The sequence below is a fragment of the Agelaius phoeniceus genome, chromosome 11 (genome assembly GCF_051311805.1).
Source record: "Agelaius phoeniceus isolate bAgePho1 chromosome 11, bAgePho1.hap1, whole genome shotgun sequence".
Classification (NCBI taxonomy): Eukaryota; Metazoa; Chordata; class Aves; order Passeriformes; family Icteridae; genus Agelaius; species Agelaius phoeniceus.
The window spans coordinates 13,002,080-13,124,033 of record NC_135275.1 but is presented as its reverse complement, the minus strand read 5'-3'; the positions used below and the strand labels follow the sequence as shown (position 1 = coordinate 13,124,033).

Sequence of the window (121,954 nt, the reverse complement as noted above, 5' to 3'; positions counted from 1 at the left end):
GCACTATAACCTCCACCAGTGGGACACAGCATTTTAGCTCAGCCACTGAACCACACTTGGTCTCCCCTGAGGCCTCAGCAGTGGCTAGTACTTTCAATCCTTACTCAAACAGGTTGATTAAATTCCAGCTATCAGGATCTATTTGGCTATTAGTAGAGCTGCTAAGTGTTTCTGTGGGATTTCTCTCCTCTCTCCACTCCCCCTCCCCGAATTTGCTGTGTGCAGTTATGTATCCCTTAAGTTTTCCTTGAAAACTCTGATTCATTCAGTTCCATGAATGCACGATTCACAGAGGAGCTGACACATTTCATTAAGCTCAGCACATTGCGTAGAAGTTTGGCAAAGGGTCCCTGGGCTTTATTCAGCCCAGACACACTGTGTGACCAGCTGTCACAGACGGGTTGTAAAATTAGAATAAAACCATAAAACACAGTTGAGGGAAAGGAAAAAATTGCCCCTCTCTGGGGACAGCACTTTGAGCTGTGACAAAAGATTCACAGAGCCCATCAGACACAGACACACACAAAAGCTTTGTGCAGAACTCAGCTGGTTTCATTTTTCATGCTTGCACATTACACCATGAGTAGGTGCCATGGTGTAAAGGATTCACCTTGTTCCAGCTTCAGCACGAAGCTCTGCTTTTAGCTCAGCTGCCCAGAGCACATTCCGTCTTCAGAGGAACAGTGTTTCCTTTTAGCCAGGCTGCAGGGCTGAAAACAAGTGCTAAAAACTTGCTGTGCTACATGAGAGAACAGCACAAGAATGGAGAGCTGTGCAGCACTTCTTCCATAAATGAACTGAAGTGTGTTTCCTCAGATCTGCCACAGCCTGTGTGAGGCAGACACTCACACTGTCCCTGTTCTGAGAGCTCTTTCCCTGTGGGAACCCAGAACATCCCTGTCTGGCTGTCCAGAACAGCCCAAACCCCTGCCAGGGGGCTCAGAGACCCTGGCATGGAGCCCAAAACACCTGTGGGTTTGATTATGACCCGTGGAGCAAATTACCAACCGTAGATGAAGATCAGCAAGCCACAACAGTTTAGGTAGAATAACAGTGAAGTTATCACGCGGTGGAAAAAGTAGATTTTGGGGTTTTTGGTATGGGGGTTCAGGAGGCAAGATGGAGGGAACTGGGTGTGTTCAGCCTTTCTCCTTCTTCTTCTTGGCCTCCATCTTCTGCTGTGATGGTGGCACAGATTGGTTTAGAGTAGAAGCTCACTGTCTAACACAGGTGATAGGTATGGGGAAGTTATTGTCAATATTGTACACATAGTTTTTAGTATAAAGACATAACACTGCCCTGGGGGCAGGCAGAGTGTCTGGAACTGTCCTGCTGGATGGACCTCGGCAGGGCAGGAGAAAATTTTTTATTGATAAGAAACAATAAAGAACCTTGAGACAGAAATGAAGAGCCCTGACTCCTTCTTCAAGTGCTGGGCTGGGAAAAGACTTTCCAAATTTTCTCGAGGTCAATCTGAGCAGCAAGAGATGCTGACATTTCCCCCCATTCCAGGAGGCAGCACACTGTAGGGGTCCTCACCTACAGTGAGGTGTTTGGGGATGTTTGTTCTTGCAGCTCCTCTGGCCTCAGTGGCACAGCCCAAGCAAAGACAGGAGCCCTTGTTTTGTCTCCGTGTAAGAAACAGAGCTGGGTGGCTGCTGCAGTGCATTTAATGCATGGGATGCTGCATTGGAGAGAGGGATCTGCACTGCAGCTGCTCCAGGCACCTTTTGGGGGGAACATCAGGCAGGAATCAGCTGGTGCATGAGGCTTGTTATAGCTGATTAAATGGCTAAGGAATCATTACAGAGTTGAATTGTAGGACTCTCTACTGTATTTAGGAGCTCACTTGGAGGCAGTGAGAGATTGATTTGTTGAGTATCTATATTTTCTCTTGATAGAGATCTTGATTGTCTGAAACAGGAATTCCCAGATTAGTGGATATGAAGAAACTGTGGCCTGAGCTGGCCACAAACAGCAAGTGAGTAACAGAGCTGGGGCAAAATTTCCATTTCTTGACTTTCACTCTTGCAGTTTAACCACAAGGTGTGATTTTTATTGTCACTGTTAGGTAATTGGATGATGTATAAGTAGGTCATAACTTTGGCAAAGAAATAATTGGAGACCTCAAGGCCTTGATAGTTGACTACTCTGGATGCTAACAAAATTAGTTAATCAACAGTGATGAAATTATACCATGATGATAGAATAAGTGAAGCACACAAACAGCACGACTGGAGCCTGTTTAATACCCGCTGTTTACCTTGATTCATGCCAATTTATAAAATGGGTTAAGCTATTTCCATTCCAGCATCCTGTTCTCCATGTGGGAGAAATTCTGTCTAATGAAATGTGTTCAACTGAAAAATTATTTTTTGAGGCTCTTTAATCCCTTTCCTCTGTGATAAGGAGGTGCAGTTCTACGTGCACACTGAATTCTGACCCCTCTGGAGCAGAGAAGGTGGCAAAGCACACAATATGGAAATTATTCTCTTATGTTTCTTTGTGCTTCATGGTAGGACTGGTTCTGCTCTGGGATGGATGGATGGATGGATGGATGGATGGATGGATGGATGGATGGATGGATGGATGGATTTGGGCCAGGGAAAGGCCAGGCAGCTCTACTTCAGCAGGTACCCTGCATTTTTCTCTTCCTATGTGTAGTAAGATGCTATGAATCTAATTTACAGCAGAATTTATTAGGCTAATCCTGCATGGTTCACTCTGTGGGAACAGATGTGGCTTTTTGCAATCTATAGGCAGAGATTTCACTTACAGCATTATTTTATTCATAAATGTATTTTAAAATCCCCACAAACAAAAAACTCCGCTTCTGATAATGGGAAGCAGTAGGCTGGTACCTGATTCCAAATTGAGCATCTTGATTGTGAGCATGGGACTGATAATATGAGGAAAACTAAATTATGATCCAGGAGTTTAAATTGCATTATTCAGAAGGAGGTGACAAATGTTCAGCATCTCACAGGATTTAACCCTACAAGGGATATCTGGCATTTCTCAACACTTCTACTGTGCTTCTGTAAATCTTCAACATAAGATTGTTTTAATAAAACTTTTTAAAAATTGCTTTTATAAGAACAAATGTCAGGTACAGACACACTGATGCACACAGAGACACTTTTCCCTGAGGAGATCTGGGATTTCATGGCCTTTTTTTTTTTCCTTTCTTTTTTCTATTTTTTCCTTTTCTTTTTTCTTTCCTTATTCCAGCCAGGGATCTGAGGAACAAGGCTGTTTGTCAGGCAGGGTTTTTGTCTGAAGTGGAATGTGCCTGGCCTTCCAATGAAAGGCTTTGAAATGGGCTGCCCAAGGGATCTCCCAGCCAACTCACCCTGCTGCAGGAGTGAGAGTGGCTCTGCTGTGGCTGGCCTGGCGGGATGGATACACAGCAGTGCAGGATTCTGAGGCAGTGGAGCCAGCTGGAGAGTCCTCTTGACTGGGCAAATCCTGAAGGGGCTCCTTATTCTGCTGGGAAGAAACGTGGGATTGGCTTCGCTGCCAGCCTCTGGCAAGAGCGACCTGCTGGTGGCAGGGGAGGGCTTTGTCCCCAAGCACTTGTGATGGGGCTTTGCTCTGTGTCTGGGACAGAGCTGTCCTCACCAGGAGGGGGCTGGGGGAGACACCCTTGAAGTGAGAGTGGTCCTAAAATTGCTTCAGTGGCAACATGAGTTCAACCAGACCCCAAATCTGAGGAGCGTGGATATAACTTCATGTCACTTGTCCTTCTCTTCTTTGCTTGTTCTTTGCTCCCTCAGCATTTCCAGAAATCCCTTCAGGCTTTGTGTCTTACTGTCCATTTGCTGCTCTTTATTTTTCTTGACAGGTGTTTGTATGGGTTCTGATATGATCAAGTGCTTGGTGTCATTCCCAGTCCTGTTATTAGGCATTTTTCAGTGCATAAAACTGCCCGGCTGGCACATGCAGTATTGCATTGCCTGGAGATTCAGATGGGTTTTTTGCATTCTCTGAAGCATCTTCCCCAAGCAGGTAATAGATGCATTTTTCCCTTTAAACAAATAATATGCCCAGGAAATAAAGGAAAATGCTAATGCTGCTGTTCCCTTGGGGTTTTATATCCTGAAGGGCCTCTCACCAAAAAAAACTACTGCCAGGCTGGGCAGGAGGGTTGGACCTTCAGAAATGTGATGGCTTAGGGCTTTTAAATGCAAATCCATGTTTCTGGGATGCCATTTAGCAGAAAGAGCTTGTGTGAAAGCACCACCTTTAAGTACGTGCAGTTTTTAAAATCTCTTCACTTGAAGAATAATTTAGCTTTGGCAATTTCCTGTTCATATGACAATTAATACATTTTTCATGGTAATGGCTATTTTCTTAAGGCTGGTAAGAAAATCATGCTTCTATTGATCAGGGATACCACAGCCTCAGTCTAGTCTATGTAAACTTGCTGATTTCTCAGGGACTTTAGCAAAGGACTGCTTGCTGAAGTGAGAATTATCACTAGCATTAAAGAATACTTGAGATTAAATCCTGCTCTCAGCAAATTCAAGTCTTGAATACAGAGAATGACAGACAGCACTTGACTTACTAATTGCTGTCTAAATAATAATCCAAGTGGGCAAAATTCACAGGCACAAAATCATTTGCACAGGTCTGCAGTGAGGTATCCCTGGGTGTGCAAATTGCCCTAAGGCAAGAACACAGAGCAAGGCAGGGCAAGTGCACGGGAAGCCAGGAGCTCCATTCAGCTTTCTGTTTCTGTACCTCAGTCTTTCAGTTTGTGATCTGGGAACAAGGAACTCTTAAAACTGTCGTGAAACTTCATGGATGAGAATTTCTGGAATGATTTGAGGTCCTCTCCAGTGGGCTGGCATATTGTTAGGATTGGAACTGCACCAGATACTGAGTTCATGCATGGGCCCTGGGGACCATTGCTTGACTCAGATGCTGTAGGTAAATTTAAATCTGTGCCACAGTTGCTACGTCTGCAGAGAATGGCTGTTTTCCTTTTAATCTGCTGTTCTTCAATGGGTTTCCAGCCTTTGCTAGCCTGTCTTTGTGAAATGAATTTTCACCATTCAAAAGCAGCAGTGTTTTATTTTTGTTTTAGCTGTGCTTGGGAATGCAGAGCAATTCAATCAAGAGGAAAATACACCATGAAAAGCTCTGAAAGCCCTGAGGTCAAGGATCTGAAGTTACCCACAATATTAATGACAAACCAGTGGCTGCACCATGGCAACGGACAGAAGAATACGTGGCGTGGAAACCATAAGTAGTTTGGGGCTTTGAAAGAGCACAAACGGGAGAAAAATGGAAATTACATCATGTTCTCTCTGTTCTGTGCTAGGACAGCCATGTACAGTCTAATTCCCAGTGCTGGTGAGTCCAAGACTTTCACAAGGGCCCCATAAGAGAAAGGCTTTGGAGCTAGAATTGGACCAGTGGAAAGTTTTGTTGAAAGGGGGAAAGGTTTGGATGGAAGCAAGTTAGATGAAGTTACTTGAAAAAAAAAAGGATGCTGATGCTAAGGGATCTCCACTCTTGGGTTCTCCTCCGGGATTCCCTGCTGGGTCCAAGTGAGTCACTGAAAAATCAAACATTGGTGGTGAAGCTGATTGGAAATATGAGCCTCAGCTCCTTTGCCTGAGCTGGGAATTTGTGGCAATAGGTTGTGCTGTTGACTTCAGAGGGTGTTGTTTCCTGATTAAGTGGAGGGATTGCTTCCAAAAACTCCTCTAGATAGGATAGCTTGTTATTCTTTATTTTTAATAAAAGATTATGTTTCTGTGACCATCCCTGCTGGCTGATAGTACATGAGATAATAAAGAGCAGAAGATATGGAGATATAAATGAACTGTCCTGCTCTGGCATCTCATGACAGTGCTATTGAGCAGGGATAGGGGAGAGAGAATTGTAAGAGTTAAAGTGAGAAAACTCATGAACTGAGATAAAGGTGATTTAGTAAGTAACCCAAAAGCTGTGCACACAAAGAAAGCAGAACAAGGCATTCATTCAGCCCTTCCCCTGGGCAGGCAGATGTTCAGCCATCCCCAGGAAAGCAAGGCTCCATCATGTGTGTGATAGGGAAGACGAGCACCATCACTCCAGTGCCCCCTGTTCCTTTTTCTTCCTTGAATTCTGTGAGTAGAGCACGCTGCCATGTGGTGGGGACATCCCTTGGGCCACCTGGGGTCAGCTGTCCCCACATTGCTGTGTACCCCCAGCTGGCTTGCTGCTGGGGCGGGGTGGGAGGGAAAAGGACTTGACTCGTGTGCAAACTCTGCTCAGCATTAATGAAACATCCCTGTATTACCCACACAGTTTTCAGCACAAATCCAAAACACAGCCCCATACCAGCTACTGTGAAGAAAATTAACCCTATGCCAGCCAAAGACAGCACACAGGAAGAACTGAGCTCTACAAAGCAGTGATGATCCCCATTATCATACTTGGCTATCCCAGTCTTGAATTAAGTGTGGATTTTTGCTGTAGTGCAGCATGGGCTGAAGCTCTGCCCAACCCTCACATGGCAAACATTAACATCATGCCTTGGACAATGCTGGCAGCTGCATCTTACTTTGCACAAATGCCTTTTTTTTCCTTTTTTTTTCTCTTTTCTTCAGCTGCACGAGCACATCAGCCATAGAACCATCCACAGAGCTTTCTATGGAATAAATGTGAATTTTTCCTTTTTTTAAGTCAAGCTCCTACATTTTGGGACACCAGTGGTGCGGACTCAAAACTGGGTCATGGTAAACTGCGTCACTGAGCAGCCCAGAGTTCCACAACATCTGTTGCTGCAGCATTTGTTGTGTACACTTGCAACCAATGACCTAATTCTCTTTGTGTGAGCAGGGAGTGCACTTGGGCAGGGAGAGGGCTGAGAACATCTTGAGGAGAGCCCTGTGCAGGAATCTGTCCACTCAGTCTAGCTGGGGAGATTGCAACAGCTCAGTTGCAACAACTGAACGAGAAGAGAGGCCTGCAAGGCAGCATGACAACATGGAAGAGCACCAAACATCCTTGAGGGAGTGGGCAAAAAAGCCATTTAAAATCAGAACAGGAAGGTTTTGAAATAAACACCAAACTTCCCCTGATAAAGGCAAGAAAGGAAGCAGGAGCTTGTTGCAGTAAATGCTGCAAATGATCACTTAGTGCCTAAAATATACCCATAAGGCCTTTTAATGGTATGAAAGGCAGTAGCTCAAGAGGTGTTAAATTTGAGACAGGAGGGCTGTGCAGGGCACTCTGGTGAAGAGTTTCCTTTGAAGCGCTCTGATGACTTGGGAAAAGCTGGGATTAAATGACAGAAGGGGACAGAAAGTTCAGCTGCTGGGACATGAGGCTGAGAAATGTGACTGTGTTACTTTTTTCTGTTGGTTGGCATTTCTTGAATACCTTTTAATTTCTTGTTCAGTGCATTGTTCGGTGTCTATCCAGGTGACCTTGGGTGTTTTACTTCTGAACATGAGTTGCTTCTTTCCATATTTTCTAATGCTTGTGGTGACTTAGCCCCACAACAAAGAGAAATGAGATGAAACTGCATAGTCATGAGTACTCTTATTTCCTGAGGGCATTCTGCTTTCCAAAATAATCCTAATTATACCAGTTTATCTCTTTTTTAACTGCCTTCTTTTCTCCTCATACTTGTTGAAATGCCTAACATGGTTGTGAATAGATAGGAATGGAGATGAAGAGCAAGTGGAGGAGGGATGGTGAAATGTGCATGTGAGCAGCCAGGGTGATCCAAACTTCGGTTTCTGTGGGATTGTTTTCCTGACTTGTGTCCCCAGGGCAGGGCCATGCTCTGGATTCCTGCTCCCTTTCCATGACTGGCCAGAACTGGCTGGCAGCAGAGTTTGGTCCCATGGAAGATCTGAAGGAATTTGGCATCTGCCTTAGAGGGAATGAGCAGGAGGAGACTGATGGCCAGGTCTGGGGCAGAAAAGAAATGTTGTCTGTGCTGTCTGATGGTGAAGGAACCTGTGTGGGTTTTGGACTTCTGCTGCTTCCAAAAATTTTTAACAGAAGGATCTTCTAGGAGGGAGAAAGGTAAAAATAGTGGGTGCCCCATCCTAAATGACTCTTTAGAAAGTCGTAACAGGGAAATCTGGGAGTAGTTTTTGTAACATCCTTGTTCTCTTTTGCTTGTGCTTTCTCTGAGGTCTGTTTTGCTGGTCAAGCCAGATATTGCATACTCCAAGCTACTCTCCCCCCAAAAATAGCCCAGATGTTCCACTTGGACTAAGAACTACAAATCTGCCTCTTTCTGGCTGTTTACTTGACTCTCCTCATTAATGCCTTGATCTTTCTCAAGATGGTTGTGTGGCTCTGGAGCCACAGCTGCCTCCTAAGTGCAGCTCCTCACGCACTGACTGTGTCACACAACCACCAGTGGGGGCTCTGGGGGCTTCTCTGTGACTTCAGACCTCTGCAAGTCAGCCAGGAGGGGGCTGAGCCTGCTATTGACAGCGTGTCCAACCTGGTGCCAGCACACAGCAGAGCAGTGAGACCCCAGGGGAGCTGCTGTCCTTGCCTCCCGAGATATTCCCGGCCTTGCAGAATGTGCCTTGTGGCTGTTGGCTGTGCAAGACTCTCAGTATGCAAAGGAGGGTTGGCCACTGCTCCTCCAGCTGTTCCTGAAGTGTTCTGTGTCAGTGGTAACCCTTTGTACAATATCAGAAACAGCAGCTAGAGATGGAAAATCACCAAAGTGCAAGGCGTGCTGGCATGCCCAACGCCTGACATCAGATTCCTCGGAAAGGATCCTGTGGCACATGATGGATTATTTCTGGTTTGGCCTGTCTCCCCTGTGCAGCTTATTTCTGTCAGTCTCTGCTCCTCTTGACAGCTGGAGGGTTGTGGAAATGCAACTTGTCTCTGGCTGCCTTTACTATTCCAGCTCTGCTAACAGGCTGGCGTGAGTCTGAGGGTGACACACATGAATGGTGATCATATGTCCTGAGGTGACAAAGTCCTGGAGTACAGTCTGCTCTGTTCTTTCCAGCAAGGATGCAAAAATAATCCTGCCTGCTTGCTGGAAGCAAAAGACAAGATAAAACTCCAGCCCCTGTGTGCCTTCACTGCTTGTAAGCAATTAGGGACCAAGAAAAAGAGCTTACATGGGTTGTAGAGAAAAGGGGCAGGTTTAAAGTGCACTGCTATCTTCTGATCCCTTCAAGCTGCTCCCAGGCCTTTCTAGCTCATGGAGGAGCATGTTCCAAGCTCTCCCACCCCAGCTCTTTCCCTGACCTTGTTGTTGCAGTCAGATGAGAGCAGTCTGCCCGGGCAGCATTGGGCACAGCTTGCAAATTATGGAGCACGATGTCCCCTGCCTGCCAAGCCCTCTGCAAGGCTCTGAGCTCTGTGCAAGCGTGGGGTGAGACACAGGGAGAGATGTTCTGTGTAGGCACAAGCTTAGGGCCCAGCCTGCCAAAGGCTGAAAGCTCCCAGCTCCTCAGTGATGCCACTGGGGCTCAGGATATTCAGTGCCTGGTGCATGGAGTGCCTTGCTCAGATGTAACAAGAATGGTTTTGTATTTCAGGCTTGAGTGATCCTACTTTAGTGTGGGAGACGTGGCTTAGGCAGCTTCTTTTGTTCCAGCCTGTTTTGAAAAGACTCAAAGAACAGTGCTACAACTCTGTGAAGCTCTTGATAGTTCAGCTTTCACCCTCTAAGAGCGTCTAACAGCAGGAAATAATCTGTCCAAATCTTACCCTGAAGCATGCAGATTCAAAAAAAATCAGAGAACAAGCAATGCTGCTGGATGATCCCAGATCTGTAGCAGGTCTAAACCCAGGGCTGAAGTCAAGTTTGCAGCAGCATCTTCACTCTGGATCCAAGTTTTCTTTTAGAGTTATATGTTTATATATTGTGAGTATGGTGGTGCCTGGACTCACAAAATGTTACCAAGTAGCTTTTTTGTGTGGTTAATACTGGGGTCAATATTAAATGGTCAGTCCCTTTTAGCAGCATTGAATTTTCATTTCCCTCTGCACAGAAATTCATCTCCCACCCTAGGGCTTAGTGAAGGGGTCAACCTGTCTTTGAGCTCATTCTCTACAGGGTGGAATCTTTTCTAGCAGAGATCACAGGAAAATAATGGCACTTGTGGGAAGGCTGATCTCACCCCAAGGATTGTTTGAATCCTTTCACACAGGTAGAAGCAGGGGCTCATTGCAGAGACCAATCTGTTCTGGGCACTGGGGCCAAGCCTGTTCTGTCAGCAAATACACCCTGGTAGCACATGACACCTTCTAGGTATGCAAAGGGGGCAAGATGAGCCAGAAGCTCCTGCAAGAGTTCCAAAAAAAGAGTGAAACTCCTGCACTGCTTGTTCATGGCCTCCCTGGAGTCAGCACAGGGGGAATTTAGAGCCTTCCCCTGCCATCTTGCTTCCCATGAGTACCTGGCAAAGAATGCCTGATGCAAAAAATAAACCATGGCAAATGCTCTGTTTCCATTACTGTATGGGGAATGTGTGGCTTATGTAATGTGCAGTGTGAAACCACTGCAGGGATCAAATATAAATATTGCCCTATTGTGGAATGTACTGGTGGCATAGCTGATATTTTTGTGGCTGATGAAAAATCAAAGCTCATTATCACTCCTGAGGTTTGCCCTCTCTGTGTGTGTTAGTGTGGGGGTCTGTCTATTTCTGTGTATTAAAGGCTCTGGGTCAAATCCTGATAATTCTATTTTTACTTTGTCACTACTCAGGCAAAACTTTCATTGACACTAATTGGAAAGCTACCTAAGGAAGGGTGTTGAGGGAATTGAGAAGCTGGCTGTAACTTGGCTTGATTTTGGTTTCTGAAAATCCCTTTCTTGAGATTTACTTTATATAACATGTACTTCTTAATGCAGGTTTAAAGTTAGTGCAAATTTACACTGCACCACTGGAGCCACACATTGATTTATTTCAGCTGGGGTCTGTTTTGCTCTGCATTTAGGATAGAGGTGTGCTGTGTTCCTGTGGATCTGCACTTTGTAGGACTTTGCCCAGGGAAGGGCTGAGGGAGGGTCTGTGTTTGAAGTCACCCAATGGCAGGGGAGCAGTGCTGACTTTCACTGTAGTTCTGGCATGCAGAGTATTCATCTTTTTCATTTTTTTTCCCCTTTCATCACTGAAGGCATTTGGAGTTTGATGGAGGGATTCAAACAAGTCTCCTTCAATCTCAAAGCTTTTCCTGCTCTTTTCCTTCCAACCTGCTGCTTCCCAGCTTGTTCTCTCTGAACTGCTGCCACTATCTGGCACAAAGGTGGCACTTTGTCACTTGGCAGGGAAGACCCCACGTGAAAGACACCTGGGGAAGAACTGGCTCGTGGAGTGAGCGCCTTATCCAGCAGGAGAAACACGAGGTGCATACCCAGCAGATGAAACAATCATCTGGCAATGAGTTGGGAATGTTTGCCAGGTGGGAGCTCTGAGTGGGAGGCAGTCAGAAAGATGTGTCTTCTCCCATCATTAGCCTGGTTTTGATTTTGGACTCACTCAAATTGTGTACTTGCTTCTCAGGAAGAACTCGGTCTGAGGAAAAACAGACAAATCCATTCTGGACAGATGGTGCTGCAAAAAAGAGTGGCAGGGAGGTGGCAGGAAAGCAAAGGGAGGAGTGGGTGTGAAAGGAGGATGGAGAGAGGGAATGTCTGATACAGGCCCAAGCAAGCCTGTGAGGAATGGTGTGAGCCAGCCCCTGAAGGGAGCCAGGAGCTCGTGCTAAATCGTGTCAGCAAGAGGAAACTGGTGTGAGTGCACAGGGGCTGTCCTTTCCCTTCAGGGCACTAATGAGAGTTGTCAACCTGCAGCTACTTACTGGACACAGACACAGGCTTTGTTCTTGTCTTTCTCTCCACATCCTGAGCTTCTCTTTTTTGGTGCTACCACTCAAACTAGTTCCCAAACTCCCCGGGGAACTCAGGAACAACCCATCCAATTCCTTTCTTACCACCAGCCTGTTTGAACCAATTGGGTTATTTTCTAACTGTTCCTAGAGAGTGTGGATGAGACCATGCTTTGGGCCACAGTGGTGTCATGGAAAATAAGCATGAGAAATATTCTGATTAATGTTATGTTTTGCTATTAGGCAACCAGCAGTGGAAGAGCTGCCAAAGCTCATTGCTGTCCCTGCAGAGGAGAGGTTCCCAAATTGCACAGTGACATTTAGTGGTACCCAAAGTCCTCTTTGCTGTAATGAATCTCTCCAGAAAAGGGGTATATCCAGCCTGTGCTCCCACATCTGCAGAATGGTGCTGTCCTGCCAGAGCAACCTTTGAGAAGAGATGGTGAATAGATCAGGATATAAACAGGTAGGTTATTCTCAGTGGCACATGAAGCTCTCTGGAGACAGCAGAAGGAGCATCTCTCCAAAAGCAGAGGTGCTTTTACTCTGTTGACATCCATAGAACAAGAAATTTCTTCTTTGTCAATCAACTTTACCATCAAGATAAAAACTTCAGGTTTATTAATGTTTGATATGACATGATGTCCCAGCTATTGGCCCAGACTGCTGATTCAGCTGCAAGAAAGTAAATTAGGCTTTAGATGCAGCCCTGGACTGTGTGGTTTCTGGGGAAACCATGCTGCTTTTCCTGGGCTATCTGTAGAAACAATAAAATGTAGAAATCTCTTTTATTACAAGCCTTTTTCATGAAGTTGCTGACTGACTATTTGGAAAACAGAAAAGACTGTGTAATTTGGATAATTTTGCATATGAAGGCTCTCATGTTTCTCATCTTCATTCATTACTATACTTAATATGTAATTACAGTCAGCTATTAGCCATTAGCAGTTAATTCCCTGTTACTGATGAAGATGGAATTGAGTTGCCACTTCCAAGAGTCTTATTTCATGCTTCTTAGTGTCTGAGCCTCCAGAGAAGCATCTCTGAAACATCTCTGTAGGGCAGGCCAAGCATGACCTTCCTAGAGCTGGGCTGGAATTGTGTTGCAACCTAAACAATAAGCATTCAGGATTTTCATTCACTTTTTCATTTCACAACATTTGAAAATGTTTTGGAGGCCTCCAGGAGGCTTCCAGGGTTAAATGAGCTCCCCAGGCAGGTGGTTTTCCTGGTGTGGGGATGGTCAGCAAGTGGATTTCTGCATCTCCCCTGGATCCCATGGGCTGTGGGTCGATCTCTACATTCCCCGTGGATCAACACCAGCTGTGGGTGGATGTCTCCATCCCTCATGGATCCCCAGGGGCTGTGGGTGGATGTCTCCAGCCCCCATGGATCCCCATGGGCTGTGGGTGGATGTCTCCATCCCCCATGGATCCCAGGGGCTGTGGGTGGATGTCTCCATCCCCCATGGATCCCAGGGGCTGTGGGTGGATCTCTGCATCCCCCATGGATCCCAGGGGCTGTGGGTGGATGTCTCCATCCCTCATGGATCCCCAGGGGCTGCAGGTTTTCCCAGCCCACAGTGTGTGTGTGATCCACAGGAGTGCACTGAAGAGTAAACTCATAGCACAGCTCTCTGCACTGGGAAAAACCTTAACAGTGCAGTGCCCTGGAGGGAGCTTGATCCTTTTTTAAACAGGTATGTGACATGTTTAAGAGCAAAGAAAGGACAGGACATCAAACACTTTAGAGCCTGAGCCTGCCATGGAATAGATTCCTGCAAAACACTGGGTGACCTCCAGCCCCTGATGAGTGTGAAAGCCAAGGATTTTAGCACATAACAAGATCAGCTCCTTAATAAAAGTAGTGTGATATGAGTAGAGCAAAATTCCCCTTCCTGAGCCAATAAAGAAAGGAAACATCTTCTCCAGGCATCTCTTGCACTCTGAGACACTCATTCTGTGTTTCTTTATGCACCTACTTTGATCCTCTGGACAAGAAGCTTCCGTCTTAAAAATCCTGAGCCTCTGTTCCCAGTCTGGTTGCTTCCAAAACGCTCCTTCCTCTCAGGCTGCTCAGTGGAGTGGCTTTTCTGATCACTCATTTCCTGGGACTGTGCCAGCCCTTTAAAGAGTCCACGTTCAATTGCTCCTCTGTGCCACTTTCTGGTCACCAAGGAAATGCCTTCAGCCATCAAGGAGGCAGTGCAGCTGATGAGGATGGTTCCAGCCAAATCCCTCAGCAGGAGGGTAAAAAGACACAGAAACTGCTCAGAAAGCCATGCTCAAAGTAAGAAGTGATCACTTTAGGAGTATCCATTCACAGCTCCCCTCCAGCTTGCCTCTAGATCATAACATCCTTTAAAATAAATTTAAAGGATGCTGCTATTATGGTTTGGGGAATCTGGAAATAGGGGAAACTCTAGAGAAAAAATAAATCTAAATATACCTGTGAACCCCACAGGATATTTTCATATGTAGCTTGCAAAGATGTTGTATGAATGGCATGGTTGATATTGTGCCATTGATTAGCTGAGCACTGACTGAACCATCCACCCCACCCTATGGGGATGAAGGGCTGAATATTTTTGTTGTCATTATCATAATTCTGGCTTTCAGTTCCATGGACAAGGGCCAGAACTGGAACTCCAGCTCCAGCCACCCCAAACATGGGTGGTGTGAGGAAGCTGACCCACAACTGAGTTCCAAGCTTAGCAAATCTTTATCATGGCAGAGAACCCCAGGTGTGACCAACCTGGGGTCAGTCTCAGGCCTCACTTGAATCAGTGGGGTTTTGTCAGTGGCTAGATTTGGAGACAGGAGTGCTGGTTTGTGAATTTCAAGCCAGGATTGTATTTACAACTTGATTGTACCTTAAATTGGATACCTCGGTGTTCCTCAGTTTGTACCCTCTCCTAAGGACTTAGGTAGAAGCCAGCTACTTAAAAATGTTAAGTGTCTTGTTCTCAGCCATTGGGGAAAATGTTATGATCTTGTGCCCCATCTTCCACCCCTGTGGGATACACAACTCCATTATTAGATGTTCTCACTGCAAATGGTTTAGCAGGTTAGCCCCTCACTTCTGGAAGCATATAATGAATTTTGTGCTCTGAAGGATATTTACCCCTCTGACAGCAGCCTTTCACTCATTGGGAAATGAGTGAGATGAGGGTGGAAGTCCTTAATGGGAATGTGTTATGAGGAGCTCTGCCAGAACCAGCGTTGTCTGTAGCTGGTTGTAGTCTATCTAATGTGGCAACCTTGTCCTCCCCAGGGACAGCTGAGGTTTCTCTGTCTGAAGATGACCCTTGTATTAAGGTGATGATTTTATTTGTGTCAGTACACAGAGGTTGGAGGTGGCCAGAAAAAAGAGCTGCTACTTACAACCACCTCTGTTCCTTTTGCACTTGCACTGTGGCCAAACTTGAGTGGCTGTCAGCCACACACATGCCAAAGCACACTGAGTGCTGTGCTGGGGGGTGAAGGGAGCCAGAGCCAGCTGTGCAGCAGCTGCTGCCCTGGGGTGGGCTGTGTGCCTGCTCTGTGACACTGCTCAGGGTGTGACACTGCTCAGTGTGTGCCTGCTGTGTGTGACACTGCTCAATGTGTGACACTGCTTGGTGTGTGACACTGCTTGGTGTGTGACACTGCTCAGTGTGTCCCTGCTGTGTGACACTGCTCAGTGTGTGCCTGCTCTGTGACACTGCTCAGGGTGTGACACTGCTCGATGTGTCCCTGGTGTGTGACACTGCTCAGTGTGTGCCTGCTGTGTGTGATACTGCTCAATGTGTGACACTGCTTAGGGTGTGACACTGCTTGGTGTGTGACACTGCTCAGTGTGTCCCTGCTGTGTGACACTGCCCAGTGTGTGCCTGCTGTGTGACACTGCTCAGGGTGTGACACTGCTCAATGTGTCCCTGCTGTGTGACACTGCTCAGTGTGTGCCTGCTCAGTGACACTGCTTGGTGTGTGCCTGCTCAGTGACACTGCTGGCTGTGACCCCAGCACAGGGCTCTGACACCCAGCCTGCTCTCTGCCACACTGAACCACATTACTCTGCCCCTCTCCAGCTTTGCTCTCCATTTCCAAAGGCTTTAATCTTCTGCTGAGTTTTGTGCTTGAGGATTCATTTCTTTGGGCATAAGTAGAGGAGAAGGAGCACACTGAAAAATGAGCTTGTTATGAAGGTGTTTGTACTGCTTGTGCAGAGGATGGGTTGCCAGAAGGCAGAGGCAGACATTAGTGAACTTTCTGCTGCCTGGGACAGGGCAGGATATTGGGCAGATACTGGCAATTGAAACAGCTGTGTGGCAAGGAAGAGTAAGTGATGTATATTTTACTCTGGGGAACTCTCAAGCCATATCAGTGTATCTCATCATGGGCTTTACTTTTTCCTTGCTCTGAAAGGATCACATTGTCAGCATCAGGAAAGGAATGCTAAACACTTGTATTCCCCGTGTCTCCTTGCACAGAACCCATTGCCATGTGCAAAAGATGCAGTGAGCTGAGGCACTTAGCATGAACTTTGAGGATTAAGGCTGTAATGTGGGAAAATGTTGGGCAGGTTTCCCTTGAGAGGCTCTCACAGTGTTCCTGCAATGCAAACCTCCTGCATGGCTGCAGGGCTGAGATAAGCAGTTCTGCCAAAAGAGTAGTGAACCAGATGAGAAGAAACCCACCTCAGTCTACAGGCAAGAGCCCCAAAGCCACTTGGATCTTGTGTTCACTGTAGTCTGAGCAAAAAGCCTTCCCCCTTGTCCTTGTTTAACCAAAACCAGCACATCCACGTACAAGCAGAGAGGTGGGCAGTGTTACTAGGCTTTGTTTACTGCTGAAGATTTCTTCCAAAACTCATCTTGTTTGTTTACTTTAAAATTCAGTGTTTAAGGCAGATTCCTTCTGTAGCCAGCAGAGAACAATGAGCACTTTTACTGGGTCCCATCTGAAGAGACATGTTTAAGATGGATTTGATGATTTGCTCCCTGGCTCTCTAGCCTTCCTAATGTTTAATGGGTATGATCCAGCCTGTTTCAATTTTGACATATTCAGTCAGGGGGTTTGGGCATTACTCATCTGGGTTAACAGTTTTCTCAGCTTATATTTTCCCCCTTATCTATGAAAAGCAAAGATTTATGTAGCTCAGCTGATGTGCAGTAGCTGAGTAAACCAGAGCAGCTTAGCTGAGTGTCTGAGAATGAGACACATTTAACTGCAATTTATAAAATACCAAAGGATGTACCTCTAGTTGCTTACACTTCATTACCTTCAGAAAGTGGGTAGTTGATGTTTATCACAGCTAATTAACAAACTGTGCAGTGGGAAGGCAACTCTAAAAGCCTTCTTATCCATCCTCTGCTGCAGCTACCTGTGCATAGATGTTTATGCCTGTAAAGATGTCAGTTGTTGGAGACATGCTGGCCCAATGCTTCATTATCTCAGTAGTCTGAAAGCTCTTCCTAAGCTGAAGCTCAATTTATCATGTCTTCGTGGGTGCTTGTTAGCATTTCAACATAGGTAATTAAACTAATGTATTCATGAACTACCAAATAAAGCAAAATATCCCAAAGGATGTTCAAGTGGACAAGGGAGAAGGGACCTTGCAGTACATCTGCAGACATAACTAGGTGAAGATGTGACTGTCCATAGTGTTAAAGAGATGCTTTAGGAAGTGCTCTGTTTGTGGAAGGTTGGAACATTTACCTTTTTTTTAAGTCACTTTCCTTGGAAAAACTGCAAGTGACTTTGAGGGCTCTTCCAGTTCAAGTTAATGAATATTTAATTATAGAGCAATTTGAAAAGTTAGGAGAGCTTCAGCAAGGTGCTTTTTGCACCTGTACACCAGACCCTCCCTGGTCCTTGTGATGTGGTATTTGTTCAGTTAGAGTGATAGTCCCTTGGTGTTATAGATGGGAAGGAAGTTGTTTTAAAGCTCATTCCCAGGCAGAGCTTGCTGGAAGGGTGCAAATTCTTCAAAAGCTCATTAAATTATTACCTTCATCCTGGAGTGCACACTGCAAAACATTTGCCCCTGGTTCTTAATGCCACCATCCATTCAGACTTATCATTACAGGGCAGGTGATGGGATGTAATGTACTGCTGACAGTGCTGCCACAGGCTCCACACACCCCACAAATGTGGGAAGCTCAGGGCTCACATTCTTATGGCTCCCATTACTCCAAACCACTTTGCTGCCAGGTCAGAGCTTCCAGGCAGGGCAAGGCAGTGTCCATTCAGCAGGGTCTGTCTCTTGAGGCACAGCAGAACATTAAACACATGGTGCTCAGCAGATTGGGTCTCCTCAGCAGCTTGGCTCTCCACACAGAGAAACCTGTTTGTCTGTCATTTCAAGGACTCTGGCTTTTTGCTTAGCACACAGAGACATAAATAGATCTTGTCTTAAGATATCAAAGCTGCTTTGGGTCCTATTTGTGGCAGAAGCTAACTGCTAATGGAATGAAAATCCATAAATGTTGTGGGCAGCTTTTATCACCCAAATGTTTGAGGAAGCTGTACCACAGACTGTGCTCAGTTGTTAACTGTAATTATCCTGGTAGCAGACATGAGAAGACTGAGAACAGGAGACTAAAATGCTGCTCAAACCAGCAGCACATGCAGATATAAGTTTTGCTTTGCCTCCTCCAAAGCTGCTTTTTAACAGCTGGGCTGTGCTGCCTCTGAAGTGCCCAGCACTGCCAGAATCCTTCAGAATCATACCAAAGCTTTTGGTAAACAGATTGAAGAGCTACTTAGCATACAGCATGTGCTATGGCTGCTCATTGTTTCTGAACCAGAAGGGCTCTGCATTTAATACAAACCTCTCACTGCTGATAAAGGCAAGCAATGGCTCTCTCCATGGCCAGGGGTGTGTAGGGGATTGAGTAATATTGCAGGTACAGGTTCTTGAGAAGCCAAGGCATGTGATGGCTGCTCCCAGCATGCTGGGATGAGACCAGGAGGCAGCATGTGGGTTGTACACCCATGGTACAACCCTGCCCATGCACTTCTTGCATTCAGGAACTGAGAATTTCCCTGCACCAAATGAGTGGTGGCACACAAGAACAGGAGGCCTTTTCCCTTTGCCCAGGCTGCAAATGAAAAGAAAAAACCAAGATTTCCTAGAATTATGTTTGTCTCTGGTGATTACATACACACTTGCATGCAATCAGAATTCTAAGCTACATTGAGAGAGTATCTGGGCTTGCCATATCAGGATGAGATCTCTCTGCGTGGTGGGGTATATGAACACTCCAGATTAGAGTCTGAGTCTGGAAAGATGTTCCTCATTATTAGGGAGAAGAGGTGAGAGAATAATAAAAGTGATACAATCTAGAGGTTACAGAGTCTTTTTGTACTTGGAGTCTTCTCCAGATACGTCTGTAGCTTTGTGTGAGTTAATTAGAGCTCCTTGTGTCTGGGTTTCCTTAATGCACCACAAGAGAAATGCAGCCTAAGCTGGAAAGGGAGATCTATGTGTATGTTTTAGCCAAGTATCTCCAAAGTCTCTCACTCAAATAGAAATTCAGTTTCAAAACAAGCTCAGCTGGACAGGGTAGAATGAAAGGCACAGAAATAGTGTCTCTGCTCCTGGAATGTACCCATGTCTGGGACTGAATGTTACAGCAGGGCTTTTTTCACAGCCTGGCACAGCAGTTCACAGTAGGGTAGAGGGATCATGCACTGCATACCTTTGAAGAAGAAATGGTGATGCAAATTTGAAGAATGTAATCTACCCATGCTGGAACTCAGAGATTATCTGCAGAAGGAACTTCTTTCCTTCAGTTTGCACCCATGTTTGAGAGCCTTTCTCAAGTGTCTTTTGCCTCTGTGCTGTGGTGGCAGGAGACTGATTGCAGAGGGCTGTGAGGTGTTGGCAGGGCAGCTCCAGAAGCCTCTGTGGGTGAGTGTCTGCCTGCATCCAGCTGTGTTCTGCCCACTGCAGCTACTGCATCACCTCACTGCATGGAGGCATGGAGAAATACCTGCTCACACTTCCTTTGAAGTGGGCATCCCTCCAGAAAATCTGATGCAGTGTTTCTAAACTTGCTCTTTAGGTGGGAGCATGCCCTTGAATCTGGCCTCAAAAGGCAGAAGTGATCTTGCTACAAGATCACAGGACAGGGGCTCATGTGGTACCGATGGCTGCGGCACAAAGCATCAAGTGTATTCTAACTCCAATTCTCTTTTTCAAGTACAAAATAAGAACTCAGAAAAACCTTGAAAATTGCTGTCTTCCCTTCCTCTTGACAGTACAATTCTAAGTCTGGATCTTCTGGCAGGTTGAGAATAAACTATCCCCTCTCTAAGCAGTAAACAATTATGCTATGGGACTGGAAATATGATAAGTATAGTAGCTAATGCTCAAATGGAACCAAACAAGTCCCCAAACCTAATATTACCAGGGTTAATCAGTTGGGAACACTTTCTATTAAATATAGAAACCACTTTTCCATCTCACAAGCCAGTTATAAATAAATACCTTTTCCCTTGTCTTTTTTTTTTTCTTTCAGGAGAGCCTGGCAGAGCCCCAGTGAGCCTGATCAGCCTCTGCTGTGGAGCTGAGTAAAGGCAGCTGCAAACAAACCAAATCCATGAGCAGGCTGACATGCTGCAGCCCAGCTGCAGGGCAGGGACACAAGTTTTCCCCCTCATTTCTCTCTGCCTGGGGGTGACAGGCCCTGAACAGGGCTGCAGTGGCCAAGGATGAGCAACATCCCTTTCTCCTGCCCGTGGAGAGCACAGCGACGGGGAAAAGGAACTGGGAGCTTTGCTTGGTGTTTGGGAGAAAAAGGAGAAAAGTCATGGCTGAAACAGAACTGGAAAAGTTGTTGTTGCTGTTGGTTTTCAGTGAGGAGAGTTTGCTAGATTAGGACTGGCACAAATAAATGACACCATGAGCAAGAGTTTGCAGGTGTGCAAGGGAAGCCCTGTGTGAGTGCGTGGTACCTGATGGGGAGACACCCTCAGTATCTGCACTTTGAAGGGAGTCTGGGTTCCATAATCTGCCTTTTTGTGCCTAATAACAGCAGCATCAGGACATTTATGTTACATTTATCAACTTTCAGAATACAACTTCAGTAAATCTTCCTGAGGAAGCTCGTAAATTGCTCAAGGATCTTTGGAGGAAATCTGACTGTTATTTTCCTGCTGCTAAAATGTCTTCCCTGCCACCCAGGCCACAGGCAGGTCCTGCTCTTAGAAGGGGATCTGTGACATTTGTGTGTGCCTGCTCCATGACAGGGGTAGGACACTGGGCCCCCAGGTGACCAAGGGCAGGCTGGGCAAAGAGCACAGTCTGAGGGTGGTCAGAGGTGTGTGCCAGACCTTGGTGCCTCCCACGGTTCCCAAAAGGTCCAAGTGCTGTCCTGTGGGAGTTCTTGCACTGAGATATCTGGGGACTAAAATACATTTGTAGAATAACCACGTGCAAGTCTGGAGACGGGGTACACAAAATGCACCTGCCTTGTTAGACAATTCCTTTGAAAAGGTGTTCCTGAAATCCTCTAACTATGCTTTTTGAAAGCCTAATTTTGGTAATGAATGTGTCCATGCTCAGACTCCATAGTCCTCTTTAAGCCCTGAGTTTTCTGCTAAGACTGCCAAGCCTGAGGCCATTTCTTACAGTGATCCTTGGGACACTTTGAGGGCATATTTTGTTTTGCTAAACAATATTGTTTGGTCTTCCCAGATCCTTTCTCAAGAAACCTTCAGCTTTTCTGGAAAGAGTTCAGAGAGGAAAGTTTGTTGCTATTTGCAGCAGCAAACAGCTAAGAAATCAAAGGCAACAATTCATAACACAGATCAGCAAAAGGTAAGAATGGAACTGTTTCCTGAGGAAATATCCTGACAAACCAGAACGACATTTCAAAATGATATTTTTTAAGTCACTTAATAATATTAATTTCAGTACATCTGTGCCCTAAGGAATAAGTGTCTATATTTAATTCCTCTTAAGCAAGAGTCATTTGTCTGTAGGGAAAGGTTGCTTTGTTCATCTTCCTTGGGGGCAGTGACACAGCTCCAAAAACATTCAGTAGTATCCAAGTTTCTGCAAAACTGAGTGGTTTTGAAAGATGGTTTATTTTAAGAGCTATAAAAAAAAAGAGTAGAAGGATCACTGGCTTACTTTGAGTATCAGTTCCAGGCAGAACTGAATGGAAGAAATTATGCTCTTGTTACCTACCTTTGGAGATGCTGCATCCCAGCAGAAAGATTTCCTACAGCCACTTCCATCCTACTCAAGCACCTAAAAATCCTATTATGAGTGTCCTACACCAGGGCACTGCAAGTGTAAGTATTCTTGAATGGTTCTGCAAGGTATCTTGAAGTGATCACTGCAAACTGGGAAACTGAGAAACACTGAGTTCAGCTTTTACCTCATACAGGGAACTAATTGTAGGGCTTAGCATAAATACAGCCATCTTGTTTCTTAGCAAAGGTGCAGTTGTGCTAAATTAAACATGCTGAGATGACTAAGAATAATTATTCATCATGGTATCTTACAGAATTTTCAGGGGTCAGGAAGATGACTCCCTTTTTAATACTAAAAATAGCATTAGCTGAACAGAGCATATTTGATGTAGTCATGAGTAAACTTGGGAGATGAAGCAGAGTGAGTAACTGCCTGTTGGTAACTAGAAAAAAACTCTGCCCATGGCAAGGGTGTTGGAAATAGATGATCTTAATAATTCCTTCCAACTGTGATTCTGTGAAAACACTGATTTTATTTTTTTTTCTCTCCTTCTTACTCAGTAGCCTGAGCTGTTGGTGGTGGTGAGAAATGTGCCCTGCAGAGGCAGCAAAGCACAGGTATGTTCCAGGAGAATGGAAAAAAGGCTGTGCTGTGTGTCACTGCTTGTGACAGTGTTATTAGTCAAAATAATGGAAGAGCTCAGAGGTGACTCATGAATGAAAATAACTGGGTAATTAACACCAGAGAACATTTATTTGGGAAAAAACGGGTCCCTTCAAATTAATCCAGTTAGGCTGACAGGTTACAGGCAGAGATCTATTACTGATGGGCTGAAGTGACACTGTTACACACTGGCAGCCTCCTGCTGCACAGGCAAACAACCAGAACTTCAGGTATGAAAATCCATGGGCCACTGTGCCAGGCTTTAAAGGTCTAACAGGGCTAAAATTGTCACTAGTTTGACAAAAAAAAGTGTGATGCCATAGGGCAGATAGTTTGGTTCTCTCTGGATCCAGCACTACTGACCAGTACTGTGCTGTGTGAAAAAACACTCTCCCAACAGTGGTTTTTCACACTATTTGGAAAGTTTGTTAAGTGGAAGTTTTGGGGAGACCCACACAAGGAAGTGGAAGCTAATCTACTTGTCCTAATGTGAGGGACTCAAGGAGAATGACAAGAAGGGAAAGGCCAGCTTGGAAATGAGCTTATGCAGTCATAAAGAGGTAACTAATTTCAGGGGCTGAAAGCTGAAATGGGTAAAATTTAGCCTCATAAAGGCTAAACAGAATATTCTAACATTCAGACATTCTAACAGAACATTCTAACAGAATTTCTAACAGAAATGCTCCAGTCAACCAGGAGCTAGTCTAAAGACTTGTGTGCTTTGAGTCACACAGGACAAGGGTCCTCCCTTGCCTTGCAGGGTATCAACCATGGATGTGCTGAAACCACAGGGTCCCAGTCTGGGATCTGAGCCTTGTAATAAGATTGGTGAGGTTTGCATTAAATAAAATATAAAATGAATACATTATAATCTTTTTCCTCCCATTTTGCTTCAGGGGCACTAACGGTGGGAAAATCACAAAGTGCTTGAATTGTTCCCAAGCTTGGGCAGTAGCCCACATCTCAGAGGCAAGAGGGCACATGAAACATTTCCTGTTTCCAAGCATTTCCTGTAGGGCCACCAGGTGCCTCTTTCCTGCAGTCCTGTGAGCTGTGCTGGTAACTCAGCATGGAGCTGGGTGAGGAAGGACAGACTCCCTAATGCATTTCTGTGCTTTTACTGTACTGTTCATGATACTTGAGAGAGCCCAGTGATGTAAACACACCCAGATGTGTGAAACATGCCCTAGGCCTCTCTGCCATGCTGCTCTGGGAGTGCTGTGGAGCATTTCCATCCTGGGTTACCAGTTTCTGTGGGAAGGGGGCTGTTTGGACAATACTACCCACGTGTGCAGCAGGCCTGGCTGTGTGTCCTTAAAATAAAACAGCTGGATCCCATCCCTGGCTCACACTGGCATTTTCTGCTGTGTGGTGGCACTGGCACCATGAAATGTCAGCTCTCAAAATGGAAATGGCTGGCATTGTTTAGGACTGATTCCAGCAAATGCCTTTTGGATAGAAGCACTCTTTTGCTGCCCCTTCTCCCGTTACCTCGTGAGGAGAAGTATCTCAAATAGGTCATTGTTATGCATGGAGAGAGCCCTGTTCCCTAAGCTCCCTCGGTTTCCAAGTAAACGAGCTTTGGAGGTAAGTTAGCAAAAGAGGCTGATTCATTAGCAGCAGGGGAAATCTGGAGAGTGCTGGAGGGGAGCCCAGCTGCCCAGAGGGATTTACGTAGTGACATGCTTCTCAAATCTTCACAGAACAAGCTGAGTGATACACACACAGGCTTGAACTGTATCACAATCACATGCTTGCTAGGCTCAGTTCTTATCTCATGGGTTTCTCTGGAGAGTATCAGTTGCTCCAGTCCTTCACAGGGCTTTAAAATTGTAAGGGAAGAAGTCACAGTGAGGTGTCCTTTAATGTGAGAAAATTCTGTATCTGTTTTCTTTTCCAAATTAGGTCACCTTGTAAGGCAGTTCTGGATGGGGTTTGTCCCTGCAGTTCTGGAGGCTGTAAATAACATAGGTATTACAACATGCTTGACAGGGTTTCATTGCACCATCACTACTCTGTCCGAATATCATATCTCAAATTAATAACAAATTAATTTTATCTGCTGAAAGACCCCAACTGTCACCCTGCTGCCCGGAATGAGATCATTCTGGGCAGTTACTCTCTTAGAGGAGGAATGGGGCCAGCACATTCTTCTGGCATCATTGCCGAGGGCAGCACAGGGATGAGTGCTCCCCTTTGTCCATCCGGAGCTCAGGGAGGAGAATTCATCTCTTTGGAGCATCTTCCACCTCTTGGTTGGCGTGTCAAGCACTGGTGCCAATTGGTGCCAGTGATGAGAAGGGCACTCCTCCACGAGATCAGAAGCAGAAATTCACAAACTGCTCTCACAGGGGACGCTGAGCAGCTGTGGGATTACAAAGATCTCTGGCCCCTCCTGACCCGGGCCAGATTTGAACCATTGACCTAGAAGTGAAAAGCTTGAAATCCCTGCACAAGCCACGGGATAAACAGGACTTGCAGAGCCCCATTCGCATTCAGTTGCTGCCATCTAATGGCAGATGGAGAGTGGAAAGGCCTCGAGCAATAGAAAGCAACATGAATATCACCCTTGGGACTCGGGTAGGTGGTAAAACCTGCACAGATGGTTCTCATCAGAGTGCTGGGGAAGCGAGGGGAATTAGGCTGGTTTTATTCCTCTGAAGAATAGTTTGACAAAGGACTGCTGTGCTGCAGCTCAACACAGAAGTGTCCCACTACATACACCAGGTCTTCACACTGCTTGTGCTCTTCTCTGCTGGGTTGTTTGCGTACAGGAAACCTGAGGGAGAATCTGTTATTGTAGCCTGGCTTAACAACTGCCCCAAAGGTGATGGCAACTGAGAACTGAGTGCCTACAACAAGGGGAGGCAATGGGAAGAAGAAGGTAGGAGATGGCACTTTTAATTTTTCTTAGTAACACTGGTGCACACAAAACATCTGGACTTTCCAGAACTTTGTATCAGAAAGGAGAAGGAGGTAGAGATTAGAACAAAATTAACACAACTATCTAAAATTTATTTGGCCTGGCCTAGCAGACAATAAAGCTCACTTTCCTTCAAATATTACATAAAGGAAAACCAAAAAGATATTGTCTCCTTCTGCCCCTTTACCAGCTCCTGGAAGTTCCTGCTGTTTTCTGCCTCTAAACCCTCACACTTATAATGTAAAAGGCATTGATCATGTATCAGTTTTGCACTGCCTGTGTCTGTCTATGCACATATCTCCAAATAATTCTTTTAAGCCATGCTAGCTAACACTGTCTCACAGAGGAGAAAGGCTAGAGAATGCATATTCCTCTATGCATCCCTGTGGGTATCCAGAGGCATGTCCCATGATGGGAATGCAGCCTGATGAGCCATGCAGCAGTCTCCAGCAGCCTCAACACAGCCCCACTGGTGACATGGGAGCTTGCAAGGCCCAGGAGTCCAACTGAATCTGTGACCAGGGCTAACTGAAATCATAAATCAAGATGTATATTTGAGAAATGTCTCCAGTAGTCCCTGGTCACCCAAGAAATGCTATTTCATAGGAGAAAACTGGGAAGGAAATAAAAAAAAAAAAATCACATCTTCAGACAGAATACTGAAGAAAGCTGTAAAATTCCACTCTTCTTGGCTGAGGGAATAATTGCTGGAGAGAAAGTCCAGTTGTGAAGCAACACGGAGGTGACAATGGGAATACTAATGTTATTCTTTTTTCCCTGCTGAAGGAAACAGCCTTCAAAAGCCCTGTGGGGAGAAACAGAAATGAGGGTATTGAGCCCTCCCCTTGTGAACTGCTGGTGCTACCTGCAGAGGAAAGCAGCACATGTGCATTGCAACTCGGGGGGGAGATGATAAAACATTTTAGCGTGAGCTGGCTGAGCTTTGTGCCAACAGGCACCTCCCAGGCTGCAAGGAGCAGCTGAGCTGTCCTATCCAAAGGGTCACTGCAGCTCTGTTTGCAATCAAGGTCCAGCCACTGCTCCCTTACGTCAAAGCCAGGATCTGTCCAAACAGCATTGCTGCGCTTCCGAGAAAGCGCAGCTTTGTGCTGCTGCTGCTGCTGCTGAAAGGCAGCCTACCCAAACATACCCCTGGGGATGCTCCAGGGACTGCAGCCTGGCACATCAGGTCATGGCACACGGCTCTGGCAGGGCTGGGAGCTCTCCTTGTGGCTGCAGCTCAGAGCCAGGTGTGAGATCCGTGCAGAACGGTCACATTCCCGGGCTGGAAGCGCTACCCAAGGGCCCTTGTCGATCAAGTTCCACCAGGAGACTTTGTGCTTGCTCTGTAGATATTTTAATTCGGAGCTCATTGGTAAAATGATAGGAGAATACACTTAACAGGTCTAAAACTGTCTTAGCAACGTTGTTACTTTTTAAAACCGCGTTCCTTCCCCTCTTGTTTCTCACACCAAGACGCCGTCTTCTGACCACTCTCAGGGAAGCATCAGTTGCAAAGTAAAGACGTAAAATTACACCAAGTGAGCTGAAATTTAAAGCCTTGCCCTTACAGAGTGACGTTCGGCAGGCACGGTGCACCCTCGACACGCAGCAGCTGCAGGGCTTCGTTACTGCCTCTTACAAAAACCTTCAACTCCTTTTGGTGTGCCCTGCTTTGAGCCAGGGGCACCATTTTATCTGTAAGAGCCCTTTAGCATAGCATGACATCTGAGAGACTTCAGCAGGATATGAGTTTGCTCTGGTACTGAGGTATGATTTAATATCCTCAATTGTTCTGGAAATTTGAGCTGCATGATTCAGGAGACTTGCATGAGTATGGTCACTCCAGTGCTTAATGAGACTTATGTGCTTAAATGTGATGGACGCTGTAATCACATTTCTAACGCGCTGATTCAGACCGGGAGGGGGAGAAAACCCGAACCAAGGGGAGCTGTGCCCTGCCGGTGCCGGAGGCTTTCGCACAGGAAGCTCGCAACACGAACTCTGGCAAACGCCAAAACGAGGAGGGAAAAAACCCCGCCAACCAACCCAACAAAAAACACCCCCAAGAACCCAAACAGAGGAAGCGTCTTTCCGCAGCTCTCAATTGCCGCCTCCTGTTTACGCTGCCCACGCTGGAAGCTGTCACCCTTCCCCTGCCACCCTGCCCGGGCCCCGGGGGGAGAGCGGGGAGCGCTCCGAGAGCGACACCCGGGGCACCGGGGGGCACCGGGGGCACCAGTGGTACCGGCAGGGCCCGGAGCTGCTGCCGGCGTGGCGGGCGTGCGGCAGCGGCGCTGCGGGCTCGGCGCCGGGGCAGGACCGGCGGCTGCCACTCACGGCGCCGCCTCCGCCTCCCTCCGCGGGCGGGGGCCGGGCTCGAACCCGCGGCCGCCGCCGCCGCCGCCGCGCCCCGATGTGGCGGGAGCCGCCCGCGCTCGCAGCGCCCCGGCCGCGCCCGCGGGGACAGCCCCGGCCCCGGCAGCGCCCCCGCAGCACAGCCAGCCGGTAAGAGCACGGACGGACGGGCGCGGATCCCCGGCCCGCACTGCCGGACTGTCCTCCCCATCTTCCTGCCCATCCTCCCTCCCTCCCTCCACGCCCCAGCGGCTATTGGGGCCTCCCAGCTGTTCCCTCCGCTCTCCAGATGTTGGGGCTGGTCCTACCTGGGATAGCGCGGGGCCTCGGGGTGTTCCATTCGGAAAATGAGAGCATCAGGGAACATCTGGCGGAGGTTAATCCCGATGAGAGCTGGCAGGAGGTGATGGGTGAAAGACTTGGGGCGCTGCCTGGGCCAGCAGTATGACTGACAGTTCCATCAAGAAAGGAGATTTGATGGCAGCAAAAGGGCTACTAGTTAGGATTTTGCATGTTTATTTTTTTCTTGTAAGATGCTGTGGGGTCATGGCAACTTCTCTGTAGATGGATGAGTCATGTAGTGCATGTGTGTCAACTAAGGCACAAAAGGAAGGAAAAGTATCCAGAGTAGCATGAAGACCAAAGAATTGTCTTGTTGTTGAGGAGCTATGCTAAGAAGTAAGCATAGTCACTAGTCACACAGTCACACACCTGGATGCTAGTCCTTTGCTGGGCTGTGGGATGCTAGGATATAAGGAAGTCAGCTGCTCCCATTTCTTGGCTGGGGTCAGGTCCTGGAAAGGATTGCATTCTGCTGGGCTCATAAGTTCCTTGTGACTCCCAGTGTGAGAGCTGGCGGGTCAAGAGTTCAGGCCATGTGCAGCACTGTTCTTCTGGGCATTCTCAGGGGAGCAGCCAGGATGCACAGCAAGCACTACAGCGTGAACACAGGCCTAGGAAGAGATGCTACTACAGAAAGGGAAATTGGTTCCACACTATACAAAGTTGAAGGCAAACTAAGTACTGGTATTGAGGCCAGCAGAGCATCCTGGGTTTGGGGAGAATGTGGTAGTTTGCCTTCAGTACCAAAGAATTTCCTGTCTCTCACCCACCTGATACTTCTTTTTATCTCATTGTTTCTGACTTTGTTTTTCAGAAAATCTGTGATCCAAAAAAGCCACCATGAAAGGTGAGGAAGCTCGGCAGAGGAGGAAAGAGGGCAGGCCCAGGAATGGAGAGCGACCCCGGCACAGAGGAAAGAGCAAGGGTAAACACAGGGAGAGCAGGCTGGGCAGCCAGGAGCCAGAGGATGTCTCTCTGCAGGCCCAGCAGAAGCTGCTGGCTGAGGAGAAAGCAGCCATGGCAAAGTCACAGGAAGAGTCAGCAATCTCAATTTGCCTGCAAGTGCTCCTGCCCTACCTCCTGGCTGGGCTTGGCATGGTCCTGGCGGGCATGGTTTTGGATTATGTTCAGGTAAGGGGAAGAAACTCATCTGACATACCTGCTGTGGGATAAGTGGGGGACTTCACAGGCAGGGGATTTGCTCTGGGAATGGCATAGTAAGGGAGGATTTGCAGCAGTTTCCTATGCCAGCATGTCCCTCAAAGTCAGCTGTTATGTACTGTGCAGCTCTCTTGAGACATGTGGTGCTTTTCTGGTGCCTTTCCTCCTCTGGATAAAAAAGAGAACACGGCATTAAAGAGTACATAAGAATGATTAGGAATGTGGACTCCTAATTGATTAGTGATTAGGAATATGCAGAGGTCTCCCCTTGGTCCTGGGAGGAGGATGGGTGAGCACAGCCTGGGGTGGCACAGTGCTTTCCTGCAGCAGACACAGAGGTGACATCACTCAGGGATGTAGCTCTGGACAGTCCTGCACCTGCTGCTTCCCTGCACAAGGCATCAGCCAGCCCAGCACTGTTAACATTTCCTACAACAGCTCAGCCCTGCCTGTGCACCATGCCCTTTTCTAAGGCCTCACAGCAGAAGACTTGAATTCCTTAAGTCCCATTTCTGACTCTGTGGGGATCAGGATGAGACCTTTCCTCCTATGGTGCACCAATACAGACCTTTAAGGCAATAATCAGCACCTAATTTTAGACAGTTTAAAGCTGATTATAAATTGCCATGCCTTTGCACTCTGGGTTCCTCTAACAGCATGCCTTTTTGTTAACCTTGTTATTTGACTAACTAGTGAGGTCAAACTACCCTGACCTATCTGATACAGGGACACAGAAGCTTCAGTACATTGACAACTTTCACAAATGTGGAGCTGTGTTCCTTTGTCATTAACCCAGGGCTGATCTCCTTGAGCTAGAAGAGCTACAAAGGCTTAGTTAGGAGTGACACAGTATCCTTAACTGACCTCAGCTTGTACTTGATACCCAGCAGAATGTCTAGTCAGATCACAGAGCACCAGGCAAATGCACAACTCAGTGTCAAACTACTTTTTGTCTCCTTAGACATTATTCCCAAGAGCCTTGAACACTGAGCAGACACTTCTGTTTTTATTTTTTAGACTTTCTAGAGCTGCCTGTTCCAAAGGATCTCTGACATTAAATGTATGTTTCTTCCTACTGTGAGTTATTAACGTGTGAAATGGATTGCAGATGGGCTTATGATGTTGGAGGAGGACTTTTCCTTCAGTGTTTCTTCCTTGGGAGTTTTTTTTCCTAGGAGGAACTGAGCCACTAATATGAACAGAATGTGAGGCAGACCTCATTCTCCTCTGAAACTGCAAAAGTCTGTTTTCTGTTTTTTGCAAATAGAGAGCTCACTAAAAGCCATCATAGCAGTGCTTAAAGTATGGGAAATCAACCCATGCAAAATGTCATAGGAAATGTGGCTTTTGGCAATGAGCACAGTGGCTGTTTGTGCATGACCATGGACTGTCTGAGCACATCTCAGCAAGGACTTGCTGCTGCCCTTCCTTCCTGAGCCAGTCCTGGCCTTTGCCTGGCTGCTGCTGTTGTTTCTGAGAGTCCCTGGGCCCCAGGCACTCTCCATCTGCCTGCTTCCATCTCCCCACAACAGTCCTCTTCTCTGCCCTTTGCTGAAGTGGGGAGGAGAAGAGCAAGGTTAGAAACAAAAATTCAGTGCTTGGTGTAGCAGAGAGCTCCCAGAGTCAGGAGTGGTGGTGCTGGAGCAGCTGGGATGTGCAGTCCCTGGAAAGCACCATCAGGTTCTCCTGTGAGCCCGTGGTGTTGGGACAGTGCTGCCAGCCCTGGCACGTTGTGAGAGCATTCTGGCATTTCTGTGTCTCCTTTGCAGGGATCACAAGGTAGGTATGAAACTCTGCTCTCTGACACTTGCTGTCTTTCTGTTCTGATTTTTGTGCTGTGCCAGTGGATGGGGGATCTAGATCAGGGTCAGGACTCACCCAAGAGGCTGTTTCTGCTTTTGCTCCTCTATGGCAGTGCTGCTTGTTGACTAGCTGGCAACAGGAGGATGTATCTGTGTGCAGAGCAGGGCAGCAGTGCACCTCTCCAGGTTTTGCCATCTTGAGTGGCACAGCCATGAGCTGTTGGGTTTTTTTTTAGTTTTTTTCACTAGCTAGTTACAACCTTTTCCCACTCTTGAGCAATGCTCTCTTTCTTCTCAAACCTGATGTATGTTTTCTGGACAAATAAAGTATATTTCTTTGCCAGGAAAATGTGATACATCTCTCTGCTGATAAATATGGTGTGGCTCTTTATCAGAGGCTCCTTAAATGCATAATAAAATGGCCCAGTGTACACACATGGGTCACCTGAACCAATTACCTCTCTGCATACTGATTTATCGGTTGAGGGCTTTTTATGGTGCTTGCTTAGAAGGAGAGAGATGGAGCGTGATAAACTCATAAACCCTGTCAGGCTGATGCTTTAGTACAGGATGTGTTGCTGCTGTGTTTTTTAATGTCATTTGAGTCATTCAGTCTCATTGATATTTCCTTTGCATTAATGCTTCTGCCTGTCATCAATCCAGTTAGCTGTTACAGTGACATATGGGACTAGGTAGGCACATTATTAGAACTGGAAAACCTATGGTTTTGTCCAGAAGTTTCGTCCAGAAATTGTCTTTTATTTCCTTGAAGCCTCTGTGAATGACTAACTAGAACTGGGCCTGCATACTGTCATTTCTCTCTTCCCAGCTGGTGTAAAGAGGTTGGGTCATATGTGGTTATTACAGGACTTTTACTAACCTGGCTCTTCCAGATATCGTGGGACTTTTTTTCCAGTTAGATTAGCTGAAATGTGCTCTCCTGTTAGCTTTCAGCTAACTGGACCATTGTTAGGTGGTGGAGACACTGTATACACCAAGGCAGCTGGGAGGGGAGAAGGTTTTAGGGGCTGTACCAAAATAACAGCCTAGAAAGCAGCGAAGGACAGAGCCTCTGCAGCTCCCGTTTGTTTTCTGCCTTGCCTCCAGGGACATCTGCTCTGTCACCTCAGCTGGTGTGAGCTCAGACCAAAGAAACACTGTCTGAATGGCCAAGAGCTTCCTCAGTTCCCAATTTAGCTGCGAGCATGTCATGTTCTCTCCAACTCCCCCGCAGTGCTGGGGACCCTGCCACAAGGACAGAGTCCACAAGCCATTAGCCTTTTCCTCTCTGCAAGGAATGTGAGGGAAGGGCTTGATCCATCCTAAAAGGTGGTTTTTAAAGCTTTTTGACCCTCTGATTCAATTAGTTTCCCCAAAATAATTATTAGAAAGGAGTCCAGGCATAATACCATGGCTCTCTTCCCTACATGCCTGACTTTGAGCTGAAGCCTTTACGGAGCAGGATACAAATTTTTTTTGCCGTATGTAGCCATGGTGCAACTCTGATTTTTGACCTTGTATAGGCTCCTTAACCATGGAGCTCTGGGGTGAGACCCCTCTCTCAAAGACAGTACTTCCCAGGAGCATGCAGGAGCAGCACGTTTCACGTTAGAGTAGGAAGGGTGACCAGCTCACAGCGTGCCCTTTCTCTCCCTTGCCTGTTGTGCAGAGAGATTATGGAGCTACCTTAAATGAGCTGGGCTAGGACTCTTATCTCGGCCTTTACAAACTAGCAGAAAGTTGAAGTGATGACAGCAGATAAGGGTGCTCGCTTTTGAAGCTTATTGGCTGGTTCTCTGAACATTTTTCCCCCTGAGAGCCAGTCATTCAGAAGTGCAGCTGGCACAGCCTGATTGTTCTGTCCCACGGAGACCATGGAGCCGACACGAGGGGCCGGAGTCTAGGAGGGCAGATCCTGTGTCACCAGCCGGCTCAGCTGTGTCACCTGCCTGGGGCTGGGGTCTAGGAGGGCAGATCCTGTGTCACCAGCCGGCTCAGCTGTGTCACCTGCCTGGGGTTGGGGTCTAGGAGGGCAGATCCTGTGTCACCAGCCGGCTCAGCTGTGTCACCTGCCTGGGGTTGGGGTCTAGGAGGGCAGATCCTGTGTCACCAGCCGGCTCAGCTGTGTCACCTGCCTGGGGACAGGACCTGCGTAACGCCGCCGTCAGCTGAGAGAAACGTGGGCTCCTGCTCTGCTTGACCTTTCGTCACCTTGGAGAAGTGCAAAATGGATCGTGGTTGGTAACTCCCCACCTCCTCGGCCTCGGGACAGTGAGGAAAGTTCAGCAGTGCCTGTGGTGGGGGCGAGGAGCCGGGCTGGTTGGCAGCAGCTTACACATTAAACCCTCGCAGCGAACGCGCGCCGCGCTCTGACAAGAAATGTAACCCGAGGAGAAAGGACACCAGTGTGTTTGAGCACACTGAGGGATTCTTGTGTGACTTGTTACTCTTTCAGTGCTGTAGCCTGAGCAGGTCTTACTGGTTTTTACCGAAGTGGTGGGAGCTGAATGGGGTGTGGGCTCGTTTCTATTCGTCCACAAGCATCTCTACAATCTTCTCTTCTCTTTTTAAATTCCCCCCTGGATATAAATCAGAGAAATTGTGTCCATCGAGTTTGCTGCCACCTGGGCTCAACCCAGCTGAACCAATTTTGGAGGATACCCTTGCTGCAATCATCTGGACGTGCTCCTAGGAGGAGAAGAAACTAAAGGAATTTGGCATCGTTGCTGTAGTTTGAGGAAAAACATTCCTTCTGGCTTTGGAGAGAGCTGCAAAGAGGATCTGTGTCATGTCCTGATCTCCCTCCATTTTCCTGCTGAGCATGGGGTAGCAGTGTGTGACCATGGTGGTCACCCAGTTACAGCTGGAACTGTGCTTCCATGGCAAGAAGCTGAGAGGTTTCACCTGCAAGTTGACCAGGTCAGCCAGTGGATTTCTCCCAGAGACTTCCTTCTCCATTGCCTCCCAGATTTTTGTGCCATTCCTCCTGGCTGGCTTGGGAATGGTAGCTGCTGGCCTCTTGATGGATGTTGTTCAAGTAGGTACCTGTAATTAGGGAACTTGCAGTGAGAGGGTGGGCTAAGGCTCTGACCTTGAGCATTTGAGCTTGTTTGTTTGTAATGAGTGTGGTCCTAGCAGCCACTCAGCAGTATGGCTGTAGGCTTTTTCTGTGCTGGAGGGACACCATCCACCTCCTTTAGATCAGTAGCTGGGTTCCTGGATCTACTTAGATCCTTTAGTAGCTGGGTTCCTTGTGGTGTGGGACACTGGTTGTCAGAGGTCTCCCTAGCACTGCTCTGGGTGTGTTAGACAGGGTGCTCCCTTTTCTCTATGGAGCTGAACACTTTGGTAGTGACTCCTGTGAATCAGGCTGCAGCATATTCCCCTGTTGCATGATATCATTTCTTTCCTTCAAAAACTGCTGATAAGGAGATCTAGGTCAGGGTTGTTATTAACTACCTGTTTTACTTAGAGGCAAGTTCATGCTTTCAGTTCTTTGCAAACAACCTAATACAATCTTTGGTCTAGAAAGCGTTTAGATAGTGTGATGAGAGGCATGCCACCATAAAATGATTAGCCTTGCCTACAAACAGTGCTTCTTGGGCAGTTCCTGAGGTGGGTATAAATTTAGAATGACTTCCCCTGGCTGCCAGGGAGTGCTGCAGCATTTACACCATTGTGCCCCCCAACCAGGATCTGTCCCATCCGTGTCTCCTTTGTGCTGGTGGCACAAATAGAAATGCAAAATTTGATCTTGTTTGAGCATTTAATGCTGGTGGATTTACAAATCAAAAGGCTGGCAGAGTTTCCCAAGGATATATCCTACACTCTGAGCTCACTGGAATACATTGGATTCTCTGGCATTAATACCACAGGAGGAGCTAAATATGGATACTTGAATGTTTGGAAAGACAATACCTTGCTTGTTTTTTTCTTCCACTGGAAGAAACAAAGAAGGCAGAGAGGTTGAACTAAAGGGAGCATAAGGAATATCAAAGAAGGGTTAACTGGAGTGGCACAGGCTCTTTCTGGGCTGTTTTTGTCATCTCCACCTTGTGCTGTGCTTAGGCACAGACCTGTCTTGCAGCATTACAGAAGTTCTCAAACTACCCAAGATGTTATGTTGATAGTTAGCATTTGTCTCAAAGAAGGAGAAAGACACAGCACATACCCACTCTGTACCTTGGAGTGAGCAGGTCTTTGTCCAGAAGAAATCAATTCACTTGCTAAGAACTGAGCTGTGTTCAAAAATGTAACTGTATCCAGACTGATGGGAAACGCAGGCCGTGTATGCATACCTTGCACCTGTCCTTTAACTGACAATGTGCAACCTAGTTTGTGTATTTGCTCACTTGACTCATAGAAATGGGGTCAGGTGTAAACCACAACCACAGGAAGTGTATATTTTGGTGAAGTATGTTGAAATAGAAATGGTCAGTCCATGGGTTCAGCTCCCAGAGGAGGGAGCCCAGTGCATTGATGGCACAGGAGAGATGTTAGTGACGTGAGCTGCCATGGTAGCAACAACCCCACAGCTAAAAACAAAACCAGTAGCTGGGAAAACGCAGAGATCTTAGTTTTTAAAGGTTTAGGATATTGTTCTGTGCTTCTTTGTCTTTGAGCTGTTGATTTTCAACTTCTTGCAAGTGTGAGAGATAGAAACTCACAGTCCTGTCCAACTAAAACCTGACACCAAGTTTGTTTGCTTGAGGCCAGGTACCATGAGACTCATTGCCAGGCATGAGGGCTCACATACTGAAACTACAGGTTTTTCAAGTCCAGGAGTCTCAGGTTTGCCCATTTTCTAGTGGTTCTTCTGGCTGAGGAATGTTTTACCCTAGTGACTGCAAAACATTCTTAGGAAACTCTGTTTGCCTTGGACAGGGAGATGTATGGGCAAGCTTAAGGATGGTATCTAGAGCATAGATAATACTGAGTTTAATCCTGCTGCCCTTCTTTTATTACATTCAAAATATCTTGAAATAACTTGGTTCTGTGTTGTGAGTCCAGCTGATGCTGTCTTTTGCAGGGCTTATATTGCTGTAAAGAGAACAAAGTGTAAATTGCTCATTTGTATCCTACCAAACTTGTCAGGATTTTGGCAGATTCTGATCTGCTCTGGGATGAAACCAAGAACTGTTCATATTAGTGTTTAAGAGAAAAATCAACAGAAGAGATTTATCTAGCCCAGTTGACTCTAAGGCTCAGACCTGGGTCTCCCATGCTGTAGGAAAAGGATGCCCAAAGAAGAAGATGTTTGCAAGGATGCCCAAAGAAGAAGATGTTTGCCATTTTCCCTTCCTGTGTGTGCAGGTGATTCAGTCTCTCTGCAGGGCTGATAGCAAGGCACAGGTTTTTTTTCCTTCTGGATATTTCTGCCCCTGTTCCAGTGGTCCTTGGCTGCAGGTCCATCTGGATTCTGGGCTGGCTGGCATTGCTGGAGACCTTGCAGGGCCCTGCCAGTGTTTGGCCCACTTTTTTACAGTAAGGTGAAGAATCATATTGAAGCTGGCTGATCAGATTTCCAACCAGAGAATTCAGGAGGAAAGCTTCCCTTTCATTTTCCCTTTCCACACCACTGGAGTGGGACACGGTCCAAATAAAAGTCACAGATATAAGATATCTCTGTCCTTTGTTGACAAAGGCCCATGAGATGATTAGCTTTGAAAAGGATTTTGAATTGGCTTGCATTTTGTACTCTAGGATATTTTGATCTTTTTGTTGACTTGTTCAGAGCCATGGAAAACCTCTGAGGCTTCTGAGCTGCTGCCATGGGAGATGGATGTCCTGGGGAGGTTACAGGACAGGCTGGGTCTGTGAGGACAGTGTGGGGAGCTGCAGCAGGGCTGCACTGGGGCTGGGGGCTGCACTGGGGCCGGGGGCTGCACTGGGGCTGGGGCTGTGACCGTGTTCACAGGGGTCCGAAGATGAGGGAAGAGATGAGGATCTGACTCCATGTTTCAGAAGGCTTGATTTATTATTTTATGATATATATTATATTAAAACTATACTAAAAGAATAGAAGAAAGGATTTCATCAGAAGGCTAGCAAGGAATAGAAAAAGAATGAATAACAAAGACTTGTAGCTCGGACTCTCTGTCTCACAGCTGACTGTGATTGGCCATTAATTAGAAACAACTGCATGAGACCAATCCCAGATGCACCTGTTGCATTCCACAGCAGCAGATAACCATTGGTTACATTTTGTTCCTGAGGCCTCTCAGCTTCTCAGGAGGAAAAATCCTAAAGAAAGGATTTTCCATAAAAGATGTCTGTGGCACGGGGGGGCTGCACTGGGGCTGGGGGCTGGCTCAGTGCATCCATGGTGAATAACCTCTCTTCCTCTGAGGGACCCCATAAGCAGATCCAGCTGCTTTGGGTAGAACATGGAATTTTTTATTAACCCATTATTAACCAAGCTTCTTCAGAGCTGAGTTTTAGGGCTGAAACTCCATTATGAAAATGTGAAATGGGAAAGAGTCTCTTTCTGGCGCTGTGTCTGCCTGTGTGGGTTTCCATGGAATGGTTTTGTTCTTTCTAGGCCAGCTTTTGTCTCAAGGGACAGACATTTCCTAGGCTTTGTCCAGGTGTCTTCATTCAGGTAGCTCCCTGCCTGCATGCTCCAAACTGCCCCCCTCAGCCACTCCTCCAGCTGACAGTCCTGCAAGGTGATGGCACAGGCATCATCTGTTTATTCTGTATTTCTGCAGTCACTAGCACACCGGAGCCCTGGCTGCTGTGGTATAAATCATTAAGAATCTTTCCTTAGGCTCTCAGTGAGTCACTAATGAGACTCAAATAGAGGCAATTAAGTCAGCTTTTTTTTTTTATTAGCTCAGTTGTGTGATTATTAATTGTTCAGAGCTTTCAGGTGTAATTATATCTAAGGCAGAGTCCCAAAAAGTCATACCTCATATGCTGAAACTTCTGTTCTGATGGCCTGAGACCTGCAAAATCTATTATGTCACAAGGATTGGAGCTTACCTAGATATATCAAAGTTATATCTCCCAAAGGTGGCATGCACAGAAAATAGACAGTTGAGTTTTTCTGTTGCTTTCTGTTTATGTCTTTTTATGTGCAAAATATGCAAGGTCTTAAGTATGAATTTCTGCATACCTCTGTGCTTTAAATGATTGGGAGTTCTACATTGTGACTGTGAAGTCTGTGTTTTCTCCTCTTTCTTTTGAAGGTGTCAAAGATGTGTTTGGATCTTTATTCTTAATTAAAGAGAGAGGAGAGGGGGGGATATGAATCTCTAAAAGAAATGTCCACCCCTAGCTTTTCTCAGGTACTTAAGTTCCATGTTAACAAATTTAAACAAAACTGTAGTGTGCCAAATAAGGGGACAATTTTTGTGCAGTTGGTTGTTTATGCAACAGTAACATACCTTGAACATTTTGAAACGTGCCTGTTCCAGCACTGCCAGGGGAAGTGCCTTTTTTATATTGATAATAACGTTTGCTGTTATCTGCACTTCTGAGGTGCCTTGCACCACATGCTCAGGACTGGCTCAGCCCCAATTTCATCCATCCTGACTGAGAAGGAAGCTGTGAGTTCTTCCCAGCAGAGAGACACCACCACCTTCCCACAGCTTCCCGTGGCACAGCCAGAGAAAAACACCTCGATACAGGTGTTTATTATTGCCCCCTGTATGTATTTCCTAACAGGCTGGCAGCTGAATGTGTCACCATTTGCTGGGTCTGTCCAACCACCTGGGTATTCAGGTTTATAGAATCCCAGTGGATGTGAAAAAGGTGGGTAGGGATGTGCTGGTTTGTTTTGTCCTCCAGTGCCAGAATTCAGGACCACCATGGGTACCAGCCAGTGGCAAGTTGGAGAGAATGAACAAATTTATCTTCATGTGATGTGCAGCTAAACTGGGGAAATCTGTGCTACATGATGGCACATGGCTTGGAGGGGGGAGTTTGGATGAGGACCTGACAGAGAAAACCTTTCAGCACTGGGAAATGTGCAGAAAGCCCCCAGCAGCTCAGTACCCTGTGGAGATAGTCAGAGTCTGGAAAATACACAGGAGAGCTTTCCCATGTACTTGTTGTTTTTGTAGATTCTTGTTTTACACACCCAAATTGGATTCTTGGCAGAGCTAAGGATGGACCTTTGAAGTGACTCATTGCAGCCACCCTTTTTTCCTTGTATTCTCCTCTTAGATGTTGGGCTCGTTGCTTTTCCTTCATGCTGAGTGGCCCCATTCTGTGATTCCATCCTGATTTAAACCTCTCTGGCCACAGCAGGGCTTTGCCAACAGCCTTGAATGCACAGAGGAGGGATGAATTCTATTCCAAGGCACTGTGTGGTACAAAAATTAGAGAAGACATGTCAGTCAACAAAGTTTGTTATGTTTTCACATTGTCTCTGGTGTTGCAGCTGGTTCAGCAGCTTTGTACAGTTCAGCTTCAGAGGAGCAACAACAACCAAGATATTGGCCCAGCAGTTTGGCTTATGAGAGATCTTAATTCAAAACCTTTTTCCAGCTGTAACTGGAAAAAGGTAACAGGAAGATTTAGGAACTGCTTGGTGGAGAAGAGATGCAAAAATCTCATTCCCTCCCCCCACCAGTCTTAGATGCTCGAGTAGAAGTTTGGTAAGAAAAGACAGACACAACTTCTTGTGAGATCATTTTCTATATCTTTGGTTTTGTTCTTATGAGTTTGGATGGCAGTAGAGGTTCCTGTTTCTGGTGTCAGTGCAAGGGATGGAGAACATGCTCCATTTAATTTGGTTTGTGAACTTTAATTATTTTTAATACTGGTCTTGGCTGATGCTAAAGAGGTTTTAATTGTTGGGTTTCCAAAATGTAAAGGTTTTATTTTATGGGTTTCCAAAATCTTCTGTTGCCCCTAGAAGGAAAGATCCTTCCCCATTAGGGCAGTGCTTTGTTGTGCACGAGATGAGGAAGAATACTGCAAGCTGAAAATTCCTTCCTTCCTTCCCTCCCAAAATGCAAAACATGGAATGCATCAGGGCAGCATCTGCCCCTGTGTGCACAGGACACCTGGAGGTGCTGAGACAAGACCCTGGGCAGCATCACAGGCTGAGGTCCCTGCCTCTGTTTCCTTGCAGCACTGGGACGTGTTCCGGACCATTACAGAAGTTTTCATCCTGGTTCCTGCCCTGGTTGGCCTGAAGGGAAATCTGGAGATGACACTGGCATCCAGGCTCTCCACTGCTGTGAGTGTTAACAGGCTGGGTAATTTTAGGAGGGGGGTGATTAGCAGGAGACATCAGGAGATTCTTCATTTATATAATCATGCTGTGTATGAGAGATGCCCTTTCTGCTAACTAGAAACTAGTGGGGTGTGAGCATTAAAATAATGTGTTTGCCCTCATTTTGTAACTGGAACAGAGAATTTCCATCTGCGCTTTGAAGGTGAATGAATCCCTGGGTGGCCACTTGCTGATATTTGGGGCCCTGTGACACATGAAGGACACAGAGCCAGGGCTCCACAGCTGCCAGCTCCAGTGCTGGATTGCCTTTCTGTGGGTACTGATCCTTGAGGGCTTCCCAGCTCTCCTACCTTGGGGGGAGCAGACTGAGGCTTCTTGGAACCTGCAGCAGCTTTTGCTGCTCTGTATTTGATCTCCTCTATCTCCCTAAGCAATTTTGTTTACTTTGGTCTTTTTTTTTTTATTCTGCCTCAGGAGAAATTGTAGCTTACCAGAGCAATTTAGGGGGAACAAAGGACAAAAAATGGTTTAATTTGTTCAGCTTTTTCACTTCACTTTTAGCTGGGTGCCCTGCAACACCTCTGCAGCTCCAGTGTGAGCCTCTGATGCCCCTGGGACACTGGGCTGGTGGAAAAGTGTCAAGAAGGAAGTGCAGGGAAGGCTGGGAGATGTTCACCTGTATTTGCCTCTCTGACAGGCCCTTTCCCCCAGGGACCAGGTGAAGCTGCCTTCAGCAGCCACCTGTACCACAGGAACAGCTTTTCAGGGTATCTCTCTTGACTCCTAGGCTAACACTGGACAGATGGATGATGCCCAGAAGCAATGGAAAATGGCCACCTGCAATTTAGCCCTTATCCAGGTGAGTCACTTCAGCTGGGAGATGCAGAAGTCCCTTTTCTCTGGCTCTGTTGCAGACCAGCAGCATCTGTTCCAGCAGTGCTGAATGCAGAGCTGGTGATTTGGGGCAGGTATCCTCAACACAGCCAAGCAGAGCCAGAACTTGACCTCCAATAAAGCTCTGTGTGGCCCCAGAGCTTGTAGTTTAGCTGTAAAACACATCTGGACATTCACTGCCTTTGTGGACAAACTGAGCTAATAAAATCTCCTTTTGCAGCAGGAGCTGTGGCACAATCCCTGTGTCACAGCAGCCCCTGGATAAAGCCTGTCATTCACTGGCTCTGTTTGGGAATCAGCCTTGGGCAGAGGGGAGAGATGGGAGAAATTGCCTCCTGTAAAGGCAATTCTTCTGCTTGTTAAAACCCAGGAGCCAGCCCAGAGTTTGCACATGGCAAGACCTCAGGCTGGCAGCATGTGTCTGTGTGCTTTCCCTTATCTCCCTGCACAGCTCCAAGCCTCCCAGGAGTGCAGAGCTGATGGGGAGCCCATTTTTGTCTTGACCATGGCTGGACTCTGTGTCCTTTGCTGAAGTGTTATCTGTCCTTTGCAGACCCCCAGAGATTTTCTGCAAACTTTGTCAGGATTTCTTTTTTTGATCTAGTGGAGCCTTGCAGGGATGCTGTTCAAATACTCAGACAATCAGCACCAGTGCCAGGCTCTGCCCTCCAGGCTGTGGCAGTGCTGCAGCCGTGGGGCCAGGGCTGCCAGCAGCAGATGTGGCTGAGTTCTCACCAGCTGTCCTTTGGTCCCCAGGTCCAGGCCACTGTGGTGGGGCTGCTGGCTGCTGTGGCTGCTGTGATCCTGGGAGCCATCTCCAAGGGCTCTGTGGAGCTGAGCCAGGCTGCTGTGCTGTGTGCCAGCAGTGTCACCACGGCCTTCATAGCTGCACTGTCCCTTGGTGAGTGCTTCTGCTTCCTCAGATCCACCATGCAGCACTCAGGAGGGGCATGAGCTGTCCCTGTCCCACCAGGGAGGCCCAGCTGGCGTCCCTCTGGCCTGGCAGAGGGAGGAGGGGTGCAGGGAGCTGTGGCTGCTGCTTTCATCCTCTCTGCATCCTGCCTGTGCTCCTCTTCCCCCATGGTCTGCAGCATCCACAGGCAGCAGTCAAAATGTGCTTCCCCTGACACATGAAAAGTGCCCCAAGCTGTGCTTGGCTGTACAAACACCCCCCACTCTGTGTCTCTGGGGTGTCACACGAGCCATCTACACTGTCCCTTTCCCAGGGGACAGTGCAATAATGTCACCCAGGGACTGAGGGTCTGTTAGCTGACAAATCCACACCACACTCGAGATGGGTCACCCCACACCTATGGGCAGCCCTGCAGTTTGCCTGCTATGAGCTGGGAACCAGGCAGCTCTGTCCCCTGGCTCTTCCCCTTCCAGGGGAATGTGATGGGCTGGGCAGAGGAGCTGAGGCCTGAAGATCTCCAGTTTGTGGGTCTGCCATACGAGGGCAGCATGATACCCTGAATAGAGCAGCTGGCACAAAGGATGCTGCAAGTTTTCTAAATGAAAGGGACAAGTTAGAACAACTGCATATCCTGAAGCTGGAGTCAAAGGGTGATTGGAGATGCCTTTGATGGAAAACGTGGGCTGAGGCAGTTGTTAAAAACCAGCAGCTCAGCTTTCATTACTCTTCCCTACAATCTCCCTGCTTGGTGGGGTACAGAGAGCCTTTGCTGCTGTACTCTCTCAGGTTTGACATCAGTTTTTTCCCTGGACATGTCACAGGCAGCCTGTGTGTGGGTGCACAAGGGAAAGCTGCTGTTTTTATGGCCAGGGAGGGGAGCAGCATGAGCTGTGCTGAGGGGAGGGGAGTGTGGGTGTGTGGGAGGGCTGCTGTGGAAATGTCACCTTGTGTGGGGATGTGTTTTTGTGTTGTATCAGGGAAGATGCATTTGTAGCATTTCTTGGGGTAGAACTGATGCTCCTGTGAATGCTCAGCTTTGGGGGGGCTGTGTAGACAGGCACAGAGAGGCTGTGAGCTGGAGGGAATCACCATTTCTTGAGCTTCCTTTGGTGCAGGCTGTCAGCCACAGAGAGACTTTGAAGGGATGTCTTATGTCTTGTCTCAAGGCTGCCTTTGCTAGTTAGCTTATTCCAGGTGCTTCTTCCACATCCCTGATAGCTGAGGTGTAGCCATGATATTTTCTGAAAAATCCTTTCCTTAGGATTTTTCCTCCTGAGAAGCTGAGAGGCCTCAGGAACAAAATGTAAACAATGGTTATCTGCTGCTGTGGAATGCAACAGGTGGATCTGGGATTGGTCTTGTGTGGTTGTTTCTAATTAATGGCCAATCACAGCCCAGCTGGCTCGGACTCTGTCTGAGACACAAGCTTTTGTTGTTCATTCTTTTTTTTTTCCTATTCTTAGCTAGCCTTCTGATGAAATCCTTTCTTCTATTCTTTTAGTATAGTTTTAATATAATATATATTATAAAATAATAAATCAAGCCTGCTGAAACATGGAGTCAGATCCTCGTCTCTTCCCTCATCCTCGAACCCCTGTGCACACAATCACACTGAGGGATTCCCACATGTTCACCAGGGTTTGGGGTTTGTGCTCCTAAACTTGGGCAAGCAAAACCTCTCTTCTCCCCAGAAATGCTGAAAAGCAGCTCAATATTCCAGGTGCACCTCAGAGGACAAGGGAAGAGACCATAACCCCTTGACACTGGACCTGCTCACAGCATCAATATCCCCCCAGTGCAAATTAAAGCAGCCCTAAAGGCTCTGGGACACGAGGGCCCAGTCTGATGGCTGGGCTGAAAAGCTGAAGCAGGCTACTGTAAGGAAGCTCATTGCTCCTTGGTGATTCAAACTTTGAGACATTTCAGTCTGATGTGGAAAATATCTTTGTGCTGTGGAATCCAGAGGAGGGGATGGCACCAAGAGGCTGCTGCATGCCTGCTGTGTGCTTATCTATGAGTGTGCTTCGTGCCTGCTCCTGCTTCAAGGCAGCAAAGATTAGGCTGCTCAGGAGGGGAGCTTCTACATTTGGGCTGCCTGCTGGTATCTGCTTTGATCCCTGGAATTTGCTTGTGTGCCTCTGGGCCCTTGGTGCAGTTCATAAGGACAGAGTCATGCACTTCAGGTTGGTGAAAACAAAAGGACGAGTTCCTGGGGGTGCCCAGTCTCCAGCTGCACTGTGCTCTTGTGGGTAACATGCTTCTTGCTTCTCTCAGACCCCCACATCCTGAACCAGAGCAGCAGCTCTGGGCTCAAACACAGCCAAATGCTCTCTCTGATGCCTGCTCTGTGTCTTCTCTAGGTCTGGTGATGATTGGTGTGATCATTGGAGCCAGGAAAGTTGGGATCAATCCAGACAATGTCGCCACACCCATAGCAGCGAGCCTGGGAGATTTGATAACCCTTTCCCTCCTGGCAGGAATCAGCAGCACACTCTTCAAATACATAGGTACAGTGTTCAGCAGGGAGCTGCAGCTCAGCAAGGGGGCTCACAAATCCTTCTGAAATTACTGCAGGCTGCCTCAGCATTTCTGGCATGATTCAGAATGGAGGCTGTCATGCCACTGGGGTAAAAAAACGACCAAAGAGGCTTTTTCCAGACTGTCTTTTAGTAACAAACTGGAAGGCAGAGCCTAGTAAACACAAGTGGGATTTGTCAAAGAAATGACCAACATGTATTGTGCAGCTTTGGAACAGGAGGCTGGCATATGTGACACTGAGCCTGTTCCTCGATCTGTCACTGGCCAGCAGAACTCCTTCCTGTGCATGGCTAACAGCAGCTCCTTCCTCACAAGGCAATTCCAGGGGTTTGGCACTAGTAAAATATTCTTGTATCCTCTCACATGGAGAGTCATGGATGAACAAGATATTCAGTTGGAGGGAAGTAGTCTGCAGTGTTTTGTGCCTGCAGGACTCTGAGTAGGAGTTGTGGTTTGGGGTTAGCTGTGCTGCTGCTTGCCAAAGGCTTGGGCACCTGATGACCCTCAGAAGTTCAAAACATTGGTGATATGTGTCTGTTGCTTTTAAAGTGCTAGGCTATTTACTGTGAGCCTAAGCTAGAACAGAAATGGGAAAATAAAAAGATCCAGCAAACTCAATTCCATTTGAAACCCAAACTGTTGCTCCAGACTGAGCAGAACAGCGAGGCAGCTGTTCTCAGTTTGCATAACTCATTCCATGTGCAAGCACAAGTGAGGGAGGGAAGGAGCCCACACTGCAGGGAGAGGCCTATGGATTGCTTCCATCCTGTCCTCCTTGAGCTTCAGAGGTGCTTTTTTTTTAATAGGATTTTTCCATTATGCCATTGCACCTGCCTCTGTAAAGCTAATCTATCTTTCAGTTGCTGAGCCTCAGATAATATCTCCCAGAGAGCACAGGGCAGAACAACATGATAACCTCTGTGGCTGTGACCAGAGAGCATTTCTGGGGTTGCCAGAGTAGTTTAAAGAGCCTCTTGAGATGGAAAATAGTCAGCACACAGACACCAAGTCATTGGGAGCATGAAGTGAAGCAGGTAGAAGGATGGCACTGCTGATGGTGCTTGAACAAATCCATTTCCCTGCCCAGTGTGTAATAAGGTGCAGGTCACCCTCTAAAAACTTCTGGGTCCTACCAAAATGTGTGTATGTATCCTTCAAAAATATTGATGAGCCTGTAAAGTTTGAAGTACTGTGTGCCACCTGATGCAGCACCTTCTCCTTCTGCAGAATATTCTTGCCAGAGAAGATTCTCAATTTTTTTTTTAAATTTCCTCTGGTCCTTCTCAGTCCTGCATAAAGGAGATACAAACTGTGCCAAAGGGTTTCAGCTTGCTTATGGGCTGCCTGTGAGAGAATGTAGCAGAACTGGAATGTGGAGCCTGAACACCATTCATCCCACCAGGAGCCTTTCTGTGGGCTCTGATAAGGTTTGATCAACTCCAGTGCTCTGCCTGCATTATTTAAGAAGGAATTAATTGGTCAAAACAGCACGTGGTATGGGTAAGAGACCCAGTTCAGCAGCTGAGTCTGTCATACAACCCACCTGTCCTGGATGACTCCAGAGGGTAAAATGCACTGACAAAACTCTAAACTCCCAGGAGGAGATGCATTTCAGTGTCCACTGAAGCCTCTCAGGAGGAGTTGCACCTCTTTGTGTGAGAGCCTTTCACTCCCAGAAGATGCCATCACGTCGGTGCTGTCTCACCCAGGTAGCCCAAGGCCCTGGCAGTGGTGTTTTTAAAAATGCACACTTGGAGCTGCTTCATCTCCCAGATTACCTGCAAAGCCAGCATTACATCCCACTGCCTTTGGCCCCAGCTCAGAGACCAGATGGAGAGCTTTGTTGAAGGAGCATTTTTGTATCAAAAGGGCTGGCATCAGCCCCATTGCTCGAAGGTGTTTCTCATGCTTCTGAGTCATGTTTATTTTCTTTTAGTGCTGCACATCTTAGTTTTTAATTTCTTTGTTTCTAAAGATCCAAGGCTATGCCTCTGCAGAATGGAAAAAGCACCTCATGGAAACACATGCAAGCTAGCACAAAAGAAAGCCCAGATCTGAACTGGCTGATATGTGCCAGAGAACATTTGTTCCTATAGCGCAGACCAGCTGCTCAGCAATTCTGCTAGCTCGCCTCCTAAAGTGCTTCTTACCTCTTGTTTTAGGTGAAGGTATGAGGTGTCTGCCCTGAGTAGGATACAGCTTCCACACAGGAGTTTCCCCCTTGCCCTGCTGTTTGATTTGCACCCTGAAGCCAGAAATTTTGCAACTTTTTATCTTTCTTAGTCGGAGATGAAATTGGAGAGTTGTTCGTCTTCAAATATAACTTGCTTTGAATCCTGCTGATTTTCAAACAGCATCCTCTAGCAGTGAATTTCAGGGATTAATTATGAATTTCTGTGGTGGAATGAGGTGGTTTTGTGGGGACTATCATGCTTCATGTGATTTTTCCTCTAACATACCTCAGTTGGAGCAAGAATCCTGCTGCATTTCTTCCCATCTTTGTGCATTACAATTTTGGCAACCGATGAAGCTACGGATATTTAATTCAACATTTCTTTTCCTTGCCAGATGTGAAGTACCTCTCTCCTCTGATCTGTGCTGTGTTCATTGTCATGATCCCTCTCTGGGTTGCTATTGCCAAGCAAAGCCCATCCCTGGCTGAAGTCCTGAAGTCTGGCTGGCAGCCGGTCATTGTTGCCATGAGCATCAGCAGGTAAGGGAGGCACAGCCCCAGCCCTGGGTCACCCTGCACACACACCCTGGCCTCACTCAGGGGGACACCAAGGGTGACACTGCCAGGGACAGCAGCAGGGGATTTGCCCAGGGCTCCTCAGCCATTGGTGACTCTCCAACAGGCTCTTTTCTGGTCTGTAAAGTTTGAAGTATTGTGTGCCACCTGCAGCACCTTCTCCTGCTGCAGAATATCCTCTTTGTGGGGGTACCAGTCGTCAGTTTTCCTGGGTCTGGATTGAAGACACTTGAGACAGTAATTTGTGTTGGGACTCAGGTGTTTATTTCTTATCAGTAAAACAGTCTCACTACTGTGAGTTCAGCAGCTTTTCATTAGAAGGCACAAAATGGCTAACAGTCTTTTGTTACAAGGTCTTTTAAGACTAAACCTATCCAATTAAGAACTGACACCTGGATTATTTTCCCTTTTACCCCAATAACTGATCCCACAGAGCTGCAATGGGGACTTTTCTGCCCAATTACAAAATGCCACACAAACCCATGAGGAAGAAGGAAGAAGAAGCATGAAGAAGAAACCCAGGACAGCACCCTGTGTCCTCCATCTTGCTTCCATCCACAACATACTAAAAATCCCAAAACCTCAATTTCTCACCAAGTGATACACCTACACTGCTCTCTATAATCTATTTCACACTTTTGTGGATTCCAGTCTATCTTGAAGTCTAGGAAACTTTCTCCATGAATGAGGGTGAGAGTCAGTGCTGCCCTGGGGGTCAGGGCACCCCAGAGCAGACAGAGAAATATTCCCTGTGCCCTGGGTTTCCACACCTCTTGCCAGAGAAGGTTCTCAATTTTATTTTTTTTTAATTGCCTCTGGTCCTTCTCAGTCCTGCATAAAGGAGATACAAACTGTGCCAAAGGGTTTCAGTCTGTCTCTCTTATTTGTGAGACAGCTGATAAGGAGCCCCCAAAGGACTGGGAAAAGCAAATCATTCTGAGTCTCACTCACACATCCAGGCACCACATGGGTGAAAGCCAGGAAGCTGAAAGCACAGATGATGATCATCACAAATTGTCAGGCTTCAACCTCATTCTTATCCCGCTGTAAAGAGAAAATACTGGTAAATGTAGAGCCAGGTAGTTCCTTCTTCCTGTGCTACAAGCTGAGATCTGGAAGAGAATTAAAAAAAACTGCTAAGTCCAGTATAGAAGTGTAACAAAACTCTGTGGGAGGATGATAATGCTTTCCTAACTACTTCCAGTTTTTCTTGGGGGTGGGCAAGGAGATCCTTCTGAGCTCATTATGCCATTAACAAAATCTGTAATGCTTTCTGTTGGTGGAAGCTGAGCTGTGGAAGGAGTGCATGGTGAACAGTCCAGTCTGGCAGGGGGGAAGATGCAGTAACCCATGGCAGGGTGCTATTTTCAGTGTAGGAATTGCCCTGGAAAAGACTGCTCCAACCTCATTTGCATCCTTTTCTTAACAGCATTGGTGGGCTCATCCTGGACAAAACTGTAACTGACCCAAACTTTGAAGGCATGGCAGTTTTCACACCTGTGATTAATGGTAGGTTGGGCATGGGGGTTCCATGCATGCTTCGATTTATGCCTCCCCTTCCTCCCAAGGCTTCTGGCATCCCCCATTGCCCTTACATAGAGATCAGTGTTCAATTCCCTGCTCCCATCATGAGTGGAAGTGAAGCCACTGGTCCCCATCATGTTCCTGCTTATGTTTTGAAGTGTCTCTGGAGCAAAACAGCAGTGAGGACAGAGCTGTGCAAGAAGGTTAACAGTATCTCTGAGAGCTACAGTGGCACTTTTCATAAAATCAAACCTACTGGCATGTCACAATAAATCCATTTTCCCTTGTTTCCTTCTCTCCACTCAGTGATTTGTACAGTGCAATCATCCCCTATAAAGAATGTTGATAACTAGTAATATAATTAGATTATACATGTGTATTTATCTGAGAGATTATATGCATGGATTGGATATAATTGGATTTATATATATATATATATAAACATATTTTGTGTTTATATTTATATGTATATTTGTATTTATATTTATAATTTTTATGTGCATGAGATAAATATATATCTTTATATATAAAGATTATTATTATATTTTTGCATATAAAGATTATATGCATGGATTGGATATAATTGGATTTTTATGTATATATATTTTAACATATTCTGTGCATATTTATATTTATATTTATATTTATATTTATATTTATTTACAGTACTTTTATGCACACACCTAACAGTACAATCTGTGATGTTTTGTTGTCTTTTAAACTATAATGTTTCTCTGAGTGAGTAAATCCAAGAAGTGGCCGTGAACAGCATCTGCCTTGCTTTCCCCAGGTGTTGCTCACAGACTGTGTCCAGCCAGGTGCAATTACATCATCTCCAGAGGCCACATCCAGTGCTGGGGAGAAAGGGAAAATGTTTTCAGCCAGCAGTCAGGAGATCACAATTACTGGAGCCTTTCTGATTTTTAGGAGCTGTTCCTGCAAAGTGAATAGTGTGGCACCCCTAGGGATGCAGGGATCAGGTTTTCTCTTTGTCACTGCTGCTCTCAGTGAATGCAGATTGACTCACCTTAGGCTGGGTTTTGGACTGATGTTTCTTGCTGTGGTGAAGGTGGTTTACAGGTTTTCTGTGTTTTTGTCCTCACAGGTGTTGGAGGGAATCTGGTTGCCATCCAAGCCAGCCGAATTTCTACATTCCTGCACTTCTGGAGCATGCCTGGAGTTTTGCCATACAAGATGAGGCAGAACTGGCCCAACCCATGCACCACATTCTTCTCATCAGGTAGACCCTGAGCCCTTGGTGTCCATGTCTCTCTGTCCTCCCAGGCAGCTCCTTTCCCAAGCCTGGCTGGTGAAGCACTGGCTGGGTTTCAAAGGCAGAATTTTCCTCTTCCTCAGAGAAAACTCAGATCAGAGAGGAAGCATCCTTGCAGTGGGCAGCATGAAAAAAAGGCTTAAGGCATATTTGCTCACTGGCATGCAAAGAAAGTGGCCTTCAGGGAGCAGTAAAGAAAGTAATTGAAAAAGAATCTTAGATTTGATCTAACAGAAAGTCATTTTAATGGCCAGCCTACAGCCATCACCTGTGGACAGAGCAGTGAATAGACCATAATCTTGCTGAAAATCAGCAATTCCTCCATCTTCAGCACTGGAAATACTTTAAGCATCAGCAAAACTCAATTTTGTGTCTGTTGTCTTTATAGAGTTCCTCTTGATTTTCCCTGTTAGGCTGAGAGTTAGTGCTAGATCAAACTATAAACTGGGAAAATCTGTTGCAGTGAGGCAGAGCAGAAGTTGTGGGAGGCAGAGAGCAGCTGAGAGGAGTGTTTGCAAGAATCACAGTGGATCAGCACGGAGCACAAAGCCTTTGGCATGCAGTTTCAGTGCTAGACAAAGCTGCTGGGCTGATCCTGCAGACGCTCCCTATGTTTGTGTGATCTAGAGAAAGCATTAGCAATGGGCTTGGTGGGAGGGGGCAGCCCCAGGCTTATGCATTAAAATATTCCCTGTGTCCTGTCCTCCCCTGACCCTCCCCAGCTGCTGTTACCCCTGTTTCTGTCTCTGCTCTGCAGGGGTGAATTCCAAGTCAGCCCGGGTCCTGTTCCTGCTGGTCATCCCAGGGCACCTGGTGTTCCTCTACACCATCCACCTGCTGCAGGGAGGCCACACATCCCTGTCCTTCACCTTTGTGATGTTCTATCTGGCTGCTGCTTTGCTGCAGGTAAACCCCAAACTCTCACCTGAAAGGAATCTATCAGATAGCATAAAACCAGCATCCTCCAGGTTAAAAAGAAGGAGTCACAGTGAAACCTTCAGCAGCAGGTTCTGCTTCCTGTCATTTCAGGTGTGCTTCTGCCAAGAATCATGTACAGTCTGTAGCTCCAGTAATTCTTCACTCAAATTGCCAGGCTCTAGTTTCCCACATGAGCACAACTGTGCTTTAGGGTGAGAGGAGGAAAAACTCCTCAACATCCACTGAGCTGCAGTAAGTGTGCAAAGACACACTTAGCAAGAAGTGCCTTGCTTTAAAATGTTCACTCCTTGGGTCTCTAAACTCCAAATATTTCCAGGCTGCCACTAGTTACCCCAGCAAGGTGAGAAGCATGAGCAGCAGCCAGCAGGTTTCCCCACCCATTTTGGAAACCACTGTCACATTTTATGGTGAAAACCTAGGGAATCCCTCTGGGCAGGGCCTTGTGGGCAAAAAACAAAGGGAAAGCCAAGGCCCTGAGAAGTTCATCTTCAAAAGTAAAAGCTCCTGGTAGGCAATGAGCAGATCATCTGATTTGTTCTGCTTTTCCTGCCCTGTAAACTTTATTTTTCTCACTCAGAAATGCATGTGGCTGTTGCCTGAACTCACAGAGGCTCTGACTTCACTTGCCCTTTTAAATGAGTGATTCATGGATTTGCATGATGAGGTGGCTGACTCTCACTTTGCCTTACAAGCAGCCTTGTGTCTGAGGGTGAATTCCTTGTGTGTGTAAACAATCACTTTGCCTCGACCTTTGCACAGCCCTAAGCCCAGAAGCACAGCCACAGTTTAAAGGAAAATATTTATCCTCCTCTTTATGCATCGAGGTAACTCCTCAACCAAAGCCAGGCATGAAAATACAAGAATAAATGACAGCACAAAGAGCAGCATCCCAGCAACACCACTGACCCCAAAAGATTCCCATGGAGGCCAGTGGAGGAGGGGACACTCAGCCTGGCCCTTTTTCCCCTCTGTTTTACTTTATAAAGAAAGACAGAAAAAAAAAAGTGTTGGGGGGAAAGTTTGGGATTAACTATTCCAAAGTAGAGAGACTTGGGAAAAGTCTGGTTAACAGCCTTTAAACTGCCAAATTTCTGTAGGAAGGGACAGAATAACATTTGCTATGTGGTCATTAGGGGAGGAAACATGAAATCATGGATTTCAAATGGAAAGAGGCAGATTTATGTTAGGCCTTGGGAAAAACAAAAATGGGGGGGAAAAAGCTGTGGGGCTGATTGCTCAGAGTGTGGCATCTGTGAGGGTTGCTCAGCACAAGTTCAACAAATTTTCCATCAGGAAAATGTGGATGTATTTGATCCTGAATTGAGGAAGACAAATGATCTGTGTAAAACACTTGAGTTTCCAGCCAGTTTTAGTTTCTGTGATTCTGTTATTTAATTTACTTCCCCCATCTCTCCTCCTCCCTTTCTCCCAACCCAGCTTGCAGTTTTCACCTTTAGAAATGCTGCCTCAGGCTTTGGTTCCTGATGTGCTGTGGTCTCCCATGGAGGGACCACAGATGTGGGGTGCAAATTCTCTCTCCCTTCTTAATTCAATTAACTAGACAGTCTTTAATCTTTAACGAAAATATTTTTTTTCTGCCATCTGTTTATCAGAATTGGGAATGAAATAAGAATTAAAAGAAATCACAACAAAGATTTTTAAACTGTTGAGATGAAAAAAAAAAGATATTTTTTTTTATCATGTCAGTTCTGCTTGGGATGGCTTTGATGTAAAAACTGCCTCAAACTCCAGTTGTCCACTGAGACTTTTAGGAAAAACAAAGTAGACATGATCTGAATTTCTAATGGAAAAAAAGAAGGATGAAGAGAAAAAAGTCTGGCTACGAACTCATCCTTTGGGGTTGCTTGCATATTCACAGAAACCTTCATCTGGTGGAATGAGTGGAGCACTCCCACTCAAGGCACAGGGATAGGAACTGTACCTTTGGCAGATGCTTTTGGTGTGGCCAGGCTCTGGTTTGGGCAGGCAGTGCTGGTGAGCAGTTCAAGCAGGGTCTCTGCAGTTGTGGCTGGCAGCAGAGGGCTGTGGCACTGTGGGTTATGTGATAGGAGCCAGCTACACCCATGCCATGCCATGCCATGCCATGCCATCCATCCCATCCCATCCCATCCCATCCCACCCATCCCATCCCATCCCATCCCATCCCATCCCATCCCATTCCCATCCCATCCCATCCCATCCCATCCCACCCATCCCATCCCATCCCATCCCATCCCATCCCACCCATCCCATCCCATCCCATCCCATCCCATCCCATCCCATTCCCATCCCATCCCATCCCATCCCATCCCATCCCATCCTGTCCATCCCATCCCATCCCATCCATCCCATCCCATCCCATCCCATCCCATCCCATCCCATCCCATCCCATCCCATCCCACCCATCCCATCCCATCCCATCCCATCCCATCCCATCCCATCCCATCCCATCCCATCCCATCCCATCCCATCCCATCCCATCCCATCCCATTCCCATCCCATCCCATCCCATCCCATCCCATCCCATCCCATCCCATCCCATCCCATTCCCATCCCATCCCATCCCATCCCATTCCCATCCCATCCATCTCATCCCATCTCCTCCCATCCCCTCCCCTCCCATCCCACCCCATCCCAGGAGGAGCCCCAGCTCTCTGGGCAAGGTGTGAATGCTCAGTGGTGCAGTTGGCTCTGGTTCCCTGGCCATGGCCGCCTCCCTTTGGCTCTGAGCCCAGGGTTTGTGTTTCCTTCTCTCTGCCTCTCCCAGGTGGGGATCCTGCTCTACGTGGCCGACCTGATCGTGCGCCTGATGTGGAGGAAGGCTCTGGACCCAGACAATTTCTCCATCCCCTACCTCACTGCCCTGGGGGACCTGCTGGGCACTGGGTTCCTGGCCATCTGCTTCCGCCTGGTCTGGCTCATCCACGGCACAGACATGAACCTGGGCAACTGAGGGTGCCTGCGCTGCTCTCGTCCCTGCTGTGACACGGTGCTCCCCTCCAGTGGGTGCCTGGCACTCTGTGCTGGCTCACCTGGCTGGGCTGGGCCCCCCTGCCACCCCCTGCCCTCCCCACTGTGCCTTACAGGAATCAGCACCCACAAACTCCTGCCCTGGCAGGGGAGCAAAGCGGGTTTAAGGAGCACCCCCTGCTCACACCTGCAAACCAGGCAACAAGGAGCAGTTGGGCCACTGGGGAGGAAGGCAGGAAGGAGCATTTGGGCCATGGTGTCAATCCCCAGCACTGAGACAGCCCTGAGGCTGCTCCAGAGCCTGCCCAGGTCACTGTGTCTGATCCTGCCAGGGGATGCTGCTCCATCAGACTCTGACTTTCCACCAAGGGAAATTCTTTACTCACCCCACTTTCCTCCTGCTCCTGGAGTAGCAGAGCAACCAGAGGCTCAGGATCTGAGGCAGTGAGCTGCTGGCTCATGCCCAGTGGAGGTTATCTAGGGATACCACCTACCTGCCCTGCCAGCATCACTGGTGTCTGACCAAAAAGCTGGTTAGATTGCATTTTAGGGGCAGGAAGGTTTGTTATTACGGTTTATGAAATGTCCAGTAGTTAAAATGTTTATAGAAACACACACATAAATAAAGTGGGTAAAAAAAAAAAAAAGAGTAATGCTGTGGATTTGAGAGTTGATTTTTCTTGCCACGACTCTCCCTGGTTTGAGTTCTTACTTGTCAGGTAGAACTTCTTGGTTTTTTTCTCATCCATTCAGGGTTGGACAACACAATTTTAATAGGGTTTCAGGAAAATCAGTGTTCCCTAACAAAGAATGTTTTGACACCCATATGTTTCGGGTCAGAATTAAAGCCTCTCCCACAGTCACCATCCACTCATTAACAACTGCTCTGGAATGAGTCCAGCACTGCCTGTGTTGGTCTGGGTGATGATCAGGCACAAGGCTGGGGCCAGTGACTCCTCAGGGTGGCAATCTGGTGCTACCAAGGACACATCAGGGAGGCTTTTGGGGCTGGAAGCAGCCAATTCTCACTGAAATTGAAGAAGCACTAGAGTCCTCCAGATAATAAGATGCTGAAGAGTCAGGAGCTGAGGAGATGGATCAAACCTTTGAAAAAATGTCACTGGGCCTCACCTTTATTAATTATCTGCCTTCTTGTTGGAGAAGGGAAAAGGGGAGGTCAAGTCCCCCATGATATACAAGGACCTGGCCAGCTCTAAAACACTTGAACCTCAGCTGTGCTGAGTGCCTGCTGGCCTTGGCTGTTTCATTGCTCCCAGCTCTGCTCTGGTGCCACTGCAGAGCTGAGGCCCCTGCATGGGTTCCACACATGGCTGGGGGTCCCTAACAGTGAAAGCTGAGCAGCTCTGGGCTGCCAGGCATGGGAAAAGCACTCCCTGAATAAAAAAAAAAGAAAAAAAAGCTCTTTTTTGGGGAGGGAAAGCCTCCCCTTTCCCTAAGTTTCCCCTTTTTTTTTTTTTTTTTTTTTTTTTTTTTTTTTTTTTGTCTTGAAGGACAAATTGCCTGGTGCTGCTGAGCTGCAGAGGCTGTGCACAGCAAGGAGGTTTCAGCACACCCTGCCCTGCCTTGGGTGTCACTGCTTTATCCCCTGCTGCAGCCTGTGGGGAAAGCAAAGCATCTGACTGCCAGTCCCTCTTTGAGGGGCACCCTAGAGAATGTGTATGTATTTATTTTAATGATTTCAGCTTAGTGCTTTACTTTGTACAGCTTTATTGGCTCAAATTTGGCATGGGCTTGAGCAGTCCTGGCAAGTAACTCCTCCTACCCCCACACCATGTTTCCTCCTCCTTGCTGCATCGTCCCCACCACCTCAGAGAGGTCCTCTCTGGAGCCTGGTGCTTGTGCTGCTCCTGTCAATCAGGTAAGGCTGGTGCTAAAGCCAAGCTGCTGGGGACACCCCAGCCCTCTGCAGGATCCTGAACATGTGAAACTCCTTCTGCTTTTCTCTTATTAGCACAGATTTGGCCCTGCTTCCTCCAATCCTGCAAAAGACCTAGACTGGAGCCAGTGGCTGGTGCAAGGGACCCCATCACACTCCTCCAGCATCAAACCCCAGTGCCCAATGCACAGCTGCTTCTCTGCTGTGTGCTTGCAGCAAAGCCCTGGCACTGGCATGTCCCTCCACTGGGGGGTTTCTGGGCAGGACTCAGCTTAATCTGTTGTCACTGTTGACAGAGGACAGGGATGGGAACACCTAATGGAGGCCATCTGTGTCCTACTTGTGGCACTCAGCTGTGCCAAGGTGACCCACGCTGCACCTGGCCTGTGCTGGGACTGGGGGTTGCCCCTTGCAGGAGGCTCTGGGGCTCAGGGGTGCTCTGGGGCAATGACAGAGGGCACAGCACATGTGCTGCTCTCCAGGGCACCCCTTGGTGGGCAGCCAAGCTTCAGCCTTGTGCCTGTGGACTTAGTGCAGGGAAGGCACTTAAGACTTAAAATTGCTTCCAGCCTCAAGAGAAATGATATAACCAAAGGAAATGGTTTCAATAAAAAGGGATTTTTCCTTTTTTTTTTTTAATAAGGGCAGTGAGAGGCTAGTTATTTGGCTGCTCAGCCTGTTTACTCTTTCCTCTTTTTTTCTTGTCTGTGCAAATGAGAAAGGGTCTTTGCTAACAAAGCTGATATGTAACCCCAAAGCACAGCTTGGATCAGCATTCCTGTGCCTCTGTCTGAACTTGCTCCTCTAAGAAAGCACCCCCAGCCCTCCCAGTGAGTGGGCAGTACTGCTCTGTCCCCTGGCACCAGTTGCCAAAGCCCCTGAGTTGTCCAGGCATCCTCTCCCTTCCCTTAAAATCAGAAATTTGATGCTTAAATACCTGCAGGCTCCTCAGCTTCTAAGAATTTTCAGTACATCACAGCAGGCCCTACCTGGCTTTATGCTCCCTGTGGTGCTGTGTTGGAGCAATTTGGCCAGAGAAGATTTGGGGATGGGGTTGTTTGACTCCCTTTTCCTCCACAAATTTCAGTTTCAGAGCAGACTTGTGTGGGTAGGAGAGCCCAGACAGGGTGGGGACATTTCACTGGGATTTCTGTCTAACCCAGCAGGGAAATCCCTGCCAGCCTGGCTTCTCTGCTGCTGTGCCTGTGTCACTACTGAGCCCAGCTTGTCACTGGGCTGGACCCACCCTGCCAGAGACACCAGCACCTCAGTTTCAGCCAGCAGTGACTTTTATTTGCATTTAGTCCTCACAGCTCCCAGATAAGGAACAGCCTTAAAAAAGGAGGAGTTGGAAGAAGAGAGTTTCTTTGTGGTGCTCTGTGGTCCTTGGCTGCTGAGCTGCCCCTTTGGGCTCAGTGCTGGTCCTGGACTGAGACACCCACCCAGTGCTGTGAGAGGCTTGTGGAAGGCTTTCCTTGCTGTAATCTTTAGAGGGAATAAAGGAAAATGTGGAGAGTTGGCAGAGAATGAGATTGGCTTGTTTTGAACCCTGTGCAGCCATCAGGCAGCCAATTTAGACTCTAGCAGTGGGCAGTGAAACAATATATATAATTTTTTTAGTGTCCCATGGTTCTATTTCCCTCTGTATTAGCAGTGCAGGCAGGTTCACTCCAGACCACGAGTTGTGCCCCAATTAAATCTCAGGTTCATGCCCCAATTAAATCTCAGGTTCATGTCAGGGTTGTGGGATGGGGCTGAGGAAGAGCACTGGAGTTTGGGAGGGGTGGGTGCCTGCCCTGGAGCACCCCAGGTGTTGGGGTGCTGGGGTGGCTGCTGGGGCCTTGGGGAGATCCCAGATGAACACTCTGGGGAGGAAGGGCAGGCAGGGGCTCCCCCATTCCTGGGTGCATGAGGGTTTTTCTTTGCAGGCAAAGGAGGGGCTGCCTCCATCTGTAGATGAAGATGGTAACAGGGGGTTGTTTTCAGGGTTAGTCAAATAATTTCTTTTTCTCCCCCCACTGCTTCCACTCACTGCCTCCATCCTAACACAGTAATTTTCCAGAAACTCTATGTGAGATGGAGCTTCCTTACCAGGGACAAGCAAAGTGCCAGCCAGCAAACACAGTAAGTCTGAAAAGCCTCCTTCAAGGGAGACACTGCTTCCAAGACATACTTGAATACAGTTGGTTTTTTTTTTCTCTTCAATGACAGTCTCTTTAATCCTCCAGCTGGTAAACAACCCAATCTGTGGTGCACAGGAAAGTCTGGAAGGAAACCTCCTGATCACTGAAGCTCCATTTTGTTCCACTGGAAGGAGAAACTCAACAGCTTCACATGGGCCATGAGGGATGGGCCCAGGAGCTGCACAGCCCAGCAAACCCAGAGCACACTCACAGCTGCACAGCCCAGCAAACCCAGAGCACAGCAGAGTGCTCAGCTCTCACCAGGCTGGAGCTGCTGGAGGCACTGGGAGGAAGGGCTGGCTCTTCATTAACTCCTGAGCCATGCTGGGATGTGGCAAAGCTCAACAGTGCAGCAAGAGAAGATACTCTCTCTTTTATGCTGGGGAGTATATGAGTATTTATATAATAAGTGGGATGGTGCACATATTTGTCTACACATATGTAGACAAACATGAGCCAAATGTCTATTAAGTATTATGACCATATACAAATGCAATCAGTATATAATATGTAGATTCACCCAGCAGTAATTCTATTATACATTATAATATAATCACTATTTTCACTGTGTATTTGTGCACACATGAATGGATCAAAGTGAGGCTGTTCTTGTTTCTTGTGTCCCTGGGAGCTCCCCAGTAGCTCCCAAGCCTTGGGCCAGACTCCAGGACCAACCTGACTCATTCAGAGGCTCTGCAGCCTGAGGCCAGGGTGGGAGCCTTTCAGGGGGCTGGGGGACATTACTGCCATGGTCCTCTCTTCAGTGCCACATCCCCACCTCCAAGTGGAGGAGAAAACCAAATCCAGTCACACTTTAGAGACGGCTCAGGTCTCCTTGATGCTTTCTTCCTCTAAAAAGAAAAAGGGACGCAGTGAAACGGTATGAAAAGCCCAACCAACCGGGAGCCCTCAGAGAAATGGTTCCCAGCACCCGTACAGGGAATTTCACCGCCTGTAGTTGGGATCTCCGGTCACACGGGGTCCTCCTCGCTCCGTCCTGCTCCCGTCCTCCAGCGCTTTCCGTGGGACCGGGAAGGGTCGGACCGTGCCTGCGGCGAGGGCGGCGGCAGCCGGCCCCGGCCCCGCAGCATCCTGACCCTACAGCATCCTGATCCCATAGCATCTTAACCTCGCAGCATCCTGACCCTACAGCATCCTGACCCTACAGCATCCTGATCCCATAGCATCTTAACCTCACAGCATCCTTACCCTACAGCATCCTGACCCTCCCTATAGCATCCTGACCCTACAGCATCCTGACCCTACAGCATCCTGATCCCATAGCATCTTAACCTCACAGCATCCTGACCCTACAGCATCCTGACCCTCCCTATAGCATCCTGACCCTACAGCATCCTGATCCCATAGCATCTTAACCTCACAGCATCCTGACCCTACAGCATCCTGACCCTATAGCATCCTGACCCCACAGCATCCCAACACCATAGCATCTTAACCTCACAGCATCCTGACCCTACAGCATCCTGACCCTATAGCATCTTAACCTCACAGCATCCTGACCCTACAGCATCCCGACACCATAGCATCCTGACCCTGCAGCATCCTGACCCTACAGCATCCTGACCCTATAGCATCCTGATCCCATAGCATCTTAACCTCACAGCATCCTGACCCTACAGCATCCCGACACCATAGCATCCTGACCCCACAGCATCCCAACCCCACAGCATCTTAACCCCACAGCATTCTGGCCCCATCCCGCAGCATCCCGGTCCCAGCAATCCAGCTTTGGCACGGGCTGAGAGATTTCTGTCCCAAAAAGCTCCAGCCCAGGCTGAAAGTGTTTGCTTCAGAAATACAAAGTGCCCCTTTTCTGTTTGCATGGTTAGGTTTTCCTTTGGAAAGCTTTGGGTTTAGGCAGAGAGGAAGCCAAGGGTATGATCTAAATGGTTTGGACTGTGGATGTTGTCTGTGGGGATTTTACAGAAACAGCCCAAAGGTGGGTATTTCTAAAGGTCCTACATGACCCAAGCACACCTTTACAGGGTCCTGCTTTCAGAAGCTCACAGCCAAGGCTGCAGGGCTGCATTTGGTCCATTGTGGCTGGGCTGTTGATTGGGTCAGTGGGTCAGGTCTGATGGGGATGCCAGGACAGGCTGCCAGTCAAACAGCCCCTCACAGCTGGGACCACCTCCCCATTGCCACTGTTGCAGGAAAGATTAGAAACCACCTGGCTGAAGAACAAAGCCCAGAGGCTTCTGTTCCCTCACTTTCACACCAAAGAAAGACCAAAGCAGCTCCCAGCCAGCCAGATATTGTCCAAACACCCACAGACAGCACAGCTGGGACTGAGTGTTTCTGTCCTTGCCACTCACTGTGCCATCAGCTCTTTAGAGGTAATGGCAGGGAACAGTGTTCAGGAAAAATAAAAACAAAAAAACATCCAAAAATCCATCCATTTATGACCCTGCATCTGACCCCAAATTATGATTCATGACCACAAGCAATGAAAAGATCTTGCAGTGACTTGAACAATGATGTTTTCCAAGCAGAGGCAGCTCCAAGCAGGGAGCACAAGACTCCTGAGAAAGCAGGAGGAATGCACTCCAAGCCTGAATTCTGCAGATGAAATTTGTTGCATCATATAATCTGTTTTTGTGTTTTGTGTTTCAGCTAGACAGGGAGATACCAAGACAGCATGAGAAAGGACATTTCTTCAAGATCTCCAGTGCAGATTGGGAGAATCAGTCACACTGCCAGCATCACCAGCAGCTTCATTTACTTTTCTTTTTCATTGCTTTGCTAAAGCCAATCTCCAGTGGAGCAAGCAAGGAGGGAGTGTCAGCATATAGATGCCAGTCAGAGGCAGAGAGGAAAAAGGTTAAGATATAACAGCTGAAAGTTGTTAGATGGAAACACCATTTTTTTACAGATACTGAGAGCACTGTGGTTTCATAAAACCTCCCATTGTATTGCACTAATAAGTCAAGTGTTTGCAGCCAAGCCAGCAGACACACTCCACAGCATCTATTACCAGTGTGTTTATTTACAAAGGCAGCCAGCAAGCCAAAGCCAAACAGAAAAGAGGAAAAAACTGAAATATGGACTGGCCTTAATTTAAAATCCTAGGGCTTGGTTTGTCATTTTCTTTTGTGTTTCACTCCCTCCTCCCTGTTTTTTCTTCAAGGAATGATTATCCAAAGGCAACCAGGAAAAGGACTGTTTCCCTCTAGGTGTCTCTCTCCCTGTTTTTATCCTCAATTTTTTCCCTCTCTCTCTCTCTCTCACACACACACACACAAACATACACACAGACTTTTCTGGCCTCCCAATCCAACATGACCTCTCCATTACCACAGCAATCTCCCACATCCCAGCCCAGCGTTCCCCCAAACATTTTATAACTTTTTTAAAGGGGCTGCACACAGGAGCAGCCCCTTTATGCTGTCCTGGGAAGAGAAGCCAGCGCTGCCAGCAGGGCCCTGCCTGAGCAGCAGGGCCATGGGCAGGACACTGGGGATGGTGTGATTTCATCAGAGCAGACACCTGCACCCATACACTCTGTATGGCGTCACAACTGCTGTCACCTGCTTTCAAAAATGGGAGGTGTGGGGCCTGGGTTTAATGGATTTGACCAGAAATCCAGAGACATGCACACACAGGCACTCTGCTGTGGTATTCAGGGGAAAGCACTGAGGACCTGCTGCAAGCCTTTCCTCTCTATCTTTGGAGTATTTTGCACCCCAACTGAGAACACGTGGAAGGAGAGGAACATAAATTCCCTCCAGGGATAAAAATGTGGTCAGAGTAACACACCTCTCTGTGTTATATCCTCCTCAGGAGGGATGGCATGAAGGACAAGAAGAGAACAAGACAAAAAGAAAAGGTGGGAGCAATTTTAAATAAAAGGAAAAAGTTACATTAAATTATTGCTTTATTTCTGGTTCTATGCAAGTCTCTGATACACTCCACTCTGACCCCTGAGACTCCATGTCTGCCCCCAAACAGCCCAGTAAGGAGGAGAAAGACTTGAAGGGATCCTGCCCGAAAAAGGAGCCTTCCCAAGATTTGGATCTACAGAGGAGTTTCTTAGTTACAAGAAAGTCCCCAACCAAGGCAAGAAGTGTCCAGTCCCACCACCATTCCCTGTAGATACTGAAGGCTGGGAGGGAAAGGGAAGGAAAAGCTCCAGCCCCAGTGTATTGAGAAGTGTTCTTCCTCCAGAACATGCACAAACAAGGCATCAGGAGGTGGAGCAGACCCTAACAAATGGGCACAGGGAAGAAGTCAACCAAGAGACGAGCTCAAGGCAGAAGGGGAGGAATTGTGGCAAGGTGAGAGTTATCCAGCTCTCCCTCACCTGTTTCCCCGCAGCCCCTGCCTCACCGGAGGCGGAGGTACGAGGGGATGGAGTAATTGAACAGCAAGTAGTCCATTTTGTATAAATTAAAGAGTCTCCTTTGGTAGAAGGGGCTAATGTCCTGGAAGAACTGGGCCGTCATGTCGTCCGTCGTCCTGGTGGTCTTGGACGAGGCCGGGAACTTGACGCTGGCGTCGGCCCCCACCAGCTGCAGGATGTACTTGGCATCTTCGGCCAAGGTCTCGTACTTGCCCACCACGTCGTAGTGGATGATGCAGGGGTGGCAGAGCGAGTGCACCCGCTCCCAGTGCTCGTTGAAGGGCTCCTCCTGCTGCGTGCGCGGGTCCAGCAGGTAGTAGACGAACTCCTCGAAGCGCACGTCGTCGCCGCGCTCCAGGGCGCGCTGGCTGGGCTGCGGCCGGTGCCGCCGCACGATCTTGGTGCCGTAGCGCTTGTGGAAGGCCGTGTTGTAGCTGAGCGTGAACTTGTTGCGGTAGGCCGAGACCAGGCGCTCCAAGGGCTCCCGCACGAAGACGAACTTGAGGTAGGTGCGCAGGCGGGCGTTGATCTCGGCGACGCTGTACTCGGACAGGGTGCGCAGGTTGGAGGGCACGTGGGCCTCGTGGGCGGGGATCTCCAGAGGGTCCTGGTACTTGCCTTGCCCCGTCAGGACCATCATCACCCGCTTCCAGTTGGTGCAGGCCACTTTGGGCACGTAGCAGTAGAGCAGCCCGTGGGTGTCGTCCACCACCAAGTGCCGCAAGTCGTCCGGCCGCAGGAGACGCCGCTTGCGGGTGTAACGGCTGCAGATGTTGCTCAACATCTCCCGTCTCTGCTGGTGAACTGCCTGCAGGGACGACTGCTCAAACTGGGGAGGAAAAACCCAACAGAGATGGTCACTGGCTTGCCCAAGCTGATTGTGGCCTACATGCAACGCTCGGCCCACAGTTGTCCCCATTGCCTCCCCTGTGGCCTACACACAACACGTGGCCCACAATTGTCCCCACTGCCTCCCCTTTGCTGGGTCAGTCAGTCACCCATGTGGGATTTTGGAGACAGCACTCGCTTTGAACACATCTTGGTTTGGTGCACTTAATCCTTGGACAGGCTGGCATCAAAAGAAAGGACAAAATGTGATGAGGAGCTGGATGAGGAGAAAAATCAAAGGGGGTGAGGGAAGAAGGGGTGGTGCAGAGAGGGTCAGTAACAGAGCGGTTTTTTAAAAGCAGACACACACACTGGGCTAACGTGCCCTCCCTCACACCAGTCTGGGGGGATGCACAGCCCTAGGGGCAGAAAGCACAGCCTGATTGCTGGCACAGGGCCCTGCACACCTCCTGCTGCAATGGGGCATTGCTGCCCACACTGACTCCCACACATGTGCTTGCTGTGAACACCCAGCCAAGGGCAGAAATGTGGCAGAACATTTGGGAATGCTGGATGGAAATGGCCTGGGTGTCCTGCCAAGGAGAGGCAAATGGAAATGGTCTCTAATGCTGATGATCAAAGCCTGGTGAGCAGGAGGGGAGCTGGAGATGAGGTGGGGTTGTAGGTATGATGGAGAGGAGAAAGGGGCTGAGTAGGTAGTGCTGGGGCCCTTCCTGAGGGCTTTGGGTTCCTTCTCCTGAGGGACTTCTTCCACACAGGCCAGCCCAACGCCTCAGCTCTGGTCACAGTTTCCTTTGGCCGCAGGGATGAGGAACCAACACATGGTCCTTTAACCCCTCTGACCCTCACATCAAGAGCTGGCAGCTGCTGCACTGGCTTACCAGAAGCCCAGAGTCCCTTAACCCCTGACCCAGCTAAAACCCCCTTACAGATCTGGGGGCGTGACCTCTCCTATCATGGTTTTTGTCAAAAATCCCAAAATGTCATTAGAACATCTGGGGAAGGAAACTATTTCCAGGAAGTCAGAAGGGGAAGGTCCCCTCCTCCTCCTGCCCACTCTGTCCCTGTTTTGCTCACAAGGGCTGGGAAATTTTGTGTTCCTCATTGCTGGGAACATCCAACGGCCTCGTCTGGGAACAGCAGCACCAAGCACCCGCCAGCCTGGGGTGACCCTGACCTCACAGGGCTGCGGCTTTCATGCCAGGCAGTGACCACCACCTCCCAACATCAGAGTGGCTCCCACTTTGGGATTGTAAAGACAGCCCTGCCAGTGCCAGAGGGTGCCACAGCAAACAGCTCTGCAGTTGTACAGCTGTGGTGACTCCAGATGAAGGGCAAGGGCGGGCCTTGCAGCCTGCATGGCTGCTGAGAGCTGCCACTGCCCAGGGATGCTGAAGGACACCCTTGGCCAGGCTTCAGGTGCTCCTTCATTGCTCCCTGGGGGCTAAGGAGGTGTTTGGAGGGACAGCTGTAAGGGCTTGTAAAGCTCCTGCCAGGAGTTGGGCCACTAAAGCAAACTGTCCATCCTGTAGGTGATCCAGCAGACCTGTCATCCTCAGAGAGACACTAACATCTGGGCAAACAGCTCCTGCAAGGGATGAACCACACTCAGGACTCTTTTGGATCTCATTTCCACAAACAAATAACCTTGTCCAGGTCACCTTGGTGACCACTTTCTCCAGGAACCTGTATGGGCAGTAATGTGAGACAGGGACAGGAGAAAGCATCCCATCCTTACTCCTTCCAACAGGGATATGATAAGGGAAAATGCCAAAACAAAGGAAATTCAGGTGAACAGATGCTAACTGCCAGCAAGGTATGACTCTGATGTTGTTGGCTACCAGGCTACAAAGAAAATACAGCACCTAGGGAGGTGATAACCATAGCTGAAGAAGCATTCTCATGCTGCCTTGCAACACAGCCAAACCTTTCAGTAGAAATTTCTTTTGTTTGGAGCTTCCCTGTCAGCTTTTAGAATTGGAAAACCTTTTTTGCAAGGGCTTAGAAAAAGAGGCATTTTAATAATGTGATTTTTTTCAGGTGTTTTTCCCTGCACTTGCATAATTCAAAATTATTGGACCAGAGAGACAGACAGACAGACACTGTCTGCAGGCATGGCAACAAATAAATGTGACTACTTTTCAGCAGCCGCCCACTGGAATAAATGCATGTCTTGCAGTTATTTCAGAGCAAAATTGCTCCCTTCATTTCCTTCTCTTTAAAAGCCAGGGAAATTAAGTATCACTTTTAAGGAAATAGCACCACGACATTCCAGCAGCACCAGGCTTTGCTGGCATCACGGCCAAGGGAGTCCATATTTGTAATTTTTCAGAGAGCAAATGTACTTTGGCTGCTTACAGACATAAGAGCATCAACCTTAACGCAAAGCAACACTTATGGGAAGAGCTGACTCTGGCTGCATGGGGCACTGGGGAGGCAGCAGGGGTGGCAGCCCACTGAGGGGCCAGCAGCACTGCCCTCTGCTCCTGGGGGCTGCAGCAGAAGACAGCCCCATGGACACAGGGGGATGCAGGGCACGATTGGTGGCTGGGCACGTGGCATGGCGCCCGTTGGAGGGTGGTTTCCCACAGGGCTTCCTGCAGGGAAGCTGTGGGTGATGATCCCTCTGAAAAGGGAAGTGGGGCTGAATTAGGGGAAAACTGCCTGCCCAGGGGGAAATGCAGCAGAAAGGAACAAAGAGTTTTTACAGCTCCGACCGTAAGCCACACTGTGAGGGGTAAGCAGGACACCTTCCCTGATTCCTGCACAGGAAGGGACCCACTGAGCCCACCTGGAGGGGAGTGATCCTTTGCCCAGGCTGTGCCTGGCTGCTCATTTCTCAGCAGCTGTAGCTGGCACAGCTCAGAGTGATGGAGAGGCCTGAGATGTTCCAGGATTATAAATCCCCCATGGCTGAGTCCAGCTATATTTATGGAGACATATATATGTGCAGATTCCTATGTGTGTGCAGCTAACACAGAAACATCTGCCAATTATTAGCTCAGGAAGGGCAGCAATGAAGCTCTTGCCCAGCTATGATGGCACAGAGTTGGCTTTGAAATGTTCAGATGGCAAAGTCTCCCAGGTTTGCCCAGCTATGGCTCATCCCACTGGTAATTAAAACATTTACCCAAGTACCAGCCAGGGCCATAAGCAGTGTTTATCAAGCTACACCCCCAAGCAGTGTGGTCTTGTCTTTTAGACACAGCCAGAGGTTCAGCTCCAAGGACCCTGGGGGTGGCTGGACCTGGCACAGTGCCCCACACACCAGAGGAGTGGAAGAAAGGGTCAGCACTCAGTGCTCCACTCAAACTTCACCCCAGCACTTCTCTGTCCCTGTGCCCTTACCTGGTCACTCTCATACAGGGCCTGGAGTGGGCTGCGACCAGCCTTGCCTTGCCAGGTGGATCTCAGATCTTCAGAGGCTGAAAAAGGAGTGAGGAAAATCAGAGGGGCTGGAAGGGTCTGCTTCCCTTGCCTTCTCTTGAGATACCCAAGGTGGGATAAGAAAACCTCTCCCAAGAAGAGACAAACCCATTCTGCTCTGGAAGTGATGCTCAAGCAATGCTCTTCCCTCCCCCTTTGTAACAAAATCTGCAGCTAGGATTCAAAAGGTCCAGACCTATTTTTTATCAAATAAAACACCATAAGTAAAGGTAACAATTACAATTTCAAGAGCAACTAGGAAAAGTTTGATCCATATGCTTTTGGGAAATGCCACTTTGTCCAGGCCATATCTTTGAGGGAATGACCCAGAGGAGACAGGATCCTGCCAGCATTGCCACAGCCCTGTGAGGGGTGAGACAGCCTCTGTGCTTGGCAGAGATGAAGGGCAGATCCAACACTGGCAGCTCTGTGCTGAGCCCCCACAGGCTCAGAGCTTGCACTTCCAGGCTCAAAGACACAAACTGGTCAGGTGCTTTTTCTGACTGGTAAATCAATTGAAGTTCTTATTTGCTATTTATATTTTTTTCCATCCCTTCTAAACCAGCAGCATCTCCTCTGGTGTTTGAAGCTGCAGACAGCCACCCAGGCAGTCCTTGCCCCTCCCTGCCCTGCAGATCAGATATTTAATTTTGGAGGTCCATTTGTAGCAGCACCAAACCCAAGGTTGGATGTGGCCAGCCATAAGTGCAGAACCAGAAACCCAATCAGTGACAGCTGGCCAAGTTCTTGTGCTCATAAATTATTTAAGGATGCAACCAGCTTCCAGGCTAGGAAGCATCTGCCTCAGCTCAGCCTCTGAGGTCCCCTCAGGGACCTGTTTCCAGCACAGTGGGGGCAGAACCACGTGGCCTGGATATCCCAAACCCAACACCTGGAGCCAGCCATGGCAGGGGCACAGGCTCTCCCTTGCAGCAACACTTCCAAGCAGCTCTTCCACCACTCACCCACCCTCTGCTGCTTGGCTCTGACTCTCTCCATTGGCAGAGGATGCCACGACAATTTCCACATGACAAGGTTTGTAACCAGGGGGGTTGTGCAGCCCTGGAGTTGCCTTCAACAGAAGGAATCACACCATGAGTTTTAAAATGGAGAATTATGTTTTTTCTGAAGGGGAAGATAGGACACATTGTTCAGAAGACTGTGGCCTGGGAGGCTCTTCCAGTCCTCCAAGTTCCTGGAAAAAGCATCTGCCACAAGACATTTCTGGCAACGTGAAGGTTTCTAACAGAAGCTTTTTGCATGACAGTTTGGGGCACTGGATCCTTTCATTCACTGACCATCACCAAACAACCCCACATTTGTTATACAAGTCCCAGATGGCATCTGTACAACCAAAATAACCAGAAGGAAAAATCCAGACCCTGTGTTCATTTCGATGTGCTTGCATTTTGCTTAAATGAAAACTGCACCGAAGCACAGAGTCACCAGGGTCTCAGCTAAACATTATTCGTTCCTGGAGGTGTAATTAGGGAGGAAATGGCTGCCTGACCTCACAAAATTTCATCAGCAGTGCCTGTACGCTTGCACGTCAGTGGAAATGACACTTCCTGCAGCGCTGGATTGATCAAGATGTGACTCAACAGAAGAAGGTACAGTTTCTTCCTCAATCCTCTGTATCAGTAACCCCATAGGAGGGTGAAATAGCATCTGTGCCAGTGGGAGATAAGCAGAAAATCCAACATACAGTGCTGGGCTGAGATGCTCATCCCAGAGGAGCCCCGGTTCACATTTCCAGGCTCAGCCCTCTGCAAATGACAGGGAATGAGATCGACCTTGAAAACTCCACTCACTGCAGCTCACATCTGCAAACAGAGAGCATTGAACTTGAGCCCCTTTCCCCTTGGGCTGGGGCTGATAAACTCCTGTTGGATGTGACCCAGCTGAGGGCTGCTGGCAGTGCCTTGCTGCTCCTATATTTAGTACAGACAATGCAGAGGCGTTTGTTTTTGAGATTAACACGTGCATCAGCCAGAACCTTTCTCATGGGGACAGAAGCAAACCCTGGGTGGTTCAGGCTGACTTGAGGCTGTTAGAAATGCAAATAGCTCATGCTGGTGCTGCACAGGGCAGTGTGGAAACGTCCCAGGGAAAGGTTTCAGTGCCTGTTGCAGTGTCAGGTCACAGCCCCGGAGGAGCGCTGGCTTGGCAGCAGGCTCTTTGGGCTCAACAAAAGGCAAATCTGCAGCAAAGAGGGGAGGGAGCAGAGGTCAGGCAGGTCACAGCCATGCTCTGACCTCTTCAGTCCTCTTTTTTTCAGAGGGACCAGCCTGGCCAGTGGCTGCTGCACTTTGCAGGGCTCTTGCCAACAGCCCCAGCAGAAATGTTGCAGAATGGATTTCCTCCAGCCCTTCCCCAGAGCAAGATCTGGCAGAGAACAAGGCATCTTCTCTGGATAGCAGCAAACCCCCTGGGATCCCTGCTATGCTCGTGCTGTACAGAGTTCCAGAAAAAAAGAGGAAGAGATTAAAAAAAATGGAAAAAAATTCCCTGCCAGGCTGCTCCCGTGCAGCTGGAGGAGGCTGGGAGTGCTGAGCTGGCAGGGGAAGGCACCAGCACTCGGCACTGGCTGCATCCTGAGGCTGTGAGCTCCAAAGTGGTGACACCATCCCTGCCCAGGCACTGCCAAACCCTCCACAGCAAGGCCTGGCCTGGCAGCAGGTTTTGGGTTTCTACAGGGCTCCACTGCAGGAAGTCTCCCTGCTCAGAAATGTCTGCTCACACAACACACGGCATCCTGAGGAGAAAAGCAGCTGGGATCCTGGCTGGGCCAGGATGGTGGCTTTGGAGCCAGGGTTAAGCCCTGGGGCAGATGCAGCAGGAGGAGGGCAGCATCTGCAGTGTCCCATGGGATGGAGTGTCCTCTCTCCATAAAGCTGGGTCAGAGCAGCTGCAGTGTGTGAACAGAGACAAGTCCAGGCTGTCTGTGCCCAAAGCATCCCCAAACTATCTGGGATCACAGTGGCAGGCAGGCCAGGGCTGCTGCAGCCCACTTGAGCCAGCAGCAGGCTGGAGACACTGATTTAACAGAGTCCACCCCACTAAGATCAGCCTTTGACACCCAACACAGCCCTGCCCCATGACCCCAGGCTGTGGGCACCCCCTGCTCACCAGCCCCAGCACCTGCAGCATCACTGCTCACACACTCCTGCCCCAGCCCTCCCTGCTGCCAGATGCTGCCTGGAATTTACACATCCCTCCTATTCCACTCCTTCATGCTGAGAGCGTGCCAGGCATCCCATTCCCTGTACCACTGCTTTACCAATCTCTGGAATGCCCCTGGGACTCCCAAAAAGTTTGGGAAGGCCAAGGAATATTGAAATAAATGAGACTGTTGAGGAGGGAGTATCATGTGAGTGAGTTAATGGTTTGTGTTGCATTTTGGCAACATGGCCCTGAGTACAGCAGGATATTCCATTGTGGAGGAGCTGCCAAGATCTTCGCATCTTGGATTTTCTCCTGACTTTATAGCTTGTTACTGAGGTTCCCAGATTCCACCACATGCAGTGGTAATCCTTGGAAATTTAGCATTGCCACAATTGCCTCTGAAAGCGGGGACATCACCCAGCCAAGGCATATCAGCTTTCTAAAGGGGAAAAACACCAACCCTTGGCAACAGCAGGATCTCTGTTTGGGTGAGAAGTATCAACACAGTGCATGTCTGTGATCCAAATCTGAAGTGGTTTTCACTGACACAGGCAGAAGGAAGTATCACATTTGTCCTTTAAATCTTCAAAGTATGAGGCAAGGGAATGGGAGTGATGTGGAGCAGGAGACCAAAACCTCTATGCTAAGGCAGAGACACTGACCAGAAATCACTGAGTAAGATGAGCCTGAGAGGAAGCTCAGGCACATTTTTGAGTCTCCTGTGCTACAAGGGCTCTCAGACTTTCTTTTGGAGCTTAAAAAGACACCACACTTTTTCCTTTCTTCCCTCCTGTACCCCAGATTTCAGTGCTGTCCCACCACAGCTGAAGACACTCTCTTGCAGTGTGACATCAACACCACAGCAGGATCTGGGGCTTCAATGTCTTGCCAGCTGTCCTTGGAAAAGGGAATAGATTTTAAAGCTGTGAATATTTAGGTGTACTAGCTGATTGCAAAGACAGCCAGACATGTGTGAGGTGAGGGAAAGACTGGATCATGCCTATTCCAGACTTCTGGAAGAAGAAGTGAAAGAATATGCTGCTTTGGCTGCACAGACTCTTAAAAAGGGAGGGAGGTTCTCTGCAACCACAACAGCAAATCCAGTGTGTGAATTGAAGAGTTTGGCTTGGAGACAAGATTCAGGCAGCAACAAGCCTGCTAGGCTGACATCAGCATTACCCAGGCTTTAGAAAACAGTCTGAAGAAAAGAAAGCAATTAAAACATGTGGGTGCAACTGGATAATAAATAACTTACAATGAAAATCAACATGGCACTAACCAGACACAGTTCGTACCCATGCAAACTTGTCTGTAAATAAGTTGTTTCTGTACATCAAGCCTGTGTGGTAGATCCTCACCCAGATACACACAGTGCTAGAGAGACAACACTGCACAGGAAACAAGGATTTCATCCTCTTCAGTCAGAGAAGATGAAATTTAGAAGGGGAACTGTAAAGGTCATGAGCAACAAGAAAGCAGGTGGCACTTAAATGAGAAATACTGGGCAGAAGGCAGATTTCTAGAAAAATATCTCCCAGATTAGCTTTGGGATTAATACATTGAGAAGGAGCTGACAAAAACAGAGAGATACTGATGATGGACAAAGACTTGAGAAAGGCTGCCATGGCAGGGAAAGACAAACACCAACAGAGAAACCAAAGTTCATCCTGGATGAGGGGAGTGGAAACTTAATAGGATTTAATTTCACAATGCTGGAATTCAGCAGTTTCTGCTACTTTGCTGCTGGAAGTGGCAGGAGGTCCCAGATGCATTAGTTCTGGTCCATCAGCTGCCAGTGTGACAGTCATAAAAAAAGGCAAGTGAAGCCCTGAAACAAATCGGGTGAGATATTTGCCATCACAGCAAAAGAAAGCATTATCCATATGCTGTTATCCATAGCATTGGTGACCCTCACCTGCAGCACTGACAGCTCTGCTCTCCTGCACCAAGGCAGGTCCAGGGGTGCTGAGAAGGGCTGCCAGGTGAGCAGGTGACCCCAGGACTCCTGAGGTGCAGGGGCTGGATGTGTGCATGAGCAGAGCTGGGATCCATCACCCCTGGGAACAGGCAGCAGAGAGGATGGCAGGGGGTCCACGTGCAGGACAGCATCACTCCCACCTGCTCAGTGCCACACTGGGAGAGGTCTGGAAGCCCCACATCAGTGGGAGTGGGTGGCTGGGATGCAGCAGGAGAAATCCCAACTCATTTTGGGCTTGAGGATGAAGCTTTCAGATATTTTCCAGGCTGGACCCCGAGGCCACAAGAAGCCAAAACTCCACATGTGGTCTCCAGTATGAAACCCTGGAGAGAGCTAACACCTGGAGAGGATCAGTGGTCTCCAGACCAGGGAAGTGAAGAGACAGCACATGTACTTGCACATGAGCAGGCACCCCAGGGACCCTGAGGAGCTACTCCTGACCCCACCACTGCCTCCCCACTGCTGTCTCACAGCCCCAGCCTTGCTTCCTGTTGTGTCTGTGCAAAACCTAAAAAAAGAGAAAAAAAATAACTGCGGTGCATGAAATGATCAGTGTAAATTACAGCCTGCAAATGCCAGCAGGGCAGTGGGAGAGGTGCTGCTTTGTTCTGTAGGAAGAGTCAGTTCTCAGGGGAGAATTGAATTCCCTCTTGGAAGGGAATGCTCTGTCCCACACCAAAGAAAAAGTTCTGAAATTGAAGGTGATTTTCGATGGATTCTGACTTGAACAAAGGAAAAAGGACTGGAGACAGGAGCTGTTTGCTTGGCACACATGGCATGTGAGCAGCTGAAGTGCATTCATGGGAGAAGGATAAGTGTACAGAGGGAAACAAATAACTGTACTTCCAGAGGGGTTAACAATGCCCACAGCTCTACAGTGTACAGAGATTAGCACTTGGTTTAAGTCATCACTGGAAGAGCCAGAAATTAGGAGCTGGATCTCTTTGTGGGCACAGCAATGAGCTTCTCCAGACCTTGCAGCTCCTCTCCAGGACGTGCCAGGGGCAATGAGTGAGTGCTTCAGCCTCAGCAGTGACGGCTCACTCACCCCTGACCACAAAGACAGGCTCCTCACTACTGAAATAATGCACCCAGAAGGATTCTGCCACAGAATTTCTGAGAGGATACTGTGACTGTGTTAGTCAAAGCCAAACCCTGGCTAAATCTGTCCAATTTTCAATTTTAACATCCAAGCAGGACAAAAAAAAAAAAAAAAAAAAAAAAAAAAAAATAGAAAAAGAAAATGGAGCTTGGCAGCAGCAGCGATGGACCCAGACAGTTATTGCAGTCAGAGCTCAGCTTTCCCTCCTGGTTGGATAGCAAAGACTGAGACATGCAGCTAGACACACAGACTGCATGAGGATGGTCCAGGACATGGAGGCCAAGAAATCCCACATGGAAGCACCAGCTGAACCCCTGGGCAGTGTTCAATGGTCCACGTGAGAGCCCTGCCTGGAAGGATCAGAGCTAAAGGGTCAGTGCTGTCTCCAGAAAGAAGTTTAATTCTAGGAAGCTCTGACTTTTATGTTTGGGCTCTTATTGGTGGAGAATGCATTTCCTTAATTTCTGCCTAAACACAAAAGATGATTGTTGTTTGTTGTTGTGGATTTTTTTAAAGACAGATATTTTTCCAAACTATGGTGATGTGAGACTCCAACACCAGAATCCCACAGAGAACTCCAGGCTCACTTACTGCCTTAATGTTGTGAAAGGCAGTGACCTCTCTCTGATGGACAAGATGACCAAATAAGTGACTGTTGGCTTTCTCACATCATATCCCTGGCTGTGAAGAACTGTGTGGCAATTCTGGTGTTCACACAGCTAAGGCAGGACCTTTGGGAATTATTCCAGTCTTAATTCTTTCTAAAAGGTTTTGATTTGGGAATGGGAATTTTTTGGCTCCAAAAGCAAATCAAATTTTTGGCTTCAAAGAGGCAATCAAATCTCCTTAGATTCTTGTGACTGCTCATTTTTACTGCATCTAGAAAGTCGAGGATGTAGACAACAGAGGCTTAATTAAAAAGCTTAGGAAAAGAAATCCAATAGAGCCACATGATTGATTTGCTTAAATGCATCCTTCATCTTTGTGAATTCAGACACAGCCACCTCTGCTGGGGAGCTGCAAGTGTAAGGAGGTGTAAGGGGCTGGGCTCATCCAGGTGTCTGCACCCAGCACACTCAGAGGGACTGGGCAGCATCCATGCCCCATTCTGGCAGGTAACTGGCACCAGAGCACATGCACAAGAAAGAATTTTGGGGAGAGAGAACAGTCACAGCAATATTCAGACAAGCACAAGCAAATGGCAAAAAGCAACCAGAAGAGATGATTTCTGGTCCTTTCCCTGGGTTTCTCCCAGGCACAGCACAGCTCCCCAAGAAGAGGAGAGCTCAGATATCAACCCATGACAGCCCACACCTTGCACAGCTTCCAGGTGGCAGTGAACAGATCCCTGTGGAGCAAATGCTGTACTTGACCTCTTTTGCTCCTCCTGGGGCTGTGCCAGTGCATGGTGAGCAGGAGTGATGGAGGGGAGCTGGCAGCGACTCGCAAACTCTGCAACTCCGATATTTACAATACAAACATCCATTTCTTGTTCCAGACCAACATCCTCTGTAGCTCAGGAAATGCCTCTGTGGCCTTTCCCACCATTGCTTCTCTTTCCAAGGTGCTTTTCTCCCCAGTTATGCTTGTTCAGCCTGCTCTGCCCCATAACTGTCCCCTTGCAGAGGCTCAGCACTGACACAGGCGCTGCCACCTAACACAGCCCCACTCAGTGTGGGCACAGGCAGACCACCACTGGCCTCCTCCAGTGCTTTCCTTGCTGATGAAGAAGCCAGAAGGTATAACCCAAGCTATTCCTGCCCTTGGCTGTGTGGGCCAGGCCCTGGGAAGGGCTGGCTGCCCTGCATGTCTCTCTGCTGAGGTACAGGCAGCAGGGAGTCTGCTGGGGATGTCTGTCTGAGCTCACTTGCTTGGGAACAGGAATAATTCTCCATCAGCCCTTCCCCTGCCAGCTCCCCTCCTGTTCCCTACAGACAATTCACAATCTGGAGCATCCTGGGGAGCAGCAGAGCCTTCCCCATGCTTGTTCCAGGGCATTTTCAGACATGAGAGCAGAGCCAAGGGCCAGGATGGTTGCACCCCTGCAGGGCTCCTGGAGCAGGTCCTTCCCAGATAAGCCAGGCTAATGTAGTGTATCAGAAGGGCAGGACCTCTGTGATTGTGGCTCCCTGAGCAGATCAGCAGGCAGGCACATCCCTGTGCCCTGCAAAGCCATCTCATGATTCACTCCTCCATGTCACCAGCTGAGCCACAACCCCCAGGCACTGGCACCAGGAAGCTGAGGTGTCCCTCTGAAACCACAGGCTAAGTGTCCTTCACCAGCACTGCACCCTAACTCTCAGGCTCAGAAATTGCCTCAAGTAGCTTTTGGGCCATACAATTCTATTCTGAAGCACAGTCAGTGCCTGGGTGTTGGCAGCCTGGTTATCCTCATGGCAAAGGGGCTCCATTTGGTGGCTCCTGACTTAATGATACCTAATTTAGCAGAAATTAAACCAAGTGACTTGAACTTGGCTGGATCAGACAGAACTGAGTCCCAGCAACACAGGGGTGCTTGAAAGCTTAGCTCAGGCTTTTTTTCCCAGAGCTGCCCATTTTCTCCCATCCCCCCTAGTCCTCCTGAAACAGCCAAATCAAGCAACTAAACCCTCCTCCTCCCCTCACACCCAGCACTTGGAAATAGAGATACACTGGGAGCAGGTTACCCACAACACTGAGGGAAAACCACAAGGAAACACAAGGAAAGCAGCTCAGGGCCAACCTGAGCAGGGCAAGACAGGACCTGTGCATGAGAGGTTTGCACAGAGAACAGCCCACGTGCACTGAGCTGCAGCAGGGGATGACAAATCTGCTCTGCCATCAGCCCAGATGGGTGAACCCAGTCATGTTTGCATATGGGAGAGGGTGGGTTTGCATCTCCACAGGCACTGGGCTCACACAGAAGTGATGTTTTAGCCACAGTGATAAATTACTATTGCAGGGCAAGATCAGGGGTAGGGTGCACAGTGGTCCATCGTCTTCCTCTTCTCCAGTACCTGGCTATAATATATTACATTCTTGTGGGGCCAATGGAGGGATCCTCCCAGTCTCTATCACACACACACCTTCCTCCCCAAAATCTCCCCTTTTTGCACAAATGTCTCTCTTGTTTTCCTGGGAAGCTACTTAAGGCAAACTCCCAGCAGTCAGAGATGGCTCCTGAAGGGTGATTGGGCACCCCATCCCCAGGACACATTTTCATCCCATGTCTGCTGCTGAAGCACCCCAGTACCCCCTTCCCAGCCACAAGCCTCAGAGGAGGCTCCACAGGCACTGAACTGAGGTGACACAGGCACTTCTGAGGAGGCACAGCAGTACAAACCCCTTAGCCAAGAGGGAAAGGAGCATTTTGCAAACTCCTTCCACCAACTGCATATGCTCCACAGCCACCATCCTCTACTGCAGCATTTTCCACCCCAAACCACACAGTTCCTACACACATACATAGATGTGAAGGCATTGGGGATCCCTGGACCTCACCATAACCAGGTGTACACAGGCAAGATGTCCAAGATTGCTTCCTTTGGGAAGGAGGTGTCACTCCCTAAAAAGAAGCCCTTGTTTTCAGCAATCCCCTCCTTGCAGCTTCTCCACAGGGCTGTGTGGCACAGCTGGGTGGTAATGGCAGCCAGGCTCCCTGGCACTGACAGCAGCCTTCCTCCAGCCAAGAAACACTCTCCAAAGAGGGACAGTGAGTCACTGTTTTACATGGATAACTCAATGCACTGCACTGCCTTCAGCAGGAAAAGTCATTCACTCCTCCAGGGATGTGGCTGCAGGCTGAAAGGCAGCAGCCCATGGGCAAGAGAGGGACAAGGGGTGTCCTGCCTTCAGAAGTGTTAATGAGGGTGTGGAAGAAGGTTCTGAGCTGTGATGGATGGGAAGAGCCATGCAGAGGGGTGGGTACATGTCCTGCTCTCATTCCAGCCAGACAGAACAGCCAGGCCTGCCAGAAGCAGCAGTGGTTGTGCTGAATGTCTGAGGGTGGAAACACACAGCCTCAGGGAACTGAGGTGGGACCAAAAATCCAAGCACACCTGCCTCCACTTGTGCCCAAGATCCCTGATATGTGTGCACAGTGATCTGCAGGCAGCATCCCTGTAAATGGGGCTCATGGGACTGGAATGCCTCTGGCATGCTGCAGTGGGGGATGGAGAGGCAGCAGAGCTGCATCACCTCTGTCTGGTATTGGGGCACTTGTCCCAGCCACACAGTGCAGATTACTCACAGCACAGACTCTCACACAGAAATCTGAGGGCTGACAGACATAGGGATAGCAAAGAAGCCCCAGACACATTAAATTAAAAAAACTCCCATGGTTTCCAGCCTGCCAGAGGCAGATGGATACTCCCTGCTTCCTCAGTCTGGGGTTGCAGTGACCCATGCTCATGACTGTCACCTACCCACAACCATCTCCAGACTCAGTGACTCATGCCAGATGCAATAAATCTACAGACAGCAAACACGGGGCACGGGCCAGCAGCATAAGGTGTCACTGGCACCAAGTGCCACCAGACTCCAGGTTTCTCCATCTGGATCCAGTTCAAGACAGACACATTGACTTCCATCAGAAAATGCCTCAGCCCAGCCTCTCAAGTGCTGTGGCAACCTTTGTGGGGCAGGGAGTGTCCCTGTGCCAAGAAGGGCACAGATGCCTCCTGAGCGGGTGCTGCAGCTGACCCGACCCCTCCCAGCCACGGGCTCCTCATGGCTGCCCCCCTGGCCACCAAAGGTCAGGATCTTCTCTTTTAGCTTGAACACATCCCAGCCATGCTCCTTGCCAGGAGTCACACCTGCACAGAGCCTTCTGACAGGTCACACATGGGGCTGGCACTGCCATCACTGCATAAACGTGACAGCTAAACCTTATTTCACATCACCACTCCTTCCTCCATTGAGAGGATCCAGAAACTGCCTCTCCAAGGGGCAATTTCTCCATTCCCACTCCCCAGGATCTGCTGTGCCTTTGGTACAGTTCATGGCTGGAAACAGGACTCTGGGTTGCTGGGTGAGATCAGCCCCTGCCACACCACAGCCTGCGTGTCCCCCTCAGCACCACGTGGGATGTGGGATGGGAGGGAGGAAGGCAGTGGTCCAATGTTCAGAGCTACTTGGGTTTTGCTCCAAGCCACTAAAAAAAGAGAGATCTCTGCTGAAAGTGCTCCAAAGAAACACAGCAAGCACTGCTGACAGTATAATCTCCACTGTCCATTTCTATTAATGCTCTTACAGGTTTAGCAGAAACTGGAAATCCTGGAGCTGACTTTTCACTGCTCAAGGCTTGCAAGAACTCCCAGACAAGCAGAGCCAGTGTGACCCTGCATGCAGCCCCCATCAGTGCCCTTTGGAGGGGCATTTGCCTGGCAAAAGAGACAATGGATTGTGTGTGTTTTGCTCCTCGTGCCTGGCTGACAAACCCAGCCCAGAGAGCTCCACATTTGCTGTGCACACTCAGCACTGTGCAGCTCAGCCAGGCCGAGGGACGGTGCAGCACTGAGGGGTTTGCAGCCAGCTCTGTGTCTCTGCCTTCCATCTGCTGTACACACACAAAGCTCAGGCAGCAGCCACAGAGGTGGCTCTGGGGTTTGAGGGGGTGTCATCTGATGGATGTTTTTTTAAGCTGCTACAAAAAGAGCATTAAACTCCTGACGTGAGACGGGGTCAGAACATCCTGCACTAGTTTAGATTTCTACTGCATGTCACATACATCGGGCAGGAAAATAATTATCTTTCTAACTTTACTTTTTTGCCTTGCCTTTTTTATTTTTTTTTCCTTAACAGGATGCTTCTCAGCTTTTAACTGCCTGGAAGAGACCTCATAAATCTGAAATCCTTGGTCTGTCCAGGCCTCAGCCAGATGCCTACTGTTAAGGGAGTGCTGGCTGTACCCAGTGCAGGGACTGGCTGCCACTCATTCCAGAAGCAACTCTGATTCAGAGATCTGCCTTCTGGACATGCTTTAAAACCACTTGTGCATTACTCTTGACGTTCAAGATCCTGGAAAGTTTACTTAGGAAGAAGTTATTGCCATTAGGAAGATATTAAAATTACATGAAGAGCCTCCTTGTTTTCTATAAAGCTTCATGAAAGCGCTTTCCTCTTTTGGCTCCCACTTTCTTGCACAGCTTACTTTGCCTTTATGTTTCTAAAGATAATTTTTCTTCATTTCTCACTGACAGCTCTTGGACTACCACAGTGCCACCAGCCATACCCAGGCTCAGGGGCTGGCACAGCTGGGCCCTGGTTTTGTGGCTCCCTCCTCCCCAGAGGTGGGGATGGCTCAGGCTCTGTTTTACAAGAAAGGCCTCTAATTCCCATTTAGTCAAGTTGACTCAAGGATCAGCCAGGGAAACTCTAACCAAGTGATGGAAAATGGTGACAGTTATAGGGTTAGCTCACAATAAATCATGCAGAAAGGGAAAGAAGGAATCCAGCTGCTTCAAGGAGCTTGCCAAATGCCCCAGAATCGTCTGTGGGGACCATGTTAGGAACAGAGCCAATGGCAGCTGGTCTGGACACTCTGCCCCATTCAGTGCAGTTCCTAAACCTTCATGTCTCCTCAGCAGCAGGAGGCTCTGGTCACCTGGTACCAGCCTGAGGCAGATGCCAGGAAGGTTTTATAGAAAGATCACAGGCATTGCAGCTGGAGGGATGTATTTTGTTGGGGCAGAGTCCCCTGGTCTCTGCTGTCACAAGGACTGCAATTAAGATCATTATAGGAAACAGAAAATTAACAATATCCAGCAGGAACACAGCCTCTGTGAGCAAATAAAGTATTTGTGTGTAAGTACCATGCAATCTTCTGTTTCCAAATGGTTAATTCCTCCCATAAGCCAAGCTAGAAGCTTTCCAAGAGCAATTTCTCTTCCCCATTACGCCTGTCATTCTCCTGGCCCTAGTTGGCTGCTTGCATTTACAATTCAAGCCTGAACTGCCAGCATTTCCATTCCTTGTCAATAAACTCCTCCTTTGCAGCCTGCTGCCCAAAGGAACTGCAGAAGAAGGGCTTGCACCAGCAAACAGCCCTTTGTCAGGTGGGCAGGGGCTGATTTTCCCTGGGCAAGGCTGCCCCAGAGATGCACTAAAACCCTGCTGGTGTGGTGTCCCCAGCCCTGCAGGGCCCCTTCTCTGGGCAGGCTGGGGCAGCCCCCAGCTGCTCACACAGCACCACGAGCTGCCAGCCAAGCCAAGGGACCATCTGCAGCAGCCCCTGCCTCCTGCTCAGCTGCTGGGGCCACAGCAGGCCAGCCTGCAGGGGACCAGGCTGGGCTTGCTCAGAACCTCAGAGCACTCAGCTCTGCTCTGGGCAGGTGCTGGTTGTGCCCTCTGCACACAGGCCACCTGCACAGGTACCACAATGGCAGAAGGCTCAGCCTGCCAGCTGAACGTGTCTCCAGCCATCTTCTCAGCTCTGTGCATCTGGGATTGATGAAAGCCTCAACAAGCTGATCTGAGGGAAAATGCCCACTCAGCAAACTCTTCCCAGGGCAGCACCTTGCACGCAGCCATCCCTCCCTGGCTGGGCTCCATGGCTCTCATCCCCCTGCTCCCTGCAGAGCCAGCTGGGGGGCTGTGTCCTGCCTTTCTACATGACACAGCTCATTAACTGGTGAGACTCTGTCACAAGATACACAACAAGAGGCTTTACAAAGAGTTAAAGAGATGCATGAGCTCACAGAGGAGGAGAGGAGTGAAATACAGCCTGCTGGAGACTTAGGAGAGCCATCTCTGAGAACCATCTCCAGCACATACAGTCCCACCACAGGGCCCCTTGTGCCTGCCTCTGCAGCATTTAGTAATGCCCACTGCCTGAGGCCACCAAAGAGCCCTGTCTGTTCAGCAGAGGACACAAACACCACTGCCATTGCAGTTCTGGGGCACAGCAGATCACTGTAGCTGCTTGTCTGAGTGGCTGCTGGATTTAACCCTTCCTGAGAGTGGCTGCTGGCTCTGGGGACACCCCTTTCCTTTTCACAGGGAGTGAGCAAGCTCTGGTGAGGATCTCAGGAAGAAGGGAACTTGGAGGCTTGTGTCTACACCACCCAGCAGCAGCTGTGGGCTACTGATGCAAAACTCCACCAGCATCAGTTCAGCCTCGTTTGGGTCTCACAGTGCCTGTGTCTGCTGATCCTATTAAACTAAAGGGAAATCAATCTCCCTGATACTGCCAGGAGAAAACTTGGAAGAGACTCAGCTATGAATATGCTACCCCTGCACCCTTGCCAAAAGGAAGGGCCTGGCTCTGTAGATATGTGCAGGACTGAACTCGCTGCCTTCTCCTGCCATGGGGAAATCTGCCTGTGCAGAGGCTCCTGTGGCAGGCAGAGCCCCAGTCTGCAGGGAAACACAGAACAAATGGGGTGGGGAGCTGCTGAGGAGCTTCTGACCTCCAGCTAGTTTGTGCTGGTTTCTCAGGTCCCTGCTTTGAAGAAAGCCCTCTAGAAGAGGCAAGGCAGCCCCAGGGACACCCACCCTCGGCAGCTCTGAACAAACATCACCTTTGAACCTCATGTCAACATTACCCATCTTCCTGCCAGGTCAGTGAAGCAACATCTGGCCAGAGAGCAGGCTTGGGGTGGGTTCCACATGAGCAGTGAGGCTGCAGACTCACAGGGAGAGAGAGCACTGCAAGGGATGGCTCCAACCTGCTGCTGCTCCCTCCCTGGAAGAGCTGGGAAAGCAGCCAGGAGATGGAGGGCTATAAACCAAGTGGCATTTACATGGAGAAGGAAAAGCTGTGAGCACGTTGTGACTGGAGGCCAGGACTCATGGCCTCAGCATCCCTCTGCACCACAGGTGACAGGCTGATGGGAAGGGACCTACAGGCCCTGTGCACTGCTGTGAAGATCCAAAACTTTGATGGCACTTCTCCTTGCACAAGTATCATGAGTAGAGCCACCAGGACGTGCCCATCTGCCATGGCCAGGCTAGAGAATTCCTCATCTGTCACTCCAGCCACTGCAGAGGCAGCAACACCTTCAGATACATTCTCTGGGGAGAAAACAGCTTCAAGTCCAGTTGGATGCTGCTCTGAGGGAGTCTATGAAAATTAAGTCCACTTGTGAAAAAGCTGGGTCTCACCAGAATCAGTGCTTCCTCAGCACAGCAGGTCTCACTCCTGTGCTCAGCACAATTTGTGTACACAGCCCTGTAACAGAGTCACACCACCACACACAAGCCTGGGGCATTGTGGTTTGCAGCATCTCACAGCTGCCAAAACAGCTTCACATGTGACAGCACCCCAGGGTTCAGTGACCAGGGCTGCAGCACTGCTGGGAGCACTGAACACCTCTGCCATTCCTTGCTCCAATGGATCACTGGTAAGGTGAAGGGGAGGTGGCACATGCAATAGGCAGGGAGGCAAGAAGGACCCCAGAGAGCCAGGCCAGGGCTGCTGACAGGGCTGGGGATGGCTGGTGCTTGGAGGGCCCTGCTGCAGCTCAGGAAGCTCCCATCACAGCACAGGGAAGGACCTGAGGTGGCACAGGACAGCATCTTCAACTGGACAGAAAAATCAGCAGACACGGAATCCACACACACTCACACCCTCAAAACCAGGTTCTCAACCATTTTCAACACCCAAGGGTGATTCTTCTCTCATCAGAGCTGCCAGAGGATGTGGCTTGTGTGGCCAGGCTTTCCTGCACTGGCAGACAGTGAGGAGCCACCTCAGCTGAGGGTGTAGCTGCAGAACCCAGGGGTGGTGGAGCTGCTACAGCCCTGACCAGAGAGGAGAAACCCTGCTTCCTTCTCCCAGGAAAAACCAACTCCAAGCCCTTCCCAGCCAGATTCCCATCAGTCTGCCTGCCCATAAATTTACAATTTAGCTTTGACTATTTATTTAGTCAAAGCTCATCCAAATATTAAGAGCTCAGGGGCACTGTAGGAAAACAGGAGCAGGCAGAGCAGGCAGGCTGCTCCTCCAACAGGCTGCAGGAATTCCCCACTGGCTGGTTCAAGGCTGGACAACTCCATGCCCTGAAGCTAAATGTGCTCAGTGCCAGCAAGCTGAAGGGAGCAGACTTGTGCAAGATCTCTGAGGCAAGGATCACCAAGCCTAGAAACAAACCTGAGGCAGATCTTTGCCTCTGAGACTTCCAAAGGTGGGAGGTGGAAAAGGTTACAAGGCAGGGACCTTCAAAAAGGTCCTACAGACCCCAGACATCCCAGTAAGGATGCTGCAAAGGGTCTGGGAAAAAATGAAACTTGCTAAATAGCATTTAAAAGAAATGCTGGAAGAGGGCTCAGCTTCCCTCCCAGTTGCCCCCTCCCTGTCCACCAGAAGCCAGCATAAAGATGTCCCCACATCAAGAACTGGCAGGTCACAAGGACAGCACCAGGTCCAAGATGGAGTTCCAGTGTCATGACTGTGGCCCTGATCCCATGTGGTGCCCTCACACAGCCTTTCATCAGCTCTTCAGACTGAAAATCCACACTTTAGGCTGCCCAGGGTGAGTCACAGCAAGTGTGGGGCTGATTCAGAGACCAATTTGCCAATGGCAGGAGAGTGTGTGTGCACAGGGCAGAGTGTGTGTGTTTGCTTTTTGCAATCACTGTCCTGTCTGAGGGGCTCAGACTGAAAGCTCACTCAGGGCACTGCTGATCTCTGTCAGATTCAGCCCACCAAGAGGGGAGCAGAGATTTGTGGCTGTGAAGTGGTGGAGTGACAGTTCAGGCTGCCAGCACTGCAGGCTCCCCTGGCTGCTGGGTGTCAGCTCCCTGCAGAGGGGAACTGGCACTGCTGGCTGATGCCTTTGCAGTTCCTTGGCTTCTGGTACAGAGTCCTGGGAAAGACAGCTGTGTTTGCACTGGAATTAAGATGGAGGGCTTGTCATGCTCTCCTGCTTGCAGGAACCAAGGACCAAAAACTAAACCCAGCACATCAAAAATCCCAACACCCTCAGGAGAGCCCTGAGCACTGCACCAGCACTCACCTCTCAGCCTTGGACCTCACAGCCCTGCTCCAACACAGACAAAGCCCTCCTGGTGCTGTTTTTGTGGAGTTCTTACTGCAGCACATTGGAGTTTTGTGTGTGGGGACAAAATGCAGGTGCATGGTGCTGCCAGACAGAAACAGGCTGAGATGCCAGAGGAATGTGGGGCCAGGAGAGGCTGGATGCAGCCAGCAGAGCCACCAGGACACGAACCTCTCCTGCAGGGACAGAGTTAACTCCAGGTGTGCTGAGCCCACTCCTTTCCCCTCCAAAACCTCTTGCATGTATCAGAGACTCTCAGGAAACTGTATAAAGCCAAGAAGGACTAGAGAAAGCATTCCTCATGGAAAGCCTGGCCCTCAGGAACACATGGGCTTCATTACTGCCCTGCTCTCAGCACTGGACTGCGTGGATTCTGCTACCCCAGCAGGTCATAGATGGAGTGCTTCATGTCTTTTCCAAAAACAGCAGACCTGAGGGCATCCAGCCTGTGTTTGCCAACACCTTGGCTGACAAATGTCACTGTACTTCAAGTACTGGCTCCTCAAAGGAAGGGGCTGCATCCTGGGCATCACGATACTATGACTGGGAAAATGAGCTGGGCAAAACTGCCCCATGAAGAAATGAAGTGCAATGAAATGAAATGAAATGAAATGAAATGAGAGAAGGAGAGGAGAGGAGAGGAGAGGAGAGGAGAGGAGAGGAGAGGAGAGGAGAGGAGAGGAGAGGAGAGGAGAGGAGAGGAGAGGAGAGGAGAGGAGAGGAGAGGAGAGGAGAGGAGAGGAGAGGAGAGGAGAGGAGAGGAGAGGAGAGGAGAGGAGAGGAGAGGAGAGGAGAGGAGAGGAGAGGAGAGGAGAGGAGAGGAGAAAAGAAAAGAAAAGAAAAGAAAAGAAAAGAAAAGAAAAGAAAAGAAAAGAAAAGAAAAGAAAAGAAAAGAAAAGAAAAGAAAAGAAAAGAAAAGAAAAGAAAATCAACAGTATCTGAGGGTGGCTAGATTTGTCATCCCTGCCTGTGCTGCAGCCTTAGCCAGGGTAAAAGCAGCATGTCCCTGGTTATCTGGAAGGCTGAGGACATGTGTCAGCCAGCTGCAGGCACGACCCAGGCTCGGAGCACTTGCTGGCCAAACCCCGTGCACATCCCAAGGCAGTGGCTGAATTTCAGCCTCCAAATACACTTAAACAATGAGGAGGAACTGAGGACTAAAACAGACTCTTTCCTGTTCTGAAAAAAAGATAAATCCCTTGTTTTCAAAGGTCTGCTAATATTAAGTTGTGTACTTATCTCCATTCATGCCAGGTCTAGGTGCAGTTGTAGGTTCAGGGACCAGAGCTCTGCAGGTCAAATCACTTATCAACTCTCTAATTTCTGTAATAATTTGTATCCCTCTGAAGGGACAAATCTTTAGGCATAGAGATGGAGCTGACTGAGATCAATAAATTTGGAACAATGAGAAGCAAGAGTTTCTCCAAGCTCTGCTGGTCCTGAGGGGTGTTGGGCTGGGCAATTAAAACCACCTGAGAACTGGCAGAGAGTGGGGGCAGTGGTGTCTTCCATACCCACCTTGGCACATCAGAGAGCTAACAAACACACAGAGATGGTGAGGCAGTTTCCTACCTGTGATACCTGCTACAGGTGTTGAGGTGGCTTCTGGCATTGCTGCTCATCCTCCTGCAGCACCCTAACCCTTCTCTCTCAGGCTGGTGAAGGGGTTGGAGAAGGCTTTGGTCTACCAGAGCTGAGAGGAGAGCTCTATAACCCAACTGGTTGATACAGGAGCAGATAAGGATGGAGAGAGAGCTCTCGCTGCTTTCTCACTTGGAAAGCTTTCTGGAATAGGATCACAACCCTGGCACTTCTGGTATCTCTTGTTGTGAAGGAGTCAGACCACAGGCTGAGCACATCTCACCTGCAAGGCCCCATGAGATCCAACAGCTCGTGCCGACAGAAGGCTGTGAAACAACAGAAGCCAGCATAGGGCAAGTGCTGCTAAAAAGACCTAAGAAACAACAGCTGGATGCTGCAAATGGGCAGAACCAGAGCAGAAATAAAGGAGCACTTTGAGATGGAGAGCTTTTCCTTCTTTCTGATTGGAGAAAATCTGCCAGCTCTGCAGATGTCAGTACAGTCTGCCTACTCATAGTTGCCCCAAAGACATATCATGGGGTGGCCCCACAGTACTGCCCTGCAGAAACCTCAGACCAGATGAACACAAAGCCTTAGGACCTGCCACTCACCTCCCTCACGTGTTGCCCCTTCCCTCTATCCCTCATCTGTACTACCAGAGTAATCCCACCTCCCCCAGTGTTGCTAAAATCAGTGTGGTCCCCCTGAGACCAGCAGTGACCAAAGCTCTGATGCAGACCAGGAATGGCAGCCTCCAGTATCTCCTGCTATGCCAGCCTAGATGTGCTGCCAGCAGAGTGAGATGAAATACCAGCCTGGGAGCCCTGCTGTGTATCCTCACCCCCCTGCAGAAATTGTACAGCGTGCACAAGTCTGCACAGCTCACAGTGGGAACAGCAGAGGAACATCAGCTCAGATGATGGATGATAATCATGCCAAGGCCAAACAGCATCTCCTGGATGGCTGTGGGGTGACACCAGTACAGCCAAGGACTCCTGGTGGCTCTCATCACCCCCTGAGCCCAGCTGAGATAGCCTGAGGCTTGCCTGGGAGCTGAGCACACTTGCCCATGCCAGCCCAGGTGCAGGAGGTGCTGAAAGGTGCCTGCTCCAGGTACACCCCAGAACTACCCACTGTGGCATGGTGTGGAAGGTCCAGAGCCAGTGTGCTCAGCACCACCTCAGCACCTTCCTGCAACGCAGATGTCCTCCCCTTGGCCATGCACCTGTGAGCCTGGAGCCACAGCTGATGGCCAACAGGACAGACAGGTCACAGGGGACAGCCCATGGCACAGTTCCACCCCAGGGCCAGGGCAGTGAGGGGCTACAGAGCCCGTGTCTGCTCACCAGCACAGCCAGCAGGAAGCAAAGGCAACAAAAACCAGCAGGGCCATGAAGTCAGGGCACACTGAGGCACACAAGGCCACCTCCCTGTGGAGCACCAAGCCCCGTCCCACCCCTCTGGCAAACACACTGAGCCCATTCCTGCCTCCAGGAGGGACAGCAGGGAATTCTGCCACTGCCTGCAGTACAGACTGACTCAGCCCACCACCAAAATAACCAACTCAGCGGCATTCAGGAGCAGAGTTATTTCAGCACAGGCTGGTGTGTGGGTGTTCCTGAGGCAGAACAAGAAAGCCTTATTCCAGCCCAGCCACGGAGCTCAGCACAAACCACTGCCTGCACAACTGTCCGGGTGGAGCTGTAAGTGGGCAAGGCAACCAGAGTGGATAATTCCTGCTCCCTGAGCTCAGGGAGCCCTGAGCACTCTCAAGCTTCAAGGTTTGTATCATCATTGTCCCCATTCCTTGTCCTGGTCACAGGAAGGTTTGGTCTCTATGTGCTATTAGCAAGGATTAATTCAGCATGTTCTGTGTAATGGACTGTGGGTGGCCCAGGGAAGGCAACCTGCTCAATCCTGCTAATGATGGAGAAAGGATCTGACTGCTCCTGGGGGAAACTCATAGCACTGCTTCCTTTTTTTCTAGCATTTTTCTTCATTATTATATAAAATCCGAATGACATCAGACAACCAGAACTCCAAATAACCCCCAGGCAGACATCACTTTAAAGATGACATTTTCATTTGCAAATTGTTTACCTATTATTGTAACTTATAACTTCTACAATTCTAGCAACTGGTCTCAGTTTGTTTTCATTTGGGATAAAAAAATGAAGTAATCTGTAGCTTGCTTCTTTTCTGTATATGGTAATGACCTTTCCTCTGCTAGCGTTTCTCACTGATGGGAAGAGGAAAGGAAAAACTGTAAACTGAAAAATAATAAGGGAAAGAAATGGCACAAAAATGAAGGCTGGACCCAGGGAGACAACAGTGTGGCTAGAAAATAAGCTGGTGTTAGAGAATATGAATATTGCTTTAACTCACCTCTTTATTGAACCTAAAGGGGCAAATCTGCAGAGGGCATCCACATCCTCACAAATGGGTTCCCCCTGAGTGACAAACATTACTTGCTTCCAGCAGCTGGAGATCCCTACCTCAGACCTATCAGCATCTATGGGAACTTTCAAAAAACACACTTGCCCCATGTGAAAGAACAGATTTGCAGGGCATTGCATTAGCACTCCAGACCCAAATTCCCTCCAGTGCCTTGTGAGACACCACCACCATCACCATCACCTGGTTTGCTCTGACCTGATGGGAACTCTGCATGAAACTGGGTTGAGACCAGGTGAGGAATTAAAGTCAACTAAGCACAGAAAGTTCTGCTGATTCAGACCAGCAGAATCTCTTTTTTGAAAACCAGAGCCCTAAAAAGAGATATGTTTTCCAGTCAGATGCTAGAAAGCATATCCAGTGTAAAACACAATCATCTCCTCATTAGCACCCCTGGAGATTAAAGCTGATTCAGTGTTGCACTTTTTACTGAGCAACCCCAATACTAAAATATGGCGCATAAATAATTTCCTTAAGAAAAGAAAAAGTTACTAAGGAATACAACACTGATTATGGTCTTCTGGGATTTCTGAATTCATCTGACAAGCTTCACATGCTCGTCTAGAAATAACAAATGCTTGCTCGAAATCCAACTCCTTTTCAATCTTACTCAGCCAACAAGTTATGCCTTTTTTATTTTTAGGAAAAAAACACATTAAAGTGATGGAGCATCCCCCTCTAAAAAGAAAATCACATTTCATTTACTCTACACTGATAAAATTCCATTAACGTTTCAGTCAAGTCAGTCTTCTGAATTTTAAGATATAACTCTAAAGGCCCCATTGATGGATTGCTGCTGTACTCAGAAAACATTAGTACATTGTTAAAACGGCAGCAATTACCCAAAAACATCTCGTAGGAAAGAGGAACTAATTTCCCCAAAGGAGCAGAAAAGGCAGGGAAATAAATTATCCCCCCAGTACAAAACGGTTCAGATTTTAGTTCCGAATTCTTTTCCAACTTGCGAGAAATTTCTAAGAGCACACACACGAGAAGTCCCTTGAGCCATTCAAAGTCTCCCGGGAACTTCAGTGACCGCGGCTCTGAATGGGCACAGGCGGGACGGAGCAGCTCCGCTCTCCCGCACCGACCCCGCTCCGCCTCGGCAGGGCTGCGAAGCTGCGCCCAGCTCCCCGATGGCACAGAGCTCACCGGGGCTCCGTGCCCCGCAGGGACAGCGAACGGGACAGCGACCCGAGGGAAGGCGCCTTTGGCAAGGAGACGCGGCTGTCAGTCCCTGCGGAGCGGAGGCGCCGGGACGGGAGCGCCGCTCGCACCGCGCCCAACTTGGACGGGCTCAGCCGAGCGATGGGCAACGCCGGCGACTTCCCCGGCGGACACAACTTCAGCTCAGCGGGGACCGGCCGATACCCGAGGGGCTCCAGGAGCAGGGCAGGGCTGCCCGCCGTGCCCCGCTCCCCTCTCCGCCCGCCCGCCACCGCCGGGGGACCCTCCTGGAGCGCGGCGCCCGCGGACCCACCTGGGCTGAAGCTGCTCTGGAAGTAGAAGAGGACGAGCAGGAGCGAGCCGAGGCCGGCGGCCAGCGCCAGGCGCGGCGCCCGGCTCCGCCGCATCCTCGGCCGCGGCTGGCGGCGCAGCGCAGCGCCCGCGGCCCCGGCCCCGGCCCCGGCCCCGGCCCGCCGTGCCCCGCCGGGCGCCGCCGCCGCCCCGCCCCGCGCCCGCGGCCCCGCGCCCGCCCGCAGGAAGTGACACGGGGCGGCTCAGCCGCCGCCACGGGAACTTCGCCCCCCGAGAGCCCCGCGGCGCCGGCAGCGGCTCGGGCCGGCCGCGGGGGCGGGCGGGGGCCGGGGGGTTCCGCGGGCCGTGCCGTGTCCGCGCCCTGCCGGCGCTCGGCGGTGCGCGCTGCCCTGCCCGGCTCTGCCACGGCTCCGGGACTCCCCCAGGGGAAAAGGGAGTCGCTGGCGTGGTGGCAGGGTCGGGAGTTTCCTGGTGACTTTCCTCCGCGCGGTCAGGACTTCGCAAGCATCACAAAGTTTCGTGGCCTTAAAATACACGTGGCCTTAAAATACACCTCTTTTTTTATTTATTTTTTTTTAATATTCTTTTGGCTACCCCCGCCCCTGCAGTCTTTTACTGAAAGCAATAATGCTTCTGACTAATTCCACCTCAAGCAATAAATTTCTGTAGAAGGAGGACACAATTTTCTATGATTCTCGGCATGCTTTTGGAAAGTGAGAGCACCAAGTTCTCTTACTGCATCCTTTATCCCCCAGGCTCTGCAATCACAGGCAGAACCAGCCCAGAGCTTTCGTTGCCCCAGTTTTGAAATAGCAGCAATGCTTTCAACCCAGCTCTTTAAAACACTTGAGATCTACTCAAAGGCCACCTGCCAAATTAGCCAGACCGAGGGCTGGATTCTACTGACAGCACCCATTCACTGCTTCTCCTCAGCCCCAGCACACTTAGTTTTGAGAAAAAGAGGACAGCTCAAGGAGGAGCCACAGGGAATGACAAAGAAAGCCTGGGTATGTGCACATGCAGGGCTTCATTCTACCCTCATTTACGGCAGAGGAAACCAGGAGGAAAATCTCATTGCAGTGAAGGAAGCTGGAATGAAGTAAGAACACACACAGCACCTTGCAGGCTGTGTTGAGCTATGCCCATGGAATTAAACATCTCTTTGATGTCCCTGTTGGATGGTCTAGAGAGGGGCAACAGAAATGAGACTACAACTGGGACCCTAACACCCCTCCTTGCAAGGGCACCCCAGTGTGGAAGGAACCTTGGCTGCAGAGCCCTGTGCCTGTTTGATCCCTACAGAGAGGGATCTGTGCAGGGAGGGATCTGTGATCTGTTTCTGTGACCTGAAAGGAGGGATCTGTGATCTATTTCTGTGACCCCAGGCACCAGGGAGCAAGAGACAGAGCTCGGGAGTGCTGCTGGTGCCAATGGCTGTGCACATGCAGTCTCCTGTCTGTTGCAAATGGTGAAGTAATTCTGGCCCCTTGATGAGTGTGGAAACACTTGGGTTTTGCCTCACATGTAAAGATGGGCTGGTAGACCTCAGGGGCAGCAAAAGGGGTGTCTGGTACTGCTGTCCTTGGGGCCAGAGAGAGTTCAATGACTGAAGACATGTCCAGCCTGTGGAGTGGGAACTCCATTGGAGTAGCTTTTCAGGAGCTGGAATGTGAACTCAAGACTGTTGGTGAATTTTTCATTATTTGCATCTTCCAGTACTGAAACACCAGAAAATCTAGCCCAAGGTTCCCAGAGGAGCTAGGGAAAATTATCACCCCTTTAGCCCAGCTTCCCTGGATTCAGCAGGAGGAATAAAAACAGTAGAAATAAGCAAACTTCACCCATAGTTGGAAATTCCCATTAAAGAAAATACAGTAAATCATCCCAGTAGAAACTCAAGCACCAAGCAGGACCTGTTAAGTCCTGCTGTCTGTATTTCATCCCTGGGGGCAGGGCCAGGGCCATCTGTGAGCACATCACATATGCGAGGCTGGTCCTCAGCAGCCTGAGGTGAACATGCTGTTCAGATCCACGGGGCTAAACAAGGAAGCACATCATGAGCATTTCTTAGGATTCCTATGTGTACTCAGCTGCAAATGCTTCCTTTTTTAAAGGACAAACCCCTTTCAGAAGGAGAAAATCCCTTTTAGAAGGACAAACCCATTTTCCAGAGGGAAGAGGTTATATTTTGATAAGAGCTGACTGCTGGCAGTGGCACCAGCTGCTGGGAGGTCAGGCCTTTGCTGTTGCCTGTTCCTGAGTGGTGACAGACCTCCCTGGTCACACAAGCTGCTCTCTTGTGCCACCCCCCTTCCCCTGCAGCTCCACCATTCTGAAAAGAGCAACCCCAGCCCATTAAGGCAAAAAGTGACCAGTGCTTGCTTGAGAAGATCACTGCAGATATATAGAAGGGCACAAGATGAAGCTGTCAGAGTCTCAGATTATGATCCCAAGCCTATTTCTAATGGAATCATAAGAGTCAGTCTGCTTTGGAGGAGCCCTTCTCTCCCTCCCCAGGCCTCACTGGTGGCTGGAGAACAGCAGGTGCACAAAGCACACATGAAAATACAACTGCTCAGCAGCACACATGAAACAAATGTGGCAAGCACTGATGCCTGGTGTCTTAATCTGTTGATTTGCCAGGTCAATTGGAAGAACTGAGAAATGAGTATTTGCTGTAGAATGGCAATGGCTCCTTCCCTGACAGGCTGTGAACTCCTTGTGGAAGGGGCCCCAGGTTCTCTGTCTCCACAGTGCCTCCCACTGTGGGGTTCAGAGCATGGCTGAAGCTATTTATGACTATTAAACAATACTGGTAACCAAAAATAATGATCAAAAGGTGCTAAAAACATGCTGTGGAGGGAAATTATTTATTACTGCCAAGGTCTGAGCTGCAGCTGGCTTGTAGGTGAAGAGGAAGTGCAGTTTGCCTGCAGAATGATGCTGTGCCTTTGATGCAGTGCATGCTTGATTCCCTCCCTGCTCATTAGCAGTGCTCGTTACTGTCTTCTCAGCAGGTTTCTGCCACATGCTTTGCTTTTTCCCAGGACCTTGGTGCCACTGAGTGAGATTAACCCCGAGCTTTGGTCTGATGACCATGTTGAATAGAAATTAAACAGTGTCTAGTTGCTGCTGGAAACTGAGGAATCTGTTGTACTCCTCCCTGAGGCCCGGCTGTCCAGCCATTGTGAAAAAGCCTTTCTAGAGGATATTTTGACTTTGCACCCAGTTGTTTAATTCTGGAGCTGCAGAAGCAGTTTTCCCTGGCCTCCTGCCGGTGAGACTCCCATCTGCTGGTGGCCCTGGAGCACTGGCAGTGCTGCTGGTGGCCCTGGAGCACTGACAGTGCTGCTGGTGGCCCTGGAGCACTGGCAGTGCTGCTGGTGGCCCTGATGCACTGGCAGAGCTGCTGGTGGCCCTGGAGCACTGGCAGTGCTGCTGGTGGCCCTGATGCACTGGCAGTGCTGCTGGTGGCCCTGGAGCAGTGACAGTGCTGCTGGTGGCCCTGATGCACTGGCAGAGCTGCTGGTGGCCCTGGAGCACTGGCAGAGCTGCTGGTGGCCCTGGAGCACTGGCAGTGCTGCCACTGTCAGTGTCACCAAGTGAAGGCTTGGCAGAGGTGTGGGGAATGACACTGGTGCAGCACAGGCTTTCCTCAGCAGCTGGGAGATGCTGCAGGGGGGACCATGGGTCATCTCCTTTCTGTTTCCTAAGAACTGCAGTAGACACCTCCCTGCTTCTGGGGTTTCCATGGACCCCTGTGTATCCTGACACTCAATGCTGTGGTTTAAATTTTATGGCATCACTGTAACGTGCTGGCTGAGAGGGACTTTGCACAGCCTCAGCCTATCCCTGCTTGAGCTTGTTCTGCAAGTTTCCCCAAGATGGACACCAAAGATCTTGCCAAGCAATCCTTTCCAGATTTACAAACCCTCTAAAATTTTTCCTAGAACCTTATCTGAACCATTATCAGGGGCTTGGGACATTTAGCCCTGAAAGATAAGCAGAGAGCCTTGTTCTGTCACTTTTATGTATTAAAAGGAAAAATCACTGCTGATGAGAGCACTGAGCTGGAATACTTGCTTTCTCAAGCAGTACACTGATTTTCCATAATTTCCTGTAGCCCTTTGTACCTGCAGAATGTGACTTTTCAAATATTATTCCATAAATGCACTAGTGTTTATGCTCACTCTGCACTGATACACAAGAGCCTTTCTTCACAGCAGCAGAGAGCCATGCTGGGGTGGACTATTCACCATTGACTGCTGGACTAAATATTGGCAAAGTCAGTATAAGACACAGGTTGGATAAAAGGTAAAAATGACATCAAATACCTCTGGAGAGGTAACTGGAGGATTACTATTTACATAGAATATAACAAGATGCTTCATGCATCTTTTTAAAATCTGCAGCCAGATCAGTAGCACTGATCTGGCCTTGAGAAATCTCCTTGGTCTCAGAAGGACAGGGCAGGGAAACAAGAGCAGCCAATCCCCAAAACACTCCACACCCTGAGGAATCCCACTGATGTGGTGGGCATGAGAGTGTACATTGCCTAAAGTTAATCAGCTTCTTATGCCTCATCAGAAAAAAAAGTTCTGAGTTTTAGAATAGTGCATGTAGCACCTGATTCTCAGTAGTCAATATTGTAGCCTGGCTAACTTCCACAGCTTCTCAACCTTTCTGTTACCCCCTCACCAGATAGAAAAGAAAAAGCTAATGACTTCCCAGGGGGCCTTTTACAATTATCTCCTGATCTCCTCAGAAATCTTCCTAAAGACCAAGGAACTAAAAATGGGGCTGTCTCTTCTCATTTTGGCATGCTGGCCTCTGTCAAAATATATTTCAAGGAAACATTCCTTTAACTTTATTTCTGCCACAATTTAAAAATAAAGAAAAAGAAGCAGTTTTGTTCCTTTAAAAGCACCAGTGGTGAAGGAAGCAAACCAAATTACAGGCTCTAAGGACAACCCTCTGCCTGCATCTACTGGAAATGCTGTTGGTAGGATGGAAACTTTGCACAGAGCAGGGACTCTCACATTCAGTGCTTGTTCTTACAGCCCAATTATGGTGGCTGGGAATGAGGAATTGGAGCCTTTCAAGCACAAACAAAAACCCATGCATTTCAAGTGTCCTCTGGAGGTGGGAATTTTTCCCTCTTTTTCCTTAAGCTGTTTCTCCCTCCAAGGAAGAGCTGTATCTGCCCTATCACAAGGACTCTGAAGCAAAGGATAAAAACTCCTGAAACAAGACCCATAGAATTTTACCTGGCTCACAAACACCCAGTTCAGACTAGCTATATTGTCAGATTTTTTATAGGACCCAAATTACCTTCTCTTGCAGATTTCTCAGTATTTGTGGTCACTGAGTATTCATTGTTTCATAAAAATATCTTATGTCCTATTCATACCTGGTACTGCAAATCTCAACAAATAACACCAAATCCTGTCCTGGGGAAAAAAGAAAAAAAAAATCCCTATAGTTATATACCCAAATTCCTCAGGGCAGGATGGTTTCTCAAGGGTCCAAGCCTGTAATTTTTGAATCAATGGAAAATCCTGACTGCATCCTATGCCATGCTGCTTCACCTCACAGTGTGACACAGCAGCATTTGAATCTCTGGGGGGATTATGAGAGCTGCACTACTGCCCAATTTTGGGGTTAAAAATAGGTCATGGCCAATCTTCTGCAAAGAAATGTTTCATTTGACTGCTCTCTGCATCTGGGGGGAACACACTGCATGGTCTGCGTTACTGGGTAGCCCTAAACCTCCCAGAAATTCACCATGACCTGGGAGGGGTCTTTGGGAATCCAGTGTTGGCAGCTCTGTTAAGCCTCTGTCTGCATTCAGGCACTCTTGGACCTTCCCAGCAGAGCCAGGTGAGATGGGCACAACATCTGCACCACCACAGGCTGACCTTGCTACCACAGTTCCAGCATGGCAGAACAAAAAATTCTCTCCTTGGAAGCACAGTTTTCATTCAAAATATTCCCAAAATGAGGAAAGAGAGGCTTGGAGATGCCATCAAGAAACCTTGCCATATTTCAGGGCAATTTGAGCACTGTGCTTTCTGCCATTTGGCTGAAGCTGGTGCTGGGGAAGCAAAAGGCAGAGCTTGCCCATGCAGACACAGTGCCTTGTGATGGATTTGGAGCCCAGGATTGTTAGATTGAAGCCTGTAATGGAGAGGCCAGATCTTTGTCTGCTCTAAGCATTTGCTCAGAGACTGTATTCAGTTCATCCCAGCTGAGGGGCCATGTCCAGGATACATGCATTTGATAGAAAGAAATTGATTAACAGCATGCTTTTATACTTTCGCAAAAGTTATAAACCAGATTATTCTAAACTGGGCTTTGTTTGCTTGAAAGCACATAACTCAGCAGCACAGACAAGCCTGCTATCTCAGGAGCAGAGCAGGTAGCAAAGACTGCTCAGAAATCTCTCTGGAATGTTCTGTTTCCTGGACTTCAATTGATTTACATTGACTGTTCATGACCAGAATCCTGGGACCAAAGAATTTGGGATCTGCTGCATCCAACCAGCCACAGCCAAGAAACAGCATGAGAGAGACTTTAGTTTTAGTGCCTCATTTGGAGAGTCCCCTCCTGAGCCCAGAAGCATTGAGCACAAGATTGTGACCTGGGGTGTTGCATTCTGTCACTCCCCAGGTCTGAGCAAAGGCAGATTTATCCCTGAGAGTGGAGTGGGGGGGTGTTTTGTGGGGATAAATGCTTGTGGCCAAGGGAAGCATCTTCCCAGCCTGGTGGGCACTGCTGGCACTCACATTGCTACACAATGCACACATCCATCTGAACTGGCCCCAAAGGGAAGGGGAAAACACCCTCACTGGAAATAGCAACTGTAAATTGCCATCAGTTCTCAGAACAGTGCTATAGAAATCTCCTCAACCACAGAAAGAACATGCTGAGAAACTTCTCTTTCTCCTTAAAACCCTGTGTTATAGGCAGGGACAGAGGTCCCATTTATTCTTGTCCCTCTCACATCAGGGAAGCTTGAGCAGGTCTGTCCTTTCTCCCCTCAGCACCCCATGTCCTGACAGCATAACCAGACCATCCTGAGATATTGACATTGCTGACTCTTTCTACAATGAAACAAGCTGGCCCTGGGGAAAGAGAAAAATGAACAAAGAAAACAGTATGGAATGACATTTTCAAAGAAATCTGCGTGACTTAGGCAGTGTCCTCACTGACCATGCATGGCTGAGGTTGTAGGTTCCTAAATCCCTTTAGTGCTGCTGATACAGCCCCTCATGACTAAAAACAGATCTCTTGTTTACTGAAGGAGGTGCAGTTAAAATAATCATCATCATCATCAACTAAATACATTAGTGAGTACATACTGCCACAAAGTCAAACTCAGGTTTGTTACTGCAATTTTAAGCATAGAGAAGTAATTGCATATGTCTGAACATGACAGGGCTGGGCAAATCCAATTCAAACAGCTTCTATTTCATGGAAACCCTGGCTGAAAAGGCATATAAATATTCTTAGTCCAGCTCTTGTTCATGATACTCTGTGTTTTCACTATTCTAGGAAGGCTGAGATACTATTTTTATTTAGACTAAAAATAATAAAGGCTTTTCTCCAATCCTCTCTGGGTGCCCTATTTGAATTACATCTGCATTAGAAAATTCCAGCACTGCTAAAATCAGACAGCCACTGACCCACAATGTCTAGGAGGTCTATCAAGGAACCATGGTGTCTGCCTCCACCAGAAACTATATCCAGAGGTGTCTTTTGCAAGAAGTTTAGTCCTGGAGAGCTACCAAATCAGCTCAGTGTGGTGTGGAGAAAGCCCATTCCAAGCCTCTGAGCCACTGCAGAGAAAGCCAAGCCAGCTGGCTTCTCTCTTTGCTAAAGAAATCTTCCAAACAAGCTCCTCATCCCAGTGTCCACAGACAGAAGGGAACAGGGATTTGCAGCTGGAGCTTTTATTACTACCACAATCAATCGAGGAGAAGCAGCCCATGGAGCCCTGCAGATTGCAGGCCAAACCCTTCAGATCAAAGGTTTTCAGGGAGTGCCTTGGGCTCTTCTTGCAGAGATTGGCCATGGAAGGATGATTCATGAGCTTGTGTGTCATGGGCTTCCAGAAACTCAATTTGAGAGTCCCAGCTCCCAGGTGCAGCCTGTCCCCAACTTTGAGCACCCTGGAGGAGGCTCCAGCATCCAAGCAGGGAGTGTGGCTGCCTGAGTTGCTGCTGCTCTGCACTGCCCAGGGCATGGCCAGATCTCCTCTCAAAGCACCTGGCTTGTTGTGGTGGCACTGCTGACAGTGTTGGACAGTCTGGCTGCTACCAAATCTGTACATTGATGGCAGCTAAATCATGTACTTTTTAAAGAGGTTGCTGTATTTCCAGCTGGTTGTAGTGGGACAGGCTCTACCCTTTTCAGTGTCATGAAAATAATCCACACAAACACCCATGAGCCTGACCTGCTCTGAAGTTTGCCATCAGTGAGAGGAGAAGAGAAAAAGCTACTTCATTTCTACAGATGTTCTCAGCAACAGAGTGATTTCAGCAAAGGCAGAGAGAATTCCAATTCCTCTCTCAGCTGAGGAAGACAGCACAGTCATATGCCTTGCCCAAACCCTCTTTCCAAAGAACAGTGCAGCCAGTGTCATCAGGGAAAAAAAATTTAAAAAAAGAAGGAAAAAAGTGAGTAGAGTGTTGGTGTTTTTTGGTTTTTTTTGGCTGCTATTTTGTGGTTACAGCTACAGCCAGAAGCAGGTTACAGTAGAAACTGAATATGCTACTGTGCAGAGGTTCAGTTCAGTGAACTGTGCAGATATAAATGGGCCTTTAAACTTCAGAAATTAATTTAAACAAAACACAATTGTCTCTTTCAATGAGGGCATGTCCAGAAAGCACCAGCTGGACACAGTACAAGGTAGCTCAGGCATATGTTGTTGTGTTTAAACCCCGAAGCAAAGAAAACTGCACTGAAGCTTGCTCTATTTGCATTTGGCATCCTGGAGTTAATGGAGTGAAGGAGCTTGAACAAAATGCCTCAGTCAGCCTCTCTGTGGCTGGTGCCCTGAGATGCCCCTGGCCAACAATTCTGCCCTGCAGTCCTCTTGTTCATGAGGGCTCTCCCAAATGCAAGATGGGGGACTACAGCCTTCCCCAACCTCCTGGTTTGATCAAAGCAGGACAAGGAATACCTAATAATTAGAGAGGGATTAAAACCTCACTTCTCAAATTGCAGGGGTGGCAGAGAGGGACATGCTTGGAGTGAACTGTGCATCCATACTGTACTGCAACATGGATCTCATCCAAGCTTGCATGGAGTGTGCAGGCTGAGGCTCCCTGTGCAGAGCTCCTCAGAGCACCACGGGGCTGGGGAGAGCCAGGGGCTGCTGCTGGGCTCAGCCTGCTGCTGGAGGGGGGTCAAATCCCTCTGGGCTGACAGCACCAGGCCCATGTCACATTTTAATGATGTCCACAGGCCATGTGGAAAAGTTTCCTGCTGCCCAGCAAAGCAGCTGAAACTGAGCTGTAAGATAATCAGTGACAGGGAATCATGGTTAAACATTATCTAGAAATAGGGCTGGCCCAGACTATAAACTCTGGCTGCATGCTAGGAAAAGATTAGGAATTAGGGGAAAAAATGTACTAAAGGTCTGCTATTCTGACAGTTACCATCCCCACTGCAGGGCAGTATCTATGACTTTACTGCTGTCCTGTACTTTTTGTCCCCAGTTCTCTCCCAGTCATGTGTGTGTGTCTGAGAGTCTGTCAGGCAGCTGTGTGGTGTTTCACTGCCTGCTGGGTTAAACCACGACTACTGCCTTCTATTCTGCTCCTGTAGCTGTACTTTCTCTGGTCTCTGGTTTGTAGCCAGCCAAACTATTCCTGCAGAGCCCAGCAGAGACTCATGGTGTTAAACCAGCCAAGCATGCAGTCAAGGCAAGTGCTAACTTTCCAGAGGCTCCTCTCAGGGTGTCCAGAGCTTGACAAAGTGGGCATGACTCCATGGATCTCATGAGCCCCTGTCTAGGTACACAGGAATTTATAGCTATGGGGTTGCTGCAGCTTCAGCTGAAGAAGAGATGTACTTAACTAGTTGTTTTCCAATGACATCTTCATTGAACAATGCAGAAGATGAGGAAAGACTTCATTCTCAGCTGAAGTCTCTCAAATGTATTCTTCAATCAGTCAGGACTGCAGAGGGAAACTTAATCCTAGACCCCACTCTTTGTGACCACTGTTAGGAGCAGCAGTGAATAACACAAAGCAAAATCCAACACCTGCCCTGGGTTTGAAGTCTGATCTGTGACTGCATGTTTCTGTTTGTGAGTGTGGCAATGCAACTTTAAAAATTGCTGTGAGAAGACTATAGAGGAAAAGGTATCAATCAACAGCAGCATGGAACCTCTTCATATGCTTCCTTAATATGTTAAATAATGATTGAATAAAGTAAAAAATCTGTAACAGCTGAATGAAATATTAGACTGCACAGAAACACATGGCACTGCTCAAAATATCAGCTTTTCCTGCATGGAGAATTAGTGCTAGCTCTATATGGACTTAGCCATCACAACTTTCCATCCACTCCAGCTTTTGAAACAATTAATCTCATGGAAGCCAGAGCAGGAAATCCTGCTGGGGAACCAAATGCTTTTGGTGAGAGATCCAACAGCAATGAAAACAAATGCACCTGACTTTCTGGGCTGTGCTCAGAGAAAGTCCCCGTTAGTTACAGTGACAGATGTGAATATTTCTGTTTTCCTGCAGCAAATCTTTCTTGCCAACTTTAAATAATATTTAGTGATATTAAGTAAATATCATATTAAATAAGTGGGCGCAGAAGGAGGAGGAATCTTTCCTTAACTAGCTTCAGGTATCTGGTTTTCTCCAGGTCCAAAAAAACCTCTTCCACCCACCTGCCCATAAGAATATTGGCTTTAAAATCAATCAGCTATCTGAAGAAACCAGAATAAACTCATGTAACACAAGCATTTCCCAGATGTTCAGTGTCCATACCCTCTCCAGACACAGAAAGTGCTGAGAAGTTCTATCAAGTGGGAAATGTTCACATTGTCCAGACTCATACAACCAACTAAAATCAGCCTATTTGCTGACTTCAGGGAGGGCAAAAATGTACATCTGAGCACTGGGAGAGATTTGTAAGGAGTGAGGGGAAGGAGGCCTGAAACCCCAAGTGTATTTGATTGAAAGAGGGGACAGCAGAAAGCTACTCAGCTTGGATGGTGGGATTGAGGGCAGGAGCAGGGAAAGCAAGGTTTCCAGGAGACAGACTGTAACAGGAGGCAGGGAAATGGGCTGTGATTTCACCATTTGTTTCACACAGGCTCTCAGGACAATCCTGCCTGACACCAGAAATCCCATCCAAGAAATGACAAGCTTAGAGTACAACAAATGTGGATGGTAGAATTTCATTGATGGAAGGGATAAAAATCTCTACCATAACCAAAGTAGTAAGAACAACATCCAATATTGCATCTCTTTAACCTTGGCCAAAGAATAGTTGAAACATTTTTGCTGATATTTAAAGCAAATTAATCCATATGAAGCAGACATTCTCTGCTTAGGAAGTTTCAGCCCAAATAGTTGCAATTTGGCAAAACAATGGCAGCTGAAATGAATTATTGTTGCTGGAAATGCTGGTCCACTAGCAATAGGTGGTATACCTGCATTACTTGCCACATGCACAAAATTCAGTATTGCAAAGACAGAAATGAAGGCTGACACTGTTAATCACTAACATCTAAAGCATTGTAAGGAAATCAGGGAAAGCAGCTTTTTCCTTGGAGTTAAGAGGTGGTTATTTCACCTTCTCTTGCAGAGAAAACATTGGTTGCTAAATTTAAATTTTCACAGGCCAAAAAAATTTTTAAAAAGCCCTCCAGATGGTTTCTAGTCCATGCAGTTAACTGAGCCTGTGACTTTTGAGACCTTCAGACAGAGATCTTATTTTCCAAAGCCTTTTGGAAAGCCTAATAAAAAAAAAAAAGATGAAATGAGAAGCATTTTATTATCCATTCCAACACAGAGGCCAGGAATGGGAACAACAGGGGACACTGCTGGACCCAGGGCCACAGGTGCTGTGTCTTCTCCACAGTAGAAGCTCGGGGGTGAAAATGGGGGCATAGTTTGTATAAGATATGGACCAAGCTGTGTAGTAGGACAGTGAGGATGAAGAGGGAGGTGATGGTAAGAAGTGTAGAAGGAGCACACAGTGAGTGCACCAGTCTGTGAGCTGGATTGAGAGTTGCATAAGAAGAGATCAGTACAATGATAGCATCCTGGGTCTTGAATATAAATTCTTCAGCCAGATTCTAGGGGAATATTTTTGCTATTATCTAAGCAACACAGGTGAATTGTCCAAGTAAATTCAAACACAAAAAATCCCAAGGACTCACTAGGATGAGTGTTTGCTGGGCAATACCCTTTGGGATCAGAATTGTACTAAAGCACATCAAAAGGATGTGCAGAAGAACACAAGTGTCTCATTAAGTATCCCTCAAAAGCCCCACCCAAAGACAAGCCCTGTTGCCAGTTTACCACCCTGCATGTGTCCTGTGTGAAAGCAATGGGAAGCAGCTGGGGAATGCAGAGCTCTGCTCACGAGCTCTGCAGAGCTTCCCACAGCTGGCACAGGCAGAAGGAAAGTCCACAGGCCCGGGGGTGTCAGCAGTTTCCCCCCACATTTCTGCTCTGGAAAGGGGATACTCAGTGATTCACAGCAAGCTGCAGCACTCTTTGTGTGGTGCCACTATAGAAATACTTGGCTCAGAAGAGGCTGTGGTGCCAAACAAGTGAATGCCATGGGGAACATGACACATTTATAGCTCTTTGTGGCAAAAAGTGGGCAGCCAAGAGTACAATGAGTCTTGAAATCATTGTAGGAGCCCCATAATAGTTTTTGTGGGCTGATGGGGTGAGAACATGGAGCTCTATTGCCCTACCAGCCACAGGTTCCTTTCCATTTTACTCACTCTTTAACCAATTACACCTTCACTAGTTTTAAACTATCTACTGCATGCTTGGGTCTTTAACAAGGACTTCTAATCCATAGTACCCTGTTCTTAACTTTAAAGGCATATCTCCAGATCAAATGAACATGGACAAAGCAGAAAGTGAACACAGCCATTACCAGAAAAGCATGGAACAGACCTCCCCTGGATACCTGTCCCTACAGTCCTTGTGTCAAGATGAAGTGACTTGCCTGTGATGGAAGAACCAGTCAATGGCAGAGCAAAACAGAACTGAGGTAACTTGATTCATACTAGTTTACTCCAAAAAAGTTAATCCCTCCTAATGCACATCTAAAGGAGTTTCTGTGAGGGACATCCAGGTTTGTTACAACCACCCTCCCTCTCCTGCCTCTGTGAAGGCTGGTGGTGCAGCAAGCCATGTTGTGGTGCAGCAAGCCATGTGCCCAGTGCTGAAGGTGTCTGAGGAAGAGCAGGTATCACTTCTTGAGACAGTTAGTGTTGTGAGGTGATATTTGCCTGTCCTGCACTGCTGGGGCACCAGTGGCCAGATGCTGCAGGAAGACAAAAGGTTTCAAACACATGGTACAAAAGCAGCCCATGTTGTGACAGAGGATCCCTCCAAAATGGAACCCATAGTGAAATCCCCATGCCACAAGCTGGAATGCTGCCATCATAAGAAAAGGGCTCCTGGCTTGTACTGAACACCCACATTATGTGAGTATCAGGAACCTGGAGGAGTTTTCTGGCTGTTTTTCTGACCTTTCAGTATTAATCCAATGTTTTCTTTTGTTCGTTTACATTCACATTCAGTGTATAAGTTCGTTTACATTCACATTCAGTGTATAAGTTCACTTTCAGTTCATTTCCACAGTAAAGGGTAAACCTGTCACTTTGCTCCAGCTTGCCCCAGGAATTGTTATATTATCAGTGCAGCCAAACACCAGCACAGAGACACAGCCTGTGTTTTTCTCATTTCAGCAGGTTCTCCCTTGTGCACATGCACAATTCAGCCCAAACAAGCTCTCCTCTCCCCAGCAGTGCTGCTCTGCCAGGAGCCTCTCCCAGCCTCATGAGCAACCATCAGTGTCCTGGTGCCTTGGGCTGGGCTCAATCCCAGCCAGCTCAGAGGAGCCACATCCAAGGATGTGCAGCTGAAACCAGCCAGCAGTAACAATCATCCATGGGGAATGTTCTCTGGAGCTCATCAGTCCCTGGGTTACACAGCCTGTGACTGTCAGCCACGCTGGGCAGCCTGGCCTGGCTCTTGCAGGGCACTTCCCCCTGGCTTTTGACCTGGCTGAGCATTCACACAACATAAACAGTTTTGGTATTTATTTCCCACTGCTCTCTTGGGTATTTGAAAGTGTCCACTGTGCCTATTTGGGTAATCTTGCTGCTGCCACTGAGGAGGAAAGGCTGCCTCTCCTGGCAGTGGCCAGCATGGTATCCAGATACTCTTCCAGCTTGGGCAATCCCCAGGGGCAGCCCATGGATTTCTCAGGTGTATCTGTTATTCACCAGGCCTTACACAGAAACTGGTGGCTCTTGGCTCATTCTGATTCCCATCCCCTGTGCATATCATGACATGGAGGGGTTTTCTTGCTCTTCTGCTGACCTCTAAAAGAGTCTGGAGAGGGTAAGGAGTCCTCCTGCAGCACAATGCAAGCATGGGAAGGGCTGCAAGACTGCCTGGAGCAGCCAAGCAGGCTGCTCTTCTTGTCCCAAGGTTGTTTTCAGAAGACAGCAGGTGTTGCTCTGAAGCAAAAGAAGGAAAAGAGGCACAGAGAAGTCAGGTGTCTGACTGAACTTACACAGGCACATAGGGTAACACTGATCTCCACGTCTCTGAGGGGAATGGAAAACAGTCAGTCTTCTACTAAATTCTCTTTATTTGCAGATTTGTTTTATTTATTGAGGGTCTCTCACAGTTCAGGAGTATAAAGAAGAGTTTATTTAATTTACTGTCAAGTGCCACACTATGGTATGAAGTGTTTCATGCACAGGCAGGATTAAAAGGTTTCACTGAACTGAAAAGCAGAGTTGCATTTGATCACCTTCAAAGGGGCTAAAAAATAAGAGAATGGGAGGAAAATAATTTTCCATAGGTTGAAAGGAGATGGAAGTTAATGATCCCTCAAGGTTAACTTACAGCCTCCTATTCGTTCTGAGTGTTAATGTTAAGTCAGCTTCACTCCTGCCAATTTATCTCCTGCAAGACACCTTTAACAACTAATCCAATGTTTTCTTTGTTCCTTTCAAGTTCTTTTACTTTCACAGTCAGAGTCTAAGTTCACTTTCAGTTCACCTCCCTAGTAGAGGGTAAACCTGTCACTTTGCTCCAGCTTGCTCCAGGAATTGTTATGTTATCAGTGCAGCCAAACACCGGCGCAGAGACATAGTGTGGGTTTTTATCATTTCAGCAGGTTCTCCCTTGTGCACATGCACAATTCAGTGCAAACAAGCTCTCACAGGGATTTAGTTCCCCACTGCAGCACAGAGGCCAGCCTCTGTGGATAGGATTTGGGCATCCCAAATTCAATGTGACTGACAAACTGGCTGGATTTCAGCAGATGAGGCATTTCTCCCTGGGGGCCACACCTTCACCAGGAGAGCTGGAGCATTTTGAAGGGGTGCACTGAGCTTTCTCCCCATCCTGGGAACACTCAGAGCTCAAAAGGCACCCTTTCTCCAGGATGCCCACTGCAGCAGGGGGCCAAGCTGGGTGCAGGTCAAGGCCAGGCTGTTCAACCTGGGTGTTCATATCCAAACCTGCTCAGGATGCTGCAGAAGGACAGAGGCAATAATGTCACTCCCAGTGCAAAGGCAACCTCTCTCTGCAGAGAGGTTTTGCTGCTCTTCCAAGAGCAGCCAAGAGCAGAGTGTGCTCTGCAGTGCCCGGCCCCAGGAGCAGCAGGAGCCTGTCCCAGGGAATGCCTTGTGCCTGCAGAGGGGCTGAGCCCCAGCAGCTGTGCCTGTGGCACTGCCAAGGCTGCTCACATCCACAAAGGCCCCACTGCTCTGGGAGCAGCCCCTGCACGTGGCTCTAATTCTGTCTGCATTCACCCTTGAACCCTGGGGGCTCTGCAGGCTCCCCCTGTCACCCCTCCACGGGGCTGTGCAGACAAACCCCTCTTCATTGCATTCAGGGCAGGGAATACAGAAATAAAAGCTGCAATACAGAGGAGCACACAGCCCTGACTGTGCATGAGGAGCATCTGCTGGAGAGGAGCCAAGTGGCTACTGAGCCCTTGAAGTAAAAACAACAACCGGTTTTTATGAAGAATTACAAATCAAGACTGAAAGAGATTTGAATGAAATGAAATTCCAAAGAGAAGCAGCACAGCTCCAGCACAGCCCCCATCCTTGGGAGGAAGAGGGCTTCTCCCCAGCAGTGCTGCTCTGCCAGGAGCCTCTCTCGTCTTCCTCTTGGCTTTTTGACCTGTCTGAGCATTCACACAACCTAAATATTTATAGTATTTATTTCCCAGTGCTCTCTTGGATCTTTGGAAATGTGCAGTGTCTCTTGTTTGGATCATCTTCCCAGTGCTGCTGCTGCAGAGGAAGGGCTGACTCTCCCAGCAGAGATATGGTATCCAGATCCTTCCTTCCAGCCTGAGCAATCTTGGGGTAGCCTATGGATTTCTCAAGTCTATCCCTTACACTTTCTGATAGAATTTTTGGTTTTGGCTTTTTCCCTTTCTCTGGACGTGTTAGAAGAAGTCACTGGCAGAGCAGGCTGTTGCACAGCCTTTGGGCTGTCACTGACCCTGTAAGACCAGCAGACCCTTTTGTTCTGAGCCCTGTAAGTGGGAGAATAATGGCACAGCTTTGACGTAAAGGTGCTTGTTCTTTTGGGGTTTTTTAAAGTTTTTTTTCCTCTTGCGAACACCAAATCTTCTGGACCAGACAGGCCTTGCTCAGGGCAGTGTTCCTAGAAACAAGACTGGTTTATCTTTAACCTCCAACTGCACCCTGAGCAGGAACAGGCCGTGGGTGCAGATGGACAGAAATTCCTCTGGCTCAGTTTTTTGCTGGCCAGATGCAGGTGGCTCCTGGCCAGGAGCCGTGGGGCTGCATGAGCAATGCCCTGGGCCTGGCACAGGGGGCAGAGCCCCCTACACTCAAACCCAGGAGTGGGAATTGACTCCCCACTGTCCATCTGAGACTCCCTGGGCAGGGCAGGGCAGGGCAGGGTGCCAACATCTGGCTGGGGTTTGTCTGCTTGGCACAGCTGCTTCTGACCCAGGCAGGAGCGTCACGCCCGCCTGCGGACGCAGAGCTGGGCATTTTTATACTTCTTTTTTTTTCTTTTCATTTGAATCTCTTGCAGTTTTACTCACAAACCCTTGGTGACCAAGTGAATTGTGATTTACAGTGAGTTACTTGCAACACCATCCGATCAGGGGAAACCCCACCAGAAAAAGAAATCAGCAAAATTTGTGGGGTCTCTTGTAGCATCTGCCACATGACCCCAGCTGGGGAGGAGGTGGCTCACCCCTTTATCACCCTGCCTGGATGCCAGGGAAGAACAGGGCAGCTGAGAAACTCCAAACACTGTGTGAAGCAGGGTTTCATTAAAACAAAACACACCCAGCACATTGCATTGTATTGATTTGTAATTCTCACCAGTGGTTGCTTTCACAAAGTAATTGCAGATGCTCACTCTTGTTGCTTGCAAAGAGAGCAGTCAAAATTTTTGTCTTGCTTAACAGCCTCTGCATCAAAGACCTCATGAGAGGCTTGGACACTTTAAAAGGATCAGCAATTATTTGTGGTGCTGGCTTTGCATTCAGTTTCCTTGCATATTCATGCCAGTGATATTTTAACATGCACATAACAGGAGGAAGCAAAGACTGACAGTAGGGGATCCAGCTGAAGTGAAGCAGATGTCTTTTAAATTCAGAACACATACAGCACAGAAACACTGAGTGATCGAACACAAACTAGAAGCGAAACCAGAAAAAACAGATTTTATACTTAAAACTGAGCACTGCAGAAAGAACAAAGAGCCTGAGTGATGCAAAACAAACTTATATTAAAAAACTTCACTCTGAACACTCTACTGCATTGCCAAGGAGCACAGGTTAGGAATTTCAATAAACTTAGTTTTATGTTGACTGTGTCCCTTTAATTATTACTTTTTGGCACAGCATGTAGGACACCTCCAGGCCAAAACACAAGCGATGTTGAAAGTGCAACTGTTCCTTCCCTTTGGGAATGAAAGTTTTCTGATTATTATATAAAAATATTTGGATGTATTTTTTAGAGATTCACCCTATTAGCAGCTATATTATTAACAGTGAGTCAGAGAACGTTTTGCTGATGTTTTAAAACATGTAACTCAGGGTCAGAACTTAACTACACCAAGCAAGCAGGCCTGGTGTGAAACAGCCTTCTTCTCTCCAGTGGGATTGCTCTAATGAGCAAGGGTTGGCAGCATGTGATCTTAGATTTTGAACTCTACAGAGCAGCTTCGTTTTAATTGCAAGGCACTGGGCACATCCAGGCAGGAGCAAAGCGAAAGGATAAAAGAGCAAGTGTAGAGAGAGAGCAGATAATTATAAAATGAAAAAAGAACCAAAGGTGGAGAGTTTCTCTTTTTGCTGGTTAATGTGGGAAACTTATTCAACTGTGGCAACAACCAGTGGTCATTAGAGGAGCGCTGTGACACCAGGCAGTAAAAAAAGCTCAAATCTAGGCTTTTACAACAATCATAGACCTGAAGACCAACATTCAGCTTCCCTCTTCTAAAAGCAGACCTGAAATGTAACCCACATGCCTGAGGCTATCTTTGGTGCAGAAGCCCTTCTGGATAAAGCAATGTGATGAGCCCTTGGCAGTGGAGCAGAGTTACTTATAGCTCTGCTTGGTTTTTGCACAGCACAGTGAGGCCATGGGGAGACACTGGCAAGCTGGGGAGGCTCAGCAGCTTTGTTTTGCTGATACTCACTTAAGATTTTATGAAATTTTGATCCATACAGATTTGACAACTGCCTCCACTCCCACACTTTAATTTCACTTGAGTTTCAGGGAAAGTTAAAAAAAATCCCCAAAAATTCAGCTTAAAACACAGCTTCTGTTTTGGGCATGTGCCCACTGGCTTAAGTCACATAGAGGGTTGGCTTCCCCCAGTATGGAGAGCATTCCAAAAGACTTTTCCCAAAAACCTTGTATTTCCCTGGGACCTTGCACAGCCATGGGCTGGCTGTGAGGCAGAACCACACAGCATTCACACTGTTTTGCTTTTTGCCTGGGTATGTTTCTGTTAAATCTTCCCTGCCAGAACCACAAAGGATGAGGTGAAGAGGGAAAAAACACCAAGGCTGTCAGTGAAACCCTTCCTGAATAGGGTGACATAAGTCACGCATACAGGAGATTAAGCTTAATTTCTGAAAGGGGACAGCAGAAAGGCTGGTGGACTTCAAAATGAGCTACAACAGCTGTGTTTTGGTTGGCCAACAACAGCTCCTGCATTGGCTGGGGCTGGCTCGGCTCTGTGAACAAGTCAGATTATTAAAATACAGCGTTCAGCAATCCCATCCTTGGAGCACTTGACAGCGCTGCCTTCTCCTTTGTGTGTCGCTGCTTTGACTGAATGTGGTAACAAAGCAAAGTGGAGTAATAATGTGAGGTGCCCATGACAACAGAGTCAGTGATAATCCTATGGTGCTGTCCTTAGTTCAAAGCAAAAGATACCATTTACTGGCTAAAAGCACTGTCTTTTTGTTTCAAAAGTACCTTTTGGGTAGGGAAATGCATGTCTTTGTCTGGCTTAACTGCTGGGCTTAATTGGCCTTATTTTAGAGCATAATAGATAAATCAGCAAGACATGGCAGAATTCAGAATAAATCAAGCTAAAAAGCTTTTCATAACTCACCACAGAAGGAAACTGCCCATTTTCTACAGTAATAAGCTATGCTACCGACCTGAACAGCAGTTTAAAATAATTAACAATACCAAAAAAGAAAGGGTGTGTGTATGAGTGGTTCTGCAGAGCCACTCCACCCAGTACAATGGAAAAAAATTAGCTGGGTGGACCTGCATTCCCGTGCCAGTTCAGAATGACTGCACTTTATATTTCTGTGCCTGGAGATATACATTTCTTGCACGTGATCACAAGCATTGAGGCAAAAGAGCTTGAAAAGCAAAGCAGGACAAAAAAGGACACTCAAGAAAAGAAATGGAAACAATTTCTACAACGAGATAAAAAACAACTCACAGTGAATTTTCAGGAATGCCTGTTTCCTTCTTCACAGTAATTATATCATTTATTAGGCAATGTTTCCTGTATGATATTTAGAATTATTGTGGGAGGATGTCATAACATCTATGTTTATTAGTTAACTTTAGGGACCTTGCTGTGGGAGACTCAGAGAAAAGAATGAGAGGGATAAATTGTCTAAGAAAGATTGACTGCTCTGTTTGAATGGGAAGGGCACCACAGACTTAAGAGAGATAGGAAATAACTGTGCAGTGCCCTTTCTCCTGCAGATGTAAAATGTCATCTGGTATTCAGCTTTAACTCTGTATTTAGGACATGTCTCATGTTGACAATAATCATGAAAAAAAGGATGCAAGCCCTGCCAGTTCTGTCTGGGAAGGAAGAAGACCAAAGGAGAAGTGTATGTGCAGAAAGGCTGGGAGATCTGGAACAGGAGAAGACTGAAGGAAGGCAGGGTAACAAAAATAGCCTGTGCCACACACCAAAAAAGCCCACAGAGCAGCTAAGTGTATTTTTTACAGAGGATTGCTCAAAAGGGCTTTCATTGCCAATGAAGGCTTCAGGATGATTCTATTCTGAGGCCTGGACACTTGAGGCTGATGAACAACTCTGCTGTTGATGGCAGCCTGGGGACCTCAGAGCTCTGTGCCACCACTTTGGGACAGGGCTGGACAGAGGGTCAGACAGAAAAGTGGGCTGGACTCTGACACAGATTCAAACAATGTTTGTTTTAAGTTATGAGAGCTGGTCTGGTCTGGATCTGGTCACCATCACCTCTTTGTTGATAAGTTTGTTTCCTCAGGAGAGTCCAAGAATGAAAGCCAGCACCATTCACTCCACCTTCATGACAAATATATTGGACTAGTACTTACTTTAAAAAAAGAAAAAAAATGAAAGTCTAGTTTTTGTTTGGAAAAATAGAAGTAATTGTACCAGTTGTAGAGAGAAATATTCAAAGTATTCAGGTTTTGTCTCTGGAGTCAAATCAACTTGATTTCCTCTCCTTCAATGGGATGTCCCTTTGGTATTTGACATATTTTGTTTTTTGAAATTCCAATTTTATTGTTGTTAGTGAAATAGATTTTAAGGATCCTCCCAGAGTCCACTCATGAATAAATGCTGATTTATTAATATCCTAAAATCCTGTGTAATCTTTCTTGGGGTGACACAACTGCAGGTTTGTATGGGGGTCCCTGCTCTCAACCAGGACCTCTGTGGAGAACTGAAGATATTGCTGCTGCCAGCTCTGCCAGCAGATCTCAAACATCAGCATCACTGATCACTTGGCAGAAGCAGAATCTCCTTGGCAAACCTCAAGGAGGAGGAGGAGGAGGAGGAGGAGGAGGAGGGGAGTTAAATCTAAACACCACAAGGAATGGAGGTACCAATCTCATCTGATGCCAGGAGCTTGGGCATTTTCTTCTCTTGCTCCACTCTGCTCTTTCTTGTCCCTGTTGTGTCAGATTCAAGCAGAGGGAGCTTGGTGAGAAGAACAGACTCCAGGCACTCCTGTCCTCTGGAAGCTGAGCATGCAGGTCAGACAGTGGGAGCAGGGGGCAGGATGCAGCAGAGCACTTGGGGTGCTCAGGAGCATAAAAGCTGCACACAACTGGGTCTTTTTTGTGCAATTGCTCTTCACAGCCATGTCCAGTTTATGGAGCTGGGAAGCTTTTTCCTTGTTTTAAAAGTAAGCTTTATGGATCAGCCACAAAATGGTAAGGTGAGTCTTTACTGTAAAGTTTTTATTTACAGCAATGATGGAGCACAGAAAGAAAAACTTGGGGTTTAGCTCTTCAGAGTTTGAAGTGACTGCAGTTAGAAATATCACCCTTTGACTTGTAGAAAGAGCACATTTGATCTGGGAATTGCTCAGACAAGGAAAATCAATATAGACTGGTATAATTTGTTTTTGACAAGAAGTTGTTCTACTCTTGACTGCTAAAGGCTTTACACCATTTAGTAACAGACATTTTTCAAATAGATGGCACTGAAGACTCTTAAGCCCACACACAGCTCTTCTCTTGGCTGCTGGTTGGAGTTTTTAGGTTCAAGTAGGATGTAAAACAGCCCAGAGGATGAGGCAGAGCTCTGCAAAGGAAAGGCTGAATATGGACTCTGTTGACATTAGCTCCTAGTTGGGGAAAGCTTTAAGTTCCACATGAAGGTCTGTGAATATCTAAATATGCCAGACTCTTCTGTCCGTGTGGGTTTCTCCATGGCAGCATCGTGTCCTGTCCCACAGAGCACCACAGAGCAACACAGGGCAAAAGAGAATAGTGCCAGGCTCTGCTCTGCAGCAGCATTTTAAAGCTGAAGGGAACCAGCAAAACCATCCAGCTTTGTTCTTTCAGGGATAAGAAATTGATTGCTCTTTTATTTTCAAATTCTGAGTTTGTTCTGCACTGCTGCTAAGCTGGGAGTTCTGCCTTTTTTTTTAAATTTTGTCATCTGAGGAAATCTATATCTAGAGGAAAATAGCAAATTCATCTCACAAGATGAGTGCAAATGTAAACAGATATCTAAGCAAGCTCTGTCTCAATGCACAATTTGATTATTTCCTTTTCTTCCATCTCTATCTGCTGTCTGCATATAGCTACTCTGGCATTTCCATTGTCCCCAGTTAACACTTTCTGTGGGACTAATGCCTTCTGTCTTATCACCATGCTGTCCCCATCATCTGAGCTGCAGGGCAAGGGTGGCATCCCAGTAGAGCAGCCATATAACCACTGGCTCTTTCCTGAGGCTCTCTGAAACTGCAGGAGTAATTTGGTCTGTGATGGTTCAATTTTCAGATGGAGAATTGCACATGTGGATCTGGAGTCTTTGGGAACAATACTTCTGTAATAAAAACAAGACAGGTGATGGCAGTTTTCCTTATCGTAAAGCAGAGGAGTTCTTAAAAATTCTTTTGTCAAAATTAAACTCTTCCTCTTGGCCTAAAAAAGCACCATTTGTCTGTTTGAAGTGTACATTTGATATTTTGCTTTTTGATTAAATATCTCTGCTTTCTTAGGGAGACTGCTGTTGTTACTCAATTTCATAAATGTGGCACACTGAGGTAGGGAGGGACTTCTTCACTTCTCTTTTCCCTGAGGCTCTATTTAGGACCAGCAAAATTAACCTAAAAGTGAGTCTTACAGTGCAGTTGCTTTATATGTGCTGTGCCACCTCATCTGTAAATAATTATTTTTCATTTAAACAATTATATTAATGTCCATCAGTTCAGTCACTTTCATGGCCTTGGCAAGTCAATGTCCTCCTTGATAACAACTTCCCTGTTTGTTTTCAGCTGCTTTCTCATGTACTCCTCTAAGTGACCCCAAACGGTACAACATGGGAACACATATGGTCATCCCTCACACAAGCACACAAAGTTTCATTTTGGGTAAAAAAGCCTGAACAGCCTCCTTTTTAGAAGAAACCTTACCTTGGTGGATGGGTAGGACGCACTGTACTTGCACCATAAGTGTCTTTCTGAGTCACTTCCTTCACCACCCACCCCGGGGCACATTTCCCTGGGAGATTCCCCACAGGCAGGAGGTGATTCCATATGCAGCAGCCCACACTGCACCTTCTGACCTTACCCTGAACAACATTCAAGCAGTGTTGAGCAACCAACTGTGTCAGGGATGCCAGAGCTGGGAGCTGTGCAGAGTTACAGGGGAGACATCTCAAACTGGAGATACAGCAGGGATGAGGGATTAGTTACAAAATTAAGATGGAAAGGAGTGATTTGGAAACTTTACCCCTTCCCATAAGTACTGATTCAGTGAAGCGTTTTTATTCTGCACTGCAGTCATAGCCAGCAGCATATACAGAATAAGGATTGAAATATTTTGAAGTGCTGTCAAAGTGTGAATGATTTTCTTTAGAGCATAAAATCAGACTGCAAAGTTATTTTCTCTCTGCAGCAACACAAGAAGAATATGAATGTCATCATCTCTGGCCCTGGGCATACAGGAATGCAGAACTGGCCTTAAACAGATGCTCTTTTTCATTCTGAGTCCTTCTAAGAAATGTAAAATCCAAAACAAATTCTGAATCTGGCTAGATGTCTCATAAGAGGAACAGGATTTCTGCATAGCTGAAGCAGCATGACTTTGATTATTTGAAAACGCATGATTTAATCATTTCATTATGCATACCTTTTCTCAGCAGGCACCACAGCCTAAAACAGACAGGGACAAGCACTAGATAAAACAACATGCTTTGTAGCTGAAGAGATTGGAATCAAAGAGCTTAATCTTGCAAGGTGCTGGTATCCTCAATGCCTTTGGACTTGGCTGCAGACAGCAGGAGTGCTGCACACAGCTGAGTTGAGCCCTGGTAGAGTCCCCTGCTCAGAGGAAACATCCTGCAGCATGACTTTGATGTCTCCTCTCCCCAGTGCACATCTATCTGCCCGTGTCCCACACTCCCCCCATCACCAGCTCACCCCTGGAGTGAGGAGGTGCTGTCAGCATCCCAACACCCCCCACCAGCTCAGGCTGTTCTGACTGCCCCCACTTCCCTGCTCTGCACCCATACAGAGCTGTCCTGCCTGGGAAATCGTCATGGGAGAGACCTGGATCCCAGATCTGTCTCTGAAGGACCCTTTTTGCACCATATAGTCACTGTGCTCAGTGTCCTTGTCCCAAGCCTCAGGGAGCTGCTCACTCAGAGTGCACACACCACGCTCCAGTTAGCTGATAAGTCCATCATGTGGGGGTAGAGTGCAGACACACTATTTTCCCCACTTAGAACACCTGGTGTGTCCCTCTCTACAGTGCCAGATCCTTTTTCTCTAGGACAGTGGAAACAACAGGGCCAATGCTCTGCCTGATCGCAGAGGAAAGGCATTTCCCACTGCCCTTCCCTGCCTCCCCAAACACCAAAGAGGAAAGAGATGGGTTGCACAAAATAAAGTTTCTGCACAAAAGCAGGTTTTCACTCTTTAGAGCATCCCAGACAGAGAGCCACAACTGCTGACACAGCCAAGCACAAGTCCCTCAGACCTCCTAAATAGCATGGGATGGGACCAGAGGCCATGCCCCACAGCTGGGGGTGGCTGAGGGTCCCTGAGGGGCAGAACAAGTTGATTATGATTGGGGAAACAGCCACCCATCCATTATCACAGTCTGGCTCAGTGGAGGCTGCTGGCTTCAACAGGGGCTGTGGGGCTGGGCCAAGGGGTCATGGTGGGCAGAGGGGGCAGCGCTGGCCTCCCTCAGGCACACACCAGGGTCCTGGGGCTCTGACAACTGGGTTTGGGGGTCCCCATCAGGGGATGGGACCATGCATGAGCAGGGTGAGCAGCAGGAGCCATCACCAAGTGGTGCCTCCCTGCCACAGACTCGTGGCTCGACCTCGGGCCTGCTGCATCTGCTCCTCTCTGCTCCCCAGGGAATGGGGCTCTGTGGGCTTTGGGACAAGCCTTGTAAGCTCAGGAAGGCCGGCCAAACCTGCCTGAAACCTCTGCAGAGGGCACCAGGGGTGTCCCCACCCTGCAGTCCGTGCTGATGTGTCCCAGCCAAAGTGCAGAGCCCCAGGAGGGAGAGCAGGGCCCGCAGACTCAGCGGTGAGGAGCCAGGGCACACGGCCCCCTCCCCGCTGGAAGGGAGGCTGGCAACACCAACCACCCTCCTGCAGACCCAAACTGGATTCATCCAGTGACCCACAGAGGAAAAGCTCAGTCCCAGGTCCTAAAATGTGGTCTCATGGCCAATTAAATGCTGTTCAAAGGGCAGCAGAGCATCAGGGAGTGCTTTGATCTCGGAGATGCCAGCCAGATGTGTAATATCTGCTCAGGTGTTTGCCAGGTATCAGTTTACAGTCCATGCACATCAGACAGACAGGTTTCTTCCTGGCTTTGCTAACAGAAGCAGCAGTTCCCAGAAATCACAGAGAACAGAAATAATCCCTACCTTTTTAAACATCAAAAACTGTAAAGCTTCACAGCTGCACAGCTCTGAAATTGAATTGAATGACTTGACTTGCCAAAACCAGAGATCAGAGTTCTAGGTCTTTCATGCCCTAGCTGAAAGCATCAATAGCACTCAAAGGAGGGCACAGAGCTGCCTTTCAAATACCAATTGTGACTTTAGAAGCATAATTTGGTCTCACCCTTCAAACACAGTAACCTCAGTTCAAAATGGATGTGGGAATAAAAAAACTGATTTTCAACATGAGCAGTTTATTATTTGAAGAACTGGTTTTCTTTTTTTTTTTCTGAATTTATATCTAAAATTAGCCAAGGAATCTAAATTTTGAATAGGTTTTGAATTTAAAGTAAAAACATTTGAATCCATCTTTACATTGGAGGGCAGCAATGTGTTTTCTCTGCAAGCAGTGCAACATTTCAAAAGCAATACTGATGGAAACACAGACTTGATCCCACAGGGATCCAGAGAAAAAGACTTTTGGGATGAAGCATTCAATTCCCAGAAATTACTTTTCCCACTGATCCATAAGAATTCCAGGTCTGTTAACTTCTCCTCATGCTGTAGGACCCCATTGCTCAGCCTGAATATCTTTCTACTCTAGCTACAAATCCCTTGCCTTCATATATTGTCCCAGCACCTGAAATACCAGCACAGCTCAATGTAAATAATGTATTTATCCTCCTAATGCCCCTTTGAGTTCTGGCACTGCTGCTACCTACATTTTACAGCAGGGCAAACCAAGGCAGAGGGAATCTAAATACCTGGTCACCAGAAGGGGTTTTTACTCATTGGTCACTGCATTATTCACTTAGGTTATTATAGAGAAACAAAATGTTATTAACAACTGAACAACTGATTCCAGCATTAAAACTAGAATTATTTTCTTTGCAAACACACAGAAGGGGATCAGCCATTGTTTTACTCACTACAATATCTCTTTTGATACTCTAAGGGAGGCATGAGTAGAAAACACTATCATCATCTGGGGAAAACACCTGTGGGGCTCTGGCAGGCAAACACTAAATTCATACATATACACACGTACATATTTATACAAACCATACCTATATTTTTATGGTTTTATATTTACAAACCTTCTATGCATATATAAACATATATTTAGGTACGTAATTGGCAGAAAGATGTAAAAATATAACATCCATAACTGCTGTAAAATTAACTATCTTCAAAGTAAAACATCCTGAACCCTGAAAACCTATTCTCTCTGACAAATACTTTCTCTTTTTTCCCTGTTTGGCACATCCCTGAGCTGCAAAGCCCAGAACCACTTCCTGCCATGGCAGAGAAAAGAAAATAAGTCAGTAAAAGATTTAAAGTCAAAGACAATGAGAAGTTTCAAAGCTACCTTTGCTAATGCTATCAGCACTTTCTTGGTGAACGCTGGTGTGTGTGTTCCACCTAAAGCTCACCTAAAAAGCAGTGCTGATAATGCAAAACTCAGGGCCTGCTTAAAATGCTGAGTGGGGCATCTACAGAAGGGCATGAGCTGGTTATGCTGACATTGAACAAGAAGCATCCCAAAGCCCTGAGCTGTGAGCTTCTTGAACCAAAGCCTTGTATCAATTCTGCTGATGCCTGGTCCTTGTGCTCATAATGCCCCAGGTGTGAAGCTGCATCCCAGCTTCCCTGCACCTTTGCAGGGTTTGAAGAGCAGGATCCAAATTTTGCATCTTGGGACCCCATAGACAGTGAATGGTTTAAAAATAAACCAAAAGAAGCCCCCTAAACCTGCTGCATATTTTACATTCTCAAGCTTCTTTGAATCCAAATGTTAAGAACCAGTCAGACAACAGATGCATCAGGAAATTAGCTCATCTCTTCCAAGAACACACATTAAAATGAAGAAAGAGATGAAGATCAGGGGATCTGATGCCCTCCAGGAGCTACTGCTGGAAGCTTTGCCTCTAGGTGACAAAGGGGGAGATGGTTAATCCAAGGCAGACCGAGGAAGATAACATTTCTGTACTTGTACAATTCTGTACAACATTAGTCCAGACAGGAGTCTATTAACAGTGTCTGATGGAAGCAATTGTATTATTTATTAAACTGACAAGATCAATTGGCTGCTTTGTACCCATATAAAGAGAACTATTGTACTTTCATGTCCTTTTAAACACAGAGAATAAAGCACTCCCCAGGGTGCTTTCATGGGCTGCCTTCGATTAAGAGTTCTGAGAACATCTGATATTGTCAGAGATGGCTCTCCAGATCCCAACTGGATTCACAGTCCTCACAAAGAAGGAAGATGGTAGCAATTATAATTATCAGTGCACTGAGAAGGAAGGACCTTACCTGACTTAGAGGAGTGCTTTTACTCAGTCTTCCCAAAGATTAGGCTCTCAAAGCTGAGGGAGACTGACCTGCTTTGATAGCACCAGCAGCAAAGTCAGGACTAGTGCCATGGCACAGATAACTGCACATGGGATGATCATTCTCTTCTTCACCAGAAAAATGGGAGGAGTGAAGGAGATACAGTTCCTATGGCATGAGTAATTTTTAATAGGACCTAATTATGACAAGCTAAAGTGTTGTGTAAATTATCAGCAGGTTATGAGTTGTAACCAGCAATATATTTATATACTAACCCCATGCAGCCCTACAGGCTTGGGAAAGAGTGGCTGGAAAGCTGCCTGGTGGCAAAGGACTTGGGGATGTTGGTTGACAGCAGCTGAACATGTGCCCTGGTGAGCCCAGGTGGCCAAGAAGGCCAGTGGCATCCTGGCTGTATCAGCAGTAGTGTGGCCAGCAGGACCAGGGCAGTGATTGTCCCCCTGTTCTGGGCACTGCTGAGGCCACAGCTCAAATCCTGGGTTCAGTTTTGGGCCCCTCATTACACAAAGACATTGAGGGGCTGGAGTGTGTCCAGAGAAGGGCGAGGGAGCTGGGGAAGGGCTGGAGCACAAACCTCCTCGGGACTGGCTGGGGGTGTTTAGCTGGAGAAAAGAGGCTCAAAGGGGATGTTATGGCTCCTACAAGTCCCTGGGAGGAGGTTGTAGCCAGGTGAGGGCCAAGTTCTTCCTCTGGGGAAGAGCCCAAGGCCATTGTTATTTAGGACATGGTACTAACAACGTGTTAACACACACCTTTACCTGCAGAGTGCTTTGAGGAGCTCATCCAGAGGATGCAACTCTATAAACTACAAGATAAGCACTTTCAGTCCATTCAGAGTGGATAAATATGCTTGATAAATTAATAGCCATGCTGTCTCAGAGCAGCTGTTCCTGGGAAGTTATGGAATTTTCCAAACATCTGAATGCACCTTTTACAATGTGCTCCTAAACAGGGATGTGCACTGCTCCAAAGCTGGAAGCAGCCTAGGGAAGGAAAAATCTCTTTGTGGGTATCAATGCAGTGTTGTCTGAGTTTAATTGAATCACAATTATGTGCTTATCAACCTAGAACTAAAGGCTCCTGCAAGCTGCCAAGTACTGCTGTGACTCCTGGATGTGATGGAGCTCAGGCTGAGCTTCTCACAGCTTGTCCAGAGACCGGAGATGTCTCTGCTCACAATTACAGCAGAATAAACTCCTAACAACTCTGCTAGAGGACTTCTGTGGGTTTGATCTAAATTTACATCAATGTATATGAACAAGTTTTGCCTTATATTCAAACTCAGCTTTTATATTGGATTTTGCCTGTTCATTTGCTGTGAACATAGAAAATGTATATATTTTAAGCTGAAATCTGTACAGTCAGTGTTCTCAGTTAATTACGGCCCCAAAGAGTTTCAGAAACAGTGGCAAACAGAGCTACATCATATTCCCCTTAGTTTCATTCCCTACTCTTCTATTTTTCCCTGTTCCCTACCTCTGCCACCTGGATTTGACAACATTTTCAGCAGTGCTAAGAGACCTCATGGCCAACCAGCTTCAGTGTTGAGAGTGGTATTAAAAATTCTCACTTTCTGCTGTTTCACTTATGCAATTTTAATCAGCAATCTGTTGCTACTTTGTCTTTTCTGAACCTTACAAGCCTCAGGATCGGTGTTCAGCATCGGTCCTGCCACCATCACCAGCCGGAAGCAGCAAAGCCCGTGCCCCACCTCCCGGCTGCTGGGCAGCACTGCGGGGATCCAGCTGCCAGAGCCTCTGCAAAAATCAGCACCTCAGCCCCAGCTGCTCCGACTTTACAAAATACTGACCTTTCTTGCGTGGGGAAGTACAAAGTGGCTAAAGAGAATATATATTTATGCATATACATATTAGAAATGCATGATATATATATTTATTTACATAAATTTATAACATACAAATAGTATACAAAAATACAAAATCTGTATTTTTGTATACAAAATAAAAAATTAGTATGTATATAAAATATAGAAAATTAGTATATGTAATAATAAATATAAACAATGATACAATAATTATATTAATATAATCATTATATTATATTATGGTATATTTATAAGTGTATTTATTCGAATTATGTTATATTAAAATATAATCAATAATAATTAGTATATTAATAATAATATAAAATTATATTTATAAATATAATATTAATATAAAATTTTATATATTTATATATATATATATAATGCACACACACACGTATACACACACACAGCAGCATCCTCTGCAAAGATCAGTATTGCAGGAAATTGTTTCTTGTTCCAAAATTTTACAAATCCGCACCACTATTTATTTCTTCGTTTTATTTTATAAGCTTGTTTTCAAGGTACCTCAGTGTGGTGCTGTCATCAGAAAGTGTCACAAGTGGAGAGGAAGCTCAGATTCTCCTGATGTGGGGTACCTGCTCCTCTCAGCATGAGGTGATGTTGGGAAAGAGCTTTGTAGAGAAACTGGCAGTGGAAGAAAATGGCAAAGAATTACCCATGGAAATGAAGGAAGGAAGAGTAAGGTAAATATTCATGGGAGGGGAGGAGGACAAGGAACACAAGTGGTGTAATACACAAGCAAGTATTCAGGCTTGCCCATCACACAACACCAGCCTGTGCCCATCTTCCCAGGTCTACAGCTTTCCTGGATTTTAGGACCTTTATTGTAGACAGGCTCATAGTGAGTTAATTACAAAACATTTCTTGTTCACATTTAAAACACCTACCAAGAGATGATTCATTAATTTTCTCACAAATTGCAATGAGAAAATGAATGCTTAACTCTACTAATTTGTGTGTAAATTTGACAAAGACAGCTGACCTTGCCTGCAGGAATAGCTGAATGTGCTCATAAGACAGTCTTGGTGCCTCGAACCATCCTGTGATCCCAGCCTGTACTCACAGAAAGATAAACATATTTCAAGGAAACAATTGTGTGAGCACACAGCATAATTTATCCTGCTATGGGTCATTAGAGTCCCAGCACAGTGACTAATGTGTCATTCCCTGTAAATTATACTGAGTGGGTAACAATTGTGGAAAGTACCTATTCTAGGATAGAATAGTCCATCTGGATCACAGGAACTTTCTCCTTATCCAAGTATTTCTCAGGAGTTTCCTATTTTCTGTAATCTTTCAGTATGGACAATTTCAGGAAGTCTGTAGGACTTGCTTTTAACATTAAAATACCAAACCTACAACGCACAAAAAACTCCCAAAACATACACAAACACCATTCTTTTCAAGAGCTATAAAATCAAAGCTCTCAAAGTCCTTTGCAGTGTGACTGCATTCCAAGAGACACATCCTAGGAAAGGAGCAGCTTAAGGTGAGTTTCTCTGTTTCATCATCATTCAGGAGTTTTCTTCAGCAATAACATTCTTTCATTGTCCTGCTGTGGTCTGAGGGCATCAGGGGCTTTTTCACATCCTACACAAGAGCAAACAGAGGAAACTGCTGTAGAAAACACCTTCAGTAACAGCAGTGAGTGCCTGGTGTCTGCCATTTGTGTCTTTCTGGGACCTGGTTTAGTAAACTTCCCTGAAATAATATTCTAAGCCATAATTAAAAGACAAGTTTAAGCATTTATATAATGAAATGACATTGTGAGCACAGCAACATCCAGCTTAACAGCCAGGAATACAGCTCTAGAGTACACATTTACAGAATCATATCTAACTTACTCACTGTTACAAAAGAGACCAAGTAGAATCTAAGAGGTCTTTTCATCCTGTGGGGTCTCAAAAATCCAAATCTGTGCTGATTTTTTT

The 121,954-nt window shown here is 47.8% G+C and overlaps 2 protein-coding genes across 6 annotated transcripts; one reads left to right on the top strand and one right to left on the bottom strand.

Annotated features, from left to right (window-relative positions):
- The first annotated feature begins 27,185 nt into the window (after positions 1-27,185).
- Positions 27,186-54,900, top strand: SLC41A3 (solute carrier family 41 member 3). Of its 5 annotated transcripts, none has more exons than XM_054640182.2 (11): positions 27,186-27,367; positions 29,112-29,428; positions 40,343-40,450; positions 41,235-41,306; positions 42,098-42,242; positions 44,615-44,761; positions 47,361-47,505; positions 48,971-49,050; positions 50,171-50,305; positions 51,096-51,244; positions 54,045-54,900. In XM_054640182.2, the coding sequence occupies exons 2-11, from the start codon at positions 29,138-29,140 to the stop codon at positions 54,228-54,230; spliced, it is 1,458 nt and encodes a 485-aa protein (XP_054496157.1). In that variant the 5' UTR covers positions 27,186-27,367; positions 29,112-29,137; the 3' UTR covers positions 54,231-54,900. The 5 variants fall into 5 exon arrangements, with proteins under 5 accessions (XP_054496157.1, XP_077040772.1, XP_077040774.1 ...); XM_077184657.1 differs by lacking the exon at positions 27,186-27,367 and adding an exon at positions 27,944-28,105; XM_077184658.1 differs by lacking the exons at positions 27,186-27,367; positions 29,112-29,428 and adding exons at positions 33,059-33,497; positions 33,855-34,297.
- Positions 54,901-61,314: 6,414 nt separating this feature from the next.
- CHST13 (carbohydrate sulfotransferase 13) lies at positions 61,315-89,855 on the bottom strand. The gene is made up of 3 exons (XM_054639857.2): positions 89,699-89,855; positions 66,885-66,961; positions 61,315-63,516 (listed from the first exon to the last, which is right to left on the bottom strand). The coding sequence occupies exons 1-3, from the start codon at positions 89,790-89,792 to the stop codon at positions 62,671-62,673; spliced, it is 1,017 nt and encodes a 338-aa protein (XP_054495832.2). The 5' UTR covers positions 89,793-89,855; the 3' UTR covers positions 61,315-62,670.
- Between the last annotated feature and the right edge of the window lie 32,099 nt (positions 89,856-121,954).

Coding starts and splice junctions, on each gene's coding strand:
- SLC41A3 (XM_054640182.2), top strand. CDS start 29,138: ATGAAAGGTGAGGAAGCTCGGCAGAGGAGGAAAGAGGGCAGGCCCAGG. Junction 41,307..42,097: donor GCAATTTAGCCCTTATCCAG/GTGAGTCACTTC, acceptor TTTGGTCCCCAG/GTCCAGGCCACTGTGGTGGG. Junction 51,245..54,044: donor TGGCTGCTGCTTTGCTGCAG/GTAAACCCCAAA, acceptor TGCCTCTCCCAG/GTGGGGATCCTGCTCTACGT.
- CHST13 (XM_054639857.2), bottom strand. CDS start 89,792: ATGCGGCGGAGCCGGGCGCCGCGCCTGGCGCTGGCCGCCGGCCTCGGC. Junction 66,962..89,698: donor CCAGAGCAGCTTCAGCCCAG/GTGGGTCCGCGG, acceptor CTCCTTTTTCAG/CCTCTGAAGATCTGAGATCC. Junction 63,517..66,884: donor CCCTGTATGAGAGTGACCAG/GTAAGGGCACAG, acceptor TTTCCTCCCCAG/TTTGAGCAGTCGTCCCTGCA.